Genomic DNA, 109,785 nt, shown 5'->3' with positions numbered 1-109,785 from the left:
ATATTTTATTTTTTCATTCTTTCATTTTCAGACCCCATTTTTGCCTGAACCGCCCTTTCGGGTTTTCGATTCACCGGGGAATAAATTCTTTTCATTGCCCCATTTTTGCCTGAATTGCCTTCATAGGTTGTCAATCAGCGGGGTGCTCATTTTTGCCTAAGTCGCCCTTTCGGGTTTTCAACTTAGCGAGCTTTTCACTTTCATTTTTTTTCAATTTTTCATTTTCATTCTGTTTTTTCATTCTTGCCATTGACCACAGATCATCCTAGGGAAGTAACCTGCTTGTAACATGTATTGAAATAGACATTGACACTCATTCATTCATGCATGTTTCATTGAAATGTACCTTGTTGCTCAGGTTTGCTTTCAAAATAGACAGAAAAAGATTTTTTTTTTTAGTTTTCAAAGATGTTTGTTTCAGATATTGACATTATCAAATAGAAAGAAAATATTTTGTATATAGCATTGAAAGTAGAAAGAAAAATAGAGTTTCAAACAATAGCACAGGCTCAAATTGATGTAGAGGAGTGAGAGTCAGCCAAAGGCATGACTTCACAGATTTACAAAGCTTGGAAAATGGTAATTTTATTGGTTGGTGATACATTGAACACGATGACCGCTACATTTCATAGAAATTTTGAATCCACAAGTACGGAAACCTTTGATGAAGACGATCATTGACAGTTGCAGATGCCCCAAGGGGTGATGGTGATTTGCCAGATATAGTTACTTGTCTTTTATTGTCAAACCTCATTTTTACATGAACCGCCCTTTCGGGTTTTCGGCTCATCGAGGCGCTCATTCTTGCCTGAGTTGCGTACAATCTCAGCGAGCTCTTTCATGTCCATTTTTTTTGTCCCTAACTTTTGCCTGGATCGCCCTTTCGGGTTTTCGATCCACCGGGAAACGCATTTTTGCCTAGGCCGCCCTTTCGGGTTTTCGACCTACCACGCTGTTCTTTTCTTTTTAGACAAAGTATTTCTTGACTATATCGGCATTAACAGGATTTGGGAGTTCAACACCGTCCATGTGTGTAAGAATCAAAGCACCACCAGAGAAGGCCTTCTTGACAACATAAGGACCTTCATAGTTAGGTGTCCACTTGCCCCTTGGGTCGGGTTGCTGGCTTATCCTTCTTTTCAATACAAGTTCGCCTTCCTTGAATTCTTGAGGTCGGACCTTCTTGTCAAAAGCATTCTTCATCCGCACTTGATAGAACTGTCCATGAGTCATAGCATCCATACGTTTCTCTTCAATCAGATTCAATTGATCGTACCGACTTTGACACCATTCAGCCTCAGTTAATTTTGCTTCCATGATCACTCGAAGAGATGGAATCTCCACTTCCAGAGGGAGAACTGCTTCCATGCCATATACAAGAGAGAAAGGAGTTGCCCCGGTTGAACTGCGCACTGTTGTACGGTAACCGTGCAAGGCGAAAGGTAGAATTTCATGCCAGTCTTTGTAAGTAGTGACCATCTTCTGAACAATCTTCTTGATGTTCTTGTTAGCAGCCTCAACTGCACCATTCATCTGAGGTCTATAAGGAGAAGAGTTGTGATGTTCAATTTTGAATTCTTCACACAAAGCTTGCATCATACTATTGTTCAGATTGGAACCATTGTCAGTGATGATCTTGTTGGGAACACCATATCGACAGATGATGTTATTCTTGATGAACTTGACAACCACTTGCTTGGTCACATTTGCATAGGAAGCAGCCTCAACCCACTTGGTGAAATAGTCAATTGCCACTAGGATGAAACGATGTCCATTGGAAGCTTTTGGTTCAATTCTTCCGATCATGTCAATGCCCCACATAGAGAAAGGCCATGGGGAAGATATAACATTGAGAGCGTGTGGAGGCACATGAATCTTGTCAGCATAAATTTGACATTTGTGACATCTCTTAGCATGTTTGTGGCAGTCACGCTCCATAGTTATCAGTAATAGTCGGCTCTTAACAGTTTTCTTGACATATTGTGGCCCGAAGCATGGGTCCCAAAAGTGCCATCATGTACATCATGCATCAATTTCTCAGCTTCTTGTTTGTCAACACATCTCAACAAGACCATGTCATAGTTCCTCTTGTATAGGATTTCTCCGTCCAGAAGGAATCTGTAGCCCATCTTCTCAAGGTCTTTTTATCCCTGTTGGAGGCACCAGGTGGATATTCATGATTCTGCAAGAATTGTTTGATGTTGTAATACCAAGGTTTTCCATTATTCACATCTTTATCAGCTTGATCTGGCATATTTTCAATAGTAAACACATGAGCGGGTCTATCAAGACGCTGCACTTCGATTATGGGCACGTCATTCCAATGGTTCACACGAAACATGGAAGACAAAGTAGCAAGAGCGTCAGCCATCTGATTTTCATCCCGAGGGATGTGGTGCAGCTCAACCTTGGTAAAGTATGTCAACAGACGTCTCGCATAGTCACGGTAAAGGATCAACTTCTCATGATGAGTCTCCCATTCACCCTTTATCTGATTAATAACAAGTGCAGAATCTCCATAGATGTCAAGGTGCTTAATTCTCAGATCAAGGGCTTCTTCAATGCCCAAGATACATGCTTCATATTCAGCTATATTGTTCGTGCATTCAAAAGTTATTCGAGCGGTGAAAGGAATGTGGTGCCCCTGTGGAGTTACAATGATGGCCCCAATTTCTTTACCATAAGCATTAACAGCACCATCAAATACCAACCCCCACTTGCTATTGGGGTCCGGCCCTTCATTGATCAGTGGTTCTTCACAGTCTTTTGCTTTCAGATACATAATCTCTTCATCAGGGAAATCAAACTTAATTGGCTGGTAATCATCAATTGGTTGACAAGCAAGATGCTCAGCAAGGATACTCCCTTTGATTGCTTTCTGAGCTTTGTACACAATGTCATATTCAGACAACAACATCTGCCAACGTGTAATCTTTCCAGTGACAGCAGGCTTCTCAAAGATGTACTTGATTGGATCCATTCGGGATATCAACCAAGTTGTATGATTCATCATATAATGACGCAGGCGTTTGGCAGCCCAAGCTAAGGCACAGCATGTCCTTTCAAGCATTGTATACCGAGTCTCTCAATCGGTGAATTTCTTGCTCAGATAGTAGATAGCATGCTCTTTCTTACCAGTCTCATCTTGCTGACCGAGAACACAACCCACTGAATCATCTAACATTGATAGATACATAATCAAAGGCCTTCCTTCCACTGGTGGGACAAGGATAGGTGGTTCTAACAGGTATTCTTTAATGCTATCAAAAGCTTCCTGGCATTCATCATTCCATACGACAGGCTGATTCTTTCTGAGCAACTTGAAAATTGGGCCACAAGTAGTAGTCATATGAGATATGAATCTTGAAATATAATTCAGTCGTCCGAGGAAACCTCTGACTTGCTTCTCAGTTTGAGGGGCCGGCATCTCTCTGATGGCTCGGACTTTATCAAGGTCAACTTCAATGCCTCTTTGGCTGACAATGAAGCCTAGTAACTTTCCAGATCTTACCCCAAATGTGCACTTATTAGGATTCAACCGCATCTTGTACTTTCTCAGTCTTTCAAACATCTTTTTCAAATACACAACATGCTGCTCTTCATCACTTGACTTCACAATCATGTCATCAACATATACTTCAATCTCTTTGTGAATCATATCATGAAACAGAGTGGTCATACCCCTTTGATAGGTAGCACCAGCATTTATCAAGCCAAACGGCATCACTTTATAACAGAACGTTCCCCACGGAGTGATGAAGGACGTCTTTTCTCTATCCTCAGGAGACATTCGTATCTGATTATAACCAGAGAAACCATCCATAAAAGAGAACACTTTGGATTGAGCAGTACAGTCAATAAGCACATCAATATGAGGCAGTGGGAAGTTATCTTTTGGACTAGCTTTGTTCAGATCTCTGTAATCAACACACATTCGAACTTTCCCATCTTTCTTTGGGTACTGGTACAATGTTGGCAATCCACTCAGGGTATTCAGCTGTCATGAGAAAACCTGCATCAATTTGCTTTTGCACCTCAGCCTTGATCTTAAGAGCCATGTCTGGACGAGACCTTCTCAATTTCTGTTTGACAGGAGGACATTCAGGTCTTGTCGGTATCCGATGTTCCACAATCTTGGGATCTAGGCCCGGCATATCTTCATAGGACCATGCAAAGACATCTGGATAATCATGGAGAAGCTGAGTGATCTTCTTTTTCACTTCTGGTTCAAGGGCTGCACCGATCTTGATCTCTCGCTGGTTTTCTTCAGTACCCAGGTTGATAAGCTCAATCTCTTCTTGGTGAGGCTGAATGGCTCTTCTTTCTTGCTCAAGTAGTCGAGTGATCTCATACGGTATCTCTTCATTATCCTCCTCATCTTCAGCTTCATATACAGGGAATTCAAAATTTGGAGGAACCGTAGGGTCACTGTGTTCAACAGGTTTATTATGGTTCAATCTGCATAATATGATTGGGATGATTTTTAGAAAATGTTTTTCATGCAGATTTTTGAAATTAATAAGAAAATACAGATGTTTTGGTTTTTTCTGGCGTTACCATTATTTCCAAGAAAAAGGCACTAAAAAAGTAAAAAACAAAGAGTCGTGAGAAAGACGACAACTTTTATTGATAACGGCAATGCCGAAACAAACACGCCCTTACAATGATATCACTTTCGCCTTGGGCAGAGCGAAAGGATTGTTATTTTGAAAACAAAGAAAACATGAGCAACAAGACACATTACATGGAAGCATGCATGACTAAAGGAACATCAATGGCCTCCCAATTTCTCACAGTGCCTCCTGGTACAACAAATGTAGGCACATAACTACTTTCAGCAGCATCTTCAGCAATAGCATTGATAAACCCAGCACTGTAGAAAGTTCCTGTTGAAACGCCAGAGGTTGGGGAGAATCCAAGGCCCTCTTTACGCTTGTTTTCCAAAATCTGTATCACTTTGCCCCAGCCAGCAGCCTGCCTTTCTTGAACAGCCTTCTGGGCATCTTTCAATGAAGCCATGCTAGCACTAGTTCTCCGGGGTTCTGCACCCTCAACAGTTAAGCCTTGAAATGACGTCCCTTCAGCGGACCCTGCTTCAACACAAGAGAAAGATGACACTTGGCTAACCAGATATGCTTCTTCACCATGCACAGTGACAATCTTACCGTTCTTCACAAACTTGAGCTTTTGATGCAAAGTAGAAGTGACTGCCCCAGCATCGTGAATCCACGGTCTTTCGAGGAGACAACTGTAAGAAGCATTGATGTCCATGACCTGGAAAGTAATCTGGAATGTCTCAGGACCAATGGTAATTGGCAAGTCTACTTCCCCAAGAACATCTTTGCGAGATCCGTCGAAAGCCTTAACCAGATAGCTACTTCCCCTCATAGAGATTCCATGATGACTCAACTGTCTTAGTGTAGATTCAGGCATTACATTCAAGGATGATCCAGTGTCCACCAGCACATTGGATATCATGTCAGACTTGCAGTGTACCGAGATATGCAGAGCTAAATTGTGGTGTTTCCCTGCTTCGGGGAGTTCATCGTCACCAAACCCCAAGTTATTGCAAGCAGTGATGTTACCCACTATTCCATCGAACTGATCCACAGAGACTTCATGATCAACATAGGCCTGTTCCAGTACCTTCATCAACACTTTTCTGTGAGCTTCTGAGCTCAAGAGCAGAGACAAGATGGATATCTTTGACGGAGTTTGCAGCAGCTGGTCAACAATTTTATAGTCACCCTTTTTAATAAGCCTCAAAATCTCGTCCAGATTAGACTCTTCAATGGGCTGGCCCGAGGGGCTGGCATTCTCTGCCTCAAGGTTAGCCATGTTTCTTCTCTTGTACCATCTTGTCTGCTAAACTCTATCTGGTTGGTGAATCTTGCGAGCACGAGCCACCTTTCAGACTGCGGCAGAAGAACCAGGAGACAATGAGCACGGGAAGCCATTTGTGACCGATGAATGATGCATATGATGCATGATATGCAAATGCAAAAGGACTCTTTTTTGTCAGAGGACTTTGTCAAAGTGGTTATGAACATCACGGAGAAACGCGGTTTTATTTGAAGATCTTGAGCAAAACTAGAAGTTTAGTTGAGATGGTATCACTTGGTGTTCACATCCGTGATGTTCAAAAGATGACTTGTCTAAGTCCTCTGATAAATGCATGGAAAAAATTTTATGCATGTATGCATGATTATGTTCAAGTTTGGAGAAAACATGGTGGGTTAAAGTTCAAAGTCGAGGAGTCATGGGTGGACACGGCGTCCGGTGAAACTAGGGCTTTAGGAAATAGTAACCGGGTCCTAAAAAGGTTCCCAAGTTGCAACCTCTCCGACGTATATCATGGTGTCACGAGACAACACTCGCTCCATGATTATCCGTGGAAGGTCTAACTTGAGTGTAGTATCGCGTGACGACTAAAACTCGAGACAACACTCGGTTTAGCCTCCGCACTACGTCCTAGAAAATGGCCATGGATGGGTTTGGTTATCTACGGTTCATAGCGTCATAGAACAATTAGAAGTAAAGTGCCTAAACGCGACAACACGCGTCGACAACATCACCTCCAAAATGCCTCAGCTATGTGGGATTGATCGCATAATCCAAAACACGAGGCAACCCCCGGAATGAATTGTCGATTATATCCCTCCTAAATCCTAAGTTCACTCAGCCCGGGTGCAGGACTTTTGATATTCTCACCCCACACGTTTGCAAGAAATTAAACATTTATTCACATAGGAAAGCAAGTAAAAGAAGCAAGTTAAAACGAAGCGCAAGCGTGGAAATAAAGACTAGGCGTAACTCTCGAATATCCCCAGTGAAGTCGCCAGCTGTTTTATCTTGGTTTTTCGGGTGTCAAACATTGATTACGTTTGAACCTTTTAACCGGTGATATCTCATTTTTTCTTGGGAAGGGAAAAAGTAAGTAAAACCCTTGAGAATCGAGGTCCGGGAGTTGTTTTCGCTACGGGAAGGTGTTAGGCACCCATAACGACTATAGTATCCTATAGGAACCGTCTTTAATTTCTACGCGCGCGCTTTATTTTTAAATGCTATTTTGAAAGTATTTATTTAAACCTAAAGGTATTCTAAGTGAAGAATTGGAGGGAGAAGAATGTTTTTGGATTTTTATTTTAGTTGAATTGAAGGAATTTTGTTCCTTGCCTACGTACCCGATTAAGGGATCAAATCCACCGTAGTTCTCTCTCAAAAATGTTTTTGTTTTTGTTGGTTGATTTTAAGTTTGAAAATTGGAATTTTAAAGAATAGAAAGAGGCCTTAAAGGCATGAGATTATGAAAAAGTGGGGTTTGATTAGTTATTTGCAAAGTATGGTCTAAGTATGGTTATTTTCCATTGAAATTTGATTAAGAAAATAAAAGAGAAAATGCAATGGGATTTTGATCCCAAGGTTTCTTTGGAAAATTATTTGAATGAAGTTTGTTCAAGTTTTTGGAAAATGATTTTTCTAAGTATGAGTCCTAGGCATTCATCTAAACATACAATCCTAAACATACATCTAAACATGCATATTCTAGCTATATACCTAAAGTGGTGTGTGTGCATGTGTCGGTGCTTGTGTCGGTGTACATCATTAGAGTCCATTGTCCTTATTACATCATTGGCCTAGTTACATTCTATGGTCTTGCAAGAAACTAAAGACATGAAAAATAAAAAAGAATTACAAAGTCCTAACTTTACATTCTATTTGCTTACAAGTGAAATATAGAAAGGAAAAAAAGAAATATGCAAGGTGAATATGCAAGATGCTATGGAATATGAGACATGAAACAAAAGGAGTTAGTAGCACAAATGAAATAGAAACAACACACTAAAGGCATAGTAAAGTAAATGTGACTTGAAAATGAAGTAACAAGAGAAATCAACTAAAGGTGATGAAAGAGACTTGACATTCCTTTAAAATCATTCTAAGGTATAGTTAAAGGCCTAAATCCTCATGATGTTAGAGAAGTTTCAAGTGACTTGGTTCAAGAAAAAAACATGAGAACTAAGATCATTAACTATACCAAAGGATATAAAAATTGCAAGTTTCTCTTTTTAGGCACCTTATTTTACAAAATACTTCACATTACTTCACAAACACAAGATTCACAAAGGCTAACTCAAAGACAGCAGGTATACATCACATTTTAAAGGCAAATTTAATCCAAAAAATTACATGCTCAAGGCCACCATTATGTACCAAGAATCCAAGTTCAAAATCACATCACAAATTACACAAAAGTCTTGCAAAACAAAGCAAAGATAACAAAAACAAACACATATATTTTTGAAGTAGGTCTTATCATGCAATTATTTTCCAAATGATAGGTCTCAAGTATCGAAACTACTCACACAAAAACTCACACAAACTTTTAGAGGTTCTTTATTAACAAAACTTTAGCAAGAATCAAAACAATGAATTAACAAGAGCACGAAACTTTTTCCATAGAATTTTATCAAGATTAACATACGAATAGTATCAAGATTCAATCAAAATAACGATTAAGACATTCGCAAGTTTTTTTGGAATTTTTCATGCAATTTTTAAACCAACAGTGGTGTAAACATCAATTAATGGTGGTGCATTTAGCAAAAAAAATGTGCAGAAAATGAAATCAGCAAACAAGGCCCAGGCTTACCAATAAGAACAGATCAAGCTTCCCTGCTTCCAAGACGTTGCTTTCTGAAATTCTTTCAACACTGCTTGAAAATATTTCGCAAGTTTAGCATCTGCTATCTTCTTGCTTGCATTAACATCGGCATGGTGATCAATGTCACTAGCTTGTTTAAGCTTCGCTGATGTATCCTTCACCAACTGCCCAATATGTTGTCTTGTCTTGTGAAGCTTTTCACGGAGCTCAGGGGTATCTTTGGGGGTTCCGAGGGCATTAACGAGCCTCTGAAACGTCGAAACGGCGGTGTTGATCTGAAAAATTCCGGCAGCCACCGCCTGCGTTGGGTCTTGCTTCCCGTTGATCGGTCCGCCGCGTCTCGAACCGAACGGCCGGCCAGCTTCAATATCCTGGAAGCTCATAATTCTCTGATTGTATTTTTTCCTATAATTCGATGATCCAAACTTTCTCGAGAAAATTAGAGAGAATTTAATTTTCCTTCGGATCTGCTTCTTTCCACACTTCTAATCTTCTTCTTTGCAATTTTGATCTGTGATTGATGCTGGATTCGGTTTGTGCGTGATTCTGCACGTTTTCTTCACGCTGCTACAGCTGGTGACGAAATTGATTTGGTTCGTTCTTGATTTTCTGATGCTGGACCGTGACTGGAATTGTGATGGATCGATTCAAAGGTTGAGTTCGGATCAGAACACGAACCTGCTGTTATGTGCTTGAAACGAACCTTGATCTTAACTAGTGTGGTGATGGATTCATGTGATGAGGCCGATTGGTTTGATTTTTTTGACAGCTTGAATTGATTTTGTGAAGTTGTAGATGATTGTGTTGGATAGAGATCGTAATGGTTGGTTTGGTGAAGATTGGTTGAAGATTTGAGGGGTTTTGTGATGATTGGAGTTTTTTGTGTGGTGGTTATGGTGGTTGAAGTGAGGTTGAAGATGAAGATGGAGGTGGTTAGAGTTTGTTAGGGTGGTGATGGAGGTGGTTAGAGTTTGTTGTGGTGGAGGAAGTGGTGGTGGAAAGTTGGTTAGAAGGGAGGGAAAAATGAGAGAAAATAAATATGAATTTTGATGAATTTTGTGGAGTTTTTGTGAAAAATGATTAATTAATGATTGAATGTGAAATTTTGACTATGGGTTTGACTTATATAGGTGATGTGGTAAGCCTTGGACCAATTGGAGTGGGACATGTGGCACTAGACTTGTAACAAACTCTTAAGGACCAATAGCATTTGGACACATGGCACTTGGACTCTAACAAACTTAAAAGGGATTAAAATGTAAATAACAAAAGTACAAGGACCGAAATGAAAATTAAAACTAAAATTGAATTGAAAAAGTAAATTGAAAATTAACGTAAAGCGAGACGATTAAAATCAACAAAGCAGATTAAAATGAAACAGAAATATTATGTGAAATGACCAAAATGCCCCTAGGGGCTTAAAACGACTAAAATGACTCAGATGAAATTTTAAAATGGATTTTTTGACAGGAAATTAAAGCAAGAACTTATACAAGACTCAGAGACAATTTTTAGAATTTAAACAGGGCTTTAACACATGAAAAGACTAAAATGCCCCTAGGGGCAAAACTGACTCAAAATGACTTCAAATGCAATTTTAAAATGGATTTTGACATAGAATTGAAATGAAGACTTATTCAAACTATTTGAAAGGACTCAAACAAATTTTTAAAGATTGAAAGAGATTTTATCATGGGAAATGACTAAAATGCCCCTAGGGGCTAAACTGACTAAAAAATGACTCAACTGATATTTTTTTTTTTAAATGAATTTTGACATGAGATTGAAACAAGGACTTATACAAACCAATTTAAAAGACTCAAACAATTTTCAAGGATTAAAATGAATTGAATGCAGGAAATGACTGAAATACCCTTTTCCATGAATTTTGCAAACAATATTGAAATAAAATGCAGAGAAAGATGCAATTGATCAGAGACAAATCAAATGACTTGAAATGCAAGATAAGAAGAAATGAGTTAGTATTTTTAGGTCCAAAATTAGGGTATAACAGGTGTAGAAATATATTTGTTATTTGCTAGAGATATATTTGTTATTTGGTGTAGAAATATATTTGTTATTTGTTAGAGATATATTTGTTATTTGGTGTAGAAATATATTTGTTATTTGTTAGAGATATATTTGTTATTTGGTGTAGAAATATATTTGTTATTTGTGAGAGATATATTTAATTTAGAAATAAATAAGATTATGAGGAAAAGAGTAGTTTTGAGGTGTAAGAGAAATAAGAAGGTGTTATAAATAGAGAAGTTAGGTTTTTAGAAAGAGTTTTACGTTAAACCGCTTTTTGGAAAAGAGGAGAACAAGAGAGAAGTCAAGAGAAGAGGAGAAGACCTTAGGAAAGAAGAACGCTGCTGCTGATTCAGGAATTAATCTAAGGTGAGGGTGAGACTATCTTGCATTAATATTAAGTTGTTAAATCATTAGATTGCATCTAACAAGTTGGGGAAAGTTTGTGAGAATTTGAGAATTAGGGTTTTAAGAGAGATTTGATGATTAGATGATGAAAACTTGTTGAATTGATGTAGAAATTGTATACAGTCCTTAGATAACCCATATGATGATTATTGGATGTAGTTTTGAGGTTAGACCCATGGAATTGGATGAGATGTCGGTGAGTTTAAGAATTAGGGTTTAAGAATTGTAATAGGTTGTTAATAGATTTGAGAACCCTTTGAATTTGCATACAATAGGTTGATGAATAATTAGTGTTCTAATGATAGGGTAATCATAGGGTAATGATTAGGGTCAAGTTTGGAGAGTATTGGATCGAACACGGAGTCGAAAAGATTTCCCCAAGGCGAAATCGCAGCTGAACTGCGATTTTGCTGTCAGTGTGCAAAACGCGTTTTTATTGTCTCAGTTTGACAAGTTTAAGTTCCGAACTAGATTTAGGTGTAAACACGAAAGTTGTAGGTATGGATGTTAGCTTTCTAATGTCGTTGGTCTCACGTCAAAACGATTTATAGAACTTGAGTTATGGTCAAATTACTGCACGTAGGTCACAGTGAATTTTTATGGACTTTCAGCACAACTTTTCCGAATTTAAAATGAAAACTGGTATTGATAGGTACAGAATTGGTCTTAGGCGAAAACATGAAAGTTTTAGATAATTTTGTTAGCTTTCTAGTGGCTTTGGTTTGACGTGAAAATGATGTTTGGTCTGTGAGTTATGATGAAAATACTACAGGGAGGTCATAGCAAAATTGTACGGTGACAGCATTCTCTGTGTCATGTTTTTGCGTTTTGTTCATATGTTTCTGTTTTGAATTGATCTTTGTTGTAAACATGAAAGTTGTTGATATTTGTGATATCTTTCCAGTAGCTTTGGTTTGACATGAAAATATGTTGTGGATAATTTATTATGTTTTTACAAAGATACATAGTGAATTATTGTCGATGTTTAAATACGATGTTATATGAAGTTGTTTATGATTGATGAATATGATGTTTTAAGATGTTGTTTATTATCATTTGATATTGTTATATTATGATATGACATGAATTATTTATGTGATCCATATGTTGTCAAGATGCTAAGATGTTAAGATGTTAAGACGTTAAGATGATAAGAGTTGTTAAGTCGTCGAGTCGTTATGAAGTCGTCAAGTTGTTAAGATGTCATAGATGTTCATGAAGTTTCTAAGACGTAAGATGTTGAGTCCATGCTTACTCATTTAAAGATGAGGGCTCATGCCCTGGAGCTTTTGCTCAACCACGACGATGGAGCTTTTGCTCAACCAGGACGATGGAGCTTATGCTCAACCAGAGACGAGGGCTCATGCCCTAGGAGCTTTTGCTCAATAGCGACGAGGGCTTATGCCCTAGGAGTATATTTATGCTCACAAGCGACGAGGGCTTATGCCCTAGATTGGTACCACATGCATTTGCATTTTCATGATGATTCAAGATGATTTAAGACGATAAGAGTTGCATAGTCGAGTCGAGTCGTTAAGTTGTGAAGTTTAAAGAAGTATCTAATGATGAATTATTATGATGTTTTAAGATGATGAATGTTTATGAAGTTGTTTATGACGGATTATGAAGTGGTTTATGATATGATGCTATATGATTTATGATATGATGCTATATGATTTATGATATGATGTCTATGTTATTAAATGATGATATGTGATGATGTCTATGATTATTAATTGATGATATGTGATGATGCTTTTATGAATATATTTATGATGATATATGATGACGTTTATGTTTGTACTTATGATGTTATAAGATGATGCCTTATGATTATATTTATGAAGATATATGATGATGTTTATGATTGTATTTTTGATGATGTTTGATGAAGTTTATGACTAATGTAGGAAGATTAATGAAACTAATTAAGGAAGTTTAAGTTATTAGATATGATTAATGAATTATAAGATGTTTAAGTTGTTGAATGTACTTTATATGATTTATATGTTTAATATTATTGTTTGAGAAATCTCACCCCTCTGCTTGGAAATGTTGCTCTTCGTATGGGTAACTTGCAGGTAACCATGATTAGTTGCGGTCGTGAGTGGACTCCTCACAAGTGTGTCTTAGGTGCTCTGATACGTAACGGGATGGGAGTTTTGACATTGTTTCTATTCCTTACGTATTGTTTTAAGAGATTTATAATGAAGTTGTTGGATTTGAACTAATTATTATGTTTTAGACTATTTATGAGACTTTTATAATGAGGCCTTCGTGCCAAAGACTATTTATGATGTTGAAATATTTCCGCTGCGAGTTTTAAAAGATTATGTTGTTATATTTTTGAAGGATAAATTATTATTTATTCCATTTACGATTTTTAAGAAATGTGACATTCCGTTTTATGATGAAAAACTCTGATTTTATTTAAGAAATTTTTACGTTGGAAAAACAGGGTGTTACAGGGACTCATACCTATACTTATACCTATACTCTGATAATTAACCCTCATTTTTGTTATCTATTAAAAACTTATGTTGCATTTTCAACTTACATGGCTTAACAGAGCAGCGCCTCTGAGTGTAAGGCTGACCTCAAAAGAGCGGGGACTCATACCTATACTTATACCTATACTCTGATCATTAACCCTCATTTTTGTTATCCGTTAAAAACTTATGTTGCATTTTCAACTTACATCCAAATCATGGATACTATTTTGTTTATTTTTAATAAAATATTTTTCTTTGAAAATCTTTATATCTCTTCCCCCTCTGTATATATCTTCCTCCATCTTTCTCTTCCTCCCTCCATCATTTTGTTTAAATAAATTTATTGTTTGTGGTGTTAAGGACTATGTAAAGTCCCTTTATATAAAGGAAGTGCAGGTTGTCGTTGATATAGGGAATATGTAAAATACACACACACAAAAGTGAGTATTTTGTAACAATAGGAAGCTATAGCGCAATAATATTTTATAACTTATTTCTTCAAAAAAAAAATTACAACTTATATCATAATATATTATAACAAATATTTAAATATTTTATTTATGAACTCTCTACCTTTAACTAAATTTGACTAATTGATTCGTGGCAAATTATTGTCTCAAGTATGAATTGTAATTTTCAACAACATTCTTTAATGATAATTTGCATAAAATAATGTAAATACAATGAAATGAGAATTCGCCATTTTAATATTAAATAAAGATTTATAAAGATTTATTTCAAAAAAAAGAACAAAAAAAAGTTAAAAAAGGACGTGTCAGAAAATAAAGAGGAATGCTAGCAACACACATTTTTTAACACACTCTCTTTGATTGGTTCAAACTCACATAGGTCCCACCAAATCATGTGAGTCTCATATAAATTTGGTGGGTCTCATGTGAATTTTAACCAATCAAAAAGAGTGTGTTGAGAAGTATGGGTTAAAATGTGTGTTGTTATCATTTCTCGAAAATGAAAGGGGAAAGGGTAGCAATGTAAGTTTTGCAACATTTAAGTGGATTTACAAATAAAAAGCTTATTTGAATAAACATGTCAAGCTTCATGCCATGATGAAAGTATTTGATTTCTGCTCTGAAGGGGAGAAAAACACAAGAAGGAGGGTTGAATTGTGTTGGACGTTTCTTCGATTTCTCTAAAACTCAGAACACTTAAGTTCAGAAGCTTGAATAACAGCTTCTGAATTGGGTGATCAGGAGCGTATGCAGTGGAATAAAACAGAGAGAAAGGAAAGAAGAAAGACACAAGCAATTATACAGGTTTCTTCCACAAACCGGAAGTAGTCCTGTCCCCCTTGCACTTCCAATGAGAGTTCACTATAATGTAATATCTGATTACAAATGCTCACTGCTAAAACTAGCAAGAGACTTCAAATGCTCAAGCACACAAGCAAGAGATTTCCTATGCTCAAGAATACAATCAAGAGACTTCTATGCTCAAGCACAACTGCAAGAGACTTCTAACCAAACAAAATTACAAAGAAAAATGTTTGAGATTGAACACTTGATATACAATCAGTGGTGTTCACAATACAAATCAGATAAGACTCTTAAGACTTAAGAATTTCTAAGATATGAACTTGAGATACAGAAATTCTAAGTGAACTTTGAATGCAGAACAATTTCAGCAGAGTTTTGGCACTTGTAAAATGTTGAGTCTTGTGTTCAGCATTGCCAAACTCTAAGTCTTCACTCCTTTATATAGAGGCGTGAAAGAGACGTTGTGAAATTTCCAGCACATCAAAAAGAGTCGTTGTTGAAGCTTGATCTTTCACCAATGATCATTTGCATGATTTAGTTATTGTCCTACGAAGGATCAATTTCAAATTCATTCCAGTTGAGAGGGAACATTTCTGCAGGCTTGGTTGTATATTCAGAGCTGTTATTTTGTCTTGTAGCAGAGACACAAAACAGAGTAGTGGAGAAGGTGGTTGTACAGTTCGTACAAAGTACAATGTCAACGTCTTGTTCCTTTTGCAAGCAAATGCCTTCAAATATTTTTGAAATGACCGTTGCAAAGTTCCACTAGTCTTCTGCCATCTTTAGAAGAGTTTCAAACCATGAAACAACTCTTGAATCCTTGAATTCTGCAAATTCAGTTGATCTTCAGCTTCTGGTGAAAATAGCTTCCGATAAGGCATCTTCTGATGAGGCAGCTTTTGATGACGTGGCACTTCAGGACCTCTAGTCTTCAGGAGCACTAGTCTTCAGGAGCTTCTAGTCTTCAGGAGCACTTTGCCTTCAGGAGCTTCTAAGTTTCAATCTTGTTGATTCCTTTTCTCTTTATTTGCTCATTCAGAACCTTTGTATGATATAAATTTTTGTATATGGTCATGTACACTTGAACAAATATTAGCAATTCCAATTGTCAATTTTTAATACCTTGTTATCATCAAAACTCTAAAGGTTTATAGTTAAACACATTTTGTTCCAACATGCTCTTCCCCCAGCACAAAACGCTCGCGCCCAGCTGAAATGCCGAAAATACCCCCTCGTTAGTTAAGTAACACAAGTGTTAAAATCAGCGCATCTTAACATGCGCTACGCAACTTAACTCAGGCTGGAATTAACACTTGCATGAGTTAACTCACACTGCGTTACTTAAGTAGCGCAGGGGTAAATTGGTAATTTTAGCTGAGCGCGAGTGTTTTGTGCTGGGTGAAGAGCAGAAATCAAAGTATTTTATGCTTTTCAAACCAGCCTACTTAAGTGAGCATGTATAATCTTTTTATATAATTATCTTCTTCTTTTTATGAAAAACATTTTCATTAAAGTTAAGCATATTAATTTTTGGGTTAATTATTGAAGACCCTGTAATATATGCGAAGTCTGAAAAATGACTATGTAAAATAAAAATCACATATTCTAACTCTGTAATTTTGATATTCTTATTATTTCTGACCCTCTAACATAATTGAAGTTAAAAAAATCTACTTAGAGGTTGGATTTTTCCATGATTTTTTTAGGCATGTTTAGGACGTTAAAATATGATTTTACACAAAAAAATTAAAAATTTTCAACTACGGCTGAATTAATTATGCATTTTTAAAACGTCAAAAACTAAAAAAACAAAATAATGAAAACCCCAACCTAAAAATCGAATTCTGGGTTGATTGTTTGCAGAGACATCTATAGAAATACATAAAAAGGATCTGCGAAATTCCGTAGCATTTCAAAGATATTTCGATTTATTTTTATTTTTCAACCAAAAAGTGCAAAATTGCAATTTTGTTTCGAGCAAGCGTATACTCACAAGTCAAATTTTGTTCTCTAATTTTGTAGACATGTTTAGAACATCATAAGAACCTTCACCATAAATTTTGAAATTTTTAAACGAGATACGAATTAATTATGAATTGTTTAAGAAATTCATAATTATGGGAAATAAAAGTTCATAATAAATGTCCCGTGAGCATAGCTCTGTTGGTAGGACAATGCATTATTATATGCAAAGGCCGGGGTGATTCACCTTATAAGGTGAATTCTAGCCACTAGACTACCTGACCAAAAAAAAAATGTTCATAATAAATTTGTCCCTCGTCGAAAAAATCTATTTTTTTTGTGTAAAACCGTGTTTTAACATCCTAATTCAACAAGCCTAAACGAATCTAACTAACAAAAACTAACTAACAAATTTCAATTAACAGAACTGGTGGCATACTTTTGCATTCGATTACTTTTGCATCCATTCAAACAAAAGCATCAAACACATCATAAATTATAGGCTAAATTAAAGCAATGGTCCCTTAACTAATTACGCGTTTTCATTTTGGTCCCATAAGTTCTAAATTCATCAATTTGGTCCCTTAACTTTACTAACTAATGTCAAAAACGTCTTGCTGTCAAAAAACTAACTGGGCCGTTAGTGATTGTATACGTGGCTCATCCAAATTGGCATCCAACGTGGCAGGTATATAAGGGACAAAAAAACTTGACAAACCCAAAAATTAGGGTTCCTCAGATCTGTTCTTCCTCTCCTTCTCTCTCTCTTGGAAATCCTCTTCTTCTCCTCAGATCTGTTCGAATCTCTGAAACAAATTAGGGTTGTTATCCCATTCGAATCTCTCCATCGCCTTTGCTGTTGCCTTCGAATCTGGAAAATGTCGAAGCAAATGAGTCATTCGTCTGGTTCTGTTGGTTCGAATATGAGAAAGAGAGCAATTTTTGAATGCAGGTGTGGTGAAGAAACTGTTGTTCGAACTGTTACTGATAGTCACAATCCAAATTGTGGAAAAAAGTTCTGGGGTTGTAGAAACTACAAAAATCAGTACGACAAAGGATGTAGTTTCTTCAAGTTAGTTGATGAAGACTTCAATGATGAAAAGGATGTTAAAATTGCTGATGAAAGGGACGTGAAAATTGCGAAACTGGAGAAAAAAGTTTGGAAGTTGAACACTGTGCTTGAGAAGACAAGATTCTGGTTGAAAATTTCACTGCTTTTTGGATTTTGCTGTTTTGGTGTTTGCCTAGTGTTAGGAACAATTGTAAGCTGCAATGTTAGTAGTAGTTCGAGTAATGTTTACTTGAAATAGGTTGAATGTTAGATTGTAGTATTTTGGCTTTCAAATCCTTGACTGTGTAATGTTTCTGTATCAATGAATGAATGAAATTTGCTTTCAAATCCTTGCTGTATTATGTTTCTGTATTATGCTTGAAATGAATTGTTTTGCGTAAAAATGTTGGTTTGAAATGGTTTGAAAGTTGAAATGGTATGTCCCTAATCTGTTGGTTTTAAATGGTATGATACCAAAATGGTATGGTCCCTAAATTCGACCAAAAATGATTATTATACGAAATGAAGTATGGTTGTAATGATTCAATCTCTAATAATATGATCATAGATAATTTCATAAAGTAGTGTTTCATTCCAACTAATTTGCATTAATAGCAACATTGTCATTACATCAAAATATACTTAATGATAAAGTACTTGGTCATTACCTTAAACATAAAATTAATCACCTAAATTGTCACATAGGCATTACATCAAAAGATATGCACATAGGCATTACATCAAAAGATATGCACATAGGCAATACATCAAAATATACTTAATGATAAAGTACTTGGTCATTACCGTAAACATAAACTTAATCACCTAAATTGTCACATAGGCATTACATCAAAAGATATGCACATAGGCAATACATCAAAATATACTTAATGATAAAGTACTTGGTCATTACCATAAACATAAACTTAATCACCTAAATTGTCACATAGGCATTATATCAAAAGGTTATGAACTTCTAATGTTGACTTGAAGTTGATCCCCTGGCCCTAGCAGACACTTTTTTCTTCTCCCTGTTTGCTCCTGGTTGTGTTGATGAAACCTTCTCCTTGCCCTTCCTTTTGCTGGTTCTTTTCTGTTGATTTGAGGTCCTTGCAGATGCTGCGCCAGTTGGGTTGTGTTGCTGAGAGGAGCCTTCAGGTGGTGGAGGTTGCTTTGTCCTGCCTTGCCTGCTTAATGTAACTCTTGTTGGTTGTGGATTTTGCACTGATGTGCCTTGAGTAGAAGTTGGATTTTCACTTGATGAGGGTTGACTTGGAGGTGGTGGAAGCTTGCAAGTGGACTTGTTATGTCCACTCTGCTTGCACCTACTGCATCTTATTCCCCATCTTGCCCTCTTCAACTGACTCTTATCTAGCAATTCATTGGCATCCTTGTTTCTTCTTTTTTTTGGTCTACCAGGTAGCTTTTTGATGGGTGGTGGCTGGAGATCAGTGTACTCAGTCCTCTGCCATAATTGCTGACCATTAGCTGGATAAATTGAACTATTGTAACATGCTGCATATTGCTCCTTCTTGAAGATTTCTGAAACAAAGTCAAATACATTCATGTCGAACTTCTTCATACATGAAATAGCATGACAGCAGGGCAATCCTGTCAGCAGCCATTTCCTACAGTCACAAGACCATCTTTGCAGGTTGACATGAAACTTGTCACCAGTTAAAGAGACATGCCTAACTTCATAATCAAACTCAGTTGCACGCCTACAAAGTAAGCATTCATAAATTTAGTATCACAAATTGCCAGATCTACTACTAGTAAGTTGTGTAATTAAGTAAGAATTCATACCTGACCAACCAATTGTTAGTGAATGAAGACTCTCTGTCTAGCTTTTTCTTAATGTTGGGTAACACACCATCCTCCAACCTTGCAGCTTTCTGCCTGTTTGCTTCCCATCTCTCCATCAGGTATACTCTGATGTCCTCACACATAGTCACAACTGGCTTTGATCTTGCTATGATAATAGTGGAGTTAAATGTCTCTGACATGTTATTCACCAGAGTATCACATAATGGATCACCAGTGAATTTGTGCTTGCTCCAATGCTTGGCAGGAATGTTTTTTAGATACTCATATGCTCCTTCACTTATATCCTTGATCTCCTTCATGGCATCATTGAATGCATTTGCATAGGTTGCTTTTGCTGCCCTCCACATCAACTCCTTTAACTTTTTCCCAGGATGTTTTTTCCTAAAGTTATTGTACAGATGCCTGACACAAAACCTTTGATCAACATCAGGAAGTAACTCATCCATAGCTGGCAAAAGTCCCTGCAATGTAATTGTGAAGGTTAAATAGACAGAAAAGTAGTTTAACTTGTAAAAACAATCTACAATAAATTAAAATTACCTTTTGTTGGTCACTAATAAAAGTGTAAGTCTTACACAGTCTTGATCCACCTAAATCAGCAATGAGAAGCTCCAAGAACCACTTCCAAGATTCCTTTGTCTCTCCTTCCACCACAGCATAAGCTATTGGAAGCATCTGATCATTAGGATCCCTTCCAATGGCAGCCAGCAACATCCCACCATAGTAACCCTTCAGGAAACAACCATCAAGCCCTATAATTTTCCTACACTTAAAAAAACTGTCCTTGCATCCTTTCAAACAAATATACAGTCTTTGAAAATGTGGAAAGAAAACTGCTCCAGGTGTCTCAAGGTCTTCTTCACTGCCTTGGAATGGATTAGTGGTGACACAAACAGTTGACTCTTTGTTTGACCTCAATAATTCATGAGCATAATCATATATTCTGGTGTACTGCTCCCTAAAGGATCCATCCACCAAATCAATTGCCTTAGCTCTAGCTCTGTAAGCCTTACTCCAGCACACCCCCAAGTTCCATTTTTCATGAGCTCTGTTAATGATACTCTTTAACTTCAAATCTGGATTCTCTTTCACCCTTGAATGCAGCTTATCACCCAACCAATCTGAGTTCATTATCCTTAACTTATACTCCTTGCTGCAAGTGTGTTTACCCTTTATCCTCCTCAATTGCCATGTTTCCTCACCTGGTATTTTCACACAGTACATCTGACTCTCACATTTACCCTGATTCCCACGACATATTACCTTGACCCTCCTTTTATCATTCTTATCAAACTTTAAATCCCTGGCAGCATGTACAGCAAATGTTCTAACAGCATCTTAAAACTCCTTCTTTGACACAAAATAAGTACCTACCTCCCACTCATAGTCACGCATGTTTTCAGGTTTCTTAAATGTGGCAAACTTAAGCTTGCTCCCACCATTTTCCTCTTCATCTTCACTTTCAGCTCCACTCTCTAACACATCACTATTATACTCCTCTTCATCACTCAATCCCCTGTCCCTGACTATGCTAGCTTGACCAACATTTTGGTTTGTGTTAACTTGATCAGCCAATACCTCATCTTCAAAAACAGGTTCAGTCACAGGTGGTTGTACTTTTTTCCCTCTTGGTCTTCCCCTCCTTTTCTTTGGATTACTACCACTGGCCTCTGCAGTCACAGTAGGTTCTATCTGAGTAACCTGAGAAGTTGCTCCCTGAGTTGCTTCTCCTTGATTCTGAACAGCTTCACCATCTTCCTGTATTGCTTCTTCAGTGACAACATTCCCAATATTCCCTTCACCTTCCAAAATATCAACAGCTAACTCTGCTTCTGTATCTCCTACCACACCATTCCAGTCTTCATCCCCTAACTCTTCCTCTGAATCATTAAAGTTATGTTCTAGAGCACTGTCTTCACCATCATATTCTCCTCCTTCCTCACCTACCCAGTATGCACCTTCAAACTCTCCTTGTGCTCCCTCAGTTTGTGTTCCCTCCACACTAGGCCCACACTCATTTACACCCACAGATGACCCATCAACATTTATTTCATTATTTAACACTCCACCCAACTCAGTGGGCCCCTCATCATTTGTTTCATTCATTTCAGTGGGCCCCACATCCATTACATTATTCTCCTCATTTCCCACCCCAGTGTCCCCACCATCCAACTCACCCTCATTTGCCACATCACCATCATTCTCCACATCATAAACATTTCCCTCATTTTCAAACACTGCCACATCATTTCCCTCATTCTGGCCTCCCTCTCCCATGCCAACAACATTTCCTATTGGGTACTCAAGCATGGGAAGGTTCATCACTGCCCCTCCAACATTTCCTACATCATCTACTATCTCCTCTACCACAACTCCAGGATTTGGTATGGGGAAGTCATTGGCTTCATCTAAAGGGTTCAGATTACCAAAGGGTTCATCTCCAGAGTGTATGATATACAGATGAACCCTACCATACATTTCTGCTATGTGTTGCATCCTTCTACAACCAATGTCACTTCTCAACCTAACTAAATCTTCCACTAGATTAGGGTCATGGTACCAAAGGCTTGAAATCATGGGGTACCCTAGTCTCTTAATGGTTGCTAACAGAGAAAAATAACTCCAGAAATCAGGGTCACATTCTAACACAGTGTGTGTGCCATCATATGCTTTGTGGTTCCATTCAACAAAATCCCCCCCATGGTGAAGTACAAGCACAAAATTACCCTCTACCTGTTATAAATAGAGAATAATCAACTTAAACCCACAAAAATAAACACTTACATTTCTACCCAGAAAAAGTCACTGAAACCAAATTTTAATGAGAACGAAAACGACATTGAAACCGCAAATGTGTTACAAGGTTCATTACAAATTTGTTTTTTAGGTAAACCCTAACCCTAAACCAGAACAAAAACCAGAAACCACCAAAACGAAAACCAGAAACCACCACCTAAAACCCAGAAACATAAACCCTAAACCGAAAATATGAACAAAACCTAAAACAGATAGAAACATGTACCTCGTGAATAGCAGCTTCTACTTCGTCATCTGGTGCAGCCATGGCGATCGTCTTCTCCTGCGAAATCGACTTCAATCGCCGGTTTCAACCTTTGATTCTTCACAAATGTTGTTGTTGATTCGTCTTCTCCCTTTCTCTCTCTAAACTCAGTTTGTTTCTAAAACCAGATGTTTATCTCTCTAAATGCAAACAAGCCCCTTAAATACGTGCCACGTTGGATGAGCCACGTATACAATCACTAACGGCACAGTTAGTTTTTTGACAGCAAGACGTTTTTGACATTAGTTAGTAAAGTTAAGGGACCAAATTGATGAATTTAGAACTTATGGGACCAAAATGAAAACGCGTAATTAGTTAAGGGACCATTGCTTTAATTTAGCCTAAATTATAAATGTGATTGAATCCAATTACTTTTATTTTCTAAAATTTATATCCGATACCAACGTGTCATTGTCTTGCCACCAACAACTTGAGACTTGCAGATATTAAAAAACCTGTGAGTAGGAGGTTTCACACCATCTGTTGTTTAACACTGTTATTTGATAGCCTGTCACTTTCTTCATGTAGAAAAAAGATATATGCTTTTTATTCTTGCCCTTTGTTCACATGAACATAACTACATCACCCGATTGACTATGCTTTCAGCTTATTAGAAGTTTAACTTCTTAATGGCTTTTAGTCTATTTGTGTTTATACAACTGAAAGTATGAATGGAAAGAAACAAGAAAAAACTTCTTGATGCCTTTTTATGCTGAACCAATATACTATTCATATATCTGGATACTGTAAAAAATCTACATATGCAAGGATTCATTGCTAATGATCTAAAATAGTGATTACGACGTCAAATTTTACAGAGGATGGAGTGCCACCAGCAAGGTTAAGGAAAAATGAAGACCTGACAAAGAGGAAGGCAAGTAAATAATTACTACTAAATAGTAAAGCAGGGTACACATTTCATGAGCTGAACTTGTATTACTTGCGCATTCCATTTTTGAGCTGCTTCTTAATCGATTTACAAGTTTATTAGAATGTATCTTTCCTCCCTGAAATAGGAAAAACACAAACGAAACAACTAGACTATAATAACAAAAAAGTAAAAAAATGAATGGAATGAAAACTATGAAAACTTGTTTAATGCAATGGGGAACGAGGCTATAATTAGAGGTATCTCTATATGTTTTCTTAAAGAGCTAGAGAAAATTGTAGGTGAATTTCGATGGCATGTTATAGAAGTAAAACCGCTATACATTTCAAAATGTCAAAACAAAAGGTTATTAAGTTAGCTTTCTCAATTGTCTACGGTATTATACAGTCTAATAAAACATTAACACAAGCTGACACACATGTTCTTGCAGAGAAGTCAGACTGTAGGGCAACAAGTAAAAGGTTATCAGAGTTTAGAATGAGAAATAAATAATCACATGAATGCTTAAAGCAAGCAGCAACCAACCACTAGTGATACTTCTAAAAACAAAGCATTAAGGCAATACCCTCGGGCGTAAGCCATTCGCTTCTTAGCAGCAGCTGCCATGAGCTCCGGTCTCTGGACCTTAAATTTTGGTGACCATTAATTTTTTCTCAATACAATCAATGGTGAATGTTGTTTTTGGATTCCCAAACTGTTGTGTTTTGGTTTTCCAAATTCTATTTTCTACCGAAGTTGCTACTAGGTTGAGTCACGATCAGGTCGCTCTCTTTAAGATGTTTCATGGCACTGCCCAAAATTGTGCAAGACAGACTATCCCCCGCCGTCTCAAGGATAAAACAAGCCTAGCTACAACTGTGCGGTTAACTACTGCACTGTAGAAAACCGTTCGAGAATTACACCTTCAATATGGTACTAAGACCACTCTTTTAATACTGAAACCAATATGGTATTGTAACCACTCTATTATGGTGTCGAGACCACTCAAATATGGTGTTACCACCATTCTAATTGTTAACATCTCCAAATATCAATATGGTATTTCAACCACTCAAATATGGTGCTACGACCATTCTAACATCTAACTTCTCCATGAATTGAAGAAGAATATATATGTATCATTCTTATTATACCGAAAAGGGACTATGATCTTAAAATATTATTTATTCTAAAGAGACATAAATAATTGAAGGGAATGGACTATGCTCTTAAGACCATTCTTGATTCTGAAGGGACAATATACCGAAAAGGGACTATATGGTCTTAAGAACACTCTTAATTTCGAAGGGACAGAAAGGAGTAGAAAAAGGAGAAGGACTTGTCAACACAAGTAGAAGGAGGGAGAAGAGAGGAAAGACACAGGAAGCATCAACTGTGAATTTCGATGTGTAGAATGCACTGTGTGAGCTTTCTATTTATAGAGAAAATTCACAACTAATAAGTGAGAAACTTTGGAAACAAGTAATACATTACTTTGTTATTAAGTAATTCACATATTAGATCTAGTACAAAAATATCTCAATTGAGTACGAAAATATATTATATTTAGTACAAAAATATATTATATTATGTACCAAAATATATTTCAGATCAAGTACTAAAATATATTAGATTGCCTACCCAAATATTTTAGATTGTGTTCCAAAATATTCTAGATTGCGTTCCAAAATATTTTAGCAAAACTTGGGGACTAAGAAAACACTTTCTAATAATGATTAAATTAATTATTTAATTTATCATTTTCAAATAATAAAATATATATCAATATATATATATATATATATATATATATATATATATGTGTGTGTATATATTCTCTAGTGCTTACTTCGTTCACATAATTATGTACCCCCAATAATTATTTTAGATTGTGTTCCAAAATATTCTAGATTGCGTTCCAAAATATTTTAGCAAAACTTGGGGACTAAGAAAACCCTTTCTAATAATGATTAAATTAATTATTTAATTTATCATTTTCAAATAATAAAATATATATCAATATATATATATATTTTCTCTAGTGCTTACTTCGTTCACATAATTGTGTACCCCCAATAATTATTTTAGATTGTGTTCCAAAATATTCTAGATTGCGTTCCAAAATATTTTAGCAAAACTTGGGGACTAAGAAAACACTTTCTAATAATGATTAAATTAATTATTTAATTTATCATTTTCAAATAATAAAATATATATCAATATATATATTTTCTCTAGTGCTTACTTCGTTCACATAATTATGTACCCCCAATAATTAGAGGTACACCCCCATTATATAAACACTACTAATGTGTGTGTTCCATCCGATGTGGGACTTCCACTTTTTTCAATTCACACAACACTAGTTCTACCCAACATGGGACATTTGTGTTTAGTCTTTTTAACTCAATTTCCACACATGTTCCAACAGTGAATAGTTTCAATTTGCGAAAAACAAATAAAAAACAATCAAAACATTGGTTATCAGAGGTTTCAAATTGCCTTATCGAACAAATTCAAAGCTACAAGACTAACCATAATATTTCCATGGGTTGGAAGTTGCAGACAACACAGTTAGCTGCTGAATTGTATAGGCGATACCAAATTGAGGAAAAAAGGAGTCCCACATCGTTAAAAATGATAAATGATAATATTAAAAATGAAAAGAAAAAAAAGAGTTAGTCCCACATCGTTAAACTGAACAAGTATGACACTGTTTATATTTGAGAGATATGATGACATGAAGGATCGGGCTTGGTAACGCTAGCTTATAACCCAAGTGGGGGCACTAAAATGTGTGGAGAAATTATCCCCATAAAGGATTTGGAACAGTTTGGTTGTTGATTGCACAATATAAAAAGAGCCAAGAGGGTCATCCCTTGAGGGACGCGCCTGGAACCTGGATTCAGTTAGTTTGTCTTAATAAAAGAGCCAAGAGGGTCATCCCTTGAGGGACGCGCCTGGAACCTGGATTCAGTTAGTTTGTCTTAATAGAGCAACGCTCTCAGTAAGACCATTTACAATGGCTTGTTGAATGTCATTTTCAACATGTTGAAACCATTGTAGATGGTTGTTGAAGATGATGTGGATGAAAGAGGGTGTTGAAAGGATTCAACATGTTGAAAGCTGGCCTGCAGACGCCACGTGGCTTGCTACGATTGACTGTTTGGATTTTTATCTTCTTAATAATTTGGACTCAATTATTTCATTGCAAATAAAAAAATTAATTTATTTTTTTACCAAAATTCGTGATTTTGTTTTCTCTACAAATAGAGACTTGGATCATTTGATTTGGACACAGAAAAAGAACCAAGTTTTTCACTTTCTTAAGTTATTTGTGTGTCGCATGCTTAGTTTGTTGTATTGCATTTTAAGTTAAGAAAATAAAAATAAATTATTTTACAATATTTCATTTTTCCAAAAAAAACTAAAAAATAAATTGTTAATTGTATTATTTTAATTTAATTATAATCGATAATTATAATTTTATACAATTATAAAAACAAAAATTAAATAAGAATAAGAAATAAAAAGTGGTGGGGTAGGGTGTTGAATGAAAACCATTGGAGAGGTAAAAATTGAATGGGTGTTGAATTAAGAGAGAGAAAATGATGTGGAGTGTTGGAAATTGAAAAAGTGGGTGTTGAAGGGTGTTGAAAGGGAAAAACCATTGTACATGGTCTAAGTGGAAAGATTCCTATAGTTTAAGATTGTGCAACTTCCAACTTCCTATAGGCTATAGCCCAAGTGATAATCAATCCACATTTTTTGTTTTTTCTTTGATAAATAATGTTGCCTCTATTGTCTTAATGGACCGAAATATTGATTCATATAAATATATTTTTTTAAGGGATTCATACAAATACATTTTAAAATAGTAAATATAAAGATTTTGACTTTTGATTTTTTTAATATAGACGAAATGACAATAACTATTAAAAACATATATAAATAAATGGTGAAATCACAGTTCGAATCCTATCATACTGTCCAGCCTATTAGATTTCCAACTTACGGTGAAATGATCATGTCAGTATTGCCGCCATTTACAGCTTTGGAATCTAGTGTATTTTTTTTACGGAGCTTTGGAATACAAAATGAATTATAAGTTGTTTTGTCATCCTCTAAAAAGAAGTTCTTTTTACCATTCCATATATGTTAAGAAATACAATTAATTTTGTATTAAAAGAGAAATTATAAATTATTTTACAAAATTACTCTTCTTTATTAGTATGAGAATGATAAATTAAATAATTGAAAGAAGAGGGAGAAATAAAAAAAATTGGTAGTGAGTTAATGTGTCCATTTTGTACGTGAATATTACTAAATTGTCATTTGTTTATGTGTATTTAATTTAAATTTTCAGATTCCAATATACTCTCGTTGGTCTTAATTATAAGCAAAATTTTACTTTTTAAGTTCAGTTCATAAATGATGTATGTGATCTATAACTTATCGAATGAACCTAAAATGTAAAAATTTGCTTATAATTGAGACCTAAAGGAGTAAATATTTACTTTTTAGTAAATTTTAACTTTTTAGGTTCATTCTATAAAGGATTATTTGGTATCCCAAAACATTTAATATCATTTAAAAATTCTGATGTGAACCAACCACCTTGAACTTGATAATCCTCGTTGGACTTACACGGTGTATCACAACTTAAATAATCTTTAGACACGCCAGGAATTAAAGAAAGTACAAAATTATTAACCTAAATGTTGGACAAAGATTTGCTCGATCTTCAAAGAAATTTGCATTTAGTTCTTTTTGAACTATATTTGGATAAACAAAATCAACCAATGAAAGTAAGGCATTTTCACTTTTTAAAATGCACAATTCTTCAGATATTTGAATTTTTGCTTCTGCATTTTCATCTGCATCTAGTAGACCATCTTCAATTCGCAAACTCTTTGATATCATTTCGTGACTTGTTTGTTGTAACCTCATGTTTTTTTGTCAACTTCAAAACCTTATAATGCTTCCAAAAAAATTATGAGCAAGTTGTTGCCTTAATAACTTCAGCTCTTGATCCCTTTCTAACGACCGACAGAATTTGTCTAAAATCTCCATCCAAGACAACAACTTCCCTGCCAAATGGTTTTTCTGAGTTTGCCTTATCTACCTTTTTCAGCTTTTTGTCAAATCCCTCATAGTTTGATCAAAAGCTTCTAATAAAATTTTGAATTATTATTAATCCATATTTAAAATTTGAAGGTATATATGTCTATGTATTTGCTAGTTTTAATATGAAGTAAACTTAAATGAGTTTACGAGGTCGAGATTATGAGTCCCACCTCTTAAGGCATTCACAACAACATGAACCAATATTATGCTCAATTCTATGATGGCCTCTCTCAAAAGTCAGCCTCAACCGCTCTAATACTCTCCACTATTAAACAACATAAGCACTATAATTTAATCAGGATCTTCGAAATTAACCATCATCAACTCTCACAGTGTTAATCCAAATAACCATAGAGAGCAGCTAGTCACGCATCATCAATTGTCAAGGTTAATTAAGAGCACTGGGCTATTAACTATTTTTTCAATACTATCATTATCATGTCACATTTAATGCCATATAATGTATGGGATGATAAAACTAAAACAATGCCATGCATTGTGTAATCTTATTTTATGTATTCAAATTAAAGGACTTTGTTTCTTTTCTTTTTTCATAGGGAGAAATAACGACCATTTCATATATACCAATGTAAATTGAGTCTAGCAAAAGAAGTTAGTCTCCCACAACATAACAAACTAATGTTTGAATTCCGGCTTGTCCGCGGTTAATATCACATCAAACGCAATGGTATGTATAGAAAATGTGCTTAGTGCGGGTAGGGAGAAAAAATAAAGTCCACAAATGCAATGAGAGGGGGTCACTGCTCAGTTGCACATATTCAATGAGAATCATGGGTTATTGGGTTCATTATTTTGTGCACAATTACTCTAATTTTAATTCTTAATTCCCACATCCCACAAACAAAATCTCAGCAAGACTATCTAGACAACAGTCAACTAGATTGTGATGTCCCCTCCAACTATTCATATGGTAATATTTGCAACAGTACCTCACCTTCAAATCAAACCCTACTCAATACAACATTCCAGCCACCATAGCTTATCTTATCTCTTGAACTCCACAGTCCCTCTCATAGCCAATGCCAACAATATTTCAGATGGAGACCCTATTCCGACTGACACCGTGATCACTGTCCTAGTGAACTGCGTTTGTTTTGGTCACAACTACCAGCACAATTCCTGATACATCTTGAAGACTGAGGATGAAAACTACTTCACTCTTGCCAACAACACCTATGAGGCACTCACAACATGTCAGGCTATTGATGCTCAGAATATATATGGATTCACAAACCTCGCTTCAAGGCTCAATTTGCATGTTCCACTCAGGTGTGCTTGGTCCATCTCCAAGCAAATGGAAAATGGATTCAAGCATCTTCTTACATACTTGATCTCTGAAGGAGAATGAATATCATGAACTTATTGCTGAGCTTTTGGAGTTGACAGTGTATAACTTTGAGGAGCTGCATAAGACAACTAGCTTTTTTGGTGAAGCTAAGAGAATAAAGGGCTCTTTGCTTTACCGAGCATGCTTGAAGGGTACTGCTTCTGCAGTAAGGTTCTCAAAGGTGGTGTCTCTATGGAGATGAACACTCTAAGGAGAATTAACCACACCAACATTACAAGACTATCTGGGTTCTGTGTACACAAAGGAAATACCTATCTTTTCTACAAGTTTACTGATAATGGTTCTCTTGATAATTGTATTCATTTTACCAAGTGCTTAAACTCTGTGGCACTAACTTGGAAGCAAAGAGTTCAGATTGCTCCGAATTTGCTGATGCTTTGAATTACCACCACATATCCATAAGAATTTTAATTAGCATCTTAATTCTTAACATCTAATTTAATCACATGACTATGACTACTATTATTAAAAGGAAAGGAGAACATTTAAATGATGTTGTGTGACCCTTGTCTTACTGATAGTTCAACCTCGAGGACAAGTCCTAATTTTTTCACATTTTCCATTTCTACACTTGAGACTTTTACACCTCTATTTCCCTTTTCTAACATATTGCTCATCATACCCCTTACTTTTTCTCTTATTTCTCTCTTTCTTAGGCATTTCACTAACCAAGACTATTTATCCCAGCACAAAATAGTTCTACAGGTACAATTCTTTTACTTCAACGAGTCAAAACTTTGCCCGAAAGAACTATGAAATTACGAGGGAAACTAGTGACTTTTCGACTTGGACTGGCTCAAGTTTGATACTCTAAACATAAAATCATAGTGTCAAGCATGATTTGTCCAAAATTTTCTAAATGATCCGTTCAATGACATATCTGCATAACTACTATCCTAATGTAAAAAAATTGATTGAACAAGCTTGTTATATTTCATTTTCTACAAATTGGAAAACGTAATACACAAACTTTGTAGCCATTATCTAATAATTTCAATATGATCCAGAGACACATACATAAATTCTGTCAACTAAATTAAATTTAGTGCCTGTTGAAGTGTCCGTTATCTGAAAATCGAGGAACAACAACAGATGTACCACGGGGCTTCTCGAGAGCAAAATTTATCCTCAATGGTCTACCCAACAATGCCTGCAAAGAAAACACCACCATTATCAAAAGAAATAAACTTCAATAGACAATGATAAATTAAGATATATTGTTAATGTCCAACCTTTCCATCCATCGCATCTTTGGCAGACTTTGCAGCATCTTCATTTGAAAAGATAACAAATCCAAAGCCTCTAGCTCTACCACTATCTTTATCATACACTATCCTCACTGCAAAAACAAAAATGACCCTTTTGATTAAGAGCATATGATTGATCAAATATAATGAAAAATGAGTGAGACATAACGTCGAACACGTAGAAGGATGAAATGAAAATTACCTTCAGTGACATCTCCAAAGGAAGAGAAGGCATCTTTGAGAGACTTTTCATCCACAGACCATGATAATCCTCCAACGAAGAGCTTGTTAGAGGAAGCTGATGAAGAAGAAGAGTTGAAGAATCGGAATTGAGGATGAGAAGAAGGACGTAGATGCTGCTTGGAGAACAACGATATCAATCTGGTTCCTTTCATGGTAAAAATGAAATAAATAAGTCCCACATCGATTTACTCAAAAAATGTGTGAGTCTTTATATACTCCCTCCGTTTTAAAATGAGGGTCGCTTTAGTCAATTGCACACAGATTAAGGAATGGAATGAAATAATCATTAGACAAAACACTTTTACTAAACTGCCCTTACTTTATAAGACTTTATAAGAAAAATACAAACTTAAAGTTGCATTGAAAATTTTTTAAAGTTGAAAATTTTGTGAGAGAACTAAACTGCCCTTACTTTATAAGAAAAATACAAACTTAAAGTTGCATTGAAAATTGTGTGAGAGAAAAGTTGGAGAGGGTAAAGTTGGAAGAAAAAAATTGAAGTTGTATTGGAAATGTAAAGCGACATTCATTTTGAAACAATTTTTTTTTGCTAAAGCGACACTCATTTTGAAACGAAGGGAGTATAAGTAGTGTGAAGTGTTGAGCACCGGGTTTAGTAACGCAAACCTATCACTCAAGTGAGGGTATTAAAATGACGGAAAATATCAAAGTATGATTAAGGCTGAGATTTCGATGGGCAATCCCTAACACTCAAGGGTAGCACTATGTGATTGGGCAGTAGAGGCAATTTGGTCTCCTACCTCTCTCAGAGTCTCAATTGACCTAACCTGAAATATAAATATACGGTGGTGCCGAAGTCTCTATCTTGAGACGTTGTCCGTAAAAAGACAAGATAAAACTTATAATTTCTCGTAGGTCAATAATGCTGTCTTAGCAGAGCAGCGGCTCGTGGTGGGTGTGCAAGTGTGTCCCCTCACAGGTGCTCAGCCCTTATACTCGGGTAATAAACCCTCATTTTTTGTAACTTTAATTTAGGTTAAATTAGTTTGTAGTCTCTATAAACTTATCAACTCTTGAGCTTTTTCCTTAAAAAAAATTATTTATTTTTGTTTTCTATCTGTATTTTATAGGGATTGTTTTGGATGATCAAAAGTATCCATTATTCATAAAAAAAAAATAAAAAATACGAACTATTCTTACAAACTACAACATTATGTATGACTAAAATTACTATTAAAATTTAATATGGACTAAATTTGAAAACTCATAAATTTATAAGGACTAAGATCGTATTTAACCCTTTTTATTTATCGGGTTAAATAAGTTTATGGTTCCTATAAATATATTGAATTTTGTTTTTAGTCTTCATAAAAAAAAAGTGACATGTTTTGGTCTTTGTAAAAAAATTTAGCACTCTTAAACTTTTAAATTTTTGAAGGATTTTTTTAGAGACATGTTAAGAACATTATAGGAAACTCATTTATTAAAAATTATTTTTTTTAACATGTAATGAATTAAATCTTGTTATGCGTTTTAAAATTTTATAGAGACCAAAACATGTCACTTTTTTATGAGGACTAAAAACAAAATTGACTATATTTATAGTGCCATAAACTTATTTAACCCCCTTGTTTATTTATTAGAAATAATAGATTTGATGGGGCCTATTGAATTATTCTTTGGTTTAATTAGTCTTCAAATTTTTTTTAACTTTTTCTCACACACATCAAGTGAATATCGATTATATATGGAGTATATAATAATTACTTTTGGTATAGATGTGTCATCCACATGTATTGGAAATCAATAGAATTACAGTTGAATAATGAATTATAATAAAATTTTGAAAAGGGAAAATGAACCAAAACCTTCTCATACATAAACATAGACATAATTAAAAATGGGAGATCAATGTCAAACTCATAAAATAAAATAGCACGAAAGTAAAAAGCAAAACATAAAATAAAATACGGCAGTAGGAAAAGATACATATACATTTTTCTTCAGAGGCCGGCCTCTAAAGCGGGCATTATGTATCCGAACTATCTTTTGGATATTATTTTTCTTGATCTTAGACACTACTTTGTAAAAGGTTTTTATTTTATTTTATTTTATTTTATTTTGATAGCATGTTTTTATAAAAAGGATATATATATATATATATATATATATATATATATATATATAATCCAAGCTTTAAAAATGACTCAAATTTAGTTTATAGATAAGGTTTTTTTTTTTTAATATAACATAAACCCAATTCTATGCTAAAAAGATGTCAGGTTTACTTTATATATAGAAGAAATTGTAGTTTTAATTTCGTTACCATATAGAGATTGTAGTCAATGGTTTAAATTTATTTTTTTTGAATCGTTTTTCTTAATGAATTGTCTTAACCTTTATTTGCAATAAATTTAAAACTTTATTATACAATTTATTTGGTGTTTTTTCTAAGCTAACTACTACGAATGTGTAACTTGGATCATAGTGAAACATCATTGACAATTTTAGAATTTTGATATATTAAAAAACTACTATCGTTACTATTTATTACACATTTAAAGAACAAAATGACCCTTTACACTAAAAAAATAGGTGACGTGTGATTTGACTTTTATAAACTAAAATAGTATTTTTAGTTGAGATATAATCTTTCATATTTAATTTAAATTATTTGAACAAAAATGGATTGAACTTTGAGGGACTTTATCAACATACCAGGATAGTCCTTCTACGAAGAGCTTGTTAGAGGAAGTTGACGAAGAAGAAGAAAAAGAGTTAAAGAATCTCCATTGAGAATGAGAAGAAGGGCGTAGGTGCTGCTTTGAGAACAATGGTATCAATATGGTTCCTCTCATCGCTATTTTGGATGAACAAAATGAGATATTCATATTCATATTATTATTAAAATGAAATAAATTAGTCCCACATCTTTCTGCTAAAAAATTGTGTCATTCTTCATATATTAGTAGTGAGAAGATGGAGAGTACCAGGTTTGGTAACGCAAACCTATCATCCAAGTAGGGGTATTAAAATGACGGGTAATATCGTTCGTTTGGTATGATCACTTGAAGGCAATGCTTGCACTATAGGGTAGCGCCCCGATATTGGTTCCAAAACAATTAGGTTTCCAATCTTCAGGACTCAATTGACCTGACCTGAATAATCATATATAAGGTGTATGTATTGATCTGAATAATAATTTTAACAGACAAACCCTGAACATAAATTCCAGGCAGGTCATAATGTTGGCTTAATAGAGCAGCGGCTCGTTAGTGTAGGTGTTTCCTCTCAAGTGCACTCCATACTTCGGTAATAAACCCTCCTTTTTTTCTTTCTTTCAAATCTCCCTTACTACTTGGAATGTGCAAACTAGATCACCGAAATTGACACATGGAGAAACGAATCAGAGATTTTAAGAGAAGTACACTTCAAAGTCTCAAGCTAAACACCAACAAGTCAACCTAAGTGGGTTTAAATGTCTTGACTACTAGTTTGGTGAATTTATGGTCTTATTTTCATTAATACGTGGTAAATATATCGCATAGACATCTAACACAACGCAAACTTGAATATCTCGACACTTTTAATGTGAAAAATATATATAAACACTGACACGGATGCATATGTAGCTTTTTTTATAACAAGAACGGATACATATGTAGTTATTTATTATAATGAAATGAATATTAATATTATTTATAAAAGATCGAAATTGAAAATCAATAAAGTCTTTTTTCCACCCCAAAAAATAAAATAAAAAATACTTGAGTCCTTTAACAATTTATATCAGGGTTTTATCAATGCATATGAAAAAAACATTTGTTAGGAAATGTTAATCCCCCCCTTCTTCTGCTAAGAAAAAGAGATATTTGAGTCCTTTAACAAATGGTACGGTTTGATAACTAGTTGGGACATATGGAAAAAAACATATATTTGGAGCCGTCAATTCTTTCAAATCATCAATTAGTTACTGTTTAGTAAAATGCACATATTCCCTACAATTGTTCTTCTAGTCCCTTGATAATTAACAAAATAGCTATGATTAATCTCTGGACTCAAGGCCCTCTTCTAAGATTATATCTCTAATCTCTTAGATGAATCTATTTTGAAGGTTTTATTGTATGTTAATTTCGTTTTGAAGGTTTTACTGTATGTTAATTTCTAATCACAACCTAACTGTCAAATTTCTCTAAAGTGACATGTTTGATTGAACAATATAACTGCATCAAATTCAACCGTTGGTGCTAAATGCAAATAGTCAGTTGATATTTGATTTCATTTCATATTTGATTTACCTTAGACCTAATCACAAAGAATTTAGCTATTCATGACTAAGGTAAAATAACTAGATTAAAAAAGAACATTATATGTAAGGAGGGCCAACTACGAGTTGGATGGCAAGCCACCACGAAAAGTCTTGATTCTCTGCTTCAAATATGCCTCTGAATCTTCAAGAAATGAACCCTTGCTCTGAAATCGAGTCTACCTTTTATGGATCTTGTTATGTAATAGTCAAATCGGGACACGTGGTGTAGATAGAGTGCCACAATTTCTCATTAACCCTACGTGTCTGACATCTTAACTGCAGAATCATGCCATGTTGCTTTTCAATCGTGCCACGATTTTCTTGAATTTTGAATTTCTTCTCTTGGCGTTCTACTGATCGTGCCACGATGCTCCAATATCGTGGCACGATATTTCCAACAGTGAGATGTTGAATATTAGCACCAAAAATATGATAAAATAAGCATATTACATAAACGTTTGACAATGCTTCACTTCTTATTAGTTTTAACATATTCCAGCATCTAAACAATACAAAATTCTCTAAAATTCACTATAAAGACATAAATTAACAAACTTGCATAGCATGATGAGTGTCATCACTTGCTAACAAAAACCCAATTGCAAAATGCTCTTTTTTATTTTTCCTGTGGTCAATAATGTTGCCTTTATTCTTTAAAAAAAAATGCATTGACGGGCGAGTTTGAAGAATTTACTGCTTTATTTTTGAAGAATTTACTGCTTTATTTTTCACAATTCCTCATCAGTTCTGGATGATTGATTATGCATACTAAAATCGAGTATTAACCAATTGAATAGTCATGATTTTTGCTTAATAGGTCGACGTTATATTAAGTTAGAAAGTTTATAAATAAAATATTTAAAAAATTTGTTATGAAATATTATTGTGATATAAGTTAATCTATCTATTATGCATTTTCATACAAAACTTATTAACAGGTGTAGATATATAATAATTAATTTGTCCCCGTTCTTAGCCAGTGGTTGGGTTATGAGAATATTTTATTTGTAATCACGATTTCCAAACCCAGATCACCATGTTTCCCCTCCGTATGTGTTTATTTGAGTATATGTTGGTCGCTAGATCAATATATAAAAAAATATATATTATAATCATTCTCAACAAGTACTTAAACTATTGGAAGCAAAGAGTTAAGATTGCTCAAGATGTTGCTGATGCTTTGAATTACCTTCACATGCTATGCCAACCAACCACATATCCACAAGAGTTTCAAAAGAGTTGTCCCATAAGTCCTAGCTCAACTAGTAAAAATGTTGAAATTGTTAGGCCGGACGTCATGATCGGGGTTCGAGCCTCACTGCCTCCACTTTGTGTATATGAATTTATGATGGCTTTGGCATCTCGTCTATCAACCAAAAAATAAATAAAAGAGCTTATGTGCTTTTGGATGGAAGTTTTAGAGGTCAACTTTGTAAATTTGTGTTTGTTGGAAATTTAGGTCTTAATAAAAACAGAATTCATAAAACATGTTCAACAATTATAAATCAATAGCGGAAGCAAACAAAACATTGAACATGATTATGATCGGATCTACGACATGTTTGATTTATCAAGGATATTAAGAATTAGGGTATTAGGAATACCTGGATAAAGCTTTCATGGCAATCCTCTCAACAACAACGATAAAGAAAGAGAGGAGATAATGATCTGAAACAAACAACAACGTTAGCGGCGGCTGATTTCGTTCTTCCTCAACCGGTACCTTTATGCCTCAAGTTCTCTTCAGATGGGGAGAAGAGAGAGTTTGCCGTGTACAGTATATTGGGGACCATAGCCTCTTTTATATTGGATGGCCATTAGGGTTTCCCATTATTCCGTTAATGGGCCATCCGGACATCCACTCATTGAGTCCATATCAACTAATTAAATATTTAATTAATTATCCAATTAGAAATCTAATAGCCATATTACTTAATTTGATCACTAATCAACTAAGAATCACAATTGATAAATAGCTAGTATAATTATTGTTACGATATATTTGCCCACGTAATGATATTGGAATATAATAAATAATAAAATATTCCAACAATCTCCCACTTGGGCTACATATCTTAATAATTATATCAGAATTCTTTAGGCGCGCAACTGAATGCTATTTATCTTTAGATTTCAACTTTACAATCTGGTCCACCTCATACATTAATAATGGGACCACCGCGGCTGTCGTCACTGACGTATAACGTGGCGGAACCCTGACGACCACCATATCAATGCACTTGATGACATAGATCAATATGGATGAGTGGCATGGAAATTTCATGCAATGTGATCTCTAAATCATGTCTATTTCCAACTGGTCCAACTAAAAACTTTAGTGAGATCAAAACTGAAGTTTGCAAATTCAATATTTGCACAAAATGATACAGAAATGGTTATAATAAATATAACCTCATGAACTTTATTTCTGCAGAAAATCATAACATAAAGTCTGTATTAATATCAAAACAAAAGTATAGAACATAAAGTAAAAGAGACTCCCACTAATCCAAGACATCCTTAATGACAACAACCATATTAAAAACCTTATGTGTCATGTCTTTGATTAGTGGTATAGCTAGCATAAAATTTGTCTCTACATGTTCTATCATTCAACAACAATAATCTATAAGGCAATAAACTTTATAAGGTTGTTGAATAACTATAAGACTGAATTATGTCACTATATAACTTGAGTGGTCTTTCAATATATTTAACGATATGCAACCAAGTGACATAAATACTTACAATCATTTCTTGAGTTAGGATGTGCATCATATACATACATCCAAAAGTCAGAGTCTAACACACTAATGATCTCCAAATTGTCAGATCTCTGATGTGAGCATAAGCTCTCTTGTTCTCTTTAATAATCCTTAAGGTTGCTTTTAAACAATTCAAACTTTGAATTGCTCAAGTATCTGCCAAACAATCTGATTATATATGTTATTTCCTAAATGCATATAAATAAGATCATACATAAAAATCCTATAGACAAAGCGTAGGAAAATACTTAATTTTTTGAATTTATAAATTTTCTAATGGGTAATATTTGAGACTGGAAGTCTCTCTCAGTGATTGTCACCTATAATTTATTATGTCAATTTATTTTCAACTTTATTGATATAAATCTTTTGTGATATCTTAATAATACTTTGAGAAGAATCTCTAAGTATCGAAATGCCTAATACAAAAGAGGTGTCCCCAAGATCTTTTATCACTAAACTTTTGTTAGAGATTTTCTTGGTTTCACATAACTAACATATATCATAGTTGACTAAATAAAATAAAATCGACACATTTAAACTCAAAATATAAATTTACTCCCACTGAACTTACTAAATCCACAGTTCTCCATAATATTATCTCAAAACCAAACGAGACAATTACTTTATGAGAATTTGTGGTAACACTAAAGAGACAAATTTCTTAACTTACAAGGGGATTTTATGACTTTGCAAACTATCTACTTTGTATCAATTGACACAAAAGGTTTAAATAAGTGCACCATATTGTATCATTAATGCCACCATTAAGAAACACCATATTGAAATCCATCTTATGCAGCTCTAAAATTATAACAAGCAAACTAGTATCATGACTGTCTTAATAGAGTCTTTCAAATAACCTAAATAGAATTTCTCTTTTCAGTCAATTCTTAATGACACTAGAAGCCCTAGTTCTTGAGGGTGTTGAGTTTGATCTATATGAATTAATTTCATAACTTGATTGAGAGGAAGAACAATAATGTCCTTATGAGGTTCCAAATATACTATAACAATAGTAACTATATGAATTAGTTTAGAACTAATTCTTCCTCGTTCAATTTTGTTCTATTACATATCTCTCCCCCAAACTCAATATCCTCAAGAAAACTTAACAATTTATGTCTCAAAATTTCCTTAATTTGTGGGACGAAAATATTTATAGTTTTCAAACCCTTAAACATTATAGAATGCCATAAGTCATAACTGAATTGACTCTAATAATTGAACGTAAAAGACACATTGAATCATCATTTAAAAATAAAACTCAAATATCTTGATTTATTCAAAAAGAAATTAAAACAAAAATTAATTCAAATAATGATTCACCAAACTGTCTTTTAAATACAAAATTAAGCTAGTAATGACAATCTAAAAATAGTTTGAAACTGAATAAAATAATCTTTATCGACTTTGTCTATTCTAAATTGATATATCTTTCAACATCATTGAACATAAGTCAGTCAAGAATACCTTTCTTTATTTACCCTTATCTTTTGAGGTATTTTCCGAATGAGCACTGTTTTATTGTCTCTAGCTTCAACTTTTTCTTTATTTGCACACTTTATGAATTGATTCTTTAAAGGATCATTTCTAACTTTAATAGTTATGAACTTAATTGTGCAAAAAGTACTAAGTGCTGAATTTTCGAACATGTCATATGATAGTCGAAATTACTGAATTTTCGAACAATTCATCTGATAGCCGAAATTACAGCGTCTCAGCAAGATTAAATATTTACATAATGTGCTCCTAATATTTTCTTTGCCTAATTATCTCAATGAAATACTCACTCTCCAATGAGAGCTTGTCTTTCTCTATATATTGCTTTAAAAGCACTTAGTTTAAGCAAAGAAAATATGACAAAAATATGTCTTCTTAAATAACACCTCAAATATATATGATATCTTAGCTGTATGATCACATGTGACCTATAGAATTTGGTGTATACTCACTTGTCAAACTTGATTCTCACATTGGGTACTGAATTTGTGAGAGAATGTGAGTTTTACCATCCTTATCTAAGATCTAGATCCAAGAACAATATCAATGTTATTCTTTAAATCCTATATTAGAATTTAACTCAAATTAGCAAATACATAAACTATATTAGTTTAAAGAGAACAAGAGTAGTTAAAGTACTCACCAAAATACCTAGTGCACCATCACTATCAAGTCTTTAAACAATAATATCAATTGCTAGTGGTATTTTACAGACCTAGTGCACCATCAATATCAAGTCTTTAAACAATAATATCAATTGCTAGTGGTATTTTACAGCAATGATCAAACAATGACAATTTACTTTGACAAAGAATAAATTCTTATAATTATCGTGTGTTTACCATCACAAGTGTAGATGTAAACTCTTAAATACTTAAACGAGTTTACATTCACACAACATTAGTAGACATGTCAAAATTAATTAATGGCTAAAATATGGTTTTAGTCCCTGCAAATATGTCTCGTTTTGGTTTTAGTCCTTGGTAAAAAAAAAATTGTTTTTGGTCCCTGCAAAATTTTTTGTTTTTTAAAATAGTCCCTGACCCCTTTTTTGTGATGATTTGCATACGTGGCACATGATGACTGAACCCATTTTGTAGTTTTTGGTCCCTGCAAAATATTTTGTTTTTTAAAAAGGTCCCTGCAAAAAATTTTGTTTTTGAAAATAGTCCCTCCAGGGACTATTTTCAAAAACAAAAAATTTGCAGGGACCAAAAACAAATTTTTTTTACCAGGGACTAAAACCAAAACGAGGCATATTTGCAGGGACTAAAACCATATTTTAGCCTTAATTAATTATAAGACACACAATTTATCTTTATTTGTAAATTAAAAGACAAAAACAAGATACCAAGCGCACCATTAAAACACAGTCTTTTGACTGCTAAGAATTAATTGCAAGCGGTACTCTCAGTGCAACGATCAAATATTGGTAATAAGTCATGTCAGATAATGGGTGCCTTTTGACATCCTCATTACCCACATGGAAAAACTTAATAAGTCTTGTCAGATAATGGGTGCCTTTTGACATCCTCATTACCCACATGAAAAATTTAAGAATTACCACATATTTATCATCACAAGTTGTAAATTAAAAGACCAAAAAAACAAGATATCAAAGCACCATTAAAACACAATCTTTTGACTGCTAAGAATTAACAGCAAACGGTAATCTCAATGCAATGATCAAATATGGTAATAAGTCCTGTCAGATGGGTGCCTTTTGACATCCTCATTATCCACATGGATAAAACTTAAGAAGTCCGGTCAGATAATTGGTGTCTTTTGACATCCTCATTATCCACATGGAAAAACTTAATAATTACCGCATATTTACCATCGCATGTATGTAATTATCCGGCCAAGCTATGCCTTCCTTTTGGCCGACTAAAACAGCTCGCATGAACAATTCCATACTGTAACACCCCATTTTCCCAACATAAAAATTTCATCATAAATCAGAGTATTTTAAATCATAACAGAGTGTCACATACTTCTTGAAAATCACAAAATGGATAATAATAATAATTATCTCTCAAATTCAACATCAAATTCTAAACCATGCAGCGGAAAATAATTCAGCATACTAAGTCTTGGCACGCGGGCCTTATCAGAAAATCTCATAAATTAGTTCAATACTTAATCATAAAGAAAGTTCATAGAAGACACGTAAGGAATAGATATGAAAGCAAGCCCCATCCCGTTACGTATCAGAGCACCTAGACACAAAGTGAGGAGTCCACTCACGAACGCCTCTAGTCTTTATTACCTGCAAGTTACCCATACGAAGGGCAACATTTTCAAGCAGAAGGGGTGAGATTTCACAGTCAATAAATTAAGCATGTAATTCATTAAAATGCATTTAGCAACATAAAACATTATTAACATATCAAACATTTATCATTTAGCATATTATCATTTCATAATCAAATACCATCTTCCTATATCATCATCATTAAATATCATGTTCAACTTAACACTTGACTCGACAACACGACCCAACTTGACAATGCAACTCTTATTAACTTAACAACTTAACAACTTTAAACCATCGTGAAACTTCTTGATATGCAAATGCATGTGGTACCATTCAGCAACGTAAATGAGCGTAATTAGGCTCTAGACATGTGACCACAAAGGTTGCCGGGCCTAAAGCCCCCAACTTTAATGAGCACAAAGGCTGCCGGGCCTAAAGCCCCCAACTTTAATGAGTATGCAATGGACTCAATCTTACAACAACTTAGTCAACAACGTGAACATCTTATACAACTCATAATTATGGACAACTCCTTAAATTCTGACGACTTAGACCGACTCATGCAACTTCAAGACATTAACAGTCAACAGCAGGAAACAGCAGCAAGATACAGCATATAATAATACTTGAATGCATTAACACCATCTAAGGAATGAATTACATCAGCACAAATATCATAAAACATCATAATATCACTCATGCACCATCACTACTAATCTCAGTCACCTGGACAGACTTCTGGAACTTCTGGAAGTATCCTAAACAACCCTCTTTCTTACTTCTAAGGTCCACTCACGACTACACGTGCGAAAGGATCGCATCGGGACAATTTTGGGCAACTAACAGCCTAACTCGCAGTGGCGAGTAACTTTGCTCGCAATGGCGAGCGAAGGGTGCACTCTGGGATTCCTAAAGTCCTTGCTCGCAATGGCGAGCTATCCTGCTCGCAATGGCGAGCTTAGAGGTCACTCGCAGTTGCGAGTTGTGTTGCTCGCAGTGGCGAGTTATGGTTCCTAGCTCGCAGTTGCGAGTGTTCTTGCTCGCAGTTGCGAGCGATGAATGTCATTACGGCCAGAAACCTAAAAATTACAACTTTTCACCTATCTTCCTGATTCTTTCATCCAAATAGCTTCTAATTATCATCTTAGGCAATATTTAAGGTCTGTACACTAATTTTGCATCAATCTAACATCTTTTCATGGTTCAATCATCAAAATCGGTCTTAAACCTAATTCCCAATTCTCACCAAAACTCAACCTAATCATGCTAAATCCATTCTACATAATTATATCCTTAATAATATTGAAAGTTAGTCTCACCCTTACCTGGTAATTGAAGAAAATCGACAGCCTCCGTTTGTTCTTCTCTCTTTTTGACCTTTTCTCCCTTTTCTCTAAAAATGTACGTTCTGCCTAAAAAACTTTTCTCAACCTAACTCCTTCTATTTCTAACCTCACTCTAATTTCTCTTTACACCTCTAAAAATGCTCTTTTCACATCACAGCCCAAACTCTAATATTTTTATTTTATTTTCATATCTTATTTTATTTACTAATAAACTAAGTCATAACAACATAACAACTTCACAACATCATATACCCCACATAATTTATTTATAAATCATATAAACCACTCAACCTCGTGAATCATTAAATTCACACATATCAATCATGAAAATCACTTAAAGCATATATGTAAATATATTTCTAATTAATCAAATAATTAAGACGGGCGTTACACATACTACATCTTTTGTAATTCCAATTGAATCAAATCTACGCAACAGAGGTTACTTTTCCAACTTGTTGTTTCAACCAAAACAACCACAATTACTAGACAATTCAATAAATGAATTTAAATAGGAATGGACTTAATTTTACAATGCAAATGGGAAATGTCTTAAATTTACAAGGCACTACCGACATAATTTAGGCCGAATTAGTTCATTATGTTGCTAAGTAACCATAAGGTCACTCGACAACCCTTAAGTGTGAAGACAAATTCACGAATTTGAAAGAAGATAAAAGTCACAAATCACACCAATGTGTGTATGTATGACAATACTTAAGTGTGAAGACAAACTCACAAATTTGAAAGAAGATGCAAGTCACAAATCACACCAATGTGTGTATGACAATACATTTACATATATCGCATAAAAGCAACAACAAACATTGCATGAAATATATTCAAAATGCATGATAAGACAAAATATTATTGTAGAAAACTTAATAACAATAAACTCAAATATCACAATCATGCTATAAACCAAATATTCAATTTTAAATCACAAGAAAATTGAATTTTATATGTACCAAAAATATTCATGCTATAATTGATTCACATATATAAACTAAATGATTCTTTAAACAAAATAAAACATATTTCAGTCCGGCAAGTTCGGTATATCTAATAGAGCAGCATTTCATTCATCCTTGTTTCAAATAGAAAACCGGGACCATTAAGCCTCAAGGACAGCAGTGGTAAGACTACAGCATACTTGGAAGGTTGAATTTTGAACATTGAATGTATTTTACAACCATTAAAATGGTGAGATAACATGTACTCCCTCCGTTTTAAAATGAGTGTCGCTTTAGCAAAAAAAAATTGTCTCAAAATGAATGTCACTTTCAGTTTCCAATGCAATAATAACTTTTTCTTTTCAATAATAACTTTTTCTTTTCAAAATGAGTGTCACTTTCTTTTTCTTTTCAATTGTACCCTAACCAATAGTTAATAAGAATAATTTGGTAAAATAACCATTCTCTTTCTTTTAATCATTGCATTTCTTAATATGTGTGTAAACACCTAAAGCGACACTTATTTTGAAACGGTGGGAGTAAAATACATACAAATGACATTTTTGAGCAAAAACAGTAACCTAGCAAAAATATAAGCTGATACCTCATATACAAATCTCAAAATAATTCAAGATTCAAGCCATAAATTGAATGAGAAAAGAAAAGTGGCTTAGGGAGGCTATACAAAGTTTGGCAAGATGGGTCATCATAGTGATCAAGTATTCATCATAACGAATTGGGATTCAAGTTGAATTCTTGTGCAAATTTTATACTTTTCTAGATTTAGAATTGAATTAGATTATAAAAGAAGACAGACAATTATTTATGATATAAAAACCAATTTCATGTTTGTCAAGACAATGCTAAAAGAATTCACTTATTTATCTGATAAGAAAATCCAGAAATCTTCAAGATTGAGTGTTTAAAAGTATACAAACCCAAGAATACTGCCATCAAAGCTTAAAACTTCAGTTCTACAGCGTTCTCTATTATCATCTCGCGAACTTAAATTAAAAAAGGAAAAATACCTAAAAACATCATCAGCTACTGAATTGCATATGCACTACCAAATTGAGGAAAAAAGGAGTCGCACATCGTTAAAAATGATAAATGATAATAATAAAAGTGAAGAGAAAAAAAGGAGTTAGTCCCACATCGTTAAATTGAACAAGTATGACACTGTTTATATTTGAGATATATGATGACATGAAGCACCGGGCTTGGTAACGCTAGCTTATAACTCAAGTGGGGGTACTAAAATGTGTGGAAAATTAATCCCTGTTGCACAACACAGAGAGGGGGGCAGTAAGAGCTCTCGCACAACACAGAGAGGGGGGCAGTAAGAGCTCTCCATCCCTTGAGAGACGCTCTCAGTAAGATGACGCTCTCCATCCCTTGAGAGACGCTCTCAGTAAGATATGAACAGGTGCTTATGTGTGGAAAATTAATCCCCGTTGCACAACACAGAGAGGGGGGCAGTAAGAGCTCTCCATCCCTGACGCTCTCCATCCCTTGAGAGACGCTCTCAGTAAGATGACGCTCTCCATCCCTTGAGAGACGCTCTCAGTAAGATATGAACAGGTGCTTATGTTGTCTTAACAGAGCAACACTCCCAGTAAGTGGGTGGTAAGGGTCCTATAGCTTCCCAACCCTTGAGGGACGCTCTCAGTAAGACATGAACAGATGCTTATGTTGTCTTAACAGAGCAACACTCTCAGGTAAGGGTCCTATAGCTCAAGATTGTGCAACCCAAGTGATAATCTACCCACATTTTTTGTTTTTTTTTTCTTTGATTAATAATGACGCCTCTATTGTTTGTCTTAACAGAGCAACACTCTCAGGTAAGGGTCCTATAGCTCAAGATTGTGCAACCCAAGTGATAATCTACCCACATTTTTTGTTTTTTTTTTCTTTGATTAATAATGACACCTCTATTGTTTGAAGAATTTATTTTCTTTAGCTAGATGTTGTCTTAACAGAGCAACACTCTCAGGTAAGGGTCCTATAGCTCAAGATTGTGCAACCCAAGTGATAATCTACCCACATTTTTTGTTTTTTTTTTCTTTGATTAATAATGAGGCCTCTATTGTTTGAAGAATTTATTTTCTTTAGCTAGTGTGTGGACCGAAATTTTGATTCATTTACAACTTTGGAATCTAGTGTATTTTTGTTTCGGAGCTTTGGAATGCAAAATGAATTATAAATTGTTTTGCCATCCTCTAAAAATATGTTTTTTTTACCATAACATACATATTAAAAAATATAATTAATTTTGTATATAAAAGAGAAATTATAAATTATTTTACAAAATTACTCTTCTTTATTATTATGAGAATGATAAATTAAATAATTGAAAGAAGAGGGGGAAATAAGAAAAATTGGTAGTGAGTTAGTGTGTTCGTTTTATGTGTGAATGTTACTACATTGTCTTTTGTTTACGTGTATTTAATTTGAGAATTGTCAACTTCAAAACCGTGGCATTTAACATGCACAAGTGTAAACCTTGTGCACCATGCACAAGTTTATTTCAACCACTAGATTAAAAAAGTGCACTGATTTTATTGTGGGTTATCTGCATCATATCTTTTTTCACTTTATCTTCACCATCAACCTCCATGAGAGATCCACCACCATCAACACTAATCACTTTAATCTTCCTTCATATATCTTATTATACACCATATACACCAAATCACATTTATCTTTTTCCTCTTTCTCCCCTTTATCCCCTCTATTCCTTCAATCTTTAAATTAATCTCAACGGCCTGAATGGTGGTAATGGTAACAATCACATATCAATCATTTTTATTAAAAAAACTCATGACATATTTCAGGGCAGTATCACTCACACACTGTAATCCAACAAAAGTGATTTTGTGAAAATTAGGAATATAATAAAAAGAGAACAGAAATTCAATTGTCCTACATATGATTATTTATACAATCTTGTGCTTTTGTTGATGGATTTTTCCTTGAATACACCAACTTTCGTTAGAACTTGTAGGCATTTCTTTTGGTTTAATTTTTGGGTATTGTGTCATTGTTTGATATAATTTACCAATACACTACCAGAACATGGTAACCAAACCGCCAACAAAACACTTTATTAAACTACTTGATGAAGGATAGTATAATAAGTCGCCACATTTGCACCCTGAATGTTGAAAAAGGGTAAGCAAATTGAAATGGGATTTGAAATCTCAAACAACGCCTTCTGAATTTGCTAAGCGTTTCTTGGAACAAATGGAGACCAAGCTCTGCCATGGTCCTTGTGCAACACAAAGTGAGATTTGCTAGGGATAGAGAAAGAGAGAGAGGAGAGACATGATCGAGTGTGGTTGTGACTATTGAGATAATATAGACTTATTTAATCTAATGGTCAATTAAAGTGGTACACCGGTGAGGGACTTAATTGAGCCCTCACACTAGAATCCACCATCTATAGAACTGTTTAACAAAGATTACATATTTCCTCTTTCATAACTATCTGCTTTGAATCTCCTAATCAGGTTAAATCCAAAACAAATTAAACTTGCATTTATTAACAAGATTGTACTGTAATTTTAGACAGGAGATTGCACAAGTATAGATAGAAACTGCGGAACAAAGTAGATGAAATTTAAAGAAAAATATTTCAGTCCGGCAAGTTCAGTATATCCAATAGAGCATCATTTCGTTCATCCTTGTTTCAAATAGAAAACCGGGACCATTAAGCCTCAAGGACAGCAGTGGCAAGACTGCAGCATACTTGGAAGGTTGAAGTTTGAACATTGAATGTATTTTACAACCATTAAAATGGTGAGATAACATGTAAAATACATGCAAGCAAAAAAATGAAACTAACCTTCAACCTGAGCCCAACTTTGTGGGCAACCAAAAGCTTGAAGATGAAAACAAAGACCATAGCAATCACTACCATTGCCAAACAAACATGGATATCACATGCTGTAATCTATAGCAACTGCGGAACTATTTGATTGCTAAAGATGCCGAGGCAGCTGCTGCTTCCGCTATTAAGGAAATAGGTTGACGTGCCTGGAGGCAGGCACCTATGTCAAACGGGTGCAACTCAGCACCGTCAAAAAGAAGATTTACTCCGGGAAGAATTACTTCTTTACTATCATTTTCATCTGATTCAGCTTTTATCGTGTTTGCTTGTGTGCCTTCTTCAATGGGCCTTGTGGCGGCTTCGTAAACAGGAGATAAGGCATAAGATCTGCATGCACCATTCAAAAGTATATAGTTTCTGAGAATTGGTGATAAGAAACCAAAATTACGAATAATGAACAGCTGGAATGCTAGGTTTCTAATTTTTATGTCCCGAGGTTGTATAAAATATTGTCAATATAATTTTCAATTACCACAATCACCTCCAAACAAAAACAAAGGATGCCAACGCGAGATCGCATAAAAAAAGTTATTAATGTGAGTACTAAGACTGGTGGCGGAGGAATTAGTCTCACAGGAACTTGAATACCAGATATGTTTCCCACAGTTGGATAGTGGATCCATGCAGTTATCAAATCGAGTTTCAAATCCTAAATTAGAATACCTATTTTTCGTATCATGAATTGAATCTTATTATGAATCGTAATATACAAATGACATTTTTGAGCAAAAACAGTAACCTAGCAAAAATATAAGCTGATACCTCATATACAAATTTCAAAATAATTCAAGATTCAAGCCATAAATTGAATGAGAAAAGAAAAGTGGCTTAGGGAGGCTATACAAAGATTGGCAAGATGGGTCATCATAGTGATCAAGTATTCATCATAACGAATTGGGATTCAAGTTGAATTCTTGTTCAAAAGTATTCATCATAAAGAATTGGGATTCAAGTTGAATTCTTGTTCAAATAGATATAAACGAGTATTCATATCGACTGAGATCAATTTTGTATCAATTCAAGATACGATTCACATGTATAGTAAGATACTACTACTAATAACCACACCAAATATGCAAGAATACTATTTGTCTCTTGTCAAAGTCTAGATACCATGTCAAGAGAAAGGAAATGATGACTACCATATAAGACATTCTATCACCATCTTCATAACCGTGCAATTGCAAATTTTATACTTTTCTGGATTTAGAATTGAATTAGATTATAAAAGAAGACAGGCAATTATTTATGATAAAAAAAAACAATTTCATGTTTGTCAAGACAATGCTAAAGGAATTCACTTATTTATCTGATAAGAAAATCCAGAAATCTTCAAGATTGAGTGTTTAAAAGTATACAAACCTAAGAATACTGCCATCAAAGCTTAAAACTTCAGTTCTACAGCGTTCTCGATTTGCAAGTTTTAACCTTTGATGCTCACTTGATGTCCCTGAAATGGGAGAGGAAGGGTCCACTAGTGGATTCCATCTTCCACTAGCATAGTTCATAAGTTGTCGTGAAGATTCTTTAACTTGCTCCTTCTGGTAAAGTACCTTAGCAGCAGGACCTGTTGCTTGGTACTCTGCATAAATGTCATGTATTTTTTTCTTTAAGCTTTGCATTGCACGATGGTGTTCATCAAATGATCCAGATTGAAGCAATTCAGATGAAACCACCCTTCTACATATATTATTACACAACTTTGGACTAAATAATGGCATCCCAAACTCAACACTCAACGGAACCCAATCATACTTCTCTTTAGATGAAAACTGGTCAGACGCTCTTTCATTAAACAGTCTAAGAAGGCGGATATACCCAACTGTGCACAGCTCCATCTTGTTTGCCAAATCAGTCAATAGAGAATTCAGATTTGAACTTTCCTCTTCGCATATTCCTAATTCTTTTCCAACAGGAACAATTGAGCCATCAGCGTTCATTAAGGGCAAAGGGATATCCATAGTAACCAACTTTCCAGATTCATTAAGATCGAACTTACTGAGAGGCAGCACCAGAACGGCTGAATGTTTAAGAAGTGAGTTTAAACAATGTAAAAGTATACTTCCCTTCACTAAGTTTCCTTCAAGCTTCCCTCCTAACCCTCCTACTGTAGAACCATCCCAAGACCATATGAGAGCTTTCTCACAACCAGCCAATGGAGCAGGAAGCAAGCGCAGACACTGCCCTTTCATCAGAACAACTGATAGAGGCCCACTAGCTACAGTCGAATATAGTACCAATTTCATCCAAGGAGTCATAAAGGAATATGAAGGGGGACCAAAATGAACTGGACCTGAGGGTCCAGGAAGAACTGATGATTGAGGAAGAGGCACTATGGACACAACTATATCATAGTCACGAAGAAACAAACGATCAAGGGTTGCTGGTGAAAGAGAAGCCAAGCTTTCACAGCGGAGAATATCTACATGATATTTCTTTTTCCTCTTCAATTCTGTTCCAACATCTGACCCTTCAACTATTAATTTCTCATCGTTTTGGAGATTGTCGTCTTTACTGGAATCTTGTACGTCATTGCCATCGCCTTCCAATATAATAGAACTGGTTCCATCACTGGGAACAGCTTCATAGGAAACAGAAGCCTCTGCAGACTTCTCCAAATTTAAACTCAATAAATCGTCATTATTTGTCTCAGCTTCTGTAATACCCGGGTCTCCTGATTTTTCAGCCAAAGATATTTCAGTCGTTAGAGAGCTTGGTTCATCATTGCTTGGAGTAGCAATATCCATCTTATCAAATCCTTCCTCAACTTTCACATCAGAAGCAACTCCGCCTGATTGTAGACATTCTAATACACAACGCAGGCTAAATGCATGATTGGCAAATTCCTGCAGTTCTCCCTCAAATTTTGCACCTTCCAGAGTGCTAAGATCCTTGCAAAGATCAGAAATGCTGGCATGACCCAATTTACCCGCTTCGTAGAGCGTAACAGCATGATATTTCAAACCTGACAAAGTTCAGACAGAAGAATGCTCCCGGTCAGACTATAGGCTGATATAAACATATAAATCAATGACATAAGTGAACGAACTCATAAAGAATGGACAAAAGAACAATTACTGCTTTGGCATAACACTGAAACACACGATACACTAATCAATATAAAAATTATAATCCCATAAACTTAAAAGTCATGATTGGGCTCAATATGATATTCTTTGCAAGATTTGTGGCAGGATGAAATTGGAGGCAAAGAATAAAAAACTATCAGCAACAGATCCAGAAAATTTGACTACTGGGGAAAAAACGGTATACTATAAATTTTTATATTTAATTACATCAGTGTATAAACAATAAAAAAATGACATCATTTATAATTAAGGAAAAAAAAAAAAAAACTATACAAATATATATCGAAAAAAATTAAAAAAACATCTATAAATTATAATTGCTGTCTTTATATTTTGAATTTTTTTATGATTAATTTATTTTAGGTATTACTACTAAATTACTAATATATGTATGTATGTGATCAAATAATTACTCAACAATTTATCTCTCATACGGTTGGATATTTAATTCTTCACAAAATTCATTGCACGTTAATAATTTTCAATTGTTATAGTAGTCATATACGCAATATCAAAATTAACTTCAAACATCAATGCACAGGTTTCAGAGCTTTGGCAAAAAGGAGGTAGGAACCTTGTTGCCATGAGCATTTCTCACAATCATTTGGTACATTTTCTGGTTTGTAGGTTAGGAGTGTCTCTTTGCTCTCAGCTTGAGATAGGGTTTTATGGTTATTCAGAGGTTCAGCTTTGCTCTCAACAATGTGTATTCTCCATTTGGACATGTATAGCGATTGAGCAGCTTTGCTATATTTTTTGTACTTTTTCTCATATAACATACTTTGATCTCCCAAGCCTCATTCATGCTTGGAGGCACCCATTAAGTTGCACATTCCCTCTTACTTTCTGCTAAATTTTATTTTCAAACAAAAAGCAAACCCAAGCAAAATCCTAAAGATTTTGTCAAGTTGTCCCGATACTGTAGTAAAACTATTTCAGATGCTGCCAGCCAGTGATGTCAAGGCTTGTCCGGCATATTTACTAATAATCTCTGCTAAATAATTCTGCAATTTCAGAAACCCCTCACCACATCATTGTCAAATTGTTTTATTCTACAAAAACAAGACTCGGAAAAATAATTTAGGTATTGTGATAAAACCAACGCATTTAGCCACTTACAAATGTTTGAAGCTTAAAGAACATTCATTACTGAACAATTGGATCAAAAAGTTCAGGACTGAGGGGGGGGATATAGAAAAAATCATCTAAAGAAAGCTAACAGTAGGAGATGCAACAGATTAAAAACGCATTACAAAATAAGAATGCCAAGATTACCTACGAATGCCTGTTAGTAGTTTCAAACATCAAAGGTAATTAAAAAATATAGCTTGCTCATCCAAACAATCAATAAAAAGGCCCAAAGAAAATTTAGTGATGGTTTCATATGACCTTCTATGTCAGCACAACAGACTTTTAAACAACATCAAAAGCAAATTTCAAAATGTTCTGGTAAATGGATTAAAGATGCAAGTGGGGACATGTAAAGTAATTATAAACCTGGTGAAACAGAACCCATCATAAGATAGGATGTTATATTGGCATCAACTATGAAGGCAACGCGAGTATAGGCCGAACGAGGACCATTATTGCCTGAAACTGAAGCATCCCCTTGAATATCATTATCGGTATGGATATTGTCAAAACCATGACCAGCAAGAGAAACATCTTCATCGCTGATTGCACTTCTTGGCGACCCAGGTATACTTGTATCTTGAAGTATAGATGATGGATCAATGACTTTTATTGCCCATCCCAATCGACACACAAATGATGCAGCAGCCTGCAATTGTGACAAGTCAGCCTGTAGAGTTGTTGCCAATTCAGCAACAGATGCATTTTCATTCGAAACAACAAACACGGCATACAATAACCTGGAGAAAAGAAAAAAGAAAGAAAAAAAAAGACACAATGTTACTTTCAGTCACTTTTTATCAACAACATTTGGAATTAATATATTGAAATACGCTGAGAAAAATGCATTACTCTTCAATCGGATCTTCATAAGACTGCTCCCTGTTGGATACAAAACCTTCAAGCCTTGAAACTGAAAAACAATAAATATAAAAAAATTAATTCAGTCATTTAAACAGTGCAGTTTTTAATAAAAATGTTGAACATATAATATAGGGTTAATACCTCTGTAATTTGGGTGAGGTCTGAAAATAGGCCCTGTAAAATAAAAAACGCAGATTCTACCCCTGTAATTTTGAATTCGCCATATTTTAACCCGTCACACCATTTCCAGACATTTTAACCCTTTACAGGAGCTATTTTCAGACTTTGCCCAAATATTTTTTTAACAAGGTGAGGGTAAAATATGAAAAATCCAAAATTACAGGGGTGGAATCTGTGTTTTTTATTTTACAGGGGCTATTTTCCGACCTCGCCCAAATTACATGGGTAGTCACATAATTTGCAATTCGCGTTGGTACGCGGTACGGGTACGGGTTCGCGGTACGTGACATGTGAAGAATTCGGTACGTTTAGGAGTATAGAGCTTTGGTACGCGTCGGTTCGTAACACCAACACTATAGGATTAAATGACCTAAGTCATGATAAAATAAAGAAAAAAACCATCAAAGTTGACAGGCAGCTAGTAGCATAAAGTGCACAATGTTGTTGAATAAGAGAAGAAAGCTAAGTCCCACATCGAAGATTTGATAGAACTATAGAAGAAAGTGGTCAATAAAACCAAGCAAATGAATTGCATGTAGTATGTATTTGAGGATAAGAACCAGTGTAGCGATAAATAGGTATCGGTGTCTTCATCCAATCCACTCGGTGCATTACACCGTTTTATTATTTTATATTTATTTTATAGTCTAAACCTTTTTTTCAACCAATCAGCGGTAACCATGCTTTGGTACTCTTGGTTCGGTGGTTTGTGTGAATTCCAGGGGAATTTGTTGCGTACCAATACGCCGAAGTACCCGAATTCGGTACTCACGAACCAATTCGCAATTCTCCCTTGATTACACGAATTATGTGACTATGATTGAGGTATTAACCCTATAATATAGTTGGAAAAAAAACCCAAAAATCATGAGACGTATAGCTTCCTTCGATTATAAGGATTAAGGAGGAGCGAAATATCTAATTTTAGTTCCTGTTGGTGGTTCCTAGTTTAGTTTTTCCCAAATAATTCTAGGTACTGCTCAATTGTGTTTATTTTTTTACTTGTACCGTCAAAGCTGGTTGTGCAAGGTACTACCCTCAAAGCTGAGCATCTCACTTTTCCTCTAGTTCTCTCACCTCTCTCTAAGTCTCTCTTTTCCTTCCTCTCTCTAAGTCTCTCTTTTCCTTCCCCTTAAACCACATTATTTCTCAATCTCTCTGTTTAATTCTTTCACTGTTTTGTCTCACCAATCTCTGGCTTTTCTTTGCAAATGCGCCTGTGACATAGTAGTCGATGTTTAGATGATTTCCCAGATGTTTTTGTCGCTTTAGACTAGTGCCTGAACATTGAAACCATGTCTAGCAACTTCTAGGCCTGCTAAAAGGCTTCATAACCTTGTGGAAATGCAAGATTTTGCTAAGTTCTAATTGCGGGTTTTTCCTACTGATGTGATTATATTCTATTCATGTTAGTCATTTATGCTTAATTCTTGCCAACTGTGGTAGCATATGATTGCGAAATTGAATATCGAACATATTGTGATGCGTTTGGATACATTTAGTCATATCACTTACCAATGGATGATCTACTTGTGTGCAAAACTTACTGTGAAACAACAAGTATTGAACCTGATCAACTAAAAACTAATATCTGCTTATGCTTGGTTTGGTTCAGTTGTGAAATCACAAACAAAAAGGTTTAGTTTTAATAATGTTAGGGGAACCAGTATGGTCAGTTGGGTTGGGGGAAAAGTGAAGATTCTCAAAAGTCTAAACAGACGAAAATTAATTGATCAATAACTCTGCTTTGTTGTAATACATTTACCCAAGGCATACCTTCATATTATAATGCATTAGGGACAACTTAATTGCTTAGGTATCATTCCTCAGAAATGATTTCAGGAAAGTAAAACCTAGAAAGCCAAAATAATACATAACTAATCATTAACACACCTTTGAACCGATCCTCAGGATACACCGGAACATCAAAATAGATCAGTCCGCGTCTATAGAGACCCTTTACAACATCAGGATCAAACAGGATAAATGAAGTTGCTTCCTCCTTACATATTTTGTCAATAGTGGCCATTTCCTCTTCGGAGAGTTTCTATAAAGGAAAAATACAAGACAAAATATAACAAAAATCATTAGACAAGGGAATACCAAAATTACTTCTCAATGCCAAATTAACACAGTGAACAACATTATTGAATGTGAACCCGTCTCCGTTTAGTAAGGGTGATTCAGACCTCACCTTAAATTCTTCCAAAGTAAAGTTCACCAGACAAACTCCCCACCAAGATTCAATAGGAAAATCTACAGGTTGCGTTGGCAATAATTCTTTTGCAATTGACTTGTTCAGTTTCCACATGATTTTCTGAAAATTCAAAGAGAACATGAAGGGTAAAGGGAAAAATGATATGAGATCAATTGAAATTTGAAAATAACATGGAAAACTGATTGTCCCTTAATTGCTTGAGAGTCGACTCTCAGCAGATGAATGTTATATAGGTGGCCAAATATAATCATATCCTAGGCATTACGTCTAAACTAAATCTTAAGTCAAAAGAATTGTATATGCAATAAGTGTCTAACTCTAGGAAGTTAAAGATATTCAACAATGCTCAAGAAATCATATCTAGTTCCATACATGACTAATTCAGGTAAAGTCAGGAAAATCAATTTCAAATTTATCAGGAGTGAAATGAAAGTCTGGTAAAAGACATATGAATGCAGGAACAAGGGAACCAATCTTTCTCCTACAAAACTCTCTCTCTTTTCTACAAAATATCTTCTCTTTATAAAGTTCAGTTTTTCCCTTTGTCTGTAAAACAAATACGGATAAACAAATAGGCTTCCTATTCAGGCTTCCTATTCCAAGTAGAAATAATTGCTTCCCTAATTATCCAGGCTTCCTATTCCACAACAAATACGGATGAAAAATTACAGACAAACAAACCTTCCTAAGTAATGTTTTAGAAATTTGATTAAAAAATGTCTGTATTGCTGAGATTTTAAACCTAAATGGCAGCTTTTGTAGATCATAACAGCCATTTTAAGAAGTGTCAAATTAATTAGATAGTCAATAAGTGTATTTGGTTTAATATATCTAGAATCAATTCCTTGCTTCTTATAGAAAATAAGCCTTAGAAGGTATTATTGGTACTATGATTGCAACAAGGAATGAAACAAAGACATGCACATTATATTATAATAGTACAGGAAATCAATGCCAAAAATATTTTTAAACTATACAGACAAATTTAACCAGTACCTTAGATCTGCACTTGTTCATTATATCAATAAATTCATTTCTCCCGATTCCTGTAAGTCTTAACGCATCTGCTGCACTAAAATTTGGGATGCTGTCGTAAGGTTGCTCTGCAAATTATAAAAACACGCAGGAAGTGATTAGGAACTAGGACAGCTAATTTGCAGGTAGACATTTATTACGCTACGTAAACAACCATAAATCACACAGAGGTCAGTATTATTACAAGTGAAAGATGGAGTTCCTTGATTAATATATTTATAATCCAATAGATTAAGCATTTGTGGTGATGCGAATAAAACAATCAATAGTTAAATAAAATCAAATAGGAATTGATAATATCATCATCTACACCTCTATTATGTGTAAACTAGTATAAGGCTCAATGGCATAAGCTGTTAGAAAATGTAAAAAATATTGCCTAATCTTACCTGCATCCCTATATATAGGACTGTGCTCTAAAATTTGTTTGTCTCTTATGCAACCTTCTCCAAGCCCTCTTGCAGTAATTTTTTTTACCAAAATACCCTTAATTATTTCATCTCTCGTGAGGATTGGGAAAGAAGTGGAGTGACGCGTCGCAATACAAATTAATTATGTGGGAGACTGAGATAATGAGTCGTTGCAAAATGGGTTGGACCCGTCATGTTGACCCATTAACACCCTCCATCTGGTGGAACAGGTTGGGATTGTCAACCCGTCTTAACCCAGCATAACCCATTAAAAGGGGCAGAGCAGTTGGCTCGCCGGGTATTTTTTTTATTATTCAATTCATTTTCTCCTCCTTTACCAAGACCTGGTCTCACTGTGTCCCACGGTCACTTGACTCTGTCCCATTTGTCAAGTGCACTAATTTGGTTCTTGGATCCACATTAAGTTCAATAGATATTGGGTAGTATACTCTCAAGCATCTAATCACTTCTTTGTACCCAAATTTCAACACACGTGATTTAGCTTCCTACTACACCATATCTATTCACTACTGCAGCCTAATTATATTTCATCCTGTAGCATAAAATATAAATGTTCCCACCCCAAAACCCAATTTACTCTAGGATAAAAAGAATGTTTGCTAGTATTGTTGTCGTTGTAAACACTTACCTCATTAATATAGTTATTGTTAAAATATTACTCCCTCCGGTCTCAAATGTAAGAAAATTTTCACTTTTTTGGTTCATTCAATAAATGATGTATGTAGTCTTTATTATAGACCACATACATCATTTATTGAATGAATCTAAAAAGTAAAAATTTTCTTACATTTGAGACCGGAGGGAGTAGAAGATATCGTATAATTCATTTTATATCATATTAGAGTAACTCTTAAATTATTGTTATGATTTGTTTTCTAATTTCCCTATTTAGTTAAGATTTAGTCCAAGTATCCCATTAAATAGGGATTAGTGTTTAGTCTTTCTCTTTTGTATCAAGTTAGTCATAAGCTATTATCAATAATATTCAAACTCTTATTATTTCTCCCTTTTTTTATCTAAATCGCACAACTTCAACAATTATTTCCTGTAAAAAAACTTCACAAGTCAGCAATACATTACATATGTCTCACTCTCAATCCGTAACTCTATTATATAAACAGATTTCAATTCAAGAACAATGCAAATGGCTAGCTAACGCTTCTGGTTCAAGCCATTCAAGTTACAGATGAACTCAAGTAAAAAATATACATACAAATACTATGCAACAAGCAAGTTACCATTCGAGAAACCTGGTTAAAAAATCTAGACCATCATGGTGAAACTGAAAATACATTAGAAAAATGCAACAAGCAAGTTACCGTTTTTCATTACTTCAAAAATCATATCACAATAATATCTGAAAGGCGACACCCTCATTACACGGCAAACATACTCCGCCAAATGATAAGGAAACAGCTGCAAGTAAAAAACAAGCACATTAAATTCCACTGCCTAGCAACAAAAGCAAACAATAAGGTCACTGCCCAGCATCTAGAAAGTGGTTCTGTAGCAGTTACATAGTTACATCTGACATTCATTAAGGATGCAAAATTGCAGATGAATTCTTTTTATGTAGAACAAAAAGATAATATGGTTAAATTATTTATTACTTATCAAAATAATCCTACAGGCTAAAACTAAAGAGAAACAGGGACAAGTTTTTAATCCCAACTTTAATTTTGGCTATGAAGCATTAAAACTTCTCACAAATTTCTAGCAAGAAAGTTTTCTGATTAGTGAACAATGTATTTGATATATATGTGATTATGTTCAGAAAGAAGGGTAACACAGTTCTCTCTAAACAACATACAGCAAGATTCTTCCGCAAGTAACGCATCATATCTTCATAATATTCACTTTCTTTACAAATTTTGCGGGCAAAACAGCTATTCCATTGAAGTCTCTTCTTTATGCAGCATTCAACTATCCTGCATGTAATTCCCATGGTCAGCAAAAAGAAAAGGTGTGTTAAGAATGTGTCAAAAAAAAATTATTTTAAAGGCATTGACACAATAGCCTTGAAATAAGCAGATTATAGAACATTGAAGATATATACTAACATATTCACTAACATATACTGTTTCTTTCTAACTGAAAATTAGCTCTCAAAAGTTACTGTTTCTTTTTGAATATACTATAGCCTCTCAAAATCAAAACTTACCTCACTCAAGTGCACATTTATTATATCCTAAAGTTATCTAAGAGAGATGTTTGCCGACATGTTTGAAGCTTGTACTCTAGAACCAATCCCAATTGCTAAGATTAGATTGTGATCACGGTACCAATCCCAAAACAGTTATATACCAAAGTATAGATGTAACCCTCCAAAATCATTCGTCAAAACATACGCTAAATGGTCGTTCATAACACACCAACTCTAAATGCATGTCTTTGCGCATGAAAAACTTCATTAATTGAGTGGCCATCTTAGTACTTTAGTTGCATTGAGACAACATACCAAGTCAAGTGTAAGTCCACCTAACACTCGTGCACATAAACAATGAAAATATCCTACAACAATGAGTACCACATTTTGAACTATGCCTATTTTAACATCTGATATAAAATAACAGTATCACTACAAAAGCCTCTCCAATCTCTTTGAACAACAATAGAAAACACTATCTTGATTGCTCCGGAAGCTCTAAACTCTAACCCTTATCATTCTCCATTTTCTACTACGTGTATGTTTGGCTCAACTTATGGAGGAGCCAAAATTGATTCTAGAGCTGTAGAGTTAACTTTGATAAGTTAAATTGCTCTCGAGTAGAATTAATTGTGCTTCCAGAATTGATTCTAAGCTTTCAATTCTAGAATTGATTTTTAGACTCAAATTTATCCTTAAACACAATTTTACATGAACTAACCAACCATATATCACTTTACATTCGACTCACTTTTAGTCGAAATCAATTTCAGATCAATTCATTCAAAATCAACTCATTGGAAAGGAACGTTCGCTCCTCCAAACAATTACAAAGAAAAGAAAAAAATACTCAGCATGAAAGAATTGGAAGCGAAACTAACTTTCGATGCCATTCTTCTTTAGAAGCAAGAGTAGATTGAATTCTCTTAGGAAGATTCTCCCATGGACATTCTTCTTTAATCGCTTTTAGCAACAATTGTTCCTCAACTGTAACTGGAGCACGCTGCATTTCTCACTTTTCACAAATTTCTTCAAAACAGCATGAAAGTCAACTAAAACCTCACAACCGTGAAACCGAAGCGGAATGTGGAAACGGATCGAACAGGATCAGAAACGAACTACGAAGTTTGCTGCAAGAATACGATGAGTGAAGAGGATGCTCGGAAAATATGAGAGAGAAATGTAACCGGTGATCGGAACCTGATAGCGGTGGATTTTAGGGTTTTGGAATCGGAATTGGTCGTTGTTCTTTGGGAGATTGGGTTACCGGAGAAAGAGAGAGATCTGGAGGAGAGTAAAAATTGTCAGAGATCGTGGCTCCGTTATGGCGGTGGTTATGTCCGTTTTCAACATTCATATCTATCACGCTTCCGTTGGTTTTTTTCTCGACCCGGTTCGAACCCTTCTTTTGTGGGTTTAGAAATAGCTCGTATAAAGGGGTTGAATTCATCTTGCTTTTATCGTGCGTTAAAAAAAGTAACTTGTACGGTACACCTCGGTATTTTTGTTTCGTAAATTTATAAATTAACGATCAATTTTATAAAATAAATAGTTATTTATCAATATTTATATTTTAGAAAACACAATTTCATAAGAAAAACATCATTTCATTGTTTATAAGAATCATATTAAATTTTTAACTTTTTCTCATAAAAAATAATCAATATTCTTTGTTATGAGTAATAAAAATTCAAAAAAATTACGTTTTATTTCGTCGACGGTTTTGGTAAATAAGATTTAATTATTATAATTGTCAATGATAGAAAATAATTCTTTTTCTTCACAAACGCAGCTCATTTAATTATTAATTTAACGATTTAGTGCACCGGTACACTCAAATTTTTTGAGTGTACCGTGGAATTTGCTTAAAAAAATGTTGTAAACGATCAAAAATAGATTTAACGTATACACGTCATTTTTTTGTAATTCTTTAAAAAAAAATCTCATAAAGACTCAATAAATATGATCATGAGTTTTTTTTATATTAAAAGATACATCAATACATTATTAAATACACGTGTAAAATAACTTTACATTCACTATGCATAAAATTAAATTCTTTTTAAAATCAAATAAAGTTTATAACTCTTTAAAAAAAAGAATATGAAAAGTTTAATAACTCATGTGTTTTCAATCAACCCAAAGCCACCATGTTTAGAGATTCAGATCATTCGTCTTCATCTTATTCCTTCATCCATTTCATATTGAGAACATAATAGTTAGAATCTTAGAGTTTTAGAGTCATCAACATAAATTGTTAAGGAAGTGTCGCAAAGAACCCGCCTTCATCCTCAAATGATCGTAATTTCTCTTTTTATAAACTCTAATCTTATCTAATGATTTATGCAATTAAATGTTTATCTCTTATCTTCTCAATTTCAACTTTTGTGTTTATGTTCATTATGAACTAACCACAGTTGTGGTTAGGAAATGATTAGGTAATAACTATGTTTGCAACTTAAGTTTTTTACAACCTTTAAAGATTTTTTCAAACAAACCATTTTAACTCAAAAATATTGACAATAAAACTTGATGTCTTTTACTTTTAATGTTATAGTTTCTTGAGACCGATAGGGTATGAGAATGGAACATGTTTGTTTGATATGAATTTGTTTATATGCATCATGAGGTGAAGTGATCAAGATAGACTACTTTGCACTAGTACTAGATCTTGGAGGAGGCTTCATGTGCTAAGATCTAACCATGACTCTTGTCATGGGCCAAAGGCTCTACAGAATAACACTTCGATGGAAAATGTTGACTTCCTAACTTTGCAACACTGCGTATTAAGTTTTACGTGATTGTACACCGTGAGGTAGTCTTCATATGCTTAATACGAAGGTTGAGTGTGTAACACCCCGTTTTCCCAACATAAAAATTTCAAAAATAAATCAGAGTTTCTCAACGTAAACGGAATGTTACATTTCTTTTCTTAAAATCGTAAACGGAATAAATAAATATTTATCCTTCAAAAATCCAACAACATAATATTTAAAACTTCGCAGCGGAAATATTTCAACATCTTAAATAATCTTTGGCACAAGGGCATCAACATAAAATCGCATAAAATCTTGGTTCAACAGAATTTAACAACATAAACATCATCATCACATCATATTAATAATCATATAAAATCATAGCATCATCATAAACAACTTCATAATCAATCATCAATAACAACTTCTTAATCAACTTAATAAACTTGACGACTTTGACTCGACTATGCAACTTCAACTTGACTATGCAACTTCAACTTCTTAAAACCATCTTGATAATGCAAATGCATGTGGTACCAATTCAGGGCATCAAGCCCCCAACATATTTGAGCTTAAAAAGGCTCCAGGGCATCAAGCCCTCAACTTAATTGAGCAAAAGCTCCAGGGCATCAAGCCCCCAACGTGATTGAGCAAAGGCTCCAGGGCATCAAGCCCCCAACATAATTGAGCAAACGCTCCAGAGCATCAAGCCCTCCACTTGAATGATGTATGCATGGACTCAACAACAAATCAACAACTTCAACGACATCAACAACAACTTACAACTTAATGACATTGACGACAATAGCGACAACGACAACAACAACATCTTCTCATGATAATATCATAATTCATCAATTATAGACAACATCTTATATCATCATATTAAATAACATATACCTTTATATAATACTTCATCAATCATGAACAACATCATATAACATCGTATTTAAACAACAACAATAATTAACTATGTATCTTTGTAAAAACATAATAAATTATCCACAACATATTTTCATATCAAACCAAAGCTACTAGAAAGATATCACAAATATCAACAACTTTCATGTTTATACCAAAGACTAATTCAGAACAGAAACATATGAAATAAACGCAAAAACATGAAACAGAGAATGATGTCACCGTACAATTTCGCTAAGACCTCCTTGGAGTATTTTCATCATAACTCAAAAACTAAAAATCATATTCACGTCAAACCGAAGCCACTGGAAAGCTAACAAAATTATCTAAAACTTTCGTATTTACACCAAAGGCCAATTCTGTACCGATCAATACCAGTTTTCATTTTAAATTCGAAAAAGTTGTGTAGAAGTCCATAAAAATTCACTGTGACCTACGTGCAGTAATTTGACCATAACTCAAGTTCTATAAATAATTTTGACATCAGACCAACGGCATTAGAAAGCTAACATCCATACCTACAACTTTCATGTTTAGACCTAAGACCAATTCCTCACCGATCAATACCAGTTTTCATTTTAAAATTCGGGGCAGAGATGAAAAAAAATCAGAAAAAGCAACTTATATTATTCAAACTTCACATTCATTCAAAATCATCACAATCAACAACAACATAACATAAATCATCAATTGAGCATAATTCATCAATTATCCAAATACATATACCAAGAGCATGCAATTTCATCATCGACAATTCATTTATCAACAAATTAACATACCCAAACATATCACTACAACTAGAGCATGAATTTCATCAATTAAATTGCAATTCAAAACCCTAACTTCTTTAATCATCAAAATAAAACAACAACAAACATGTTAAACCCTATTTTAGAACCATATACTTATGATTAAAGAAGGTTAGTCTCACCCTTACCTTAGATTAATTGTCAGCAAGGTTCTATAGACTTCTCCCTTCTCTGACTCTTCTCTTCTCTTCGTTTCTCCTCTTTCTCTAGGTTTCTCCTCTTTCTCCCAAAAACAGTTTGCACGTAATCCTTATTTTCTAACTCTGACTCTCCTCTCTATATATAAATCCTTGACCTACTTATTTTCCCTTATTTCCAATTCTGCCCCAAAGCCTCATTATTCTAAATAATTATATTTTTCCACTAAATATATTCTTCCACTAAATAACACATAATAGCATATTTCATCAAAATATATATGTATATAATATTTTAACATCAAATAACAAATATATCTCTACATCAAATAACAAATATATTTCTACACAAAATAACAAATATATTTCTACACCAGATAACATATATATTTCTACACAAAATAACAAATATATTATACTAATAAATATCAACATCTAATTATCACTCAAAAATATCACTCAAAAAATATATCAACTAAATTATAAAAAGACATCTAATCTCAATAAAATAAATAACTGCGTTATAGAGTGCACAACACTCCCATTGCCCACCAGGTGTTCAGGAAGCTATGCGAAGCTGTAGCTCTTTACATCTTTCCTCAGGAAGTTGTACGAAGTTATAACTTCCATCTTAGGGTTATAGCTTTCTAAATCTTGCAAACATCTATCTTTACCAAGTTAATTCCTTACTCACTTTTTTCCTTGAATCTCTAATTCCTTTTTTCATGTTTTATTTACTTATGCATTTTACTACTTTAGTACCTTAAAACCTTATATTTGTTATTTGTCTTTTTGGATCTTAAATAATTAACTTAGTGTTTGAAAGTACTTAGAACTTATCCACGATAATCCTTGTGAGATCAATACTCTACTTACTCTTTTAAGAGTATGGAATAAACACTTCATCATGATAGTGAGAGACGACCATCGAATTTAGAAAAGAAAGAACTGAATTGGATTTGAGAGATCTTCAAAGGCTAGGAATTATCTAGGAATTGATTTGAGTTCTGCAATTGAATCTATTTGTAACGAAAATATCCCTGCCAAAGATTGCCTGCTCCCTCTCATTTCCAAACTCATCCTTGCAATTTTGAAATTTTTTAAGCATTGAAGTGTGAAAGATTTTAGCATTGCATTGTCTTCACATATACCATTTTTTTTGCTTATGGAGAATTATTGTTTCTTTTGATGTTTTATTGTAATTAGAAGGAAAAAAAATATTAAAATTCCTCCCCTCCCTTTGTGAGCTAACCATGTATGTAATTAAAATCTTTTCCCTCATCCTCTCTTTTGAACCAACCATGTAGATAATTAAAATTAAAATCTCTTACCTCACAAATTATAATTAAAATCTTCCCCATCCTACCAAGTCACTCAAATCATGTTCTAGATGTCAGATGTCCAGTCTTGTACGGGTGACAGTTGTGTTATTGGTTCAAGATTTAATGGGATAATATCTAAAAATGAGTTTATAAGCAGAAACATCTCTTGCCCAAACTTGTTTTGTATGATTGAGTCGTATCCAACCACAAATTTAAAGATATACAGTTGTCAAACTTGTTTTGGGTTGGATCAATGTCCATCTCGAATGGACTATGTTGTGAGGGTATGTGTTATGTTGCACCGTCGGCACACACATGCTTTATCCCTCAGCAATCAATCATTGTATGCTGTAGATCATAGGGTGGTATCTGTTGAAGTTGGTTTTGAAATTGTTTGTAGTTTGTTTCCAGTCCAACATTGCAGGTTCCCGGACCGTTGAGTGTATAAACATGCTTTAGCACCCTCATCCTTTGAGATGACTTTTGGGAAGAGATCCAAATTCATTTTACAATATCCACCGATGCAAATCTCTCAACGAACTCAACAAGTTTTTCACCCATCTCACATAAAATCCTTGCTATAAAAAAAAGCATCAAGTGAAATATACTCATTCTATTATAAAAACCGGATCACTGGCATTAACCAATGATTGTTTTAAACGTTTGAGTGTTTGCAAGTAACACTCCCAACTATAAAAGATCCGCTGTTGTTCTCCAATGCGCTCCATTAACTCTGTTCGTCGTTCAAGATCAAACTCGGATTAAAACTCATAATCAAATCCCTTGGAATACCATATCTAAAAAAGCATATTGAAATCCTTTGAAAAGAAATCACTAATTAAAGAAAGAAACTTTTTCTTTTCGTGTATGTTTGATATTTACCAACACTTGAATGTTTTAAAAAGCTTTTGTGAATTTTGAGGACTTAAGAAAGCAACTCAAACGATTTAACATGATTTCAAAATGGTTAATGATCGTGGCGTACATGATTAGATAGAGAAGAATCCATAGGTTTCTCAAGACAGAAAACAAGATAATTAACCTTCAAAGCACAAATAAAGCAAGCCTATGCACTAAAAGTGTCTTTACCACATCCCCGTAACTCTACATGAAAACAACTTCACATGAGATAAGATGAAAGTTCATGTCCTTCTTAATTGCACCCTAAGTGTGGTCCCATTCTTCTTCCTATCCAAGGAAATTAATCACAAACACGACCACATTAGTAGTAGAAAATTGCAATGTGCTTTCTTTCACAGTCACTGGTGGGGTTAATGACGTTCAGATCAAGATTCCATATGCCTTCATTGTTGCAGCAATCACTTCTAATCTTTACTTGAAAAGATGTTGCGTTTTGTTTCTTTCTCCCCCATAAATTAATTACAATTTTCGTGATTGTCAAAAATAGCCGGATGATATTTAAGTTTTTATTAATTATTATCTCATTGTTATGATATTATAAGACATCAGATTGAATCGGTGAACATAGTTGACAAGAACATTGCGATATATAAGGACTAGATTTCGATTACAATAGTTAATTTGTAACGACTAAACTAATTAACAACAAAAAAAGACATCAAATCAAACATGAAGAAAGAATATTCTAATACCAACTCCGGTTTTTATTTAACCTCTGCAAAGAAGAAGAATCTCTTGAGATGATCAAAGAAAGAATCTCTTCTTACATGAAAATAAATTCTTTCGATAATTCTTCTGAACCTGGTCATTTCAAAAAAGCGGGTACACTTGTTTGCATGCTAAAGTTTGAATACAAGAAAGTAAAAGTATATATTTTATTCGATACAAACTTTTTTTTAAGATCCATTGTAATAATGAGTATATATTTTAGTACTTGAGATGTAATTTGATCTCTCATATCAAAGTTTGAATTCACAACTTGATATAATGTATGTTTAGTTTCACTTTTTGATGAGCTAAAATTGAGTTTAAAATATATAACAGATTTTGATATGTTTGATTGCTTTTGAATAAAATTAATTGTCTTTGAAATTAATTTAAGATGTTTTTCAAACATTTCTCATTATGTACAGGAAAACAACGATTATAGCTAGGTACGTACGTAACTAGGTAATGTGATCAATTTACCAAAATTGACCTGACAAGTATTCTTTAGTTTTAAACTTTTTAGTTATAGTAATAGCACTAAAATAAATTAGTGGGATTAAGGCCATATACAATGGATTAACTAATAATAAGGCACGTTCTCTGTTTTTCTTTTTTGGTTAAAACAATACGTATTGCCTTTTTTATATTTAGAATAATTTACAACAATAAAAAAGAGGGCAATCCAAATAATTAGTCCTTTGTACTTAGACGTAAAAGATTAATAAAAACAGACATAAAAGATTGATAAAAAACAATGTGTAGGAGGATTGAACTTTGCAGGGCCACACGGCTTCCCTTGCCACATATATTTTTTAAGTTGACATGCACTTTGAAAAATAAAATTTAGGTCATGTCTAGATACATGAGATTTTTCCATATAGACCTTAGTGAAGGATCCTTACAAACACTTATGTTGCTGCCATCAGATATCCTCTATCTCAAGACTTCTTTAACCACTATCTAGAAAATATGGATACTATAAACCAAATAGAATTTAGGTTAAGGACAATTGTGCTCCCAAGAAACTCCATTTGACAAATATATAGTTTTGAAAATGCAAAATACTGTAGTATTTTGATTAGAGACAAGCTACCAACCTTGTTTTCCTAACACGGACAAGTTAAAGCCATAAGGTTGACGCAAACTCATAACTCTATTCTCGTTTTCCATAGTCAATGTGTCCCAACAAAGCCAATTAATCCCTCTTTCTGAACCTTATTCGATCTTCACCAAAATATATATATATTCGATCTTCACCAAAATAAATGTTTTGTTTCTAAGATGGTTTCAAAATAAACGTTATTTTGCTTTTTGATGTCATACACAAATTAATACTTCATCACTTTCAAGTCATTTATATATATATATATATATATATATATATATATATATATATATATATTTATCAAGTAATCTAGTGACTAAAAATTCACCTCGAAGATGAATAAATAAGTGAAGGAATATGAGATTCAAAACTCTTGTATATAGCATGTCCATATACTTTATTATATATTGATAATAATAAATACTGAATACATAGTACTAGTAGTTAATAAAAATATTTTTGTCCTTCAAAAAAAAATATTTTTGTAAAATTACAACTCCTTTTATTTAAGGGACAACTTTTATTTATTTATAATTGTTTACCAATAGAGTTAATAATTTCGCATAACTTTGTAAGTGACAGTGAATATCCTAAGAGGGCAGGCTAATATTTCAGTTTTAATTCAAACAGTAGTAATAATAATAGGAGAGTCCATTAATCAACCCCTAGAAGACCCCACTATTATTGTGTGACCACTATTGGAGCATACCTGGACTCTATAAATTTACCATTCCACATTCTAGTTTGAGTCATCACACATCTAAATATGAATAACTAAACAGTGTTTGTTTCTCTAGATCGTGTGTCTCTTTGATTAGATAATCATTAGATAGATAAACAAACCATATGTCCTGTCCTATCCTGTGTGTAACTGTGTATGCAACTTGACTTGCTGGATTCACCTTTTCTTATGATTTGTTACATAGGAATTATTATAGGAGAATTCACCCTATGGAAAAACATTAGAATATAAAAATAGTAGTAATTGTGTGTGTGGTTGAGGTCTTGTAACCACCAACAGCATAAGATCAAGCAAATATTTTTATATTATATGCTCATCTATATTATCCCAACTTTGGTTCTGTTTCCTAAATTAGTAGTGTTCTACAAGCATATAGTGGAGGATCTATTTTGGTCACATAATGAAGAGGTTCAATAACTCAGAAACTATGGCTTCTTTGCTTTCCATGTACCAATCCAAAGGTATGTATAAGTAATTAAATTACTAATTGTTTCATTCTTCATATACCCTTTTTACCATAATTTATGTGTGTATTTTTGTGGTCTAATTATGTTTCATTCTTTGCAAATGCAGGTGTGGATGTGGATCAGAGGAATGAGACAAAAGGTTACAGTGAAGAATTTCAAGCAATGTTAGATAGATTAGAGCAAGAAGATAGCTATGAAGATGGTAGTTCAATGTTGGAGAAGAAAAGAAGACTTGGTTATGATCAAGTAAAAGCTTTAGAAAAGAGCTTTGAATTGGACAACAAGCTGGAGCCAGAGAGAAAATTGAAGTTAGCTGAAGAATTAGGCTTGCAACCTAGACAAGTTTCAATTTGGTTCCAAAATCGTCGAGCACGAACGAAAACCAAACAATTGGAAAGAGATTATAGTGTTCTTAAGTCCAATTTTGATGTTCTTAAGGTTGAGTATAGTACTCTTCAACAAGAGAATGAGACTCTTACTAGAAAGGTAATAATATATACATGTATTATTCATGATTTTTTATTTATTTATGTGAATAATGTTAATGTGTAATCTTAGTGTCTTTTTATGTGTGTGAGCTGCAGTTAAGAGAGTTGAAAGCGAAATTGTTAAGAGTTGAAAGCAGTGAGTTAGAGAAAGAAGTAGAATGTCCAATTTCAAGAGGTATAGAAAGAGGAGGTTCAGAAAGTAATTCAAGTGGTGTGATTAAGGAAGAAAGTAATGTTGATTCTCCTATATGTTTCAATGGTTCTTTGCCAAGTTCAATGATGAATTTGGTTCATTATTATGATTCAAGAGGTTCTCAAGAAAATGTGTTTCAGAATCAATTTATGAGAATGGAGGAGCAGAATTTCTTAAGTAATAGTGAATTATTCAGTTTCTTTTCAGTTGATCAATCCCCTACTTTGTAATACCAACTGAGCATAAATGATATCTAATTGAAACTTGCTTGGTTACAAAAATAGGATTTATCTTTTATGATCATTGAAGAATACAAGTTTTGTTGTGAAAATAGGTAAATCAAAGAAGATTTAAATAATATTTTTTTATGTAATAAATAATTTCTTGTTATGATCTTTAGGTTTATAATGTATTTTCTTATTTTATTTTTCTGCCAAAAGTGAATATAGACCACACATATGTCCAATATATATTCGTTTTGATCGAGAGGGATAGGCTTTTTATTATTATTTTTTCATTCTGTAAGCCAAGAGTGAAAAAAAAAAATAAGGGGAAAAAAAGGAGTTGAGTGAAGAACACACTCCACTAACAAAAAAGAACAGAAATAGGCCAAATCGTATCTCACATACTAGTCCTAGACTTACATCACATCATAATTTTTTTATTAAATTAATTAGGTTTTTAAAGTTATTTAAAAAATATTTAGTTAAAAAAATTATGTACTTGTTTGGATTGACTTATTTTTAAGTTTATGTAAAATAATTTATGCAAGTTAATAATTTTTTTTATTATTCATAAGCTTGTCAAAGTAGTTTATAAAAGAACAATTTATGAAGATACAATTTTTGTTAGTGAAAATTTATGAATTAAAATAAAAAACTTATTTATTTGCATAACAATTATTCATAAACTTAAAAATAAGTCAAATCAAACAGACCTTATATTTTAACTTTTAGGCTTTCCATTTTTTTCCTAGCTAGAATTGATTGGCCTATTTAGTAAATATAAATAATATATAAGTATTTTTATTGCTGTTATATTTACTAATTATTATTAGAGTATATATTTATCAACCATGATTTAAACATATTAGTTTTTGCATATAGTTTTTTCTTTACGAAAGTTTATGCATATAGCTAGAGCCTACAAATTGTTTATCAAACAATCCACTAGTAACTTATTTCAAATTCATATAATGAAGCACTTTCAAGTCACATTAGTCTTATGTAATAGCTTTTTAAATTGTCTTAAACAAGTACATAATAGATATAGACATACAAACTGAACATTAAAAAGTTATGCGTAGCCAAACCTATTTTCAACACCTCTGCTCACAAATGTCAACAAATTAAAAGCTGGAAATGATTTTTCAAATGCTCCTAAAAGTGCATTATGCTTGTGAGTTGTATGATTCTTTCACGGCAGATAAAAGATAACACACGTTTTCACTTTTGTTTTGTTTTATAATGCATCCGGATTGGATGCACTCAGCACCTAAGACACATGCAATTAATAAGATCGAAATCGTTTGATTAAGATCAAAAGGTTTAGTTTAAGATTAAAAAATTTATATTTAAAACAAATCAAAATCGTATTTAAACTTGAATCGTTTGATTTTGATAAAATGACGATGAGCAACTTAGCTCCATCCAAGTTGATTGCATTTTTCTAACTCACTACATTTTTTAACTAATTGATCAATGAACACATTTCAAAAAGATTAGACTATAAATTTCTTAGTCCTCTAATGGTATATTTGTCTATTTTTTTGCACATGTTTGATATCAAGTAAAATTTAAAGAATCTCGTTAAACAAGTGTCTTACAAAAACTCGTTAATGATTCAAAAAAGATAACAATTGATAAACTTTATATTAAAAAAACATTTTTTTTAATATTTTAATGTGTTAAATACATAATTTTTAGTATATCGGTGGCATTTCACATGGGAAAGGATAATCCTTTCCCACCATGGGTCAATATTGAGTTTTACCAATAGATCAAATAAAGAACACAATTTTATCATAGTCCATCAGTACTGGATTTTTTTCCCACACCATCTTCCCCAATCATTTTCTCTCTCCTCCATTCTTCCCTCACCCACCACCACCATCATTTTCTCTCTCTTCCATACTCTTCTAATTTTTCTGAATTTATGTGTACAATCACGACAACCCTTCTCTCTAATTATTTTTCTCCCTGATTTGGAAATTAGGAGTGATGGGTTTTATGAATTCATTCTTGCTGGCTTGTTAATGTAGAACCACCATTGAGATATCAAATACCGACATTTTTTAGCTTTTAAGATTTGAATAAATCAAACCTAATAACTTCTTTTTTGAACTGCCAAAGTTTATTAAGCTACCAGCCGCCACTTAAGAAAAGCAGCAGGGAAAAAAACAACATTACAACAGCGGCTCACAGAAGCAAGAGCTGGACGCAAAAACACCAACACAGACAAACCTAATAACTAACTTAACCTTTGCATGTTTCAAATCGTTGGAGTCTGATTGTTACAGTTTGAAGATGCAATTATTCAAAACACAGATTTTGGAATTTGGGTTCGGAGAAGTTAAGGAGCATTTGGGAACAATAATTTGATGTGAATCTGAAACCGAATTTTATTACACAAAATGGACTGTTATGATTCCTGCAGAGAGAAACCAAACATATCTCATTTTCTACTCAAATCCTCCATGTTGCTGGTGGTGGTGGGTGAGTGGAGAATGGAGGAGAGAGAAAATGACGATGAAAGATAGTGTGGGAAAAAAATCTAGTACTGATGGACTATGATAAAATTGTGTTCTTCATTTGATCTATTGGTAAAACTCAATTGACCCAATGGTGGGAAAGGATTATCCTTTCCCATGTGAAATGCCACCTATCTTAACGGCATTCGTGATAACAAAGTTGGTATGAAAAGTAGGTGGCATTTACCATGGGAAAGGTTAATCATTTCCCACCATGGGAAAGGTGAATTTGAACCCTTGATATATTAATAAAAATATTGAATGGTTGAGATTGTCCACTTGCAACCCATTGATGACTTTTTGTTTTAAAGATTTCACAAAAAATTTGACCCCACATGATAAGGTTTAATGATATTTTATTTTATGGATTACTTTTCCCACCCTATGCCTTTCCTCGCGCGCTCTATTTTTTCAATTTTACTCATGGTCCGGATTTCGTTTTCCGGATTTCATTATTAAAATTTTGCAGATGTTTCCGGATTTTAAAATCCGGAATAAATAAATACTGTAAATATGTTTTCCTTAAAAAAAAAGATATATAGTTTGTGTTGTACTATTGTTATGTTCAGTTTTTTTTAAAAGATTCACATTAATTTTTTTTTATAGAAAAGTTTAATTTCTGGTAATAAATGGAAGAGTTACGTTTACTTTTTTTTATGTTTAACTTTTATTAAGTATAAAAAACTGAAATAAAATAATATTAAAATAAGATTTTATAAAATAAAAATTATTTTAACAATAAAAAAACTCGTAAATTAATCCCTTACCATAAAAAAAAAGTTTGTCAAATTAAAAAAAAAAGTTAGATATCAACAAAAAAAAATGCGTGATAGGGGAGGTGCATTACTAGTGTTAATACTATTAAATATTAACTTTTTGAATCATAGAAAAAACAAACAAAATAAAAGTAACTTGTTTGAGTGCCACATGGAGGTAAAAAGTAACCTTTTCCATGGTGGGAAAGGATTAGACCTTCCCATGGTAAATGCCACCTGAAAAGTAACAGACTCAACAACCGCTAGCAAAATGGGAGACATTTTGAGAAGGGAAAAACTGACTCTACTCCTATCTATGAATGAATGAACATTAGAAAGTACAGGTTCTTCTGTGGTGGCAGTGGTTCATATTCTTTTTTCTCAATGTCATGCTCATGCATGTGGTTGGTGAAATCAACCGCAGCTTTATCAAAACAAATTTCACCTCACTATTTTCATTTTCTCACATGCTTTTGCAGTTTGCACACCTCACCTCACATAACACATCTTGCATCATCCTGTTCTGTTCATAACACACGTTTTATATTATATCTAATTCATATGGTTTCATTCAATGTATCTCTAACTAAAAAATGAAGGGTTAATTATGTTTCTAATCCCTATAAAATAGCGACCTTGTAAGTTTAGTCCCTACTTAATTTTTAGTCCCTATAAAAAAAAAATTTACTTATAATTTTAGTCCCTGCTAAAACAAAGTTTGATTAATTATCCTTAAACTCTTAAATTTTTGAACGATTTTTTTGAGACAAGATTAGAACACTATGAAAGGTTCGTTTACTAAAATTTAGAATTTTCTGACATGAAATGAATTAAATATGAATTTTTTAAAACGACAAAAGTTAAAGATAAAAAGTAATAAAATCTGGATGTAGAAATCAAATTTTGCGATAATTTTTTGCGGACGAACTTTTAGTAATGTTCTAAACATGTCTGCAAAAAATTGTTCAAAAATTTAAGAGTTTAAGCATAAATTAAACAAATTTGAATTGAGTATGGACTAATACTCAGTGCAGAAAAACAAAATTAGGGACTAAAAATGCTATTAAAATTAAGTAGAGACTAAACTTACAAGGTCGCTATTTTATAGGGACTAGAAACATAATTAACCCAAAAATAAAAGACACCCTGTTTATTTATTTATGGGTTAATTATGTTTTTGGTCCCTACAAAATTGCGACCATGTAAGTTTAGTCCTTACTTAATTTTAATAGCATTTTTAATCCCTACAAAAAAAATTACTTATAATTTTAGTCCCTGCTAAAATAAATTTTGTTTAATTATCCTTAAACTCTTAAATTTTTTAACGATTCTTTTTATACAAGTTTAGAACACTATGAAAGGTTCATTTACTAAAATCTATAATTTTTTAACATGAAATAAATTAAATATGAATTTTTTAAAACGACAAAAGTTTAAGATATAAGTAACAAAAATACGGACGTAGAAATCAAATTTTTGCGATATTTTTTTTGGAGGACCTTTTAATAATGTTCTTAACACACCTATAAAAAATTGTTGAGAAACTTAAGAGTTTAAGCATAAATTAAACAAATTTGGATTGAGTAAGGACTAATATTGAGTGCAGAAATTTTTTGTAGGGATTAAAAATGCTATTAAAATTAAGTAAGGACTAAACTTACAAGGTCGCAATTTTGTAGGGACCAAAAACATAATTAACCCTTTATTTATTCTTGATTTTTAGAGAATCTCTTTTATAGATATATGTGTTTTATAACCAATTTGAATTTTTTTTTTTACTGAATCAATTTTAGTTATAGAACTGATTTGAAAGATATTCATCTATTTTAAATTAATTCTCTAAAAAAAAATCTATTTTAAATTAATACTGATTTTATAAAAGTAGTACAATTGACTTGAAGTTTACTGCATGTCAATTAAATTTTAATTAAATACACAAAAAGTAAAAAAAATCGAGCTTTTATTTTGTTTTTCCTTTAAAGTTATGTAATTTTAATTTTTATTCAAATAAGGGGAAGGGACTGCCACACGTATATGAACCACATACCATAGAATTTTATAACTATTTTAATCGACTATGCTTATTTTAAATATGGATGAGTTACCCACATTTTTAAACAGATTAAATTCGTACCTAACTACTTTTTTTCAATAATATATAAAGGGGAATTAGTCACTTTAGTCCCTGAATCGGAAAGGATTCGTCACTTTAGTCACTAAATGCAGATAAATTGCAAAATATTCCCTGAATGTAGACTTTGTTAGTCAATTTAGTCCCTGAATGCAAACTTCGTTAGTCAATTTAGTCCCTGAATGTAGACTCCGTTAGTCACTTTAGTCCATGAAATTGACCATGCAGGGACTGTTTTGCAATTTTTCTTTATTCAGGGACTAAAGTGACGAATCCTCTCCCATTCAGGGACTAAAGTGACTAATTCCCCAATATATAAATTACCTACGAAACTTCATGATCCATTCTAAACCCTCAAGCTAGGTATAAATTAAATGAAAATATGAAGTTAACGCAATCAACATTTATATTTTGTTGACGAGTAAATATGCATGTATCAATTAGTTACGCAATCAACATTTATATTTCGTGTGATAAAACTTATTGATATAAGTCTTATCACACGAAATAAAGCTTATGACAATTATAATAAGGCTGATAAAAATCATTTAGTTACATTTTTGGCACAATAAATAATTGTCTAGCTACGAGAAGCAAAAGAACAAGTAATAGAGCAGGAGAAGATGAGATAAGTTGGATAATTTTGGGTAGCGCAAAGCAGAGTAGTAGTAGTAAGTAGGAGGAGTTGGAAAAAGAAAAGAAAAGAAGATAATGGAGGTAATAATTTGAGCAGAGGTCACTTTCGAACTTTTGTTAATGTTAGTGGTGTGTCAGTCTATAAAGCTAGTAGATGGCTAGCCTACGGCCCCATACCTATTCTCTCAAGTCTAGGTTCTGTCAGAAAAGTAGGACCCCTTCTTTCTGCCATTTTTTAATCTTTCCATCCTACCCTCTAATTGAAAAGTAGAAGGTGATTTCTAAACAGGGTAAATTACACCATATGTCCATTGAGTTTGAGGTTTGTAATAGATTGATCCTTTAAGTTATTTTGTTTTCACATAAGTTCTTTAAGTTTGTGGTTTGTAACATATATTGGTCCTTTAAGTTATTTTGGTCACATATAAGTCCTTTAAGTTTATAAACGTTTTCAATTTAGTCCTTATGTTAACCAAAATATGATGTGGCAAAAGGACTAAATCAAAAGCGTTTACAAACTTAAAGGACTTATGTGTGACCAAAATAACTTAAAGGACTTATGTGTGACCAAAATAACTTAAAGGACCAATCTGTTACAAACCTCAAATTTAAAGGACTTATGTGCAACCAAAATAACTTAAAGGACCAATCTATTACAAACCTCAAACTTAAAGGACCCCAGGTGTAATTTAGTCTTTCTAAATGTGTACGAGTTGTGTGTAAAAATTCTAAATCGGATAAATAGTTAGAATTAGTTAGAATAATGGTATCAACAGTTTTTTTTTAATATTATTTTTTAAAATTTTTGCTCTTTTATTGATTTAAATTAGGGTTATGCTAACCGATGCCTTTAGGGCAATAGTTAAGGAAACTTTAAAAATAAAGTTTTAAGTTAAAAATACTACTTTTTAGATTTTTGAAGAGTTGACTGCATAAGTTCCAATGCGAGATTACTATATTTGCATCCTTTGGTTAGCAGTGGCGGCCCACCCCCAATTTTTTTTATTTTTTTTTAGAATTATGCTCTTTACCCAACAATTATTGTTGGCTCCCAACTGAACTTCCCAAAATACCCTTGTGTGAGTTAACTCACACAAGTGTTAATTTTCAAGGTGAGTTAACTCAGGCAAGTGTTAAGTTGCGTGGCGCATGTTAAGATGCGCATATTTTAACACTTGTGTTACTTAACTAACACAGTGGTATTTTCGGTATTTCAGTTGGACGCGAGCAAAATATGTTGGGAGAATAGCAGAATTCTTTTTTTTCTTTTATAGGGTCTAGTCCCTATAAAATAGCGACCTTGTAAGTTTAGTCCCTACTTAATTTTAATAGCATTTTTAGTCCCTAATTTTGTTTTTCTGCACTGAGTATTAGTCCCTATTTAATTCAAATTTGTTTAATTTATGCTTAAACTCTTAAATTTTTGAACAATTTTTTGCAGACATGTTTAGAACATTACTAAAAGTTCGTCCGCAAAAAATTATCGCAAAATTTGATTTCTACATCCAGATTTTATTACTTTTTATCTTTAACTTTTGTCGTTTTAAAAAATTCATATTTAATTCATTTCATGTCAGAAAATTCTAAATTTCAGTAAACGAACCTTTCATAGTGTTCTAATCTTGTCTCAAAAAAATCGTTCAAAAATTTAAGAGTTTAAGGATAATTAATCAATCTTTGTTTTAGCAGGGACTAAAATTATAAGTAATTTTTTTTTATAGGGACTAAAAATGCTATTAAAATTAAGTAGGGACTAAACTTACAAGGTCGCTATTATATATATATATATATATATATATATATATATATATATATATATATATATATATATATACAAATACAAATATACCACTAAATTTAAATACAAACTTCAAGCTGGCCCACCCAATTATTTTCACATTCATGTGTATGTTTTGTGATTCACTTATTTGAGAGTGTATAATACGTTAATTTTGAGACATTAATTCTAAATATAGCATGACAATTCATATTGAAATAGAAATTAGTGTAAGTATTAGTTCTGATTCTATTTTATATGATTTTAAGTATTTTGGAGTGCGTAATTTTAGTTTTTTAATATATGTTGTTTAATTTTTTGATTAATTGATTTTCAACTTTATGTTTAATGCATGCTACAACATAAATTTTGTTATATATATCATAGTTTATTTTGGTGGCCCACCCGAAATTTATTTTTTTGGCTCCGCCACTGCTGGTTAGCATTTCCCTTTAAATTATTATGGGTCTATACTTTTGAAATAAGACTACATAAAGTGGTGAGATATACTTTGATTCTATTCAATGCTTCATCTATAATACCTGCTGGAATGGGTGAAGAGGCAGTACCACCATATCTAAAACATTCTCATACATTTGTCATTTGTTTCTCCCCTTGGTTCAACCCAGTTATTAGTGTCTCTTCGTGGTTCAACCCAAATAGTACAAGCTTTATATGACTTCATGATTCACATCATACCACATGCTCAACGTGGTCTGGTGGTAGCGGATCGTGGTAGTATGCACCGGGGTACGTGACATGGTTCTTTAGGCTTTCTCATCCCCTGTTAATCCCATTTGTGGAGAGGGTTCAGGCACCACCCCGTAGGCCGACTAATGAGGAGTTCATTATTGAGGAGGATCATGCCAGCAATCGTCCTAGCACATTGAGTATCATACAAACCCTCTTCGGCATGACGGGTGAGGGGTTGTGTGAAGGTGACTGTGTCAAATACTTCCATGATCTCATGAGGAGGATGCAAGATGAGATGTGCTCGTCCACCACATATCAAATATCTAGAAGGGATATGCAACTGATAATGAGGATGCATTGGGGTTATGTTTTGGTATTTCGGTTCAAAATAATTGAATGGTTTCAATTTTATTTTGTTTCTTTTATAAACGATTTGAATGAATGTATTTAAGAATAAATGATTGAATGTATGTATGCTGAACACGTTCCATGTGTAAATTGGTGTTCTTCCTCTATTCTCTGTTACCATAGCACAACGGAGGAAGTTAACTACTGTTGAAGTATTTTAGTATTTTTAGGGTGTTTGGGAGACATTTTAGAAGTTAAAAGAGTAATTTCAAACTAGAATTGTGGTTGTGAGCGAAAAGGGCCGAGGCCACATGATGGGTCTGGCCCAAATGTTCATTCATTGAGAAATCATCTACTAAATAACTATGCACACATCCTCTTCCAATAAAAACTATACACACATCACACACCTCCCATCGATTCTGTTTAAATCAAGTTTTCTAAACCTTAACTTTTATTCATCATTTTTATCCCAATATGTTTTATTTCTATTCGAATAAATTTTGATGATGACATCAAAAGTTTTTTTGAGTTCACCATGATCTTGGTCGTGACACTGTCGTCACCTATTCCTAATGTTTTTTATAAGCCATTTAAGTAGCAGTTGAATTCTTCCCAATTTTTTTTTATAGAAAATTGGATGTTAAAATGTGAACCCTTAATGTACTCCCAAGTAAATATTCCATTCATATTCATATAAAAACTACTTCAACTCATAAAGTCAACTTATTTAGAGGCATGATATAAGACCTCCCAAAAAAATTGATTGTTCAAACCACAACTCTAAATCAAGCATTCTCCATGCTTTCCCTTGTTATAATAATATATTCCGTACAATATGGACCATACTTACTACAATAGTAAGTAATAACCGCATGCTTATGTTGCTTCAAATTTTTATATATAAAGACTAAAGTACATAAAAATTATTAGATTAGAACATAAACAAGGCAAAGATGACTGATCAACTTAGAACTGATTCCAAAGATTATAGGACTGAGCTTCTTTCCCCAAACATAGCTTCTGAGAATGTGTCTATGGCTAGGCAACCGTCGTGGAGGATCAACATGGACGAACATCGCATACCGGAAAGGCAAATGGAGTCTCATTTTGGCTTTGGATTATTCTTAAGAACAATGAGTACTTAATTCAATAACCCTTTTTGTTCACATTTCGTATGTATATACATTTTCTATTTAATGTTACTAAAATGAATTTTGCATTTCAATCTTTCAGAAAGACAAAGGAAACTTGCTAAATATTACAAGAGGCAGGAAATTCTTCTTAAAGGGTACCAAGAAGTGGACTCATATATTGATTTGGGCACATTACCTGGAAATTTAACTGAGGTTATAAAAATTTACGAGTTCATTCATTATTTTTTTTTCTTATGAACATTTGGTTTATTAAAATGGCCTAAATGGAACCTTTTAATTTTCAGGATGAGATGAAGCAACTTGAAAGGAATGAGAAGGTGGCAATTTATTTATCTAACATAGGGAACATGGTGCTATTTGTAGCAAAAGTTTATGCTTCGATTCAAAGTAGATCTTTGGCTGTGATTGCATCAACTTTGGACTCACTCTTGGATCTCTTGTCTGGATTTATACTCTGGTTCACTTCTCATACTATGAGTAAACCAAACTATGATCAATACCCTATTGGCAAGAACCGTATGCAACCTGTGGTAAAAGCTTCCTTCTCTTAGAACACACCTAAGCCAATTTTCATAATATTAATTTTTATGTTACTTCATTTCTCACGCATATTTAGTTTTAGATTGATATCTTATAAATGCTATTAGGCTCTTTTCATATGTGTCATTCATTTTAATAACTTTTCGTTTACAAAATATATTTACAGGGGATAGTTGTATTTGCTTCTGTCATGGCAACTCTTGGACTGCAGATACTATTTGAATCAATGAGAGAAATCATCGTAAAGGTAGAGAAGTAGAAAGTATATCTAAATAGATTCGTATCCACTTCCACGATGCAACACTACAATAGTTTTTTAACTAGGACAAAATACCACTTTTCGTGGTAGCCTTTTTTAACACAAAAAAAGTTGTTGCACCGCTGCATCGTGGGAGAGAATATGAATCCTATTTAAATACCATTGTCGAATAGATTCTATAAACTCGCATGTATTAATGCCAAAGACACTACTCAACATTTACTTACTTCAAATTTATTTATTTACAGGCTCAACCTGATAGGGATCCTGTGAAAGAAAAATGGATGATAGGAATTATGGTGACAGCCACAGTTGTAAAAATCGGGCTCATGACATATTGTCGCAGGTTCAAAAATGAAATAGTTAGAGCCTATGCTCAAGATCATTTCTTTGATGTCATTACAAACTCAATTGGTCTAGCCACTGCAGTGCTAGCCATCAAATTCTACTGGTGGCTTGACCCTGTTGGGGCCATCTTGGTATGTTTTTCAGTTCATATACACATTCAACTTTTTTCACCATAAAAGAAATGACAAACCTTAGTTTAGTTGCTTTTATTTCTTCCTAGTTCACAACTAATACTACAAAGACAAAATTAAATCAAGCTCATCATATTTCAGCAACAAATTCTTAGTAGGTTATTTGATGTTGTGAATAAATGAATTGGTTCTCGGAATTGCAAATGTCATTCAAAATGAACCCTCTATTAGTCGTTATAGGCTATCACATGACATATAATTGAACATGTCACATTATACGCTGATCACACATTAATGCCAGCTCACCAACGACTAACTGACTTCGAAATTTAGGTCATCTTATAGGGACTAATTTATCGGTGATTGCAATTATGCATTGACTGATTATCAACATATTAGTTTCGAGAGACCTAAATTTCACAGGCAAAGTAGTTCATGATTTTGTGTCATTTCATGATTTTGTGTCATTGATGTGGGATCAACGTAGGACCATATTTTTAGCATGTCATAGTCCCTAATAATAGAAGTTAGAGAAACTATTTTGATTGACAATTTGCAATTTTAGGGATGTAAATATTTACAATTTCGAGGATCAATTTGCTTATCCACTTTATGAATTGTACACAGATATTCTTATTTGATTTGAGAATTTGATGATAAAACATATACTATATAATATAGTCCGAGCTTGTTCATAATACATACTTGCAAAGTATAATAACATCAAGTCATGAATGGTGCAGATAGCTGTATATACAATCAGCAACTGGGCCAAAACGGTGATGGAGAATGTATGGTCATTGATTGGAAAAACAGCTCCATCGGAGTACCTTGCAAAGATAACATATCTTTGTTGGAACCATGACAAGGAGATCAAGCACATTGATACATTGAGAGCCTACACATTTGGGACCAATTATTTTGTTGAGGTAGACATAGTTGTATCAGAAGAAATGTCACTTATTCAAGCACATGACATTGGTGAGACACTTCAAGATAAGCTTGAAAAATTACCTGAAATTGAGAGAGCATTTGTCCATGTTGATTTGAATACTACTCATAAGCTTGAACACAAGCAACTCAAGGTGGCATAGGAAAGTTATTCAATATTGTTTAAGATTTCAGAGTGTGATTAGTGATGGATTTGATTTTCTTTTGAAAGAGTGGTGATGGATTTGATAATTTTGATTAGTATATTCATTTTGTTGTAGTAAAATTATGCAATGTTTATGACTTGAGAGTGATTGATCAGCAATGAATTTGATTAGCATATTGATTTTTTTTCCTGTTGTAAATCGAATATTCTCTACGCAAAACTGCACAAAATAATTTTTCAAACTGAATAGAACTACAATTGACGGCAAAACTTTTTCTTTAAGAGTTGTAATGTTACTTTATTTGAGAGTTATATTCGAACTCAATATCATAGTAAAATATTATCAAAGTCGTCAATATAAAAATAAATTACGGAAGAGTGCATTTTGCTAAATTTATCTTGTGTTGGAATATGGCCAAATGCTGGGGAATCCGTGAGACATAAGCACTTCTATAGGCTACTTTGATCTTTCTTAATTCTCTGTTTCCACAGGCAGGAACACTATCCTCCTCTGCAGCTGAAATTTTCTTATATAAGAATAATCAAATTGAAGCACATAACAAGGTCTCAAACCAACATCATCAGATCAACTCAAATGTGTTGTTTTTCTACTTGTTTAGTTGTATATATAAATAGATAAATAGATATCAATTTTGACAAGTAAGATTAAAATTAAGTTCATTTAATAGTGTCCAATTTTGTTTTTATTACAGTGAATTTGTCTCTATGAGATTTAACTATTTTTAAATTAATAATTTAAATTGCTATGAAATTGGTTTTAACTCATTATATGATATCAGCTAAAATTATATGTGAGAGTACAATAAGTAATACCAACATTCTGAGTTTGAAGCTGATATCTTTAATTTAAGTGTGAGTTTATAGTGATGTTTGTCACATTAAACAGAAAATAAAAAGATTTGATAAAGAATAAACTAAAATTAGGGTGATTGATTTGATTTATCTTTCCTCTGAAAAAAATTGTTTTCCTTTTCCTAAAAAAAAAAAAATGATAGTATGACTATGATGAGACTCATCACAAAATTTGAAGAGCGTTGGATCTGAAATCAACGGCGCGAAGTAATCTTTATGACGTGTCTTTGGAAAATACACGAAGGAGTGCTTTACTTATTTATAGGAGTTGGCATGGAAGCTGAGGAACAAAGACGACGACGAAGTTTCTTCCCTTCTTGCTTGTATCTTTGTTTTCTATAATTAAATGGAGCGAATTACACTCTTACTCGCTCTCATACTCTTCACGGCGGCTGCCGTCGCCGAAACAGACAACAACCTCACTTCCCGTCAGCCATTATTATCAACTGCCGTCGATGAATCCGATCTACTCCCGCCGGATGCCGCTCTTTCCGACTCCGATGGCGGGTTTCCTTCAATGGATAGCATGTTGCACTGGGCAATAAGTATGTATAGTTATTAATTATCACGGTGGTTATTCTTTGTTTCTTTTTATTGATTTTTTTGTTTTTGCTTTTTGTGTATGGTTTAGGTCATTCTGATCCTGAAAAGTTAAAAGAATCAGCACAATCTCATCAAACATTATCACCGACTGAACTTCAAAAGCGTCAATTAGAAATCAAAGTAATTCAAGTTCAATTTGTGTGTAGTGTAGTGTGTGATTTCTGTTTCTTAATTATTTATTTATTTATTTATGTGATTGTGGTGTTTTAACAGGAAATAATGGAGAAAACAAGAATGTTATCCGATGCTGAATTGATGAAAATTTCTATAAAAGACTTGAATAATGCGTCTACTTCTTTGGAAGATAGATACAGAGCTTTGTTGGAGCTTCTTGAGCTTGTTGAGCCATTGGATAATGCAAATGGTAACTACATTTCTATTCATGTTTTTATATCTATACTATAATGTTTTTTCACTTGGGTTATGATTGTTTTTGTTTAATATAGAGTTTTGTTTTAATACTCCCTCCGGTCTCATTTACAAGAGAAAGTTGACTTTTTAGATACATTGAATAATGTATGTATCTAGTCAAGAACCTAAACCAAATAGTACATAAATTATTTAATGTATCTAAAAAGTAAATTGTCTCCTGTAAATAGGACCGGAGGGAGTATTTCTTAAAAGACTGTTTTTTTCTTTTTCTAGGCAAATTTTAGTAAAGTTAGTGGTTATGAATTACTCCCTCCGGTCACATTTATAAACAAAAATGTACTTTTTAGGTTCATTGAATACATAATGTATTTGGTCTCTATATTGACCAAATACATTAAGCATTGAATGAATCTAAAACATTAAGCATTGAATGAATCTAAAAAATGTTTTTTTGCTTATAAATGTGACCGGAGTGAGTATGATAGTTTTCAGGATCGTACCTAGGACCTCCTTCGGTGTCCCTTAGCTCACCGATCAAACTACTTAGGCAAGACTTATTGTATGCATTTCACTTGAACTTTCATTGTTAGCTATTTCTAGATAGATGCTTTATGATTTTGAACTCTCAAAATCTGTTTTTTTTAGGCGATGCTTTCGAAATCTTTCAATAATTGTTTTCACTAGAACAATCTTGTTGAAATGTCTTCCTCTTTGATATATGTTAGCTGAAGATTGAAATCAATATCAGACCTTAAATACTTTTAAGGCTATGTTTGGATGGAGGGTTTTAGAGGGGAGGAGTTATTTATCTTTTTTAAATTAAGATCATTAAAAAATGTTTTTAAAAATCAATTAAGTCTGATTGAAGTATTATATGATCATTTATCATGTCGTTTTTCAATTTAAAAAAAATATTAAATATGTATTCAAATATAGACTTGGCTCCCAAACGCACCTTAAAACAAAACAGAGCAAGAGTGGTAGATCCCAATGTTGGTGCCTTCTCTCAGTTGTATTACAGTTTACAATAACATATATAAACATATGTTATTAATCTTAATGCATCACTTTCCCATGTGAAGTTCTTTATATACTGTAGAAGTGGTTCCGTCATTTGTTCATAATATTCATTTGCTTTTGTTTCGATTTGTAGAATTTTCTATTTCCTGTTTAATAGTGCATGCATAATGAGAGATTCTAATGTCTGTTAGATTTAAACAAACTTGGTGGGCTTCATGCGGTCACACAAGAACTTAATCACCATGATTCTGGTATTAGAGCAACTGCTGCATGGGTTCTTGGAAAAGCTAGTCAGAACAATCCAACTTTTCAGCAACAGGTATGGTGTTACATTCATGATTTATGGAATTTTAGCAAGTTGTTAAATGAATCAAAACACACTCTTAGTTGAAGCGCGTATTAATCCTCAGAGAATAATTATACTAACTAGAATGATATCAGCAGTACCAGTGTTGCGCTGTTGTAGAATTGCAATGGATGCAAAAGGCCGATACTTATGAGATATTTGAAAACCCTGCACTCTCCCCTAGTATCCTCTACTTATTTTCCTGCATTGATCTTCTCCCAACCTGCTTTCTTATATCTATACTTGTCAACTTTTGATCCCAGTACTTGTCTCACTGGTAATATGTTGTACAAATCATTCAATTCCCCTCAACTGCCTCTCATGCAAACTGTTTCATTTAACTATTCCTATGCGCTTATTCTGATATAAATCTTAGTAAGCGGTTGTTTTTTAACAAAGGTTCTTGAGCATTGATTGAAGCTAAACAATATAGTAATGCTGCCAAATTTCAACTATTCCAGGTCTTGGAACTCGGTGTACTCTCAAGGTTGATAATTATGGTAAAATCTGGTTCCATAGAAGAAGGCATTAAAGCATTGTACGCTGTTTCAGCTTTGACTCGGAATAATTTAGCCAGTCAGGAATTGTTCTATGCTGAAGCTGGAGGTTTGATGCTTCAGGTGACCTATCTAAGTTTTAATATTATCATAAGCATTGTTGTAATTTTTTTTTTTTTTAAATCTACTTTTCATTCAGCATTAGTTATTGATACTTGAATTTTTTAGGATATTTTGAGGAATGCAAGTATTGATATCAAACTTCGGAGGAAGGCCGTGCTTCTATTGACTGATTTAGCAGATTATCAATTAGAAAACGTTGATAAAGATGAACCACCATTTTTCAATAACCAGGATCTGTTAAAGTCTGTGGTTGATTTAACTGCTTCAACCGACCTTGATCTCCAGGAAAAGGTGACTATTAGAATTACATCTAATGTTTATTTCTAAAGCATTGTAGCTGTTGTCTTATAACCTTATCTGTGTGATGCAAATGTCATACCATCAACTCTCACCGAGAAAAACAAAACATTTTGAACTGCACCTTTTCCATGAGATTGTTCTTCTAATGTATGTTTCTTATTCTTATTATTGATCTAATTAGAATTTTTCTATACCCTCATTTCTGTAATTCAATCCATGTTCTCAAAATCTCAACGTCCCTATGACTTGTTGAATTTGTGTGAAATGGTAAATGTACTTGTGGAAACGAGAGAAAAAAATGTTTTGATTTACTTTATTATCAAAGGAGTATGATCAGTAGAATGGAAGTGAGGGATTGGTTTGAACTATCTATTTAAAGCTGTTCAATTTGTGTCATGCATACCTTCTGTAGTTCTTTTTGTGCAAACAAATTGTCCCCTTTTGTGTTTCATGTTGAGCTTTTGGTTTGACTTCTTGGATGTATTAAACAGGCACTTGTCGCGATTAAGAGTCTCTTGCAACTAAGGACCACTAAAGCTCGAGTTTTTAGGGACTTATGTGCTTTAGGTGATGCACTGAATAGAACGAAACAATTGTTGCATGATTTGATGGCGGATGAGGATCAGAGAGACTATGTAATGGATGTGGAAAATGTTCGTATTGAAGTGGAAAACATTTACCATAGAAAGCTGGAAAAGCAGTGATGTATGATCATGAGTTGACATCCTTAGATTATGGTCTTGTCCCTGTATCATCATCTAGATTTGATAGCATACCTTTCTCACAATTTTGATGCTGTTATTGACATTTGAGAACAAAAATTAGGGGTATTAATACTAATGAATTTTATAGTTGTACAGTTAATACCGTCTATTTTTCTATTTGGTGATTTCTGATTTAAATGTAGTTGATCTTTCAAAATAGTATTACTATATTTTTATTTGAGCTCTCCTTTTGCATTCTTTCTTCAACATTAACCTCTATCCTTAAAGCAAAGCCAAAAGGCAAATACCATTAAATTAAAACACAACCTAAAAAAATGCATGCTAACACAGTCTAGCCAAAACAGAGATAAACAATGCAATCAAGAACCATGTTTTCATCTCTGAAAGATTAAGATATGAGAATTGAGAACTATGTTTCCTTCTCTGAAAGAACGAGATATGAGAATATTTCAATCTTTAATCTGCAATTGACGAATACATTAAAGGATGTTATCACAGCAATTGATGAATACATTAAAGGATGTTATCACAGGGATGACTACTAAATCTATTACTAAATCTACTGCCTCTAATAGGAGTCATAGTAATTAAGGAGCGTGTCTCCAGCCAAATCCACTAATAGTCATGATCACAAACAATTTAAAGGGTGAAAGAGATGTCACATAACATAACTGTGCCACAAGATTGAATCAGTTCTGAGTTTGCATAAAAACCCTTTCAACTAGGGGTGTAAGTGGATCGAATAAAACCGATAAACCCAATAAACCAATTCAAACCAATATCTATCGTTTATCAGTTTGGTTGACGATTTTCAGTTTAAATAACCAAGTACCCGTGAAACCAAACCGTGTAATTGTATCTTAGACTTTCACAAAACACATTTAAAGTTGAGGGAATGTTAATTTTGTTTTTTTATGTTAATCATGCGATTCTCAGGTCTTGGTAATCCAAAGTTCGGTCAAAAGATAAATAAAGTCCAATGGAACTTAGATTCTCTTAGACAATTTGTTATTAGTAAAATTTATTAACCACCTGAGCCTTGCTTAATTTGATGAATTATTTTCAAGTGGAACTAGATATTAATCCAATTAATCAGTCTCATTGGGCAAAGAATCAAAACTATGGATAAAAAAATCAGACCACATATCACATTTGAAAATGACAAATATGTCCTCATTAGAGTAAAATGGACTCCTATAGACTTAACAAGTCAACTAAAACAAAAACCCAATCCAAATCACATTCCATAAAAGTAACATTGATGAGCAGGGGCTCCATTTCATTTCCATCCATGAGACCTGGTTTTGATTCTTATATTTGGGTCCCACTAACCACCAAATATTTTTCTTTTTTTAGCAAAACCACCAAATACTTCTTGTCCTCACATCAAAAAAAATTAAAACTTCAAAAAATGGGACATAGTTAACCTCGAAATCCTCTTCATCCTTTGCCTCTGCCTTCTGTTTTATCAAACACAAACCCCACTTACCACATTTTATATTCCCTTTTTGCCCTTTTCTCAATACACACATACATAAAATAACAAAAAAAAATAAAAAAAAAATATCAAATTGGGTTCTTCAACACATTTCTTCCACTAGGGAATTTTGGGTCAGTGCCCATTTTTCCTCTGAGGTTTTCTCAGTCTCACTTTCAATGTAAGTACCTTTCTCTTCTTCATGCTTTCGATTTCTTACAATCACTGCTTCATTTACTTATAAAAATCCTCATTTTGTGTGTGCTCAATCTTGGAATAACTGAATTAGTGTGTTTGATTTGATAAAGATAGTTTTTTTAGATATGGGTTTTGTGATTAGGGTTTTGGGTATGATTGTAAAGTTGTAAAAAACACTTTTTTGTGTTTTGTTTGTTAATTCTTGCAATGTTGTTAATTGCAGGTTCTTTAAATATTGAAATTTTGATTTGTTTTGTTGAAAAACTGGGGTTAGGATTTTTCTAGGGTTTGGTTGTTCTAGATATGATCAAACAGATACTTGGTAAAATACCGCGAAAGTCGTCAAAATCATCATCACATAGTGATTTTAACGGTGATGGAGGGTTGGTCAATGGTGGTTCTGGTTCATCATTGAGTTCATCTTCCAATGACACCTTGAAATCTAATTCAGCTTCTTCAAAATCTTCAAGTTCTGGGAATGGGAGTTCTGCCTCGACGAATTCAAATAAAACAAACCAAGCTAAGAAATCAGCTCCTGCAATTGGATCCCAAGTTGGTTTGATAATGGCTAATGGTAATGGAGTTTACGAGGCTTTGCCGAGTTTCCGGGATGTTTCTAGCTCGGAAAAGCCTAATCTTTTTATAAGGAAGTTAAATATGTGTTGTATTGTATTTGATTTTAGTGATCCTAGCAAGCATGTTAAAGAGAAGGATGTCAAGAGGCAAACTTTGCTTGAGCTTGTTGACTATATTTCGTCCGTGAATTCAAAGTTCAATGAAACGGCAATGCAAGAGATTACCAAGATGGTGGCGGCAAATTTGTTTAGGACACTACCGTGTTCAAATCATGATGGTAAGGTTGCAGAAGCATATGATCCTGAAGAAGAGGAGCCTGCAATGGAACCAGCATGGAATCATCTACAGGTTGTGTACGAAGTTCTCTATAGGTTTGTGGCTTCACCAGAGACGGATGCAAAGCTTGCTAAACGATACATTGATCATTCATTCGTGTTGAGACTGCTTGACCTCTTTGACTCTGAGGACCAAAGAGAGAGGGAATATTTGAAGACTATTCTTCATCGTATTTATGGGAAGTTCATGGTACATCGCCCGTTCATTCGAAAAACTATCAATAACATATTTTATCAGTTCATATTTGAGACAGAAAAACACAACGGAATTGCAGAAATGTTGGAGATTTTGGGCAGTATAATTAATGGATTTGCTTTGCCTTTGAAGGAAGAGCATAAGCTGTTCCTTACCCGTGCATTGATCCCACTTCACAAGCCAAAGTGTGTCTCTATGTATCATCAACAACTTTCTTATTGTGTTACACAGTTTGTTGAGAAAGATGTCAAGTTAGCTGATACTGTGATTAAAGGTCTTTTGAAATATTGGCCTGTAACTAATAGTGCAAAGGAGGTAATGTTCCTTGGTGAGCTTGAGGAAGTTTTAGAAGCCACTCAAGCAGCTGAATTTCAGAAATGTGCGGTGGGATTGTTTCGTCAAATTGCTAGATGCCTCACCAGCCTACACTTTCAGGTGCTGAACAAAATTTCCTCATTTCCTTCTTCCTATTTGACATCTGCATGCATTTCATTAGCATCTTTCGATAGAAATAATCTCCGTTTCTTTCTAATGTTCCTTCTTTACATGTCTTCATTTTCTTTTCCTATGCATCTCTGCCATTTCTTGAGTTTTGCATTTTTCTGAGGATGAAGTTGTTTTGACAATTTCATATGCAGCCTGGTATCCACCTATTTTTTCCTCTTACTTAGCCCGATATTTTTTATATGAATTTTACTTCCTAGGTCACTTAACTATTGGCAATGAAAATACAAAGTGATTAGGCATTGCATGTTGTTTGAATATAGAGAGTATTAATCTATTGAAGAAAAATATTTTGCAGTTGACTAATTTTGTGTGATATAATCGTAATGGATACTAAATGATTTAAATCAACGGAAGCAACTGCAAACATGGCCTCAATATATTGGGTATCAGCAGTCTCGGCTACTGTATTACAATCACAGTTGTGGCTGCATCACCTGCATTTTTCTGCTGTTGTCCACAGTATTTATAATCACAATCAGACTGTAACCATGACTGCTACTTCATTTTAAATATTGTATTTTCATAACTATACAGTCATTGATCTTAATTGTTTTGGTGTCGGTATTTCTTTATTATGATTCAATCTTTTCTTTTACCTTTTAAGCATGAGTAATGATATTTTAATACTATTAATCAAAAGAGAAAAAATATATATTACCCCGAAGTGTTTAATAACAACAAGCAGCATTACAATCGCATTGTTATGATGCGGAGTTGGTGTTAGCCACTCCCAATAGCTCAATGCATTATGTTTTTGATAGAGTTGATTGCAGATGGAATACAACTGCATTGCTTACTGCAACTCATTACATTGAACCATCTATAGGCAGCCGAACAGATCCAGTTTGCTTCCATCTGTAATGACTCTTTTTGTAGCCTCTGTAAGTTTGTATCTCATAGGTTAGAGAACTGTACATCAGGCTGTACTGTAACATATTCTCAAGCCTTTTCATCCATTTTATTCTTTTTTCGCCACCCAGCTCTGCATCTGGTGCATGTGTCTTATATCGCTTTAATAAAAACTCTTAAAACTGATTCAGAAATAAAAAGGCATTACAAACCCAAAATAGAAAAGAAATTATTTTATTCTTTTTTGGTAATTTACGCTAGGTACTCTTACGGGTAAATCTATGGAAGTAGTAGACACTATGACTAGGAGGAGGATTAATTTTATGTGCCTACAAGAAACTAAGAGGGTGGGGAAAAAGGCGAAAGAATTAGATAGTTCAGGATTTAAGCTTTGGTACACGGGCGAAGTTAGATCGAGAAATGGGGTAGGCATCATTGTGGATAAGGAGTGGAAGAAAGATATTGTGGATGTTAAAAGGATAGGAGATCGGATTATAGCCCTAAAGTTTGTAGTGGAACAAGACACCTTTAACGTAATTAGCGCTTATGCACCTCAGGTAGGATTAGAAGAACACCTTAAAGTAAAGTTTTGGGAGGAGCTAGAAGGCTTAATTCAGGATATCCCATTAGGAGAAAAGATTTTTCTAGGAGGGGATTTGAATGGGCATGTAGGGAGGGTTTCGAGAGGTTTCGAGGGCGTGCATGGAGGGTATGGGCTCGGGGAGGTAAAAGCGGAGGGTAATTCCATCTTAGATTTTTCATTGGCTTTTGATCTTACTATAGCAAATACGTGTTTTAGGAAAAGAGAGGAGCATCTCATCACTTACAAGAGTGGGGCCTCATGTTCTCAGATTGATTTCTTTCTCATTAGGAAAACAGACAGGAAGATCTGTTTAGACTGTAAAGTCATACCTGGAGAGGGCTTCACTACCCAACATAGAGTAATGGTGATGGATGTAAGGGTTAAGAGGAGGGCAAAGCGAAGAGACCGTAGCGGGGTTCCGCGAATCAAGTGGTGGCAGTTAAAGGGTGACAAACAAAGGATATTCCAACACAAGATATTAGAGGGAGGTTTCAGGCAACCACATGGAAGCGCTAATGATATGTGGGAGAGGATGGCTCATGAGATTAAGAAGGTGGCAAAAGAGACGTTGGGAGAATCTAGAGGTTTAGGGGTATAGAATCTTGGTGGTGGAATGACAGTGTTCAGAGTAAAGTTCGGATCAAGAGAGATTGTTTTAAAGATTGGTCTAAGTGTAAAAATGCCGAAACTTGGGATAAATATAAGATAGCTAGGAAAGAGACTAAGAAGGCGGTGAGCGAAGCGAGAACTCAAGCATTTGAAGGATTATACCAATCTTTAGGTACCAAGGAGGGGGAGAAATCTATATACAAGCTTGCGAAGGGACGAGAACGAAAGACAAGAGACCTGGACCAAGTGAAGTGTATTAAGGACGAAGAGGGTAGAGTTTTGGTGCAAGAAAGAGATATTGAGGATAGATGGAAGAAGTATTTCCACAACTTATTTAATGAAGGATATGAGATCTTACCAGACTCTAACAGGTTAGACATCAGAGAGGAGGACCGGAACTATAACTATTATCGTCGGATTCAGGAGCACGAGGTGAAAGAAGCGTTGAAAAGGATGAGTAATGGCAAGGCAGTTGGCCCGGACAACATACCTATCGAAGTGTGGAAAAGTCTTGGCGATAGAGGAATTGTGTGGCTCACAAAACTTTTCAACGAGATTATGAGGACGAAGAAAATGCCAGACGAGTGGAGAAGAAGCACCTTAATTCCAATCTATAAGAATAAGGGGGATATACAACATTGCGCGAATTATAGGGGAATTAAGCTAATGAGTCATACCATGAAGTTATGAGAAAGGGTAATTGAGCGAAGACTAAGAAAAGAGACTCACGTTACGGATAACCAATTTGGTTTTATGCCTGGGAGGTCGACTATGGAAGCGATCTACTTACTTCGACTCGTGATGGAGCGATATCGAACAGATAAAAAAGACTTGCACTTAGTTTTCATTGATTTGGAGAAGGCGTATGATAGAGTACCTAGAGAGATTTTGTGGAAAGCCCTGGAGAAGAAAGGGGTGAGGATTGCCTATATAAGAGCTATCCAGGATATGTATGAGGGGGCTTCGACTAGTGTGAGGACGCAGGATGGGGATACTGTAGATTTTCCCATAACAATAGGACTGCACCAAGGGTCAACCCTAAGTCCTTATCTTTTTACTTTAGTTTTGGATGTACTGACGGAACACATCCAAGAGTTAGCACCGAGATGTATGCTTTTTGCAGATGATGTAGTCTTGCTTGGTGAGTCGAGGGAGGAGTTAAACGGGAGGCTAGAGACTTGGAGGCAAGCCTTAGAAGCGTATGGCTTCCGCCTGAGTAGAAGCAAGACGGAGTATATGGAATGTAACTTCAGCAAAAGGAGAAGTGGGTCTACCTTGGAGGTGAAAGTTGGAGATCATATCATACCCCAAGTTACGCGGTTTAGACATCTTGGGTCCATAGTACAAAATGACGGAGAAATAGAAACTGATGTACTTCATCGTATTCAAGCTGGGTGGTTGAAATGGAGAAGAGCCTCAGGTGTTTTGTGCGATAAGAAAGTACCACGTAAGCTGAAAGGAAAGTTCTATCGGACAGCAGTCAAACCGGCAATGTTGTATGGTACGGAGTGTTGGGCGGTTAAGAGCCAACACGAGAGTAAAGTAAGCGTAGCGGAGATGAGGATGTTGCGTTGGATGAGTGGTAAGACTAGACAGGATAGGATTAAGAATGACACCATTAGAGAGAGAGAGTGGGGGTAGCACCTATAGTAGAAAAGTTGGTAGAAAATAGGCTTAGATGGTTTGGACATGTAGAGAGAAGACCCGTAGATGCCGTTGTAAGAAGAGTAGATCAAATGGAAGAGAGGCAGGTTAAAAGAGGTAGAGGAAGACCTAAGAAAACCATTAGAGAAACCATTAGAAAAGATTTAGAGGTCAATGAGTTGGATCCAAATATGGTTTTTGATAGAACACTATGGCGTCATTTGATCCATGTAGCCGACCCCACTTAGTGGGATAAGGCTTGGTTGTTGTTGTTGTTGGTAATTTACGCTAGCGTAGTCAATAACACAATTACGGCGCAGTAGCGCTGTTTTAAGAATTTGAGTCTCGTGGCCAATGCCGCAGTGTGAATTGTGGGAGTCATGGCATGATAGAATTGCCCCCATGTCTGTGAGCTTCCTCTCTCTGCTAGCCGCAAATGCAAGTCTATCATCCTCCACTCTTTTTTTGTTTGTTAGGCCTCAAATTCAGTCTAGTTTACCTCTACTTTTTTATTTTATTTAAAGCATAGCATACAATATAATAAACTAAATAATAATCAGAACAGTGGCCATCAATATAATAATCACAGATCATGTTGTAATGGCTAGGTCTAGCCTGGGGTCAAAGGGAAGAAAGCTGGAACTTACTAATCACTTGTTGCCAACCCCAACTCCGATGAGTATTTCTTCCGATACCATGTATATCATTCATTATTCTGTTGCTTTGTTGGTAGTTGGTACCACATCTATGTTTATTTGTAATTATTTGCACATGATGGTGAACGGACAATTTTGAAGGGAATGGTGGTGTTTGTATAAAAATAATAGAGTTCAAGAGACATTGAAGGGAATGGTGGTGTTTGTAGAAAAATAATAGAGTTCAAGAGACATATAGATATGAAATTAATGAAGAGTGCTTGTCTATGAAGAGTTAAGTGCTTATTATACGTTTGGCCTCCTCAGTCGTAACAAACAAGTCTTCTTACGACTTAGGGGGCCAAACGTATATATTGTCTTTGAGCCGTCATAGACAAACCCTTCTTCACTGAGATTTCAGATTCATGTCTCCTGAACTTTGTTTATTATTTTATGCAAACACCACATTTCCATCAACAAGTTGTCCATCTTCGTAAAAAAGGCACCTGCTCTGCTCAAATATAAAGTATGAGCAAATAATTACAAATAAGCACAGATATAGTAGCTACGAAGTAATGAAGGAGATACATGGTACCTGAGGAGTTGCTCATTGGGGTTGGGGTGGTCAATACCAACTTCAAAGTGATTAGTGAGAAGTTCTTGCTTTCTTCCCCTTGACCCTAGGCCTGGCCTAGCCATTGCGACATGTTCTGACATACAATATAAAGCATTTATCTCAATTTAATTGAAGGCAGGAATATACAATATTGTATGTCCTGACATACAATATTGTTTTTGTGTAGGCCGCTACGTGCCACTGTCCGAGATTGATGTCAGTAGTATTTACATCACTTCCCTTTTTTTTGGTAATTGACAATAGCTATCTTTTATTTGCTCATTTCTTTATGCATTTTTTATTTACCAGTACTTCCAAGTATTTTGTAATGCTTAGGATATGATGAATGATTCATAAAAGTTTGAGCATTAAAACCTTTCTTTATTATTGATTTGTTTTTGTATAAAACTTTAAATTATTAATTTTATTTGTTTTATAAAACAAAACAAAAAATTTACGAGTTCTTCGCTATAGCAGCCAGCACTGTTATGATAAATGCGACCTCTATAGCAATTTTGGGGTTGGCCTCTCCATGCCACACTCCACCGTTAACTACTGTTATTAGCTGCTGGTTATCTTAAGACATTTTTATATTTCGATCTTCCACTAAATACATGGAGTCTGCTCGACTTATTTGTTGGCAAATGTTAGAGAACTATGCTTATTCCGGGTGAAACATTAAGACTAAGAGGAATTCTATTCAAATTTCTGTTCGCATGTGTTTTTAATTTACTTTGCGTTTGTAATAACTTTCGAACAATGAAACTTTTTTTTTTTGTTAGAGGAAAACATCAAAAAATGAAACTTCTTTATTTTATTTTAGAAGCTATTTATTTTTTTCACGCTATTAGAGTAATTTTATTTTAGCTTGCTTGTTCTACAGTTTGCTATCTATGATTGTGTTATTTTGGTCTCATTCTTTTAAGGGTTTCGGAATCTTGTAGGATTGTAAAGCATTTTGGAAGTGAGCTGTTTGTGGTGTCATTTAATATGGCAGTAGGGGAGTCTTCTGTTTTTAAATAAAAAAGGGTTGGTTTTAGGGGGGAGGTGACACAGCGGGGTACATCCATTATTAAACTTGTAAAGGTCTTGGATAGCTCTTCTGAGATAACATTTTTTCTTTCCTGATCTTTCCGCTTTTGTTTTTGCGGATTTTTATTTTTACACTTTTCTAGGGAGATAGCTTACTTTCCCAATCATCATCCCTTTTCCTTCTAAACAATAAAATCTACCTCAACAGTAGAAATTCATAGAGGTCATTTAGGCTGGAAATAGGTGCGACTTTGTGGTAGCATTGGCTATGTTTGCAAATATATTTTCAAGTCTTCTATATCCTGTAATATATTCCCTCAAAAATATTACAAAAGACTTATTCGCCTTGACGATTTCAGAGAATCACTAATTATCTTAGGCTTTTGACTTTGTGAATTAATGAACTAAATTGACTTTGGAAACTGTTCTTATTTATATGAAATGTCTATCTAACTTTCTATCGAGGCTGAACTTCTGTTCCCATTAATATGTAGTTGTTTTGGAGTTAAAACTTTTATTATTACAAACTTCAGAATTTCTTGGTTTGAGTCAGTGTTACTAGCTGCTTTAACATGCAATACATATCAAGTCAAAATAGGAAATTGAATGTGGACTTGATTATGGCTACAGGTAGCTGAACGGGCACTGTTTCTATGGAACAACGATCATATTAGAAATTTGATAATACAAAACTGCAAAGTGATACTGCCGATAATCTTCCCTGCTTTGGAGAAAAATGCACGGGGCCACTGGAACCAAGCTGTCCAGAGTTTGACTCTGAATGTGAGAAAAATATTCTCGGAGGCTGATCATTCACTTTTCGATGAATGTATGATCAAATTCCAAGAAGATGAAATTAAGGAACGAGAGAAGCAAGAGAAGCGGGAATCCATGTGGAAGAAATTGGAAGATGTGGCTGTTGCATCCACGTCTATAAGCAATGAAGCAGTTCTTGCCTCAAGGTTTGCTTCCTCTCTTGCCGTTGCTGCAGTTCAATGAAACTATTAATTGCAGGTTGTTGAGAGCCATGAGATATTCAAATTGTTAAATCTACCTCATGACTAAGAACTGAATGAATGCTTGTAGTTGGAAGTATATCTTATTTAACAATGAGTTTACTGCAACAAATTCAGATTATGTGGAGTTTTGTGGACATATGGTTAGCTGCTAGTGGTTTTATTTGCGGGCTTTCTTGAGATGCATATGTGCTATAAGGGATGTAATTTATAATTGGCAGTGCTTGTTTATCTTTTTGCGCTATACATCATTTTGTGCTTTTGGCATTAGTAATTTCCAATATTTCCAGCTTTTTGCCGCAATAGATCTTATGCCAGGTTGATATGCATTTCCTTCTGTAGTTCCGTTGTTGGTCGTAGCTGAACCAGCTAGTACGGCATTATATTTTAAGAGTGACTGGTGTGTTTGCTGATAGCTCTTTTCTTTCTATTTTGTGGTCTTCGGATATCGATCATCTAAAGATAAAAAGCGCAGTCGAGAGTGAGCAAATAACTCAAATATCTCTTAAATTATTTACAAAGAATAAAAAATAAACGTGTTGCTGGCTGCGCCAAAATGAAAATACATTGTACCCTTTTTTATTCTTCTTGCTTAGAGATTCTTCATAGTACATAAAGCTGAATCAACAGTAAGTAACTGTTATCTTGTATATTCAAAATTCAATCCATGGTGTTGGTGTTGGTGGTGGCATGTCATATAACTCAATGTTATGCTACTTTTCTTTTACTTTCAAACTACACAATTATTATTTTACACAACCATGAGATTCTAAAATCAACACGCTCGCACATAAAAGCTATAGCTGGCTGAAACTGGTTGTGCCTTGGTGGAGCTTCCTGTAACCAGAATTAGTATCTTTACTTACTCAGCACTACACATTGGACCACATCTTCATGATTTTCAAAACAAAACTCCTATATTTGGTGCTATGAAGTTGGTAGTTTCTTTCACTACACTAGTTACCTTCTTTTCATTTTGGCTTAATTGCACTTTTGGCCCCCTATCTTTCTAAAAGCTGCGATTTTGGCCCCCTAACTAATTTAAATACAAAACAGCCCCCTAAGTTTTGCAACTGTAGCAGTTTCGGCCCCCAAAGCCGATTTTGACTCGGTCAACACTGACGTGGCACCCTAAGTGAGGTGGCATGTGTCATTTTTTTAATTTTTTTTGGCCTTGAGGGGACAAAACTGCTACAGTTGCAAAACTTAGGGGGCTGTTTTGTATTTAAATTAGTTAGGAGGTCAAAATCGCAACTTTTAGAAAGATAGGGAGCCAAAAGTGCAATTAAGCCTTTCATTTTAACTACCCTACCATTTTGGAAAACAAATCATTCAATAACACATTGAAAACAAAGAGTACATGAGTAGGACCTCAATGTTAACTAGTGTGATAGCTTCATACAATCAGATTTTTTTTCTTTTCTTTCAATTTTCAATGATAAATGATATTAGGTTTCATTCAAAAGCCGTAACAACTTTAGCATTATTCCATGTGGGCATCCACTTTTATTGGCCACTTAAAGCATGTATGAATAAACTTCTCAAGGAATATTATAAAAAAAGTTCAAATATATTGCAACAAGCAACTACTATATAATTTTTTTTAAATTTTTTTTCTCGAATATGTTTAAATTAATTTTTGAACTTGATACTTTTAGAATTTATCTTGTTCAATATGACTTCTTCATGAACATCTATAAGTTTACAAGAATCTTTCTCAACATATTTTAACCAAAAAAACCACTACATATTAAAAGTTAATCCAAATTGTACCTTGCACTAATTAGTTTTCATTCCTTGACATATCCTAGCAGCTACCACCACGTCACTTGTTCTAATTTGTTAATACTTTCATTAATATCAAAATATGAAATTAATTTCTATACCCCAAAAATTGCATGGTTGTTGTGTGAAGTAATGGGTATTTAATTTACGTACTGTATTCAAAGTTTGGGACCTATAACTCCATGATAAATGAACCGTGTGATAACTGATGAGTAGGTTTATGCTACTTCATTTTCATATATTAATGAAAATTTTATTGCATTAACCTTTTTTTTTAAGATAAATGAATTGTGTGATAACTGATGAGTAGGTTTATGTACTCAAACAAAAAGGTTTTGCCTTTCAATTTTATTGCAAAACAAAACCAATTTGGTAGACTTGATTAAACATTGAACTCAACGTGTGAGAGATTAACCAAGTGGTTGGACTTAAATGGTTGATCATGCTCAACGAAGGACAAATTGATTGGTTTCAAACCTTAATGACATAAACATGGATATGACGTTGATACATCAACATTGATTATAATTTGAAAAAACTAATTAAATGAATGTAATCATACATGTCAGTGTTGGACCCCACTCACCTGACACACATTCAATTGAAAACCGGTGGATTAAGATGGAAAAAAAAAAAAAACTGAGAGATTGGTTCATTGCACTTTACTTTTGTCTAATTCAAAGGTTGCTTCTTTACTTTTATCTAATTCAAAGGTACTGTTATTAAAGAGGGGACAAAGAAATAAAAGAGATTGTGCAAGTTAACTTGGACAACAACTAACTCAAAAGTTGCTTCTTTACTTTTTCTTAATTCATCAGCAACTATACAAAACAATCAGAACAAAACCATGCTACCATGAAAAGTTGTATATTGATTTGGTATAAATTATGGCGGAGACCCATCTTTGAAGTTGATCCACAGAAGCAGCAAATTATTGATGATATAAATCATACTATAACTGGTTTCTTCAAAATTTGGTGCAAGTTCCAATGGAACAGGAAGCTTCATTCCATTCAAAGAAAATGTATAGTAAAACTAAACACTAACAAATTCAAACTCACATATGCATGGTTTTATACTTCAATAACCACAAAACCTTTTTACCTCTGTACAACAAGAACAAATCTAGCTAACAAAACAAATTAACCACTCTTTCTAATATTATAATAATATCATATACAAATGCAACTTCAATTATGCTAGCATATAAAGTATATATATACTTCCCTGTACATGAAAAATAAATAGCTGCTACTATACTACTATTTCTTATTGTGTAAAGGGTTGGCTCCTGTAGGCACTCTTCGTTTCTGAGACTCAAACTCTTTGCCTCTGCTGCTGATTGGAGAATTGGTCCATGGATGAAATGCTTGTTGTTGGGTTGAAGGGCCTGAAAATTTTGTCCTAGTAGTGTAAGATGTAGGTGTAAGGAAGAGAAGAATAGTGAAGAGAAGGAACAAGTTGAACTGCTTCATTTTCTTAGTTTAAGTAACAATGCTATGCCACACAGGCTTAAAGGGACAAAAAGTTGGGAATGTAAATTTTATGTGGGCTAAGGTTGTTATTATATAGATAGATATAGACATGTGTTGGTCCATGTTTTATTTTGATGTACTAGTATAGTGTGATAGTAGATAATCACGTATTTAAGAGTGTTGTGAAAGTGCCTCAAAATTGAAAAAATTGGAATTCTGGTAACAGAAAATCGGTGGCCGATTTTCAGAGCACGGTGGCCGATTTTGGACTCTGTTTTTTTGTCTGTTGGTTCGGCAAAAATCGGTGGCCGATTTGGTGAGCACGGTGGCCAATTTTGACAGTAGAAAATAAAACAGAAACATATTTTCGGGCCTAGATTTGTTCTAGTTTTATTGAGGATTCTTTTACTATAAATATAGACATTGTATCAGTGTAAACCTTGAGATAGAGGGGGCTGAAACAAGGGTTTAGAATGGCAACAACAAAACTAGGGTTTATGTAGAGTTTGTCTCTTTGGAACAAACACTAGGGTTTGAGGGTTGATTCACCTTGGGAAACACTATTAGGATTGAGTCTCTTGGTTACAGGAAGAGATTGGGGCTTTGGGTAGAATTAGGCGGGAGACTTATTCTTGTAACTTATTGACATCTCTTTTGTAACGTTACTCATCATATAGTGGAACTGAGGGCTGCTCTCTCCCCCAGACTAGGTCAATTTGGACCGAACTGGGTCAACAAATTCTTTTGTGTTCTCTCTTCTTTCCTCTCTCGCTGTTTTCTACTTTGGACTTGTGTTTATAATTGTTCCATACACTTTGATTTTGGTTGCTTAATTATTTCTTGCTCCACACATCAAGTTTGTTATTGGTGTGTTTTCTCATCGAATTCACAACAATTGGCGCCCATCGTGGGGCAAGGGTCAAAGGATAATCAAGTACCATGGGTTCGAAGTGGGATATTGAGAACCGGAGATAACGATTTTGGCTTATGGAAGGTAAAGATGGAAGCGGTGTTAATACATCAGAAGTGTGAGAGAGCTTTGAAGGGTGAAGGTTCGTTACCGGTCACCATGTCACGAGCAGAGAAGACCGAGATGGTGGACAAGGTCATGAGTGCCATTGTCTTGTGCCTCGGGGATAAAGTTTTGAGAGAAGTAGCAAAGGAACTGTAACACCCATACCAGACGTATCTAGAAAGTCTGACACGTGAGTTAATATTAGTACTGGATACATTAAAATATACAACAATTAAAAAAAACTTCGAATGAATAATATTTACATCAAGTTACGTTCGTATACATAATAATACAACACAACTGATTCATACATAAAATACATCCTTGATGTCCATAACGTCCTGCAGCTTTACGAACGAACCCCTGAAGTAATATCCATCCGGCTCCGAACATGCATAGACATCCTGCTTATCTGAAACAAATAAGGATTGGGATGAGACATAATGTCTCAGTGAGTTCCCCTAATTCCTAGGCTATAGGTAACCTCAAGGGAAAACCTACGGTCACCACGTGTCTACATTACAACCTAACGGTTGATTATACGTGTGTGGGGACTTGCAAACTTAGACGGTAGTGCATACTAGAGCCGTCATAGTCATATCCTACTTGTTATAGGCTTCTCACCTATACATGTCATGGTGGTTGAGGGAACCTAAACCGCATTGCCAAGTGTACGCTATACGTAACAAGGCCTAAACAAAAATAACGTAACATATTCATGACATGATTCTAATCCGGACGATTAGGGAAACCTAAGGTCGTCACAGGCATAACTTTCTTTACTTGTCCTATCCATATCTTGCTTTCGTCTAATAGCATTTCATGCTCTTGTTCTTAAACATAAACGTGCATGAATTCATTCTTACATAAACATAACATAAACATATCGTGCATAAACGTATCTAAGTTCATTCATTAGGTTAGCGTTGAACAAACAGTTATTATCTTGATTCATTTTACGGATAGTCCCGGGTGGAGTAACCCCGAGATAAATCCCATACATGACCGATGTACGTACATCGGACTCCCTCGGTGTCGTGCGGGTCCCTTGCGGCTTAAACCGTTCCCCTTAGGTCGAGAACCTCCCGTATCCCCCTGATGTGGATAACAAGAGACACGAACACCTACGTCTTGCTTACTCGGTGACATGCGGGTCCCTTACGGCTTGAATCGTTCTCATTACGAGAACCCCTTGTATCCCCCTGATGTGGATAGCAAGAGACATGCCACCTACACATATTAATCATGGTCTTGTCGTGCATATAAGTTATACATAATCATACATACATGTTTACCTCGGAACCTTGATTGATCCGATTGTCGGTAACTCATACTTGTTAAGGCATACTTGATCATATGCGAAGAGAATACACTTCGCGTCTTATCATTCTAGGGAAACATATCATATACTTGTCATACTTATCATTCATGCTATCTTTCTATTTCTCGACTAGCTAAGCCGAGGCTCTACGTTCATTCCCTTTCTTAGTTCATTGCTACCCCATCATGCTTAAACTCTCTTGAGCCATCCTTGTAATACATGCTAAGATTGCCACGATTATCGATGCAAGGATCATTGGATGATGTGTGCAATTTTCAATAATTTCTAAAGACCGAAAGTGCCGAAAACCCAATTCCAAGCCGTTTATAAATCTTATGATTTGACAAAGCCAAGTTTGTTCCAGTAGAAAAATAAGTGAAAACAATCAAAGAACACTTCAAAACGATCGCTACGGACCCCCACGCGACTGCCCCCAAGCACCCGAGCGCAGAACAACGCGAACGTTGTCCTGTCTGGGGCGCCTAGCGCCAGAAGGAGGGCGCCTAGCGCTGGGCTCTCTGACTTTGGGCGCCTAGCGCCCTTGGTCAGGCGCAGTGCTGCGAATTCTGCGTTTTTGGTGATTTCGGCTACGGGTTTTCGCCATTTTCGACTCAAAACTCGTCCAATTTGACCCTATAATGCACCAAACACATCCAGCAACTTATATAGACTTAATTAAACATATATCATGGCAAATTTTAACATATAATCAACTAGGATTGGCTTAGGGTACTAAGGTTTCATAAAAACTAAACTAACATAAATCATGATTTTCTACAAGATTAATCAATCCCAAAGGTGGGTAATCTATCTATGGAACTCACCTAATCATGTTTGCTTGCTTTCCTTCAATACCTAGCTTCAAACCCTAGCTTTGCTTCATTCCTTGATTTCTTGTTCTTTCCCACCAAACCATGCTTTGATCCTCTCCTTTGCTTGTTTCTTACTTGCTAAGCCATGCTTAATCATGCTTGATCATGATTTGAAAGAAGTTTGGTTGATTAGAGAAGAGAGGGAGGGCGCATGATAGAGAGAAGGAGGAGAGAACTCTTTCTCTCAAAACCTAGAGAGAGAAAGAGGAAGAAATTGTGAGGTTTTCCACCCTCAAATCACTTATATACTCCCTTGAGCGAGATTACTTAAATGCCCTTCGTCTCAATCGTGTTTACCTGACCCTGATACATAACTCATGCTTAACTGATATTACTTATAAATATCTTCCGTCGTACTTAAATTTCTTCATCATAATCACTTTCCACGAATCTTAGTCCTCTGATACATTTAACAGATGAATTTTCCATTAGCTGACGAGTGTAACACCCCGTTTTCCCAACTAGAAAATTTCATTTAAAATCAGAGTATTTAATTCATAAACGGAATGTCACATACTACTTTTAAGTCATAAAATAGATATTAATAAATATCCTTCCAGGTTCAACATCATAAAAGTATGGAAATACGCAGCGGAAATAGTTCAACATGAACAAAGTCTTGGCACGCAGGCCTTATCAGAAAATCTCATAATTTGATTCAATACTTATTCGTAAAAAGTTCATAAAGACACGTAAGGAATAGATAAGAAAGCAAGCCCCATCCCGTTACGTATCAGAGCACCTAGACACAAGTGAGGAGTCCTCTCACGAACACTTCTAATCTTTAATACCTGCACATTACCCACGGTCGAGTCAACATATACGCAGAAGGGGTGAGATTTCACTGTAACACCCCGTTTTCCCGACTTAAAAATTTCATTAAAAATTATCAGAGTTTATCAACATAACGGAGCATCACATACATCAATACATCATTTAACAACAAATATAATAATAGGAAATACTATTTATTTAAGCAACCTGTCTTTATAAAATTCAATAATCAAATGCAGCGGAAATTTAGTTCGCAACGTCACATAAAATCTTTGGCATAAAAGGCCACAACTTAACATCTCAAATAGTCTTCATAAAATGTTCAACATTTATTAAATAAAATACGTAACAAGGAAAACAAGCATCAGACAATCCCCATCCCGTTACGTATCAGAGCATCCTAGACGACACGATGTGAGGGGTCTACTCACGAACACAGCTAGTCTTTATTACCTGCACATTACCCACGGTCGAGGCAACATATACGCAGAAGGGGTGAGAAACTTATCCAATAATAATAATATATAATTCATCAAATTAATGAAAATACAACATATCACAACAAGCATCATTGAAATGTTTATAAAAGAATACATACAGCATCAACATAATCATCTTCAACAACAAGAACAGCAACAACAACAATTTCGTTATCAACCACGACACTAACAACTCGACCATGCAACAACAACGACAACAACTGAACAATGCGACTACAACTTCAACAACAACTTAGACAACTTCATTATGCATGTGGTACCACCAGGGCATTAAGCCCCCTTCGCTAAGGTCATGATTGGACCTGTCGGGCATTAAGCCCTCATCGCTAAGGTCATAAAGGACCTGTCAGGCATTAAGCCCCCATCGCTAAGGTCATAAAGGACCTGTCAGGCATTAAGCCCCCATCGCTAACTATGCAACAACACAACTCTAAATGCAATGGACTCAACTAGTGTATATCAACATACAACTCCAACAACGACTACAACGACAACATATGTGCCTACAACAATTATGACACCCTCCCCAACTTTGACATTAGATGATACAACAACGTCAACGACGGGAATCAACAACATAGCATATATATAAAATCACTTACATTCATCTCAAAGTTCAAAACATCCTTCAAAAGCAATTAAGTTTTGATCAATAGAACATAAGCCAAATACCCATAAAACACCTCAACTAAATCCCTAACACTTGAGTTTGAAGTTGGGAAACCAACCATAAGTTTTTGGACTAACTTGGGATTAGTTATGCTAAGTTTTCTTAAAGTTTTCTGAAGACCCACCTGTACTATTTTTATCATAACTCAAAATCTACAAATCTTTTCCACTCCAAACCAAGGCCATTATAAAGCTAACTTAATTTTCTACAACTTTCATGTTTACGTCAAAAGCCAATTCAAAATAGAAATGGGTGGAAAAGCACAAAAAACGCAGAAACAGAAATTCTGTCAGCACGAAGGAACAGAACGTTGGCACGGCCCGTGCCATGCACGGCACGGCCGTGCTCGACTGACAGCACAGCTTTTTCTTCGTCTTTTTCGTTTTCACCATTTTGCGCATAAAATTCAAACCGTTAAGCGGATTTCAGTGCCGTTTTCGCCTACACGCTCCTGACATTTCCCTCTATCATAATCTACCGAAATATTCAATTTTCCACCCCTTAAAAAAATCGATTTCCCAAACCTCACAGAATCACTTGTCTGTAGAACATTCTGACACCGACGTTTCAATCGAAAGTCCCAATTTTTCAATCCCTGATTACCCAAAATACGTTTCAACAGAAGTTTTCAGGTTCAATTTGGCAGTATAGAAATCAAATAACATAGAAACGTGCATCAACAACACAATTCATCATATTATAGCAATTTAACCTAATACCTTCTAACCCTAATACCAAAACACCACAATCATCAAAAATCAGAATTATACATATTATTAGTGAAAGGAATCCCACCCTTACCTTAGATTAGTTTTCTGAATTCCAACAGCCGCGTTCTTCGTCCAATTAAGGTTCTCTCTGACTTCTCTGCTTTCTCTCCTCTTTTCTTAGTTGTACGCGTTATGTTTTTCTTTCCCACTTACTGATTTTATTCTTTCCCTAATTGCTCTTCTCACCATAATCCTACTCTTTCCCTTAATAATTAATTATTTCTACTAATAATAATATTTCTCCCCCACTTAGAAAAATACCTATTTAATAACTATTAACATATATTTCACCAATATAACATATATTAATAATATTTCACATAATATTCTAATAAATCAATTCAAATAACAATTATTAAAAAGTGGGCGTTACAACTCTCCCCAACTTAAAAGAATTTCGTCCTCGAAATTGTACCTTAGATCAACGATCCTCATCCTCCGTCTGAGTACCAGACAAGGCAAACACCTTACCCCTGGCCGGGGCCTTCTTTGGTTCAGTACACTTAGCAGAAATGTGCCCCTTTCCACCGCAATTGAAACAAATAATGTCGTCGTGCTTGCAATCTGAAATTGTATGCCCCTTGACGCCACAACGGAAGCACCCTTTCACCTCATCAGCACCACAAGCATTACTCTTGTGACCTTTTTCTCCACATTTGAAACAAACAATCCCAGCAGGAGTCTCATTCTTCTTAGGCATTCCCTCATTATTCACCCTTTGCTTGCCCTTATCAGCTGGAGCACTATAAGGCTTCCCACGATCTTGTTGCTGCTTACTCTTCCTCTCATTCACCATCTTATAATGAGCCTTTGAATCGTCTTCATAGATTCTGCATCTGCTCACCAAAGCAGAAAAGTCACGGATCTGTTGGTAACCGATGGCTCGCTTAATATCAGCACGCAAACCATTCTCAAACTTGATACATTTAGAAAATTCAGCATTGTCACCAGTATAGTGTGGATAGAACTGAGCCAACTCCACAAACTTGGCTGCATACTCTGTCACCGACATGTTTCCTTGCTTCAGCTCAAGGAACTCAATCTCTTTCCTTCCGCGAACATCCTCAGGGAAATATCTGTTCAGGAACTCCCTCCTAAACACAGCCCAAGTCACAACTGCATCACCTTGCTCTAATTCAGGTAAGAGACTCACCCACCAGTCATCAGCTTCCTCAGCTAGCATGTGCGTACCAAAACGTACCTTCTGGTCATCAGTACATTGCATAACTCTGAAAACTCTTTCAACCTCTTTGAGCCACGTCTGTGCTCCATCAGGGTCGTACCTTCCTTTGAAAGTAGGAGGATGATTCCTCAGAAACGCCTCCAACATTCTCACTTCAGCATTAACACCAGCACCAACATTTTGTTGTTGTGCTATAGCGTGGGCCACAGCTTCCAATGTAGCAGCCACCGCAGCATCGTTTCTTCCAGTCATTCTAGTTCTCTTATAACAGATAAAATTTGCAGCCTCCAGGTCTCTTCTCTACATAACAACAAAAATCAGCACAACTAAGACAATATAAATTGTCAAACAACTCTACATGGCTCGACACGACTCTACTAATTGGCCGGACGGACCGACCTGCTCTGATACCAATTGTAACACCCCGTTTTCCCGACTTAAAAATTTCATTAAAAATTATCAGAGTTTATCAACATAACGGAGCATCACATACATCAATACATCATTTAACAACAAATATAATAATAGGAAATACTATTTATTTAAGCAACCTGTCTTTATAAAATTCAATAATCAAATACAGCGGAAATTTAGTTCGCAACGTCACATAAAATCTTTGGCATAAAAGGCCACAACTTAACATCTCAAATAGTCTTCATAAAATGTTCAACATTTATTAAATAAAATACGTAACAAGGAAAACAAGCATCAGACAATCCCCATCCCGTTACGTATCAGAGCATCCTAGACGACACGATGTGAGGGGTCTACTCACGAACACAGCTAGTCTTTATTACCTGCACATTACCCACGGTCGAGGCAACATATACGCAGAAGGGGTGAGAAACTTATCCAATAATAATAATATATAATTCATCAAATTAATGAAAATACAACATATCACAACAAGCATCATTGAAATGTTTATAAAAGAATACATACAGCATCAACATAATCATCTTCAGCAACAAGAACAGCAACAACAACAATTTCGTTATCAACCACGACACTAACAACTCGACCATGCAACAACAACGACAACAACTGAACAATGTGACTACAACTTCAACAACAACTTAGACAAACTCAACAACAACTTAGACAACTTCATTATGCATGTGGTACCACCAGGGCATTAAGCCCCCTTCGCTAAGGTCATGATTGGACCTGTCGGGCATTAAGCCCCCATCGCTAAGGTCATAAAGGACCTGTCAGGCATTAAGCCCCCATCGCTAACTATGCAACAACACAACTCTAAATGCAATGGACTCAACTAGTGTATATCAACATACAACTCCAACAACGACAACATATGTGCCTACAACAATTATGACACCCTCCCCAACTTAGACATTAGATGATACAACAATGTCAACGACGGGAATCAACAACATAGC

At 34.4% G+C, this 109,785-nt stretch overlaps 8 protein-coding genes, 1 long non-coding RNA gene and 1 pseudogene across 10 annotated transcripts; 4 read left to right on the top strand and 6 right to left on the bottom strand.

Annotated features, from left to right (window-relative positions):
* Positions 1-8,649: 8,649 nt before the first annotated feature.
* On the bottom strand, positions 8,650-9,048 carry LOC146940533 (syntaxin-22 pseudogene; annotated as a pseudogene).
* A 9,784-nt stretch (positions 9,049-18,832) lies between these two features.
* On the bottom strand, positions 18,833-20,271 carry LOC146940532 (uncharacterized). The gene is made up of 2 exons (XM_085754229.1): positions 19,690-20,271; positions 18,833-19,604 (listed from the first exon to the last, which is right to left on the bottom strand). Exons 1-2 carry the CDS (start codon positions 20,154-20,156, stop codon positions 18,860-18,862), a joined length of 1,212 nt encoding a protein of 403 aa, XP_085610355.1. The 5' UTR covers positions 20,157-20,271; the 3' UTR covers positions 18,833-18,859.
* A 10,667-nt stretch (positions 20,272-30,938) lies between these two features.
* On the bottom strand, positions 30,939-31,815 carry LOC146940531 (glycine-rich RNA-binding protein 4, mitochondrial-like). The gene is made up of 3 exons (XM_085754230.1): positions 31,585-31,815; positions 31,368-31,474; positions 30,939-31,285 (listed from the first exon to the last, which is right to left on the bottom strand). Exons 1-3 carry the CDS (start codon positions 31,775-31,777, stop codon positions 31,178-31,180), a joined length of 408 nt encoding a protein of 135 aa, XP_085610356.1. The 5' UTR covers positions 31,778-31,815; the 3' UTR covers positions 30,939-31,177.
* A 16,414-nt stretch (positions 31,816-48,229) lies between these two features.
* Positions 48,230-61,028, bottom strand: LOC146940530 (FAM91 carboxy-terminus protein). Its single transcript, XM_085754228.1, has 10 exons — positions 60,584-61,028; positions 59,367-59,484; positions 58,876-58,972; positions 57,087-57,193; positions 56,067-56,189; positions 55,766-55,919; positions 53,681-53,741; positions 53,195-53,568; positions 49,971-51,573; positions 48,230-48,935 (listed from the first exon to the last, which is right to left on the bottom strand). Exons 1-10 carry the CDS (start codon positions 60,709-60,711, stop codon positions 48,689-48,691), a joined length of 3,012 nt encoding a protein of 1,003 aa, XP_085610354.1. The 5' UTR covers positions 60,712-61,028; the 3' UTR covers positions 48,230-48,688.
* Positions 61,029-69,132: 8,104 nt separating this feature from the next.
* Positions 69,133-70,642, top strand: LOC146940529 (uncharacterized). The gene is made up of 3 exons (XM_085754223.1): positions 69,133-69,584; positions 69,697-70,076; positions 70,175-70,642. Exons 1-3 carry the CDS (start codon positions 69,524-69,526, stop codon positions 70,499-70,501), a joined length of 768 nt encoding a protein of 255 aa, XP_085610349.1. The 5' UTR covers positions 69,133-69,523; the 3' UTR covers positions 70,502-70,642.
* Positions 70,643-80,272: 9,630 nt separating this feature from the next.
* On the top strand, positions 80,273-83,075 carry LOC146940528 (metal tolerance protein 10-like). Its single transcript, XM_085754222.1, has 6 exons — positions 80,273-80,500; positions 80,597-80,709; positions 80,802-81,047; positions 81,224-81,304; positions 81,565-81,795; positions 82,539-83,075. The coding sequence occupies exons 1-6, from the start codon at positions 80,317-80,319 to the stop codon at positions 82,887-82,889; spliced, it is 1,206 nt and encodes a 401-aa protein (XP_085610348.1). The 5' UTR covers positions 80,273-80,316; the 3' UTR covers positions 82,890-83,075.
* A 978-nt stretch (positions 83,076-84,053) lies between these two features.
* LOC146940527 (ARM repeat superfamily protein) lies at positions 84,054-87,946 on the top strand. The gene is made up of 7 exons (XM_085754227.1): positions 84,054-84,309; positions 84,396-84,487; positions 84,581-84,731; positions 85,951-86,078; positions 86,567-86,725; positions 86,831-87,016; positions 87,517-87,946. The coding sequence occupies exons 1-7, from the start codon at positions 84,111-84,113 to the stop codon at positions 87,727-87,729; spliced, it is 1,128 nt and encodes a 375-aa protein (XP_085610353.1). The 5' UTR covers positions 84,054-84,110; the 3' UTR covers positions 87,730-87,946.
* A 1,369-nt stretch (positions 87,947-89,315) lies between these two features.
* LOC146940526 (serine/threonine protein phosphatase 2A 59 kDa regulatory subunit B' gamma isoform-like) lies at positions 89,316-98,293 on the top strand. 2 transcript variants are annotated; one of them, XM_085754225.1, is made up of 3 exons: positions 89,316-89,408; positions 89,649-90,967; positions 97,638-98,293. In XM_085754225.1, the coding sequence occupies exons 2-3, from the start codon at positions 89,729-89,731 to the stop codon at positions 98,004-98,006; spliced, it is 1,608 nt and encodes a 535-aa protein (XP_085610351.1). In that variant the 5' UTR covers positions 89,316-89,408; positions 89,649-89,728; the 3' UTR covers positions 98,007-98,293. The 2 variants fall into 2 exon arrangements, with proteins under 2 accessions (XP_085610351.1, XP_085610352.1); XM_085754226.1 differs by lacking the exon at positions 97,638-98,293 and adding an exon at positions 96,163-96,333.
* A 4,176-nt stretch (positions 98,294-102,469) lies between these two features.
* Positions 102,470-104,584, bottom strand: LOC146940525 (uncharacterized). Its single transcript, XR_015032045.1, has 2 exons — positions 104,444-104,584; positions 102,470-102,710 (listed from the first exon to the last, which is right to left on the bottom strand). It is a non-coding gene; the product is annotated as an uncharacterized LOC146940525 (long non-coding RNA).
* A 2,756-nt stretch (positions 104,585-107,340) lies between these two features.
* LOC146940524 (uncharacterized) lies at positions 107,341-108,640 on the bottom strand. The gene has a single exon (XM_085757975.1). The coding sequence runs from the start codon at positions 108,638-108,640 to the stop codon at positions 107,627-107,629; it is 1,014 nt and encodes a 337-aa protein (XP_085614101.1). The 3' UTR covers positions 107,341-107,626.
* Between the last annotated feature and the right edge of the window lie 1,145 nt (positions 108,641-109,785).

The sequence above is a fragment of the Medicago sativa genome, chromosome 3 (genome assembly GCF_051527215.1).
Source record: "Medicago sativa cultivar Bolivia chromosome 3, Bolivia_mono, whole genome shotgun sequence".
Classification (NCBI taxonomy): Eukaryota; Viridiplantae; Streptophyta; class Magnoliopsida; order Fabales; family Fabaceae; genus Medicago; species Medicago sativa.
This window is presented reverse-complemented; position numbering and strand designations above follow the sequence as displayed.

Excerpts from the sequence above, each read along its gene's own strand:
- LOC146940532 (XM_085754229.1), bottom strand. The coding sequence starts at position 20,156 with ATGGATGAGTTACTTCCTGATGTTGATCAAAGGTTTTGTGTCAGGCAT. Across the intron at positions 19,605-19,689 it reads ACTAACAATTGGTTGGTCAG|GCGTGCAACTGAGTTTGATT; the intron begins GTATGAATTCTT and ends CTTACTTTGTAG.
- LOC146940531 (XM_085754230.1), bottom strand. The coding sequence starts at position 31,777 with ATGAAAGGAACCAGATTGATATCGTTGTTCTCCAAGCAGCATCTACGT. Across the intron at positions 31,475-31,584 it reads CTTTGGAGATGTCACTGAAG|TGAGGATAGTGTATGATAAA; the intron begins GTAATTTTCATT and ends TTGTTTTTGCAG. Across the intron at positions 31,286-31,367 it reads AAGATGCGATGGATGGAAAG|GCATTGTTGGGTAGACCATT; the intron begins GTTGGACATTAA and ends TTTTCTTTGCAG.
- LOC146940530 (XM_085754228.1), bottom strand. The coding sequence starts at position 60,711 with ATGCAGCGTGCTCCAGTTACAGTTGAGGAACAATTGTTGCTAAAAGCG. Across the intron at positions 57,194-58,875 it reads TTTTGAAGTAATGAAAAACG|AGCAACCTTACGACAGCATC; the intron begins GTAACTTGCTTG and ends TATAATTTGCAG. Across the intron at positions 53,742-55,765 it reads TCCTGAGGATCGGTTCAAAG|TTTCAAGGCTTGAAGGTTTT; the intron begins GTGTGTTAATGA and ends ATTGTTTTTCAG.
- LOC146940529 (XM_085754223.1), top strand. The coding sequence starts at position 69,524 with ATGAAGAGGTTCAATAACTCAGAAACTATGGCTTCTTTGCTTTCCATG. Across the intron at positions 69,585-69,696 it reads TTCCATGTACCAATCCAAAG|GTGTGGATGTGGATCAGAGG; the intron begins GTATGTATAAGT and ends TTGCAAATGCAG. Across the intron at positions 70,077-70,174 it reads ATGAGACTCTTACTAGAAAG|TTAAGAGAGTTGAAAGCGAA; the intron begins GTAATAATATAT and ends TGTGAGCTGCAG.
- LOC146940528 (XM_085754222.1), top strand. The coding sequence starts at position 80,317 with ATGACTGATCAACTTAGAACTGATTCCAAAGATTATAGGACTGAGCTT. Across the intron at positions 80,501-80,596 it reads ATTATTCTTAAGAACAATGA|AAAGACAAAGGAAACTTGCT; the intron begins GTACTTAATTCA and ends TCAATCTTTCAG. Across the intron at positions 81,796-82,538 it reads ACCCTGTTGGGGCCATCTTG|ATAGCTGTATATACAATCAG; the intron begins GTATGTTTTTCA and ends TGAATGGTGCAG.
- LOC146940527 (XM_085754227.1), top strand. The coding sequence starts at position 84,111 with ATGGAGCGAATTACACTCTTACTCGCTCTCATACTCTTCACGGCGGCT. Across the intron at positions 86,079-86,566 it reads ATCCAACTTTTCAGCAACAG|GTCTTGGAACTCGGTGTACT; the intron begins GTATGGTGTTAC and ends CAACTATTCCAG. Across the intron at positions 87,017-87,516 it reads ACCTTGATCTCCAGGAAAAG|GCACTTGTCGCGATTAAGAG; the intron begins GTGACTATTAGA and ends TGTATTAAACAG.
- LOC146940526 (XM_085754225.1), top strand. The coding sequence starts at position 89,729 with ATGATCAAACAGATACTTGGTAAAATACCGCGAAAGTCGTCAAAATCA. Across the intron at positions 90,968-97,637 it reads TCACCAGCCTACACTTTCAG|GTAGCTGAACGGGCACTGTT; the intron begins GTGCTGAACAAA and ends TTATGGCTACAG.
- LOC146940524 (XM_085757975.1), bottom strand. The coding sequence starts at position 108,640 with ATGACTGGAAGAAACGATGCTGCGGTGGCTGCTACATTGGAAGCTGTG.